The sequence below is a fragment of the Panulirus ornatus genome, chromosome 4 (assembly GCF_036320965.1).
Source record: "Panulirus ornatus isolate Po-2019 chromosome 4, ASM3632096v1, whole genome shotgun sequence".
In the NCBI taxonomy this organism is placed as follows: domain Eukaryota; kingdom Metazoa; phylum Arthropoda; class Malacostraca; order Decapoda; family Palinuridae; genus Panulirus; species Panulirus ornatus.
This window is the reverse complement of record NC_092227.1, coordinates 10,312,108-10,420,304: the sequence shown is the minus strand read 5'-3', so window position 1 is coordinate 10,420,304 and position 108,197 is coordinate 10,312,108. Positions and strand designations below refer to the sequence as shown.

Genomic DNA, 108,197 nt, shown 5'->3' with positions numbered 1-108,197 from the left:
TGAGTATATAAGCATTTACAATAATTGTAAGTCTGAAAATTTCGGTAGAATAAAATGGATGGGAAATGATGACGACGGAAGAGGACGGGGAACCTGTAGATCACGAGATGATTGATAGAAGTGAACAACAGTTGGATAGCCCACAAGAGAACAACAGTTGGATAGCCCACAAGACTGATTTTTTTTCTTTTCGTGAATTCTGCTGGTGTTACATGACACCTTGCATGTGAGCAGCTAGTTAAAGCTGGTGATATAAGAATGCGGTCATCTCGCGGTATGTTGGATAAAGTGAATTTTCTCGTAGATTTTCGAAATTAGAACATTGTATTGGCACGCAAATGTTAGTTTCTAGCTGTTTAGTGTTATTGATACCTTATCTCTTGCTGTCACCTGTGGGATGTATATAACCATGTTTTTTTTTTTTAAGATGTGTTTTTTCTAGTAATCTTTGGGTAATGCGTACTTGTATTTGATGTTTCCGACATCTTTATCTTTTTAAATGAATGTGTCTTGGTCACTCTATGTCAATGTAACTGAAACCAAACTCGTTAAAAATTGAATATAATTGTGATCTGTAATCGTGGCCCAAAAATGATCCCCTATTTTTTACGTGCATTTTATGAAATAACTGCAAAATTTCAAATATGATCAGGATTTTGAAAGTGAATATTCCTTTCAGCCAATTCTATGACAAGTAATTAATATTTTCATGTTTGAGACTGATTTACCATTAACAAGTTTCTAACCCCTTCTCGAACGCCATGGATGTAAACACTTCATGATTGGATTGAGACCTTGGAAAGTAACGGAACTGCTTTGTTTGTGAAAGGTACATTTTATGTATTTGTGCAAGTTGTCAGTGGTTTTATCGTAGGCGGGAACACCCTTTTTCACCGGTAATGCCAGTGTCATTTAGAGAATACAGTAACAATCGCTGATCATGGCTTTGTGCATGATGTTTTGTTGAACGTCATTAACGGAAAATGGACAGTAATAGAATTCATTGGGGAGTGGTAGTATTTATTTTGGGGGAGTAGATTAAAACTGGTGGAGTGTGACCAAGGTCGTTATTTTTTAGTAGATGATAATGGATAATAGGAATGATCGCGATAAGGAAAAATGTTGGGTTTTATACTAGTATAAGTAAAATATAGAAAATTCGACAGTCTCGGAGTACCTCACTTGGCTTCCCCATAATTTGAAATTCATTTTGATTTTCGGTGTTTTACGGTGAAACAGAGAACACATCTTTGATGTTGCGCCAGCTGTCAAGAACTGTAAACATAGTAAATGACATTCCATGTGTTGTTTAGAAGGTCATGGCATTAGTGTAGATATATACAACGATCAGGTGCAAGGGGTAGTTTAGGTGAGGTTTTAGTAGGATCTTTTGATTCTTGTGTTTCTTGTCCTTTAACTCTGGACTTTCCCTGGATTTCATCACCTTCATGGCTACTGTCAGTGATTACTGTAGAATAAATCTTTTAGTTTGTTACTCCTGACAAACACTTCTTTGAACTACTCTTTTTTTTTTTTTTAGCAGTTTTTTTCCTGCTAAAGATATTCACTGCAGCTGTAGTACATACACCTAGGAAATATTTCTGTGTTCACCACATTTGTGGCTTGAATTGCTTACCCCAGCCAGTAAAGCTTGTCGTGACATCCCATGCATTGTTTCAAGATGTTACAGCCTGAACCTTTCCAATCAATAGTTAGTATTATTTGGAGATCTCTAGGAAGCCTGTACAAAATTTGCACCCTGTCATTAAATAGAAATTTGTGAAACTGTGACACTTAAAAAAAAGGTTAGATATGTAGTGAAAAATCTCCTGTAATTATATCTTAATTGCAACAAAAATGCTTCAAAAAACATACTGTACATCTTGCTATGAATGATTGATAGTATGCCACACTACTGATACTGGTCAGTAAAGTGGCATAAGTTAAAGGGCATGTAGCCCACATAAACTGTGTTTCAGCAGGTTGTGTAAATTTTCTTATTTAGAATATTGTTATGTTTAATCATAAGTGTCTGGGGTAAACCATAGAAAGTTTTGTGGGGCTTGGATGTGGCAAGGGAGCTGTGGTTTCAGTGCATTATACATGACAGCTAGAGACTGAGTGTGAACAAATGTGGCATTTGTTTTCTTTTCCTAGCGCTCCCTTGTGCAGGGGGAGGGGGGTGTCATTTCATGTGCGGCGGGGTGGTGACGGGAATGAATAAAGGCAGCAAGTATGAGTTATTTACATGTATATATATGTATACATTGAAATGTATAGGTATGTATATGTGCATGTGTAGACGTGTATGTGGGTGGGTTGGGCCATTCTTTCGTCCGTTTCTTTGCGCTACCTCGCTAACCCGGGAGACAGCAACAAAGTATAATAAAGTAATATTAAGAAACCTGTGGAGATTTTTTTTTTAGAATATTTGAGTAAACTCCTTGCACAGGGAAAGGGTTGTGCCTGTAGGCTACCCAGCTCCACATGAAAGGTAACCCTAAGTAGCTATCCTTTCACAGTTATCCTTATATGCATTTGTCAGCTTTTATCCCCTGCCAACTGCTTGGACCATTCAGGCCTTAGCGGTAAGGGATGGGTAGCATAAGTTTTCTTTTTCCACAGTAGATTGTGAATATCTGAATAATTTTTCGTTTGAGAACTATGAAAAAAAGATTATTAGTATTGATAACTCCTATGAATCTTAAATAGAAGCAAGTATAAGATAATTTTTTTCTGTGCTAGCTCACTTTGCTTCTTTTGCCCATTGTCTCCTTTAATTTTGTAAATATTTAGTTGATTAGTTTGAGTCATAAAGTACTTTAAGAGAACTATACAGAAAAATAATAATAATAATAATTGTAGTCTTTACAGAACAATGGGATTGTTCCAGGAGATCTGTTGTTGTAGCATAAATTTCACCAGTCTAGTTGTAATGTATGAATTACACCTGAAAAAACTTTGCATATCATTAGCATGCCACAAGCTGTTATGATGTAAATGGGCCTCTTTGATTCAACAACTGTTGATAATCCATTGATTTATTTGATAATGTCTAATGATAATAGTTGAGTAGGATGGATGGAGGGGGGTTGAGTAAATGGTTTGTCAAACTTTTCATGGGAAGGTTATCCATCTTAGAATATGATATTTGTTTGTTGACGTATTTACCTTCCATATTGTCCATAATAATGGTTTCAACTCTATAAGATCTCTTTAATATGGCACATTAAGAACATGAACACTTGGTGTTACTCAACTAAAGATGACTCTGTGAGAATCTAATATTCCATCATTCTGAGCTGTTCATTTTCTCTAACTTGACTTCTTGATATTGGCCTCATCTTTGTTCCTCTTTTCTGGACCTTTTGTATTACTTCAGAAGCACATTTCAGTTTTGGCCTTGGTAAGAATATTATATATATATATATATATATATATATATATATTCTTTCTTTCAAACTATTCGCCATTTCCCGCGTTAGCGAGGTAGCGTTAAGAACAGAGAACTGGGCCTTTGAGGGAATATCCTCACCTGGCCCCATTCTCTGTTCCTTCTTTTGGAAAATTACAAAAAATAATGAGAGGGGAGGATTTCCCGCTCCCTCCCCTTTTAGTCGCCTTCTACGACACGCAGGGAATACGTGGGAAGTATTCTTTCTCCCCTATCCCCAGGGATGATATATATATATATATATATATATATATATATATATATATATATATATATATATATATATGGGAATGGCGATGGGAATGAACAAAGGCAGACAGTGTGAATTGTGTGCATGGGTATATATGTATGTGTCTGTGTGTGTATATATATATGTGTACATTGAGATGTATAGGTATGTATATTTGCATGTGTGGACATGTATGTATATACATGTGTATGGGGTGGGTTGGGCCATTTCTTTTGTCTGTTTCCTTGCGCTACCTCGCAAACGTGAGAGACAGCGACAAAGCAAAATAATAATAATAATAATAATAATATATATATACTTGATCGCAGTTTCCCACATTAGCAAGGTGTTGCTTGGAAATAACGAAGACATGTCCACTCACATACACATATATATGTAAGTGTATGTACCTATGTGTATGTGAGTGGGTGGATGGGTCTTCCTTTGTCTGTTTTCAGGCACAACCTTGCTAACACTGTTCCTGGGGATGGGAGAAAGAATACTTCCCACGTGTTCCCTGCATGTCAAGGAAGGTGACAAAAAGGGGCAGGAACAGCGGGGGCTGGAAATCATGTCCTCCTGTTTTTACTTTTCCAAAAGAAGGAACAGAGTAGGGGGCCAAGTGGGGATTTTCCCTCTAAGGCTCATTCCTCTGTTTATGACACTACCTCACTTATATGGGAAATGGTTTGGACATATGGAGAGAATGAGTGAGGAAAGGTTGACAGAGAGTATATGTGTGTCAGAGGTGGAGGGAACAGGGAGAAGTGGGAGACCAAATTGGAGGTGGAAGGATGGAGTGAAAAATATTTAGAGCGATCGGGACCTGAACGTACAGGAGGGTGAGAGGCGTGCAAGGAATAGAGTGAATTGGAATGATGTGATATGCTGTAGTAGACATTCTGTCAATGGACTGAACCAGGGCATGTGAAGTGTCTGGGGTAAACGATGGGAAAGGTCTGTGGGGCCTGGATGTGGATAAGGAGCTGTGGTTTGAGTGGATTACTCGTGACAACTAGAGACTGAGTGTGAACGAATGTGGCTTTTTCTTGTCACTTTTTCTGGTGCTACCTCGCTGAAGTGGGGGGTAGCAATGCTGTTTCCTGTAGGGCAGGGTAACGACAGGAATGGATGAAGGCAAGCATGTATATTTCTGTTCGTGTATGTATATGTATATATATATATGTATGTACATGAGTGGATGGGCCATTCTTCGTCTGTTTCCTGACTGACCCAGGAAACAGCAATCAAGTATAATAAATGAATAAATAAATAGATATATATTTATTTATTGCCATTAATTTATTTTACTTTGTCGCTGTCTCCTGCGTTAGCGAGGTAGCGCAAGGAAACAGATGAAAGAATGGCCCAACCCACCCACACACACGTGTATATACATAAACGCCCACCCACGCACATATACATACCTATACATTTCAGCGTATACATACATGTACATATATACACCTGTACATATTCCTACTTGCTGCCTTCATCCATTCCTGTCGCCACCCCACCACTCATGAAAATGGCACCCTTCCTCCCCCCGTGCGCATGCAAGGTAGCACTAGGAAAAGATAACAAAGGCCACAATCGTTAACACTCGGTTTTTCTCTTTTATGTGTAATGCACCAATATCTCAATGAGGTTATGTATGCTAAGTGGTGCGAGGCTCGGATCGAAAGTAATACAGTAAAATCATGTGTTTATAGAAACATACAATGGATAGAAATGTCCTAATCAAGGTCATCCCATGTGAAAGGAAAAGAAATACTGTAAAAGGAAAAAGAATGAAATGGACTATAACTTATTGTCTTTTAAGAGTGGAAAGGCTGTAGGAAGAGGTCGGGATGTAAGAGTGAAGAGAATTCTACAACTTTGCAGCTGATCTGCACCCAGTGGAGTGGTAGGAGCATACATGTTCAGCTTGTTTTAATCGCAAAATATTACATTTAGAACAGCGAGAGGGCAGCAACACCATGGTGGATAAAAGGGTGATATCTGAAGAGTTGATAAGGTGGAAGAAGAGCCACCCCCTGTAAACATGGAATAGCTCCTCGCAAGAGAAAAAATGATAGAACCTATAGAACACTTGCAGCTTTTGGAAAGCAGGTTTTGTAATTTTCAATAAGTCGGGGTTTATGCTGTTGCAAGTTTGAATCGGTGTATAAGGGTAAGCAGTGGGGAAATGCTGTAGATTTAGGAAGATAATAGTAAAAACTGAGATTTTGCTCGATTGAATTTATCTAGGTTTCTGCTTCTCCATTCAGCAGAGATGTTGGACATGTCTGAATTAATGTTCAAAATGCAATATACATAATTTAATGATTTACAATCGGCTGCAGTATGCATCATATGAGACGATTTCTGTGCCACTGTTTTGCATTGCATCCTTATTGTAAACCCTGACATTACCATGACAAAACAAAGTTAGAAAAAGATTTTTTTTTTCATTTTTTACACTTCATGTAAGTTTTCATTCTTATAAGAATATGTTTTTAAGAGCTTTTTTTCCTCCTCCCACATTGTGTATCTTCCGTAGAATTAAACACTCCACCATGGCCAAACAAAGGTAGATAGATAAAGGATTGATAGTGGAAGTCCGCAACTTACAGAGTAGTTATGCTCCAAGATGATGTTCATGAGTTGAATTGTTTGTAAGCTGGAATATAGAAAGAAATAATAATTTCCATAGAATGAGGGAAAATACTTATTCCTGATTGTAATAATGTTTCATAATTTTTGATGTAAGATTAATAAAACATTGTATTAAGCAAATTTTAATGGAAAATGCACATTTTAAAGTAAGTCTGTGGTTTATAATAGTTGTATTTTGTTAGACTAAGAATTGAATATTACTTTATGGAGATTGTTAAAAAGTACAGGTGTTTGTACCATATATATAAAAGAATGGGCTAGTAGGGAAGGGAAAATGAGTTGAAGTACCCTATGTACAGAGAAATACTGTACTGTACAAGAATTTGCACAACAACAGACCATTTGTTTGTAATGAGGCTGTTGTGGAAATGTACGTTCATGATCAGAAACTATGGTTAAAGAGGTAAGAGTAGAAAGACATACAGATCTTTTAAAGAGGGGAGAAAATAAGCTCAAGAACAACCTGTAAACTTTTCAAGAATTAAAGATTAAATCTAAATCTGTAAGAGTGAATAGTGTTAGAGGGTGAATAAAGAAGATTGTTAATCTTAGTCCCATGATACTGCCTCTGTGTTACGTTACCTTATGCACAAAAATGAAAACTTCTTTACTTGTAGAATGTGTTTTCACTATTATTATTTATTGAAAGGATAAGAAAATATACTTTTCATGTTTATGTATGTTTCTCCTAACCTGTGAAAGAATATGATAATTATGTGTATTTTAGGCATGTTTGCATACACAGTTGATGATTTCTTTTTGAAAGCATAATTTTGCCCTAATATGTATATTTTAACTTTTTTTTTTAAAACCTGTTCATAGGCATTTTACACACAACCTTAATCAAACCTTAATCAAATAAGCTGTCTTTGCACCACAAATTCGGTACAGATGCTCTCTAACTGATGATGGTTTGACTTATGATTTTTCAAATTTATGATATGTTCAACACTTTGTATTAGATGATTTTGTCCAACTGTAGACATATGCAATTGTTGTGAGAACGTTTAAAGTAGGCTGTGCTAAGCCATGATGTTTGGTAGGTTAGATGTACGGTATTAAACGTGCATATTAAATGTATTTTTGACTTGGGATGGGTTTATCGGAACGTAACCTCATCGTAAGTCGAGGAGCGTCTGTACTCATAACCCAGAAATTAGTTTTTATTATGAAACCAACTACAGTAGAGAGTGCTGACATTTGGCCTTTTACCTGAATATTATATGTATGCTATCTTTGATGTCCAAAGATGTTTAATTTTTCCCAGCTATGGCTGTATGCTGGTTGTACAAGAAAACCTTGGCTGGGATTTTGAACAGAGGTGGGAAACTTCATTTCTTCATTTGATGATGGGAACAGTGCTATAAAGTTTGTCATAGAACATAGAGTTAAGAGAGAGTAGGTCATAACCCTGGTAGACACCACTTCTGATTAGATTAAAGGGAAGTATTGCTCCATCAGTGACCATTTCACTGCACTGATTAGAGAGAAAGCTGGCCATTAGAGAACAGAGAGAAATAGAAAAGCCAGAGGAAAGAAGATTAGAAAGCATAGACTTTGCCAAACTCTAAAAGATCAAGGGCTATGACAAAATATTCACTAAAATCCTTGAGAGAGAGGAGGAAGAGATGTGATTCACATTGGAGTGATTACCAGTAGATCTTGCACTACATAAACCATATTCATATGAGAAAGAAGGGAAATGTATTCTTAAAGTTGAAAAGAGGGTTCTAAAAACTTTGGAGATAGCTTTCCCTATACCAATCAACCTTCTTGCAATACATCAAATGCTCTCTCATTTGACTTGCAGAATGATATTGTTTTCTATGGATAGATGCAATGGTACATATTAGTTACTTAAGTTCTGAAATGTTCACAGCCAAGATTTTGTGGGTCAAACTTCAGAAATTACACTGGTTCGAATTCAAACTTTTTGGATCAACCAGGAGCCAGCAAGAAATAGTTTTTATTTACTGTAAAGCTCTTTAGCACTGTTTTGTTTCAAGTCAGGATTAGATAGATACTGATGAATTATATGTTTGTGTTGGAATCTACAGTAACTTAAGAACGATGTTATGCAGTCATATGATATAAGAATTTCTTTTCCAATGCATATTTATATTTCAGGTGAATGAAATCTGATTTTCCAAGATGTCTGGAGATATTGAGAGTCAGGCAACAGTCACCATTCGTCTGATTCGTTCTTTTGAACATCGTAACATAAGAAACTTAGTGCTCCACAATGTAGACTTGGAACAACATGTAAATGACTTCATGGAGTTCATCAGAGAAAAATTAATGTCAGCACCCAGCCTTCCACCACCTTTTCGAAATTTTGCATTTGACACCTTGAAGATTGAAACGCATGCTCATGGCTTCAAAACCAATGATCCTGTAATCAATAGAGAAGATGATGTTAAGTTGATTTTGAAGCATCATCAGCGATTAAAGGACTGTGGAGTTAAGCATGAAACTGAAATTAGTTTTTTCAAAATGGAAGACTACCTGAAGTATAAGGAAAATCCAGTACTTGTATGGTAGTGTTTCTAAATGCTTTGAATAACATGATTGTTTTTAGCTTTTTAGAGAAAGATGATTGACTTCCAGTTTGCAGTGAGAAAGATAATACCGGCACAGTATAACTGTAGGTTATAGTTTTAGCATGTCTTTCACATAGCTTTATATTGTTGAAGGAAATGTTTAGAAAATCTGAGAACCTCCATCACCTTGAAGGAGTTTAACTTTGTGGTTATATGGACTTTTCCCTTCACTTTTGAAATCTTGGTCCAATAAATGAAGTGTATTACTTGTCAGAAAATACACTATTGTAATATTGTACACGCAAAATATTTTGGTGCATGCTTAAAATGCAATGTTGATTATTTTTTGCCATTATGCTTTAAGTTTAGGAAAGTATTGGCCATAGATTTTGATGTACTATAAAAATAGCCATGTTTTAGTACTGTAATCGCTTATGTTCAAGTTCTGCAATACTATGTTGTGTGAAATAACCCCATAAGAGAGATTGATGGATGTTAACAGCTTTTGCTCAGTGTTATGAAAATGTTCTCATTATTTTGTTTTCATGTATTATGATTACTCTCTTTTCTCATAAAGAAATTTGATAAATATGAGATTTTTTTTTCATGCCAGAGATGAATAAGGCTTGTTTGTCTCAGTATGTCTGACTGTGACCATTTACATTTCAATGCCAGAATCTTATTGAGCATGAAAAATAGCTCTCTTGAGGTTTTCAAGGAAATAACCTACAAAAATTACCAAAAATTGCAGGCAATAGTACAAGGTATTTTTTGCTGAAAAACTTTGTTTTAAAATGTAACATAATGAAAGACTTCTGTACTGCTTTCCCAGACCAACAGATACATAGTAAATGCAAAACATAGTAAAGTTATCTTTCAAACATGAAATTATTTAAATGCGTAATTACAGGACTTGCTGGCCCCAAAACATTACAACTCGATTCATCAGTTCTTCAAAATACTCTTTATATCCTCCTTTCACTTTCTCCTATTCATTTGGCAACTCCCCTTCCTTACTTCCCACACTGATATTTCCAATGATTCATCCACCTCTTTCCTTTTAAACCTTCTTTCTGTAAAATTTCTCATTTTCCCTACTTAAATTTTTTACCCTACTTCCTTCCAAAATTTTCATCTACTATTTCTATGCTTTCCTTTATCAGATCCTTAACATTCTGCTTACACATCTTGCATTCTTCCCTTCTTTGCAGAACTTCCACTGGTACATTCCTTTTGAGCAATCTACCTCGTGCATTTTTCTTCTCTTGCAAAGTGTTTCTAATCTCATCCTTCTGCTTGTCAGACATTTGACTTCTCTACACTTTACTATGACTGGTACTTCCGCTAAAGAAACGTAAGACCCCCACACACACACACACACACCTAGTTGCAATCATTTGAATTTTAGAACAGTATTCCATTCCATGTCCACGCTTCACATCATATTTGGTGGAACTATGCTGACACTATATGCGTCTCTACAATCATGGATACATTTTTCCCTTTCAAAATTCAGTTCAAAGACCCAGTCACCTTCCTCGCCAGGCAGCTTATTCTTGAATCCTTTGTTTCAATATGTATGTATGTATGTATGTAATGTACTTAGCATACTACATCTTTTTATTGTACATAGCACTGAAAACTTTGCCACCACTTCAATCGCCTTTTAAAACTGTCAGCATACTAAGTTACTTTTACAAACATTCACCTCTAGCAAACTTGTTTACCATCTGCATTCTCTCGATTTTATACCAGCAGCACTTCACATCATCCACAAATTACCTAGTCACCATTCTTTTATCTTTCTTAACCAACTTAAGCTTTGCTCCCTCATATACTATTCTTGCTTTCATTTCTCACTATATAAATGTATGTAGTGGATGGTATTGCAGTTCAGTCTCTCAAGAAAGAGGGTGACTGTGTTGTTGATTGGTTGTACTTTCAATGTAGGTATGGATCATGGTGAGGTGCCTGAGGATTAGTGGGATGCATGTATAGTGCTATTGTATAACTGCACACATAATGTGGTAGTTTAGGGTATAATAGGTGGGTAAGAGGCATTTAGTGAGGTAAATAGAAATGAACAGCTAATGGAGCTCTCTGCAGGAAAAGGACTGTTGATTGAGAATACATACTAATGTATGTCTAATACATTAGTATATGTGGGTGAGTAGAATAGATGGTAAGAGGGCACTATTGGATTACATACTAATCGATAAGGATGCCAAAGATCAAATCTTAGATGTGAATGTGCTGAGAGGGGTAGCTGATGAGATTTCATATTACCTGGTGGAGGTAAGGATAAAGATTAGTAGAGTTTTTGAAAAAGAGGAAATATGAATTTGAGGAGTGGGTGAAAGTACGAGAACATAGAAAAGATGTGTAAAGAAATACCAGGAGAAAGTGTGTGTCAATGGCAAAAAGTGAGAGTAAACAAAGCTAGAGTGATTGAAGAATGGGAAGTAGTTAGGAGTGCAGTGCTGGTATGTGTGGAAGAAGTGTGTGGAAGGTGGTAGGTGAGAAACAATAGTGATAGGTAGGATGACAAAGTTGCTTGTGAAAAAGTAGACAGATGTATTACTGGTATTTACTGGGAAGGAGTGCGAATATCTGGGGGTTTTGTAAGAGAAAGTGGCAGGAGGTTGAGAAAGGTGCAGGGGCTTATTAAAAAGGCAAATTAGAATTGGGGTATGCAAATATCAGCAAACTTCAGTTTGTGTGAGATGGTGTTTTGGAAGGAGGTTAATAATATGAGGAAACTAGAACAAATGGAAATGCCAGTGAAGGGGCAAGTGTGGAATTGATGACAGGCAGTGAAGAGGATCTGGGGTGAATACTGAGAAGTATTGTAGAATATGTTTGATGATAGGATGGCAGATGTAGGGTGTTTGGGTTGGAAAGATATGGCAAGTGGTTTGGTGAAGAGAGAAAAATTTGAGAGCCTTGCACAAGATCAAATGTGGCGAGGTGGCTAGGGTGTATTGTTTTGTAGTTTAATTTTTAAAGAAAGGGGGTAACTGTGTTGATTGGTTAGTTATGATTTTCACTATGTACGGATCATGAAGTGCCTGAGGATTGGCAGAATGCATGTATAGTGCAATTGTATAAAGACAATAGGGACAAAAGTGTGTGTGGGAATTTCAAGGATGTTAGTTGTGGAATGTGCCTGGTAAGCTGTATGGGAGAGGAGTGATTGAGAGTGGTGTCATGCATGGAGCATCAGACTGGGGTGGAACACTATGTTTTCAGGAATAGTAGAGGATGTGTGAATGCATGATAATTTTTTCAGGGATGGCTGTAAGCTGCTAGAGACATTTATGAGTAATTGGCAGAAGCAAATATCAGCTGGGATTTCAAATGATGCCAGAAGCCATAAAGATGTCATATGATGTGCGGAGCAGTCTGGTACGTAATGCATTTTATGATTGACAGAGTAACAAAATGGTTAATGAGGGCCAGTAACAAAATGGTTAATGAGGGCCACAGCCTTATCTTGCTGCTTGAACACTCCAGCTAAATTCCTGCTTATAAGGTGGCATGTGACGTATGTTTCTGCACCTTTCCTCTTGTAATTTTATAGTCTCCAACTGCAGGAGTTCCTCACCAATCAGGCCCTTGAAATGTAATTTGAGCAACTTTGCTACATTTTGTTCTTCACTTCTTCACAGCCAACATTGTTGGTTAAGTTACAAGCGTTTGACTGCTCAAAACTTAAGAAACCATGCATATACTAAAGACATACCTCATTGCATACTCTGTTCATTGTCGTGGTTTGACATCCATCTGCAATACAACAATGTTAGTCATAGCATTCATGTTTGTCTTCCACCACTTTCTTATTGAAGACTTACCTACCCCATCTGCACTATGAAAGACTTGTTTGAACATCCTCTTCAGATAATATGCCTTAAATATTAGTCATGCTCTAATGCAAGAGAGTCGTGTTTTTAGGGAGGAACTCCTCTCAAACATTTGGATTCATACCGGTTGAGTGTCCAGGATAGTGTGGTCTTCTGTCAAGAATAATTTGCTAAATGTTTATTGGACCAGCAGTACAGTTGAGGTGTGCCGAAACAGCCAGTGAACTACATATGAAAAATATTTTAGGTAACTCAAGTTTTGTTTAGTATACCAAATCAGAAGTGATGCAAACTTTACATGATCTTAGAATTTTCTAAATGAAACACTAGCAGAGAATTTAAGCTTAGAATCTCCCATAGTATTCTCTCCCAGCAGAAATGGCAAGTGATCTTTGACAGCAGTTAACCTTAAAGCATCTTTTCCTTGCTAATGAATGTCCCAGCTCGCATTCTCTTCCAAAATTGTTCTGAGAACATTACACACTTGTTGAGGTATGCAACTTCCTTCCTCAATAACTTTCTTCAGTTATTGAGGGCACCTGATGCTGTTTAACACTGGCATCGTCATGAAACACACATGGTATGCAAACTGTGACACTTTTTTACCCTCTCAAACCACCCCTTGCACAAAATGTTTCCTCCAGATTTGTCTTGGCAAGTTCACTCTCCAAGGTATTATATAACTTAGCCTAATGAATAATCACATTTGTTATAGGCATGTTCCTCTGAGTATGGTTTTCATCTCAGCCATTTAGTTGGTTTTCCATCAGTTTGTCCATTTTCTCAGACACTAACTTTCCACTTGTAATGAAGCAGCAGAGCAAGATCTTGTCTCTCTGCCTAAAAGTTGCCATGGCTATAGTCATAAGTTTCTTATTATCAGACCTTCTTACTCTGTTTTTTTCTTCTAAAGCTATAACCTTTCAACCTGTATTCCCTTGAGTACCCTTGTCATTATTGACATATGCTGAAATACTGTGATGGGTAAAGATGCAGACAAATGGTTACAAGATATAAATAGCAAAGTATTCTGCCTAGACTTAATCATAACATGCAAATTGATGAAAAAATCGTAAAACATTTTGAAATATCCTATCATAGGGAAATATATTTTAGACAGAAATATATACTATTCAAGGCTATAATACCTGTGAGGGGTCGGAACCTACTACGAAAGCCTACCCTAATTATTAAGCATGAGAATTATGAAGTGTTGTCTGTGAGATGAGGAAAATTCTCACTTTTGCTAACAGCCTCTACCCATCATAGGGCAACATTTTAAAGATATCTAGGTTAATCAGCCTTTGGTGGTAATGACACACAGTTTATAAGGATGGTCATAAAGGTCAAAGAAATTCCTTTCAAGAAGATGAGCATCTGCTTTAGAGGCATTCATCTTGACTTTTACGTGGTGCAAAATCATGCCTGAAAACCGTCAGCTACTTAGCTAGTGCATAGTTGATAAAGGAATCCTTTCCCCTTGATGCACAGTGAAAGTGGTTGAACAGTTGGGTGAGTTTAAGCCATCATCTTGTTATGAAAAGTTTTTACTTTTTTCTCAATAGTCACCGAGATAAATAAGCTCTTATAGGAAGATTTCATTACAAGCAAACACACTAATCTATTATTAGCATTTTTATTAGTTATGTCTTTTTCAACCTAGCTCTGCTCCCTCTTATATTATGACTCATGAAAAGTTTATAAAGGATGGAAGGATTTCCAAACCCTATCCCCCACTGTTCATAATTGCCTTTTATTGATAACTTTTACATCCATAAAGTTTTGGTGTACTTGGAAATCTCAGCTGTGTAAAATTGGCAGTACAATAATCTAAAGAAAATCTTTACTCATGGCCTTTCTAATTAATTCATAGACATGAAGTGGGTTTACTTGTTAAATGAAATGGTGTTGCTTTTCCGGTAGTAAACTACCATATGAATTCTGTTGAGCTACAAAAGGTAAATGAAAAAATACCAATGCAATAATTTCTAAATGCTAATGCCATATAAGAAATGCAGAGAAGCAGTAAAAAAGGGGCAAACAAAATTCTGAGATTCAAAAGTAAAGAATTCAGATTTAATTCAGAAACTAATCCTCATCGCAATTCATTGGTATGTTCCCAAATTGAACACTGCAGTCGTTTTTGGTCACCCTACTTGAAAGAAGACATAGTCAGACAGAACTGAGAGAGTACAGCAGTTAGTACTCACGGTGATTCTTGGGCTGAGTAATGAATCCTGTGAAAGTGTTTGATAAATTGAATTTATTTAGCTCTCTTAAGGGAAGGTGAAAAGGCTATTTGAAACTGGCATTCAAAATTATCAAAGGCTTGGAGAATCACGATATAAGAGTCTGCTTAAGGCTAAATTGTCTGATTTCATTAATTGTAATGAGCCCAGACTTGAGTAAACATTTCACTACAAATGAGGCACACTGTTTTTTCTTCAAAAGGATTGTTTGCGTGGAGTGATATACAATTAAAGTAGCTTGAAAGCAGTACTGGTCTTGGAGATACCTTTAATTATAATCAGTGTTTATAGATATCTCTCCTGAAGTCATTGTCGTGCTTTTCTACTCTTACTGCGTCTATGTTTCTGATTTCATCCACTGTTACAAATAGTTTCAAGGGACACTGGACTGTTATTACTTGTTTGGGTATATTCATACAAGGGATTGTATTAGTCAAGGTGATCCACTTTATAAACTGCCCCAGGCTAACTTCCAAACTTGACCCTCTTGCTCTAGACTGCAATGTTGGTTCACTTTCCCTTTTCTGTAGGTGTTACTTTGGTTTTTGCTCTCAAGAGCTTGCTGCTTGTGTGCCCCCACCAATAGCTAGACCATACAATACTCAGCAAGCTGCTGCACCACATAATTATTGCGTGGCCATTTGCAACTCAAGGGTGGACTGTTTTGATACCTGCTTCTTTCCCTATATGTTGAAGCTTAGGAACTCTTTACCTTCTCATGTCTTTCCCAGTAACTATGACCTGGCACGTTTTAAAAATAGAATCTTTTACTTTCTCAAAAATTCATAAATACTTTCCCCTTGTCTCTTCTTTTTTCATTTCATAATTCTCTCTATTTCAATTAAGGCCTGGCCTTGATGTGGACTTTCGTACTTGACTGGTGCCTTCAACAAGAAAAAAGTGGTGGCATGCGCAAAACTTTAATGGGGGTAGAGGGCATGAGGATCAGTTGTATGCACTGAAGAATTTTTGTATGAAATACTTTGATAGGGTTTAGAAAGAGGCCTTGTGGAAGATGTTACGAATATCCTGGGTGAATGGAAAGTTACTTAATGCAGTGACACCATTTTAGCAGGAGATTAAAGCTTGTGAGTGAGTAAGTAGGGATGATGAGTAGTTCCTGATGAAGGTAATTCTGCATCAAGGATGTAATGTTCTGGTGTGTTGGGCAAATCTGATCCCCACACTGGCTGATGATGAAAGCTACATCAGGCAAAATTCTAACCTTTCACCAACAGGTTGCATTATAAAGAATATTTTTTTGTATTTCATGGTTAACAAAGCTTTAGCATTGCTGAAGCTGCTACATATGCAAGGCTAATGAGTAAGCCAAGCAAGCAGGGTCTAACCCATGCTCTATGCATCCCCAGTTTCTGTGTGGGTAGTGTATCCTAGCTTCACGTTGGCATATTTTGCTTTGGGTGTGAGATAAGAAAATATTTTCTTGTTTTCTCTAATGAATAGATAAATTTTCATAAATTACCACAAAATAATTCTACAAAATAGTTGGATACACATACCATAAGAAAGTTTTACGTAGACTTACCTTTAATTTTCTGTTACTGGTAGAGACAATTTCTAATCCCATAAATATTGCATAAAAATAAGGTGTAAACATATCCGGCAATACACTGTACAAGGGATACTGGGTGTATGGGTGAGTTGTCATTTTGAGGTGGTCAGAGAAGTGTGAGGATTATTATGTCAAAACCTGCATTGTTACCCAGTGAAAGGATGGAGTAGTAAGGGAAGCAAGAATCTACTAAGAATGAGTGGGGGGTTGCAGTATGCTGGAGAACACTGGGAGTAAATGCAAACAAAAGTAAGGTAACGAGGTGCAGCAGGGAGATGAAACAGGGTCATTGGTAAGTTTAATCTTGGGATGACATTGAGGAAGTGTGCCTTAAGTACTTATCAGCGGATGGATGGAACCATGGGAGGTGAAGCAAGTCATAAGAGGGAGAAAAAAGGTTAAACTCCTGAATGCATAAAGGAATATGTAGGAGAGGTCTGTGTCTGATAGGGTAAAGATGGGTATATTTGAAGGTACAGTCACCTTTATGTATGGTTGTAAGTGCTTGGCTTTGAGTGCAAAAGAAAGGAAGAAGGAAGACATGTTGGAAATGAAATTTCTGAGAACAGTAAGTGATGTTTGGTTGTCTGATTGTACATGGAATGAAAGTTTGAAAGAGTGGTGTGGTAGTAAAAGCATTCTGATAGAGGGAGCTGATCAGGGTGTGCTGAAATAATTGGACACATGGAGTAAATGTATGGAGAAAGATTGACCATGAGGGTCTATGCATCAGAATTAGAGGGAGGAAAGGTACAGGGGAGACAGAAAATGAGAAGGAAGGGTGGGATGAATAAGGCTTTGAGGTAATGGGGCCTTTAATATTCAGGATGGTGGGAGGCATGCAATGGATAAAATGAATTGAATGTGGTATGTGGGAGCAACGTACTATCATTGGGCTGAACCAGGGCATGAGAAGCTGTCATAGTAGACCATGGAGTCTGCAGGGACTGAATGTGAAGTAAAGGCTTTGGATTTAGTATATTATGTGTGATAACTGACGAGAGTTTGAGTGCAAGTGAGGCCCTTGTTATTGATGCTACCTTTCCAAGGGAGAAGAAGCTACTGGGTATAATAAAACTACAGTATTATAAAAAAAAAATCCAACCCATAGAGGAAAATATCTCCTCAAGCAGCCATCACCCTTGGAGCATATCATAACTCTTAGCAGCTTAGCATTTGAATACACTCCATCCCTCCTAGTACAGGTATGCTCTATACCAACAAAATCATCTTTTTAAGTTTATGGATTATCATGAATCTCTCATCTCCTTCTCACATCACCACTACTTGTTATCACCTCCCCATTTGCGCCCTTCACTGAAGTTCCCATTTGCTCCCTTGTCTTACACACTTTATTTACCTGAATTTTGCTGAATGTGTTTGATGATAGAGTGGCAGATATAGGGTGTTTTGGTCGAGGTGGTGTGCAAAGTGAGAGGGTTAGGGAAAATGATTTGGTAAACAGAGAAGAGGTAGTGAAAGCTTTGCGGAAGATGAAAGCCGGCAAGGCAGCAGGTTTGGATGGTATTGCAGTGGAATTTATTAAAAAAGGGGGTGACTGTATTGTTGACTGTTGGTAAGGTTATTTAATGTATGTATGACTCATGGTGAGGTGCCTGAGGATTGGCGGAATGCGTGCATAGTGCCATTGTACAAAGGCAAAGGGGATAAGAGTGAGTGCTCAAATTACAGAGGTATAAGTTTGTTGAGTATTCCTGGTAAATTATATGGGAGGGTATTGATTGAGAGGGTGAAGGCATGTACAGAGCATCAGATTGGGGAAGAGCAGTGTGGTTTCAGAAGTGGTAGAGGATGTGTGGATCAGGTGTTTGCTTTGAAGAATGTATGTGAGAAATACTTAGAAAAGCAAATGGATTTGTATGTAGCATTTATGGATCTGGAGAAGGCATATGATAGAGTTGATAGAGATGCTCTGTGGAAGGTATTAAGAATATATGGTGTGGGAGGAAAGTTGTTAGAAGCAGTGAAAAGTTTTTATCGAGGATGTAAGGCATGTGTACGTGTAGGAAGAGAGGAAAGTGATTGGTTCTCAGTGAATGTAGGTTTGCGGCAGGGGTGTGTGATGTCTCCATGGTTGTTTAATTTGTTTATGGATGGGGTTGTTAGGGAGGTAAATGCAAGAGTTTTGGAAAGAGGGGCAAGTATGAAGTCTGTTGGGGATGAGAGAGCTTGGGAAGTGAGTCAGTTGTTGTTCGCTGATGATACAGCGCTGGTGGCTGATTCATGTGAGAAACTGCAGAAGCTGGTGACTGAGTTTGGTAAAGTGTGTGGAAGAAGAAAGTTAAGAGTAAATGTGAATAAGAGCAAGGTTATTAGGTACAGTAGGGTTGAGGGTCAAGTCAATTGAATGGAGAAAAACTGGAGGAAGTGAAGTGTTTTAGATATCTGGGAGTGGATCTGGCAGCGGATGGAACCATGGAAGCGGAAGTGGATCATAGGGTGGGGGAGGGGGCGAAAATTCTGGGGGCCTTGAAGAATGTGTGGAAGTCGAGAACATTGTCTCGGAAAGCAAAAATGGGTATGTTTGAAGGAATAGTGGTTCCAACAATGTTGTATGGTTGCGAGGCGTGGGCTATGGATAGAGTTGTGTGCAGGAGGATGGGTGTGCTGGAAATGAGATGTTTGAGGACAATGTGTGGTGTGAGGTGGTTTGATCGAGTGAGTAACGTAAGGGTAAGAGAGATGTGTGGAAATAAAAAGAGCGTGGTTGAGAGAGCAGAAGAGGGTGTTTTGAAGTGGTTTGGGCACATGGAGAGGATGAGTGAGGAAAGATTGACCAAGAGGATATATGTGTCGGAGGTGGAGGGAGCAAGGAGAAGAGGGAGACCAAATTGGAGGTGGAAAGATGGAGTGAAAAAGATTTTGTGTGATCGGGGCCTGAACATGCAGGAGGGTGAGAGGAGGGCAAGGAATAGAGTGAATTGGAGCGATGTGGTATACCGGGGTTGACGTGCTGTCAGTGGATTGAATCAGGGCATGTGAAGCGTCTGGGGTAAACCATGGAAAGCTGTGTAGGTATGTATATTTGCGTGTGTGGACGTATGTATATACATGTGTATGGGGGGGTTGGGCCATTTCTTTCGTCTGTTTCCTTGCGCTACCTTGCAAACGCGGGAGACAGCGACAAGTATAAAAAAAAAAAAAAAATGAATCTTTCACATGTCTAATACATAATGTTTATGCATATATCAAACCTATGATGGTCCGTTACACGTGATTATGGAAGTGTACAGACCGAGTCAACACCATATGCAAGATGAGACATTAAAGTTTGTTTATTATACATTTGTCCAGCAGTGAGGTATAAAAGAAAAATCAATCATATTAAATATTTAATAACATTACAGTACCGGTACTTACATATGAACACTAATTGCACTTCTATAGAATAGAAAACACAAATAGCTCTGGGAATGTCAAAATAAAGAACCCCTTGTAAAAAAAAAAAGAAAAACTGAGAATCAAGAAAGCAAGATAAATATAAACACGAGCACATTCATTGTAAGAAAACAAGAACTCTCTTGTCAAGCTTTTGTAGTACTTTTCCTATGCATATGTATAACTTTGTACAAATTTACCCTTTAGGTAAAATCACATACAAACTAGCCTTACACACCCCATTCAATAAGTGCTTTAGGCTTTCTGTATCAAAAAATGTTTTGTCGATGGACAGTTCTATACAATTTTCTTGTAATATAAGACATTTTTTGTGGTCATACATTCTTTTAACTGCACATGAATTATGCTGCACTTTGTACACATGCCATCTCAACCACTTAATATAAATAGAATACTGTACTTTTCTTAACACTCCTTACATGTGCAAAAACTGAAACATAAATACTAACACTACTTGCGCGTTCCCATGAGAGCTTCATCCATCAACTCGTCATCAATTATGCAAGGGGACGGTTGTGAGGCCACAGAATGTGGAGAGATCATGTTAAGGGGAGATGTCACTGGAGCTGGGGACTTCACAATTTTGATAGATACAGAAGGTGATGGAGGGTAACCCATATTTGGAGTAGGAGGCTTTGGAGGTGGCTGACTCATTGGGAGATTAGTTGCCTGAGGACCTGCCATACCAGAAGCAATACTATCTGACAACTTGGACTTTTCTCCAATATCTAGACCAATGTTGTTCCCATGGTCTTTGTTTTCCATTAATTTTGTCGAAGGTGGAAGCAAAGAAGGCTGACGTAAAGGTGCTACCGTACTGGAATTCACACTGGTAGTTGAAGAAGTGGGTGGTGGTGCAGGAGCAGGATCAGATAACAAGTGGTCCACAGATTGTACATTCGTTCCGCTATTGCTTGAAGTCACAGGAGGTCGAGGAGGAGGAGGTAACGTTACGTCAGATTTTGGTTTCACATCCTCTTTGACTTCTTTGCTAGGTTTGAACTGAGGTTGAAAGGTCTCCTGTGACCTAATCATATCAGATGATGATGACGAGGTAACTGGAACAGTTGCAGATATACTGGATGCAGTTGCTGATAGCTTACTTGTTCCTGTTGGATCATTAACATGGCTACTACTTCCTTTGTCAACAAAATTTTCAGAAATTTTACTTGAGGAAGAGGAATCAGCAACTGAACCAAGTGTGGAATCTGCCTCAGCTTTGGTAGGTCCAGACTTTTCATGTTTATCTACCTTTGAGTCAGAATGAAACACCGATTTGCTTACTTTATCTATACTCTCTGATGATTCCAATTTTCTATGACTTTGACTGATGCTATGATCATCCTTCAACAACTGTTTTGCAAGAGGAGTTTTTGTAGCTGCACTTTCCTTCTTTACTTCAGATGAGCTGGTACTGAATGACTTCGCTGGAGAGCTTTCTTTTGGTTTTATTCGTTCACCTGAACTAGCGCGGTCCTTTTCTTTATCTTTACTTCTTTCCCGCTGATATTGCAAAGGGCTGGAATGAACTCCAGGAAGAGTTGTGCCAAGAGGAGAAACTGCAGTAGCAGTTACATTTGAAACAGAAGACCTTGGTAATTTAGGTATAGGAGGCAGGCTGGATACTGACACCTTCTTGGAGGCTGGGCCACTAGGAACCCCAGGCTTTAATCCAGAGGGAGATTTTGTTAGTGAGGCTTTTGAACTAGGTGATGAACTAGATGAGGAGGAAGAGGACTTTGCTGCACTTCCATCTTTCATTTTGGCTTTGTTGATTGTTAATTTCAAACCACCAGTTGATGGTTTGATTATGAATTCTGTTTTTTTATCTGCTTCTTTCTTATTTTCATTTCCATCTGATTTGGAGGAATCTTTCTGACTTTTGTCACTTTTCTCAATAATTGTAACTGCATCTGAATTACCACCTACACCAGCTCTTAGTTTGTCAACAATATCGGAGAGGCTTGATCCTTTTCTATTTTTTGGAGGAGAGGCTTTCGCTTTATCTACTGGGAAAAGAGGTTTATCTTCAAGAGTTGCAGAAGCTGTGTGAGATTGAGAGTTCGCTAAGAAAGATGTAGCTAAAGATGATGAAGAGGAGGACTCTCCTGTAGACACTTTGGTGATTGTCAAAGCATCACTTATACTATTTTTTAGTTTCTCGCTTACTATTGAACTAGATGATGACACCTTTGGTTTTGACAATGAAGAACTAGATGATGATGATGAGGTGGACGATGATGATGATGTTAAGGACGATGAGGAACTTGAGCTTACAGGGCGAGATGGGCTTGAGCTAGAACTTCTTTCTTTTTCTTTATTCTTATTCAGCTTTGGAGAAAGTGATGGCCTTGAAAAAGTTGGTGATGCAGACTTTAACTGGGTCATACTTGGTTTGCCTAAACTAGTGTGCTTTGGAGACATATTGGGATGCTTTGGACTTCCAGTAGATGGTTTAGGGCTGCTCCTTCCTTTAGGAGAGGAACTCTGACTACTACTTTGAGTTGGGCTGTATATGACCTTGTTAGGCTTGTGTGTAGGGCTAACTGATACTTTACTGGGTATTATAGACTTTGAAATGCTCGGCGATAATGATGGCTTCTTGGAAGGCGACTGGTAAGGTGGAGTGCTAGGTTTCACTGTGATCCCTGACAACCCAGATTTATTACTACTTTCACTTTTAAATTTATCCAAAGATGAGATGGATGAATGTTTAATGGTGCTACTTATGATCTGTACTTTGGAGGGTTTACTGCTGTTATTACTGCTGCTACTTGAACTAGTGCTACTTGGTGAATCATCACGTTTTCTTTTCTTGTCTTTTCTATCCAAGTCTTTCTTGTCCCGTCGTTCTTTCTTGTCTCTGTTTTTATCATCAGACTTTACAACAGGTGTTACAGTAATTGATGAGGGTATAGAAATAGGGGTGTTGCTACCTGGGATGGGAATTATTTCTATACCTGGTCTCTTTAACAAGGCAGCACTAAGAGAGGCTGAAGAACTGTGGCTGCTACTGCTGCTGCTTGATTTTTTGGTCGATCCTTCAGCCTCCGTAAGGTCGAGCACAATAGGGGACTTACGAGAGTCATGACCATCTGTTCTTGGCTTCTTCACCTTCTTGATATCTTTGCTTTCTTTATGAGCATAAGAGTTAATTTTTGCATAATTGGCAGCATTGGCAGCACCATATACCTGTTCCCTGAGAGCTGCTAAATCACTGGTACCTATATCCGTAGCATTATTATCACTAGATGACCGTCTTTTGTTTAAAATATTAGGAACTTTTTCAACTTTCACATCTCTCCTTTTCATATCCATTAGACTTGAGATACTGTTTCCCAGATAATCTGAGCTCCGGTCATCAAGATCAATCACATCTTCTACATATTTTGGACTTTTCCTGTCTATGTCTATACCAGTTTTTTTCTTACGTACTTTTGCTGATTTGGCCTCACCTAAAAAAGGCTGGTTGAGGCCTGGTTTGTGACCTACTGCTCCTAACAAAGCTCCATATCCAAGAGGAGTTCCAGCTTCCTGCACAGCATTCCCTAGGGCAGCTAAGGGATTGGTGCTCACGTCACCTCCTGTGTGGTGATTAGCTGGATATGGACCATTATAATACCCATGACCAGGACCTGTGTTGGCCACAACATTATTGAGATTGGTCATATGTGGAGCCATTAACTGGTCTCGACGCACACCCAACTTATCATATTCGTTGAGCAGAAACTTTGTGTTTTGGTTGAGGTCTGAGTTCAGCTTGCCACCACCCATCATGACTGCACTATCACCACTCATCACTGGATCTTTACGGTCTTCCTTTGCAACTTTTCTCATAACAGCACGCATGGTAACTGGGATCGACATACATCTGAAAAAGATGGGATTACATATGTTAATATTTAGCAACTTTAAGGCCACATGTTTTCAGCTTCTACCAAAACCCAAAAGAAGAATTATACTTTACACCTAAAGTAATCATACAACTGAAGAAACTGATAACTATATTACCTACATTTGCCCATATTTCCTTCTCTAACACATACTGAACACACTGTAATCTCTAATTTCTCCCTACAAATTGGTTACTTTTTTAAGCTGAATTTCTTCATACAAACAACAGCCTTTAAGTTTCCCTCTAATACTTCAAGAACCCATCACTTCCATATGGACATCTCAAAAATATCTCTTATTTCTTAGTTATGTTAATCTACTTTTCCTTAATTCCTCTTTTTCACATTCAACAACTATGATCTCACATATGACCATGTATTTCAATGTAAGTTTTGAAAACTTTTCAATATTGAGCTCTGCAAGACTGAAAGCCTCTCCTGGCAAAACTTTACTGGATGGCAGATAATAATTTCTCAAAATCTTTACCGAAGTAACTATAAACATCCCCTGGGTCATAGGGGCTGATACACTATCACCATTAAACCATGTCTTGAAACATGGTAATATCAGAATTGAAGAAATCAGGTATCAAATATTATTCTTTCAAACATGTTCATCACTTCCTGAGACAGCAAGGTAGCACCACAGACATAAAATAATCTCATTCAATCTTATCTACCTTTTATCTGTCATGTATAATACATGAAAACTTGAGCTCCAAATCCACAACCAGGCTTTTTTGTGATTTTCCCCTTACTGTTTCATATGCCTAGTCCAGTCAGCTGACATCATGTCACATCCCTTCAATTTTCTCTTTCCTTGCACACATCACACCTTCCTGCATGTTCAGGACATGAACACTCAAAGCTTCTTTCATTCCATCCTTCCACCTTCCCTTTGGTTTCCCCTTTTTCCCATTTCTTCCACTATCGACATATATACGCTCTTAGTCATCCACTACTCTCTCAGCCTCTCTATACATCCAAACCCTTTCAGCAAACCCTCTTCTGTTGATAAATATTCTTCTTGCTGCTGCTGCCACCCCTCTCTCTTATCCTATCATTTCTTATTCAATCAACCACCCTCAATCCATATACTGTACTCGGACATTAAATTTCCAACCTTCCTCCGTACTTTGCTATCAAAGGGCCACACTATATATCCATGCAATACCATCAGGACTATTATTTGAAATAATTTTTTTCCTTGCAGACAGCAACCACTCTTTCCTCATAATTCACAATGAACCAAAGACATTTGCACCCTCATCCACCCTATGGCTCACTTAGCTCCCATCGTTGCATTTCTTGCCATGCCCACTCTCTGGTATCTAAAACAATGTACTTTCTCCTAGTTTTCTCCATTCAAACTCATACTCCATTTAACCTGTCTCGCAGTGGCTAAACCTTTTAACCTAGCTTTTATGCACATTTGCTCTCTGCTTTCTCCTTTCATACAGTTTCCCAAATTCAGAAACCAGCTTCTGCAGTTTCTCGCTTGAATCTATCACCAGCACCATGTCGTCAGTAAACAGTAGCTGACTTGCCTTTCATGCTTCCCCATCCCTGACAGACTGCAAACCTGCCCCTCTCTCCAAATCTTTTACTATCACTTTCCTCAACACTACATCCATAAGCAGATTAAACAGTGACATCATACACCTTTAAAAGCATCCCTAAACAGTCACTTACCTTTGTAAAACTTTGGTAACATATTCTTCTGAGCAAAAGCCAGGATCTGGAGTAAGCGTGTGTAAACGGCAGCGAGCATTACACAAGTCAGTCAAGTCAATCTCAGCTGTGGCTGTGCTCTCTTCCTGTGGATGCTCGAAGGTTACGGAGATGTATTCATGACTAGCTGCTGTCACTTCAAACATATATGCTGAATCTAAATCTGAAAAAGAAACATATAATCACTTGATCCCATATCAAAGGACATAACTGGTAAACTTGGCACACTCTCCCTACTTGTGTAGGAAGTATGTACAGCCTACATAGTTGCCTATGCCTGAATCTGCATCATTAAATCAGTCATTAATATGTCCTTATATTTACCTGACAATCTGTGATTACTAACCCTGAATGGACAAAGTTAGTAACTGTTCCACTTTTCATAGGAAAGGTGAATAAAAGTTAGTTTAAAAATCATGCAAGAATGTCTCCTTAGCTGGCAAGGTGTCTATTAGGACAATGATTAACCATGTTGAAAGGATTAGTGAATCCTTTATTGGTGAGGAACAAGGGTGCGTAGATTAAATTTTTTGCACTTCAAAAATAGAGGAAAACTTTGGGATTTTGAAAAAGGCAAACAATAAAGTGAACAGGAGGGACTTTCAGAAGTTCTGATTCTATACAGAGTACAATGAAGTTTTTTAGGTCTGTTAAAGGTTTTTATAATGGAAAGAGTGTATATGTGAGAGTAAGTGGTGGGATGAGTGGTTTGAAATTAATAGATATATTAAGGTAATGAGATGTTACTGAGGTTATCTAATAAATTTATAGAAGTGGCACCACATCTGGTGAAAGCAAGAAGTGATGACTATAGTGTAATAATTCATTCACTGTGGTAAGAGTGTATATGTACCTACACTAATAGCACTCTTGCTTGCACCTTGGAACTCTAGAAAAAATGAAAATCCAAAAAAGAAGTCAAAAGTAACAGGTCCAAACACTCACAATACATCAAAAGCACCTCTCTTTGTCTATACTCTTTTGGCTAATCAGAGAGCTTTATGCATTTACATTCACATTCAATCAGTGTTGAGCACTCTCCTCAGTCAGTACAGTAAAATTTTGCTGTACATACAATGAGCAGTCTTGCTGACTCATCGATTTTTTGATATCATTGTGACTATATCTTACACATCATATCTGGAAGATGGTGTGCAAGTTCTAGTGTTACTATTACATATGAAATGCTTAAGAAAAGCATCTATCCTGATATTTACTGAGGTGGTTGGAAGCTGGTGTGCATAAAGTGAATGTTGGCAGTGCTTTCAAATTGGCTATATCAACATTTAGAACCATTACTAAGAAAGTAGACAGGATGAAATATTCTGCAATGGCGAATATTAAGTTTACAGTAGTGAAGATGATTAATTTAGGGAGTGGTTTGTTAGTAAAAATGGAAAGTAGACTAATTAAAGATGGGCTAAGTGAGGAGCACATGGCAACACACCTGATGCATGTTACCACACCATTCCACCTCTCTAATCAACCCCATCTTTCTGCTTTTTCTCCATATTTTAAAATGTTATGTAATGTATTGTTGGAGGGTTACATTATTGCTTATCTATACTTACATTGACTATTGTGGGTAGACATTCACTGTTCAATGGTGTCTGGCAGTGCTACATCCAGTATCACCTGGGAAACCCAAGGATACACCACCTTTTCACCACTCACCACAATCTTCCTCACCACCACCAACAACTCATTGCCACCCCAGTCACCATCACTACCTCTATTATCACCACCTGAATCATAATTTCAGTGATGGACAGATGGATTACCTTCAGCCAGAGCAGAGCCATGCAATATCAAATGCCTCCTGCCCATCCACGGCATCTAACTGACACAGTCTCTCACATTCATTCTACCATAATCAAACTATTCTTCAAATGATTGTCATTAATGGTATAATATTGTACACTTTATTTGTTATCCATTGATTAGTAAAGACATGTTACTATAATAATCACTACCTGTTGCCCTCATATATACATGCATCTCATAGGTAAAAAAAATAACATCATCAGGAACACAGCTCCATATATGCAATGGTATAATGACCCCATAGTGAGCCATTTCGCTTATTGCTGCATTCTCCAGGAACATATCCTGAGTGCTAATTGGAGTTTTATTGTAATTCTTGAATCAGCTGCTACTGTGCTGAGGTGAAACATACAGCTATTAATGCTTGTAGTGGCATCCCAGGCACTGTTACATGACAGCCTACATATTTTCCATACAACGGTCGGTATGCAATATGTGCAAATGTCGAAGAGGCCTGTACAAGATCTGAGCCCTCACATTATATAATGATTTGTGAGGCTCTGACACTCTTACTCAATAGCAGATATAAGTGATGAAAGCCTTTAGTAATAACACGTTTGAGACAAAAACAATTCCATAACTACCATACAATTCAAAACATATGTCTGAAAGTATTCTTGAGGTACCTCATACACCTGGTAGCAAAGCAGTATTAGCTCATACGTAGCTAACACCTTGTGGATACCTCATGGAGTCTTTGGGGTCTTCACCACCACAGCCCAAGCTGCTGGATTGGGTCGGTGGTCCATCAAGCTGTTGGAAACCATAGCCCCCACAGCCTGGCTGGTCTGGTAAACTTTATAGGTACTTATACAGTGCACTCTTGAGCTTCTCTACTGTGCATCCCATGCTGTCTCCAATGGTAGATGGCAAGGTGTTGGAGAGTCTCGGGCACAGGATGTTCAAGGTGCTCTCGTGTTTTGTGCACTTAATACCTTTGGATTTCAAAGGTTGCATTTTACAAAGTCTTCCATGCATGACATGCCAGTAGGATGTTATTTCCAAATGTAGGTTGGGAACCATACCTTCTAGGAGTTTCTAGGTAAAGATGATGATATACCTCTCCCATCTGTGCTCCAGGGAGTACAGCTATAGTGTTTTCAGTAGTTCCCAGTAATTCAGTTCCTTTATTGCATTAATATGGGCTGTGAATGATCTTTGAACACGATAAATCTGCAATTTAGTCCATCTTATTGCCTTGTAAGGTGATATTAGAATGTACCAATACACAATTCATGAAAAAAATGATTTTTCTTCCCTTGTCTTGATGGTCCCCAGGACCCATCCAGCCATTTAGCTGCATAAAACAACAGTTGTTGTGTTCACTAAAGGTTAGGCCATTAAATATTACTGCACAAAGGTCTTTCACATTATTCATATGGTTTATGATAGTGTCTGTGTGTGTCCGGTATTGTTTTTTTTTTCATTCATTTTTCCCATACCAGAGGGGTTGTAATTTATCTCCACTGAAAAGCATGTTGTTCTCGGTTGCCCAACTGAAGACTTCGTTTATGCCTCTTTTTAGCCTTTTGGCATCTTCTGTTACAGTAATCTTCATACTTATTTTTTATCTGCATAGGATGATATGGAACTGTGGCTAGTGTTTGCTTCAATGTCAGATATAAGAAAGAGGAACAGGAGGGGTGCAGGTACAGTTCTTTGGGAGACTAAGCATTTTACTATGGAGGCACTGGATACGGCATGGCTTACAACTGTGTTGTACTCTATCGTTAAGAAGTTGTATATCCATCTCCCAATTTTATAGTTAGTCCAATCTTTCACATTTTATGTGCTACGACACCATCACATATGTCAAATGCTTTTCCAAATTCTGTGTAAATCACACCAGCATTTTCTTTGCTTTCCAGAGCTTGAACAATCCTATCATTCTGGTTGAGCTACTCTGACAGGAAAGATCTCTCTGCCCTAAATCCATTTTGTCCTGGGTTATGAAGCTTGTTTACTTCCATAAATTCAGGCAGCTTGCCTCCTACGACTTTCAAGGATTTTAATGACCTGTGATATTAATGCAATCAATCGACAGTTTTTTGGATTGCTTTGCTTCCACCTTTTTGGAGTGGATTGATATGGATCAGATTCAAGCTTCCAAGAATGAAGCCAGAAGCTGGACTTTTTCTTCAGAGGATACTTAATGCACATGTTATTGGTGACTTGCATTTCTTTATGAAGACTAAGTTCCATGAGTCTAGGCTTAGGGTTGAGAGAAGGGCATGCTTTCAACGGCCCTCTCAAAATCTTACATCAAGAAGGCGATATCTGGTATGTGTACACCTGGGGGATTACTGTTTAATGTTTTAGATATTTTTTTTTTTTGCATACTATTTGCCATTTCCCGCATTAACGAGGTAGCGTTAAGAACAGAGAACTGGGCCTTTGAGGGAATATCCTCACCTGGCCCCCTTCTCTGTTCCCTCTTTTGGAAAATTAGAAAAAAAAAAAAATGAGAGGGGAGGATTTCCAGCCCCTGCTCCCTTCCCTTTTAGTCGCCTTCTACGACACGCAGGGAATACGTGGGAAGTACTCTTTCTCCCCTATCCCCAATAGATATACAGGTACTAATTCATATCACTATTTTTTAAAACCGTGCTCATTTCTTGACAGTTGTCTTGAAAGATACCTTCTGTTTTGAGAGGGTCATCTCTTGACAGTTGTCTTTAAAGATACATTCTTCCATTTTGAGTGGGCCAATAGAGTTTGCAGTTCTGGATTTGTATTTTGCATTTGAGTAATAGTATTTAGGGTAATTTGAAATTTCATTTAGGGCTTTCCCTTCTTCTACTTGTTTCATATGGCATTTTTAATTTATAGTTTATGTCCCATAATTCACTTGATAGGTTTCCTTTCTTTACTGGGCGAGTTGTAGCTTCTTTAGAAGATCTGCAAATCTTTTTTGCTCCTGTAAAGTGCTTGTCTTACTCATTCTAGCCTTGACCATTTGTACTTTCTCCTCACTTGTATTTTTCTGTTGCATGTTTGGAGTACCAAAGCGACATATTTTTTTTTTAAGTTGGAGGCCTTCATAAAAATATAGAGAGGTTAATGAAAGGAAAAAAGAAGACATGGGGAAGTAATTTATGAATTTTGGAGGAAAGGTAAAACCTGTCTTTTAAACTGTGCTGCATCATAATAGTTGGGAAAGACGTGAAAAGGTAGAAAAATCCAAAGTTTTGAGTTGTTGGGAAACAAACAGTCATCAAAACAGCCCACCCTCAAGTTACCAATGGCCACACAGTAATCATGTTATACAGCAGCTTTCTGAGTATTATGTGGTCTAGCTAGTGGTGGAGGCCCACAAACACCCTCCCACAAACACCCTATTCTTGGGAGCAAAACCCAAAATATTACCTATAGAATTGGGAGAGTTAACCAACATTATGGCATAGGGGCAAGTAGGTTATGTTTTGAAGTTGGCTTGGGAGAGTTTATAAGTTGAACTGCTTCCAACTTAATTCTGTCAAGTATGGATGCAGAGCTAGAACCACCCCAAATGAGAAAGCAGTGCTCCAGACATGGGTAGATCAGTCCTTTATACAAATGGAGCAATAGTTCCCAAGTAAAGAAATTTTGACATCTTAATAGGACTCCCACTTTCTTAGACACAGACTTAGCTATTTCTATAATGTGGGGTTTCCAAGAGAGAGTGGATGTTACAGTAATATCGAGTATATTTATTTACTCAAGAGGTGGAATTACAGAACCATCAAATGAAAGATGAAAGTTGTAAGTTGTGAGGAATTTACACATTCTTCTTCTGTGTTGGTGTGCAGAAGGGTTTCCCATTGTGTTACAATCATTTCATTGATCATATCCTCCCAATTTATCTGTTTACTATTAAAACTAAAGTTACTGAAACTAACTCCACCGTTTTTTATGTTCTGACTGGATGGTTCAGCTCTCAAGCTTGTTTTAACTTCAATCAAAGGTGGAATTACAGAACCATCAAATGAAAGATAAAAGTTGTAAGTTGAGGAATTTACACATTCTTCCTCTGTGTTGGTTTGCAGAAGGGTTTTCCATTGTGTTACAATCATTTCATTGATCATATCCTCCCAATTTATCTGTTTACTATTAAAACTAAAGTTACTGAAACTAACTCCACCGTTTTTTATGTTCTGACTGGATGGTTCAGTTCTCAAGCTTGTTTTAACTTCAATCAAAGTATAGGTTGTTTGAGATAATAGTATCATATGTTAGATCCACAATATTTGTGAAGGTTAAGTCCGGAGTGTTATTTCCTCTGGTTGGTTGTTATTTGCTGGCTTAGGAAGAACTTTTCACATCGTCTGAATAACTCTTTCATGCAGCTGTTCATCTGAGCTGCTCCCAGAATTGGCATTTTCCACTATGATGTTATTTCCTTCACGTCTCCATTTAATGTAGGGTAGGTGGAAGTCTCCTGAGACAATCATATTTGGGAAAGGGTCAAGACATGATTCTATGCTTCTCATTTGTTCTGTAAATTCATGAGGCTCTGCATCAGGTGCTCTATAGACCACTGCAATGAACATGTTTGGGTTTTCATTCTTAGTAACGAGTGTTTCAACTACATCATTTGAGGAGCTCAGGAATTCAATTGTTATAAGCATTTGTACGATATATAGTGCAACTCCTCAACATGATCTAGTCCTGTTCAGTCTGTTCTGGCTGTAATTTGGGATCCACATCTCACCGTTCATGTGATCTTTTGTGTGTGTTTCATGAAAGTAGCAAATACTGCACTTGAATCATTTAGCAAACAAATAGGATTTTAATTGTTCTACAATGTTTTATGTGGATGAGTTGTCTGTCATTTCATTTACAAAATATGTCATAGCTAATCATCATATGTTTTGGATATATTTTAAAAAGAATGAGAGGTCAAGAATCCAGACTGAGGAAATGAGCTATATGAGAAGAGCATATGATACAAAATGAAATGAAGAGAGAAATGAGTTTTTTTTGAGAGATATAGTAAGGCAGGGCATGCAAATGGAATGAATTGTGAAGTGGTATGGTTGATGAAACGTCGTAAGTACTCTGAGGCAGTTTGGGCATGTGGAAAGAATGCAAAATGGGGAGTTTACAAGGGGAGCGTATGATAGTACAATCAAAGGGGTTTGTGGGAGAGGATGACCACCTGTGACTTGGGAAAACAGACTGCTAGATCACTGAAGGGAGATAAATGCAGGAAAGAATGTGTGGAATGCATGCATGGGAGGCATGTATGGACAGGGATAAGTGGAGACTTTTTGCCAAAGCCACACCCCTAGTGGGAGTTCCCAAGGGGGACTGGCATCAGAGATATAGTTATTCACTGCATTTGTTGATGTATTATGTATGATGTTTAGTGTTTATTAAAGCAGTCTTGGAACAGTTTATGAATATCTTATGATCTCCTGAACCTAACTAATTACTTTTATTTCAATTAATAAATTAGAATTTGCAATTTGATAATTGGTGGAGCCTTTTGGTACCTAACCAGTGAATTACGGCAACTCCTCTGTGAGTTGAATCGTACATATCACATGCAATTTTTCTAACTCTGATTATAGTATTTAGTCCTTTATTCATAACTGCCCCAGGATCCAATAAGAAAAACATTCCTACCCAATTACCTTAATGAAATTCTATGCCTCAAAGATTTTAAAAGTTATGCAATACACAGGATGCATGGTGTGGCATATGGAAGTATAATATCAGCTAAGCATGAGATACTGTATTTTGAAATAAGAATGAAACAAAAGTATAAATCAATTTTCAGATATTTACATGGCACATACATACATCATGCTGTTATGCTAAAACCAAAACACCAGTAAACAGAAAAAATAGCTATTGTATCCCAACACAATCAAACTATGACACTTACCCTGTTTACTAGCTGGCCTGACACATGATGCAATGAGTGCATTGAAGGCAGCTTGAGCTCTCAAGCACATGAGAATGCTGGTGATATTCGTTGGGTGTGTAAATGGGACTGAATTGACCATAACACCACGCAACTCCCCTGCACTTGTCATGAAGTAACAGTGTTGCTGATCTGGCAGTGTCTATTATAGACGAGAAAAAGAATAAAGTTCTTCAAAACAAATGTCTGTATGAAAGGCAACTGAAACATAATTTTGAGAAAGGCATCAAAATCAACACCATGAATTGATCTCTGAGGAATGAACAAAGTTTCAACATAAAGGATGCATAACTTCAAGTGAAATATGTTCCAAGTCTGACCCACTGCTTGAAGTTATTAACTCAAAATAACCTGATGTTCAGATTTATGAACTAGGTTACAGTGGCTAATCAATCTAAAACTGGAATGATATCTATAGGAGAGGAGAAAAAGAACAAACAGTATGGTGAGTGGATTAAGTTTAGAAATCAGAATAAGAGAGTTGAAAAAAATTGGCTGTTTTAGACTCATTCTGGTTATTGTAATGGGAATTGTAACTGAGGGGTCTAAAATATGATTAGACTATGGTCAAAGAGATAAGACCCCGAGGTAAGGATTAGAAATATATTTCATGATGCATTTCATTTTTCCTGCCTTGGTGAGGCAGCATCAGGAACAAACAACTGAGCATCAAAAAAATCACCTTAGGTCCTTCTTATGTATATGTGTGTATAATATTTTTTTCTTCTAATATGACCTCTTTCTCTGAAGAAGCTCCTACAGTTTTGAGGCTATGCCATCCTAAGCACTAAGGAAACAATGGAAACTTTTGGAGTGAAAAGTTCCTTGAGACTGTACTACATCAACATACAAAAGTACAACCTTGCCAGTGGTGAGTTTTGACTTGCAGCCTAACCACAAGCAAGTGGAGTCTGGTAATGCCTCTGCTACTGAGTGTAAGTCAGCCTTAGACCTGGGGATAGGGGAGAAAGAATACGTCCCACGTATTCCCTGTGTGTCCTAAAAGGCAACTAAAAGGGGAGGGAGTGGGGTGCTGGAAATTCTCCCCCACACCATTTTTTTATTTTCCAAAAAAAGGAACAAAGAAGGGGGTCAAGTGAGGAAAGGGGTATGGGAAAGGGGAAAGATTTCAAAGCTGCAAAGGATAGGCTAACCCTGTTGGTGAGCAGTAATGCATTTAGTGATTTTAAGATTATGCCACTAATTGTGTACAATTATGAATACCCTGAGCTCATAAAGGCATTATTACGGTATCAGACTACCTGTCATCTGGAATTCTGATCCCAAGGCATAGGCGACTCCAGCTCTGTTTGAAGACAGGTTTTGCCAGCATTTTGTACTGTGCAGTTAATATACTGCCTTTTCCTGTACTGCTTGTTTTAGATAATGCATTCCTGGATGATTTTCACCCCAAAATCATTAACGTTGTATTCTTGCCTCCCAAAACAACTTCCTTGCCACAACCCATGAATAAGGGAGTCATTGCATCCTTCAAGCCCTATTAGCCTCGTAGGACCTTCACATAAGCAATAAAGGCAACAGAAAGTGAGAATGATAAAACATTTAAGGAATTTTAGAAGGGTTGCAGTATATAATAGGCCATTAGGAACACTGCTAAGTCTTGGAATGAAGTGAAGCAGATCACCAAGAATGAGATGTGCAAGATTACCCTTAGTTTGTCGGTTTGAGGACACTGCTGAGAATATGATTGACAAGGTGGTGACAATGGGAAAGTATTACCCTGGTAATTAGTGCTTAATTATCATTCTTAAGAGCTCTCCAGTAATAACTTGACTGAAGTGAAGACTGAAAAGGCTGCAGAGGAAGATACTGCTGAGGACGTCACTGTATCTCCATCACTCAAGAGATTAACAAGTTAGGTTTGGCAGAAGTCCTAAATTTTGTAGAGGCTGCCATGTCTTTTTTTTTTTTGACGAGCAGGCCCCTAACACCTCTAGATTTACAAAGGTCTCTAGAGAAATCAGTAATTGTCTAGTTTGTTACATCTGTTACAAAGAAATCTGTTGTAGGAAGAGAACTATTGCCCAGTTTACACTAGAAAGGTACTTCATGAAGATTGAAAAAGAGCTAGCTAGAGTCAATGCCATTAAATTCTTCAGCAAGGGAGCCACAGCCTACCCAGTCAACTTCTTCAGCAAGGGAACCAAAGCCAATTCCATCAACCTCCAGAGCAACAGAACCATTACCAACTCCATCAACCTCTTTACCAAGGGAGACAGCCAACCCCAACAACCTTTTCAAGGAAGTCAAACCCATCCTCATCGGCTTCTGATAGGGTAGACAGAGATAGAGATGCTCTGTGGATGGTGCTATGAATATGCAGTGTGGTAGGAAAACTATTAGAAGCTGTGAGGAATTTTCATCAAGAGACTAAAGTGTGTGTGCAAGCAGGTAGACATCCACTTCTAGCAAAGAAAGGTCAAAACAATACTTAAGATAATTAAATGTGCATTTTTTCTAAAGTTGCTTAATTCAATATTTAATCAACTACATTTATTTCAGAACAAAATATTAACTGCATTATTACAGGTAGGTTTAGGAATATGCTCTGATTTTCTTCAAATTTTCAATATATTATTTCTTTATACTTTCCAACACATACATGATCTATGAACAGAACCCATTTGTAAGTTGAGGATGCCCAATATTACCTAAGTCTCTTTGTACTTTCTTCTTCTTTACCCAGAGAGAGAGAGAGAGAGAGAGAGAGAATCTAAATTCATCGCTCATATAAAGGCTTCTAATTTAAGAACTAATCAATTAAGACAAGTGTGAGCAATCTATCAAATAAAAGAGTTTGATGAATTCATATCACATTAACTCACAATTCAATCCAACCAGCCTTAAAAATGCTCTGCTGTTATACAACAAAAATAACATATGCATAAAATTACCACAAAAAGGCCACGGTTGCTACTGCATTCTGACTGCCCTTCAGTGGCCTGCTGTATGATGAGTGAGATGAGAGACTGCTGATTGGAGGGGTCTGCACAATCAAGGCCAGTGACTTTGTTGATGCTTTGTATCAAAGCAAGGGAAACTGGCATAGGGCGATGTAATTTGAGGGAAAAGCATGCTGGCAAGGTCATGCTATTGTCATTTGTGAGTCCTGAGAATGATGGTAACCTGGGGAAAAAATCTAACATTAGTACTTCAAGTAACCATCTTAAAGGGGTAACAATTTATGGTATTCAAAGTATCAACATACTTAACATACAAACAAATATATAAGAAATTAGGTAGCTCATTACACGCATGTCCCTGTGTACTGGAGTAGTGATTTACAGATAACTTAATCCAATCTGTAACACATCTTCATCACTTACTATATCTGGAAATATTGATGGACTGATAAAACACTTGTATAATGAAGCTATGTTATTAGAGACATTGTCTAAAACTCTCCAAGCTCCAAAACTCTCCAAGCTTCACTCGGTGTCATGATAATGTTTTGGGTACATAATTTATTTGCACTGAATATGTCATACTACTAGGAATTGGATAGATGCTTGAAAAAGAAAGGTAAAATTTTCTGTTATTCTGGGGGCCCTCAGATCAAATCACATTTCCCCACACCACCAGATCATTATTTCTAATCTGGCAGTTTGTATCTACTTGAAATATTAAAAAGGACCTTAATTACTCCAGCACATAACCTCATTATAGAACACTTCATCTTCTATTACCTCTATGCTCTATATATCTGTATTTGCTGGCAATACAGTGATCTACGACAAATCATACTGAAAGTGTTGAGATGTGCATATTCTTTGAATACACATCTAACACATTTTAAGTACTTTTCATATAGAGGAAATATACTGTGCATCTTGAGAAATAAAACCCTGCATTCTGTATCACTTGGGAAATTGAGATTTATTCACTGTTCTGACATCCATGCTCAGTCTGATGATAACCTATGCACTAAGAGTATCTATCTATCTCTTCATCCAATATGCTATGTCCCTTTGCTGAGCAAGGTGGTTTAGAAAGACTTTTCTCCATATATCACTATACTTGTACACCACAGGTTGAGAGAGAAGAAAGACATAACAGATCTAACAGGATGAAGACTCAACAGGTAACAGGATTGACAAAATGAATACCAGACTTTTTTTTAGCAGTAGTGCTTTTAGAAATATTGAGTAAATTAACAAAAAAAGAGAGCACAGCAATACAGACTAAACAACAAAATAATTACAGATCAAACAGAAAGAATCACAAAAATGCCAGGAAGAAAAAATCCATAGAAAATCCTTGATAAGAACATACATAACTGAGAATTCTGGAGGAAGAACTATCTTCATGAATATAAGATGACAGTAAGCTACTTATCAACCAAACAGGCACATGGTTGAATGAGACTCGAGTGCAAAGCAGTTCTAGAAGAATATGAAACTTTCAGGGCAGACAGAAAGACAAACTAAACAGGAAGCGTAGCAGTTTATCTAAGCAGCAATCTTAAGGGAAAGCAGCTACTTAAATTGTATCATAAAATATGCAAATCTTAAACAGTAAGAATACCCGTGCCATATCATTAACATAGTAAAATACAGGCTGCACAGAACCATTATGGAAGAATTTCATGTAAAAAAAAACAAACAATTGAGAAATTTAAGCAAACCTGAACCAACAATATGATCAGGTGACTTCAGTTCTGATTCTGTGGAATGGGAAAGGAGTGGTATAAAGTATGGACTATAGGTGCAACTTTGAAATCAAAACTACAAGGAATGAAAAAGGCAGAAAACTGAGAACAGTTATGGAACGTGATGAAAATGTATGAAACCTTCACTCTAATACAAGTTATCAACAACCTATAAAGGAAGTCAAACACCAATGACCTGCTTTTTACAAAATGACTTGACACTCATCACAAGACACTGAGGTCAACAAGATTAGCATCTCTGATTACATCTTAAATATGGCTAACATTTACAGAAGCTAAAATTTCTACCCTTTTTTTTTCAGCTGAGGAAGCACAGGCAGTTGAGGCCGTAATCAAGGCCATCCTATTAATACTTTATATATATATATATAACGCGGGAAATGGCGAATAGTTTGAAAGAAAAAGAAAAGATATATATATATATATATATATATATATATATATATATATATATATATATATATATATATATATATATATATATTTTTTTTTTTGCCGCTGTCTCCCGCGTTTGCGAGGTAGCGCAAGGAAACAGGCGAAAGAAATGGCCCAACCCACCCCCATACACATGTATATACATACGTCCACACACGCAAATATACATACCTACACAGCTTTCCATGGTTTACCCCAGACGCTTCACATGCCTTGATTCAATCCACTGACAGCACGTCAACCCCGGTATACCACATCGCTCCAATTCACTCTATTCCTTGCCCTCCTTTCACCCTCCTGCATGTTCAGGCCCCGATCACACAAAATCTTTTTCACTCCACCTTTCCACCTCCAATTTGGTCTCTCTCTTCTCCTCGTTCCCTCCACCTCCGACACATATATCCTCTTGGTCAATCTTTCCTCACTCATTCTCTCCATGTGACCAAACCATTTCAAAACACCCTCTTCTGCTCTCTCAACCACGCTCTTTTTATTTCCACACATCTCTCTTACCCTTACGTTACTTACTCGATCAAACCACCTCACACCACATATTGTCCTCAAACATCTCATTTCCAGCACATCCATCCTCCTGCGCACAACTCTATCCATAGTCCACGCCTCGCAACCATACAACATTGTTGGAACCACTATTCCTTCAAACATACCCATTTTTGCTTTCCGAGATAATGTTCTCGACTTCCACACATTCTTCAAGGCTCCCAGAATTTTCGCCCCCTCCCCCACCCTATGATCCACTTCCGCTTCCATGTTTCCATCTGCTGCCAGATCCACTCCCAGATATCTAAAACACTTCACTTCCTCCAGTTTTTCTCCATTCAAACTCACCTCCCAAATATATATATGTATATGTATGGACCATTCTTTGTCCGTTTCCTGGTGCTACCTTGATGACATGGGAAACAGCAATTATAATAATAAAATAATATATATACCATAGCCTGAGCCAGGTACCCATATGATTGACCAACCCCTAGGGGTGGATGAATGGCTGGGCTGACTGTGGACTGACTGCTGCAACCAGGATTTGAACCTAAGTGCATGACCATGAGTGTCCCATGAATGTGTTACAGTATAAAACTAACCATTACACCATGGGAATCCATGACAACAAATACAAAGTTGAGCAAAGTTGTAACTCATTATGATGTAAAACTATACAAATATTATCTACCAAATCATAGGATATTTGCAAAACTCATACCATTTATGAAATACAACAAAAACAAAAAAATACCATAAGAAAGGAAGCAAAGTATGAAGAGAATGGAAGAAACATGGAGATATGTAACAGGCAAAGGTAAAATAAAGATACAGGAGGGGTAAGATAACAAAAGCCATGAGATAATTACAAGAACTGCCCAGAAAAGAAAATTAAATGAGAGGAAAGTAACTCAAAACATGGAACACAATCCAACCTTTCTATTTGCACAAGTGAACATCACATACAAAAAAAAGTCAGAGATTGGATCATTCAAGGTAGGAGATTATTATGAAAATTACTCCGAAAGAACATGCTTAATGCTAGTCAATGAATGAGGACTATGAAGAAATTAACCACCAGAAAGTGTGCCAAATTCTAGCTAACCAATGTATGTCAGTTTTCAACACAGAAAAGAGATAAGAAATAGATAAGGAAATATTAAATCACTTGGCCAAGCATGCCTTTACTGATATAAACACAACAGAAAGGGACATAATTGCAGTAATTTATCTTCTTGAAGGGAACTCAGCACTGGAACCAGATAAAATCCCAGCCATATTCTTCAGAAAAAAAATACAATAGCAAAGCCCCTCAAAATGTTACCCAGGCATAGCACAAACCATACACAAGATGGCATACAAATGCCGATTTACAAGGGCAGATCCAAACTGATGTGAAAACATTACACATAATTACATCATTAAAAAGAGTAGTAAAGAAATATATCATCAGTGGTGACCTCAAGGAGAACAAACCTTACAGTCTTTATGTTTTCTCGATTTCTATCATTTATATTATTGATACTGTATTAACATACACTTCTTGCAATTTCACAGATAGGGCAAAGTGAAACTGAAATAAAAAATGTCTTCTTTGCTTACAGATTATTAAAATTAAGCCCCTATGTAGCCCTAACCGACTCTTTTGCCCAGGTTGGTAATAATCTCCTATATAAAGGCCAACATGACTATATATGTACCAGGAAAAAGCATGCTCACAAAGCAACTAGCAAACCATAATGGGACATTTGAACTCTGTCTATCTTTCTATCTATATCTCTAATGACTGTTCCCCCCGGGAACTCCCATCAGGGGGGTTGCCATGGAAATAGAGCCCCCACTTATACCTGTCTTTAAATGCCTCACTAGTATACACCATTCCACATATTTTTCCAACATTTCTATCCCTCCAGCACTCTTCCACTCTGTTTCCCCAAGTCACAGGTGGTCTTCCTCTCACACCAACCCCTTTAATCATACTATCATATATTCTTTTGTAAACTTCCCGTCCTGCACAATCTTTAATCCAATGCTACAGAGTCAATCAAACCCTTTTCTTCTTCTCTTTCATCATTTCTCATCCTTGTATATCTGTGGATCATTTTGTCCTAAAAAAAAGGTGTTTGTAAGGAATACACCCCTCTCAGCAAAGACATACACAAGATAACTTCCATTCATACTCACTTCAGGCACTCCCCATTAATTTACAATCTTGCCCATTTCATAATATGCCACCTTTGCATTCAGATCACCAATTACAACCATCTTTCTCTCCTTCTCAAAACCATTTATGCAGTCATTCAAATTTCTCCACAAATGATTAATTTCACTCTTACCTCACACAATCTTCATATTTACAGGTTCATATACACATACCCATCCATACTTCACAATTATAATCTTTCCTTTCAACCATACCATTCTTGATCCATTCCATTCATGCTTTGTAACACCCTTCCATACTCTTGGTGATAGCATAATTGCACATCCTTCTTGTCTTTTTCCCTGAAAATTTTCATTCATTCCCATCCATACCATTCCTCCTTCCATGCCCTCCTATAACTTGCATTCATCTTTACCATTTTACACTATACACCCTGTCCAAGGGTATGGGTTTCCCCAATCCTCAACATATCCAAATTATAACTTTTAAAATTTTCCAAAAGCTCCCTTCTTTTAAGCCATAAATCTTTAACGCAAGGGAAAAAAATAAACACCTTCTATGAGGACTCAGTAAAAATATTTGACTGAGTCAATTTTGGTGTTACTAGAGGTGGCATGACAAAACACTACAGGAAAACTATGAGACTGGATTTGAGAATTCCTGACAAGCAGAAAAGTCAGAGCAGCAGCAACTGGAACCATATCCGAAGATGTTCTTTCAGGTGTACTGCAGGAAAAACCTTTATAATCATGATTTTGAACAATAACAAAAGATGTTAGGGAAAGTATCATCCGGTGCTTTTCAGATGACATGAGAATCAGTAAGATAGTGTGCACTGAAGAAGACCACAAGAACCTACAAGGATAAGTACTTTGATACTGTCTAAAGATGAGTGGAAAAGAACCTTATGGAATTTAATAAGGAGAAATGAAGTAAATGGAACAAATAACAATACATTAGAGCATTCCTACAAAGGCCCAATAGGAAGAGGGATAGGAATCAGATAAAACATCAGAGATCTGGTAGTCATAATGAATAGAAAGCTTGAATTCAAGGAACACGATGATGAGAGTGTATCTCTTAAACCAAGTAATGAGTGACATGATACTGAGAACGTTCAAAGCAAAAGACAAAAGAGTAATTCTGAAAATATTCATTGAGTGCATAAGAAGCAAAATAGAATATTGCTGTGTTGTAAGGTTACCACATATTAAGATGGGAATAAACAGGCTGGAAAGATTACAGAAGTACTTTACAAGCAAAGTTGAAAATATGGAGCATATGAATTACCATGAGAGACTGAAGGAGCTGGAACTCTGTAGCCTAAAAAGAAGGGAGAGATATATGATAATTTACTCATGGTAACAAATAAAAGACAAAGAACAATGTCTATAAGCACACCATCAAGAGAGATACAGAATTATCTAGTCTGGAACTGTATCTGGAAACATACCTAAACAGTATCAAATGAATATTTACCATCATCCCACAAAGAAACTTGAGTATCTATTTAATGCTATATCAAGTGAAGTTCGAAACATGCATGGCATGACCACAGAAACATTCAAAAGAAACCAGGATTCATGATAGAAGGCAATCTCCAATGAGTATTGAACAAATAATCATTAGAGAGGCATTATGGTAGAGAGAAATAATGTAATTCAACAAGCAAGATATGCAATAAATTCTACACACTATCCCTGCCATTCATGCAAAATCCTGTAGTAAGTACTCATGATTAGGTAGGTGCATGTTTACACCAAACTTAACCACATATCTTCCACTTCTTCCCTTCATCTCATCCTTGATCTCTGATAATTCCTCCTTTTCATCTTAGTCAAATACACCTTCAGAATTTTTTTTTAGAATATATCCTTAGAATATATACTTAGAAAAGCAAATGGATTTGTATGTAGCATTTATGGATCTGGAGAAGGCATATGATAGAGTTGATAGAGATGCTCTGTGGAAGGTATTAAGAATATATGGTGTGGGAGGCAAGTTGTTAGAAGCAGTGAAAAGTTTTTATCGAGGATGTAAGGCATGTGTACGTGTAGGAAGAGAGGAAAGTGATTGGTTCTCAGTGAATGTAGGTTTGCGGCAGGGGTGTGTGATGTCTCCATGGTTGTTTAATTTGTTTATGGATGGGGTTGTAAAGGAGGTAAATGCAAGAGTCCTGGAAAGAGGGGCAAGTATGAAGTCTGTTGGGGATGAGAGAGCTTGGGAAGTGAGTCAATTGTTGTTCGCTGATGATACAGCGCTGGTGGCTGATTCATGTGAGAAACTGCAGAAGCTGGTGACTGAGTTTGGTAAAGTGTGTGGAAGAAGAAAGTTGAGAGTAAATGTGAATAAGAGCAAGGTTATTAGGTACAGTAGGGGTGAGGGTCAAGTCAATTGGGAGGTGAGTTTGAATGGAGAAAAACTGGAGGAAGTGAAGTGTTTTAGATATCTGGGAGTGGATCTGTCAGCGGATGGAACCATGGAAGCGGAAGTGGATCATAGGGTGGGGGAGGGGGCGAAAATTTTGGGAGCCTTGAAAAATGTGTGGAAGTCGAGAACATTATCTCGGAAATCAAAAATGGGTATGTTTGAGGGAATAGTGGTTCCAACAATGCTGTATGGTTGCGAGGCGTGGGCTATGGATAGAGATGTGCGCAGGAGGATGGATGTGCTGGAAATGAGATGTTTGAGGACAATGTGTGGTGTGAGGTGGTTTGATCGAGTAAGTAACGTAAGGGTAAGAGAGATGTGTGGAAATAAAAAGAGCGTGGTCGAGAGAGCAGAAGAGGGTGTTTTGAAATGGTTTGGGCACATGGAGAGAATGAGTGAGGAGAGATTGACCAAGAGGATATATGTGTCGGAGGTGGAGGGAACGAGGAGAAGAGGGAGACCAAATTGGAGGTGGAAAGATGGAGTGAAAAAGATTTTGTGTGATCGGGGCCTGAACATGCAGGAGGGTGAAAGGAGGGCAAGAAATAGAGTGAATTGGAGTCATGTGGTATACAGGGGTTGACGTGCTGTCAGTGGATTGAAGCAAGGCATGTGAAGCGTCTGGGGTAAACCATGGAAAGCTGTGTAGGTATGTATATTTGCGTGTCTGGACGTGTGTATGTACATGTGTATGGGGGGGGGGGGGTTGGGCCATTTCTTTCGTCTGTTTCCTTGCGCTACCTCGCAAACGCGGGAGACAGCGACAAAGTATAAAAAAAAAAAAAAAAAAAAAAATCCTTACCATATGCCTGAACCATCTCCAGACTCCACCCTTAATATTTCACCTATTCCATACCTCTCTAATGTCATTCCTCATTCTTTTCTCTGTTTTCCTGCAAATCCAAACCCTTGATCTCTATCTCTATGTGATACCCATGTTTCACTTTCATAAATCAGGGTAGGCTAAACTAATGAACATGTTCCACTGCACTTGCAAACTTGTTTCCTATATTTTTCCACAGGCCTGCAGTCAATAAGGCAAGGGCTGAAATGGGGGACAAATGAAAGTTGGGCTAAAAAAGAATGATCAAACTTCAGGGAGAATAAGAAAATATTTTGGAAGAAGGCTGATAAAATGAGAACAAGAGAACAAATAGGAGCATCAGTAATGGCAGCAGTTGGGCAAATGGTAACAGTATTCTGAAGGACACTACTTTGGCTGATTCAAGTGGGAAACTGCATAAGGAATTTTCTGAGTCTGGAAGAGTGTGTCAAAGCAAAAAGTTGAGAAATAATATTTATAAAAGCAAGGTTACTAAGTTTAGCAGTGCAGAAAGACAGACTGGTTGGAGTGTGAGTTTGAGTTGGGGAGAACCAGGGGGTGAGGAAAATGTTTGAGAAAACTGGGAGTGGATATGGCAGTGGATGGAACCATGGCAGCTGAAATGAATCATAGGGTAAGTGAAGGGGTAGTCTAAGGTCCTGGGTGGATTGAGGAGTGTATGGATTGGTGTGTTTCATGGTACAGTAGTCCCAACAATGTTTTATGGATGCAAGGCATGGGCCCCAGATAAAAAGTATGGAAGAGGGTAGATGTGTTGGAAATTAAATGCTCAGACTATAAGTGGTGTGAGGAGAACTGACTAAATAAGAAATGATAAGGTAAGATGGCAGTTTTAGTAGTTAGAAAAATATTCAGGAGAGTGTGCTGAAATTGTTTGGACAGCTGGAAAGGATGAATAAGAGGGCATATATGTTGGAAGTGGAAGAAACAAAGGTGGGGAAACTGGTGAGCTGAAAGAATCAAGTCAAAGATGTTGTGAGTGCTTGGGACCTGAACATGCAAGGGGGTGTGGGGTGTGTTTGAGACAGAGTGAATTGGAACCATGTGGTATGTGTGTGTGTGTGTGTGTGTGTGTGTGTGTGTGTGTGTGTGTGTGTGTGTGTGTGTGTGTGGGGGGGGGGGGGGGGGGGGGCATCAAGCTGTCAATACACTACACTGGGGAATATAAAGTGGTGAGGAGAAATCATAGAAAGATCAGTGGGGCTTGGCTGTGGATATGGGGTTTAAGTTTTGGTGTATTATACATGACAGCTAAAAAATAAATGTGAACAACTGTGGCCTTGCTTCATCTGTTTCTGGTGCTACCTCACTACATGGGAAAAATGTAAAAAAAGAAAAAAGAAAAAATGTGTAACATTTCCTTCAACAGTTATTAAACATTTATTTAGTCTTTCCACCCATTCATAGAATGCAGTCCCAAGTCAATAGCATCAATAAGTCCACAGCCTTCTGATGCCTGTTAGACACTTTTTTTTTATGCTTATCTCTGATCTATTACCATTAGAATTACTTTTATGACTATGTCAATGAGAATTATATACTTACTATAACTTTCACTTGTTTCCTTGGCATTACTGCTACATACTGTTTCTTATCAACAGTTTATCAATACTAATAAATTTTCATTATTCCATAATACTTTTCTGAGAAAGGGGCATCTGTGAGCACAAGTTGTTGAAGTGAGGTAAAGATAAAATTCTTATTTCTACTTGTACTCTGAGGGTGTTTAATTTGCACTGTGTTGAGTTGACATTTGTGGTGAGGAGAATCAACACCAATGAAGTGTCATATGTGATGCCCAGTGTGGTTGGAGTTTTCTTGAGTGGACATGGCTGATCATTTTGGGCAACAACAGAGCGCAGTTTAGATTCACATCTGTAGACTTCCGAGATAATGCAGACATTCTGTTCAAGAAAAGCTAGTGTTTAAATGGAAGATATTCGACCTATTTCCAGCACCTTAAAATTTTCTTCTGGACACTGGCCCTATACCAGAAGCCTTTGAGTTACAAAAGTCTGACATACAAACAGTCATACTTACAAACAAGTTAAAAAATATAATTCACAGTTTCTCCATCCAAGAACAATCATGGAACTACTTTGTTCAGCAGCAAATCTCTGCCAGACACTCCAAGTCCCAGCCAACCAAAACAAACACTCCACTGTTCATTTCTATTTTGTGCAGTCTGCTCCCTTACGAACTAGCTTTTCTTCTTAATTTTCCCCCTCTAATAACCCTCATTATGTCTGAGAAGAGCAAAAGAGATGCAAATGATGCTCATGTATGAAGGGAGCTTTCAAACTTCAGCTTGAGGTGAAATTAGAGACAATAAAGTAGTCTGGGAAGGATGAAACTCCATGGTAGATTGGGCATTCATTATGCCTTAACTGTTCTATGATCAGGATGATCCTTAAGGATAAGGTACAAATCCTTGTGCAAATCCTTGCTAGGATGGAGAAACTCTGTATGATTTGAGAATCAGCACTAGTATTACATCCTTCTTAGACTTATGCTGGTTCAACAAAAGGCTAAGAGTCTGTACAGAGTCTTGAAGGATAAGCCTGTTTACAGCACTAGTGATAGTGATGAGTTCATTTATTACAGGCAGGGACAGGAATATATTCTATTATCTGGAAATTTTCAACAGTGTCTCTTTATATTTTCTGAATTATGAAAATTTCAACTTACAAACAGGGTCCAGCATAGGAATTTATTCATAAGGTGGAGACTCCCTGTACTGGGGCCCTACAAGAAAAGCCATAATGCTCTGTGGCCATGTCTTAACATGCTCTACTGCACTCACAAAGTAGTCCTGGTCCACTGGAAGCAGAATTTTTTGCAGTAAGACTTTGACCATACTCCAAGAGGGTCAGATCAAAGGCCAGGCCATCATACCTACTGAGTGAACAAGAAAAGGGGACTTCAACACCACGATGTCCCTCTGAATAGCACAGCAACAGTTGCTTCTGTATAAAAAATCTGTTTGGGACAATTATCCACAACTTACAAAATTGGCTGTATGAGCTCTGCTGAACAAACATAATGATATAATCCATAAAATCCATCAAATCTTAACACAAGGACAATACAAGCTACAGTACTTACACTGCAAAATGCTTGAGTTTTGTTTGCTGAAATGTAAAACAAACATGTTCGGAGGACCAATCAACCCAAAATAAACGTAAACTTCTGATTTGAAAAGATCTGAGATTTTCAAAATTCTAAAGTCAACTGTTTTCTGTAATAAATAATTTCATCTAAGTAACTTAGCCAGACACATTCTTCTTTTGAATCTCCTATAATCAGAGAACCTTTAAAATAAACTATCATTACTGCTGAGAAAGGTAAAACACAATATCAGGTATGGATCAGTATCTTGCATTTCTTACAGTTTTGTGAGTTGGTCCTAAAGCCTCCTCTGACGTACGACCTACTCAAATACATAATTCATCTATTATCTGTTTCCCAAGCATAAACATATGATTGTCTGGATATAGAATATAACACCACTTGCACAGTTCAACTTTGAACCTAGCCATGTCTCTTGCATAAGCACTGCATTTATCACTGTCTATGGCAAATCATATATTTCAAGCATTTTTCTTCACAACTGTCTTTCATAGGTTTATGATTAATTCATACACAGAAAATGAATTACATGAAGTATAATAATAAAAAAAATAACAAAAATATGGGCAGTACAGCAATGTAGAGTTTAGAATGTTTCCATTTAAGGGAAGGAAGTGCAGAGTGGTTGTTTCACAGTTCAAAATATACATCTTAACTGGTGAATGATATGGTAAGCAGTATTCTTTATATATTTTTATATATATATTTCTCTTTAGTTGGTTCATGACTAATTTATGCACTACAAATAAGTTACATATTACGAAAAACAACAGAAATATAGGTTGTTTAGTAAAAATGTTTGCAATTCAAACAGGTGAGTGTGAGTCTTGCCTTATGCATAGACTAATCATTATCTACATATTTTGAAAGACTATATAACAAAACCATACCTAGCCTATCCCTGAATCCTAGAGAAATATGGTTATCACAAATAGGCAGAGCCCTGTCAATCATTATCTGTATGTGTTCTATATCATTTTTATTACTTGAATAATGTTTTGAGTGTTATTTGGTAAAAGACTTCCATTATTTACATGCTGTTTTACGTTCTTCTTCTTCTTCCCCCCCCCCCCCTCTCTCTCTCTCTCCCCCTCCCATAGTCCCTAACCACTTATTTACACAGAAATGAATGGTAGGACACAGCACCATTTGAAACCCCAAAAACTTTTTTGGTACCTTTTTTCATGCTGTCATGACCTTATTATACCTCTGTAATTTATGTATTATGTTCTCCTTGCCTTTATATATGGGTACTATACTGGCACTGTACCTAGGCTACACAAAACATTAAGAGCCTAACCAACTGGTTAACAATGTGGTCACCCCTTTCTTGAAAAACTCGACTGCAATCCCATCCACTCCTGCTTTGTTACAATACATCTCATTCAAGGCTTTCCCTACCTTCTCTCTTTTCACCATACCATTCACAGGTTCTGCATACCACCTCTTCCCAAACAAAACCATTATCATCTAAAACATTCAGCAGGCCTTCAAAATTCTCACTCTACCTGTTCTTTGTCTATTACCAGTTACCCATCTGGCCCTTCATTACTCCTGTTTGTTCCCTTGCTCTCTTTACACTATTAACATCCTTCCATAATATTTACTGCTCTCTCTAAAGATCATCATTACATTCTCACAGGCCCTCTTGCCCTACTCTTGCATCTTTCATTTGATCGGCCACTTTCTCTTGTAGTCCTCCTAAAATCTGCATTCCTTCCATGTAGATACTGTCCATACATTTCTCTTTAGTCTGTCACTTGCAATTTAACCTCCTCATCCTCCACACACTACTTTCTCTTATATATCAACATCCTACTTTCCACATGCCTTAAACTTCTCTCACACTTGGTAACATAAATACAAAACTAAATACTAAAACAAAACTGTATTAAATACGGGTTATAATATGGAAAAATGATATAATGGACCTTACAAGAGCTTGAATAAGCCCTTAACTTACTTTTTGCATTAGCCTGTTTTGTAATTATCATTAGTGTGGTGGTTTGCAGTTTGTGTGAATTAGAGCATCAACATTAACAGTGACGTAGTGAGAGAGCTCACGGGAGGCAGGTGTGTCTGCAGTCAAAGTAACTGAGCGACCAGCTGCAACATCCAAGAGCTCATATGGCGACACAAAGTACACCAATCGCATAGCATGACCTGGAAAAACATTTACCAACTTAATTAACCTGACGTATAAAAATCTGTTAAATAGGAACAGATTATTCCCTCTAGCCCTCATCAGCTGGATTAATTTGGGGTATAAAAAAAACTTTTAGCCCATTTCTGGCTATAAAACAATGCAAACCAGTACTAACAAATCATCTTTCAACCAATAAAGCCTACTATTAAATGCTACAAAAATTACCCCTAAAAAATTCACAGGCAATCATACTTTGAATGGACTAAGAGATCAACTGCTTTCCTATAGAAATGCTAAATATTATCAGCATGAATACATACATATATGTTAATAAAGTAGCATAACATAAAGTGTGTGAAAGAAGAAAGTAAGAGTAAATGTGAATAAGAGCAAGGTTATTAGGTACAGTAGGGTTGAGGGTCAAGTCAATTGGGAGGTAAGTTTGAATGGAGAAAAACTGGAGGAAGTAAAGTGTTTTAGATATCTGGGAGTGGATCTGGCAGCGGATGGAACCATGGAAGCGGAAGTAAATGATAGGGCGGGGGAGGGGGAGAAAAAAATCCTGGGAGCCTTGAAGAATGTGTGGAAGTCGAGAACATTATCTCGGAAAGCAAAAATGGGTATGTTTGAAGGATAGTGGTTCCAACAATGCTGTATGGTTGCGAGGCGTGGGCTATGGATAGAGATGTGCGCAGGAGGATGGATGTGCTGGAAATGAGATGTTTGAGGACAATGTGTGGTGTGAGGTGGTTTGATCGAGTAAGTAACGTAAGGGTAAGAGAGAGTGTGTGAAATAAAAAGAGCGTGGTCGAGAGAGCAGAAGAGGGTGTTTTGAAATGGTTTGGGCACATGGAGAGAATGAGTGAGGAGAGATTGACCAAGAGGATATATGTGTCGGAGGTGGAGGGAACGAGGAGAAGAGGGAGACCAAATTGGAGGTGGAAAGATGGAGTGAAAAAGATTTTGTGTGATCGGGGCCTGAACATGCAGGAGGGTGAAAGGAGGGCAAGAAATAGAGTGAATTGGAGTCATGTGGTATACAGGGGTTGACGTGCTGTCAGTGGATTGAAGCAAGGCATGTGAAGCGTCTGGGGTAAACCATGGAAAGCTGTGTAGGTATGTATATTTGCGTGTCTGGACGTGTGTATGTACATGTGTATGGGGGGGGGGGGTTGGGCCATTTCTTTCGTCTGTTTCCTTGCGCTACCTCGCAAACGCGGGAGACAGCGACAAAGTATAAAAAAAAAAAAAAAAAAAAAATCCTTACCATATGCCTGAACCATCTCCAGACTCCACCCTTAATATTTCACCTATTCCATACCTCTCTAATGTCATTCCTCATTCTTTTCTCTGTTTTCCTGCAAATCCAAACCCTTGATCTCTATCTCTATGTGATACCCATGTTTCACTTTCATAAATCAGGGTAGGCTAAACTAATGAACATGTTCCACTGCACTTGCAAACTTGTTTCCTATATTTTTCCACAGGCCTGCAGTCAATAAGGCAAGGGCTGAAATGGGGGACAAATGAAAGTTGGGCTAAAAAAGAATGATCAAACTTCAGGGAGAATAAGAAAATATTTTGGAAGAAGGCTGATAAAATGAGAACAAGAGAACAAATAGGAGCATCAGTAATGGCAGCAGTTGGGCAAATGGTAACAGTATTCTGAAGGACACTACTTTGGCTGATTCAAGTGGGAAACTGCATAAGGAATTTTCTGAGTCTGGAAGAGTGTGTCAAAGCAAAAAGTTGAGAAATAATATTTATAAAAGCAAGGTTACTAAGTTTAGCAGTGCAGAAAGACAGACTGGTTGGAGTGTGAGTTTGAGTTGGGGAGAACCAGGGGGTGAGGAAAATGTTTGAGAAAACTGGGAGTGGATATGGCAGTGGATGGAACCATGGCAGCTGAAATGAATCATAGGGTAAGTGAAGGGGTAGTCTAAGGTCCTGGGTGGATTGAGGAGTGTATGGATTGGTGTGTTTCATGGTACAGTAGTCCCAACAATGTTTTATGGATGCAAGGCATGGGCCCCAGATAAAAAGTATGGAAGAGGGTAGATGTGTTGGAAATTAAATGCTCAGACTATAAGTGGTGTGAGGAGAACTGACTAAATAAGAAATGATAAGGTAAGATGGCAGTTTTAGTAGTTAGAAAAATATTCAGGAGAGTGTGCTGAAATTGTTTGGACAGCTGGAAAGGATGAATAAGAGGGCATATATGTTGGAAGTGGAAGAAACAAAGGTGGGGAAACTGGTGAGCTGAAAGAATCAAGTCAAAGATGTTGTGAGTGCTTGGGACCTGAACATGCAAGGGGGTGTGGGGTGTGTTTGAGACAGAGTGAATTTGAACCATGTGGTATGTGGGGGGGGGGGGGGGGGGGGGGGCATCAAGCTGTCAATACACTACACTGGGGAATATAAAGTGGTGAGGAGAAATCATAGAAAGATCAGTGGGGCTTGGCTGTGGATATGGGGTTTAAGTTTTGGTGTATTATACATGACAGCTAAAAAATAAATGTGAACAACTGTGGCCTTGCTTCATCTGTTTCTGGTGCTACCTCACTACATGGGAAAAATGTAAAAAAAGAAAAAATGTGTAACATTTCCTTCAACAGTTATTAAACATTTATTTAGTCTTTCCACCCATTCATAGAAAGCAGTCCCAAGTCAATAGCATCAATAAGTCCACAGCCTTCTGATGCCTGTTAGACACTTTTTTTTATGCTTATCTCTGATCTATTACCATTAGAATTACTTTTATGACTATGTCAATGAGAATTATATACTTACTATAACTTTCACTTGTTTCCTTGGCATTACTGCTACATACTGTTTCTTATCAACAGTTTATCAATACTAATAAATTTTCATTATTCCATAATACTTTTCTGAGAAGGGGCATCTGTGAGCACAAGTTGTTGAAGTGAGGTAAAGATAAAATTCTTATTTCTACTTGTACTCTGAGGGTGTTTAATTTGCACTGTGTTGAGTTGACATTTGTGGTGAGGAGAATCAACACCAATGAAGTGTCATATGTGATGCCCAGTGTGGTTGGAGTTTTCTTGAGTGGACATGGCTGATCATTTTGGGCAACAACAGAGCGCAGTTTAGATTCACATCTGTAGACTTCCGAGATAATGCAGACATTCTGTTCAAGAAAAGCTAGTGTTTAAATGGAAGATATTCGACCTATTTCCAGCACCTTAAAATTTTCTTCTGGACACTGGGCCTATACCAGAAGCCTTTGAGTTATAAAAGTCTGACATACAAACAGTCATACTTACAAACAAGTTAAAAAATATAATTCACAGTTTCTCCATCCAAGAACAATCATGGAACTACTTTGTTCAGCAGCAAATCTCTGCCAGACACTCCAAGTCCCAGCCAACCAAAACAAACACTCCACTGTTCATTTCTATTTTGTGCAGTCTGCTCCCTTACGAACTAGCTTTTCTTCTTAATTTTCCCCCTCTAATAACCCTCATTATGTCTGAGAAGAGCAAAAGAGATGCAAATGATGCTCATGTATGAAGGGAGCTTTCAAACTTCAGCTTGAGGTGAAATTAGAGACAATAAAGTAGTCTGGGAAGGATGAAACTCCATGGTAGATTGGGCATTCATTATGCCTTAACTGTTCTATGATCAGGATGATCCTTAAGGATAAGGTACAAATCCTTGTGCAAATCCTTGCTAGGATGGAGAAACTCTGTATGATTTGAGAATCAGCACTAGTATTACATCCTTCTTAGACTTATGCTGGTTCAACAAAAGGCTAAGAGTCTGTACAGAGTCTTGAAGGATAAGCCTGTTTACAGCACTAGTGATAGTGATGAGTTCATTTATTACAGGCAGGGACAGGAATATATTCTATTATCTGGAAATTTTCAACAGTGTCTCTTTATATTTTCTGAATTATGAAAATTTCAACTTACAAACAGGGTCCAGCATAGGAATTTATTCATAAGGTGGAGACTCCCTGTACTGGGGCCCTACAAGAAAAGCCATAATGCTCTGTGGCCATGTCTTAACATGCTCTACTGCACTCACAAAGTAGTCCTGGTCCACTGGAAGCAGAATTTTTTGCAGTAAGACTTTGACCATACTCCAAGAGGGTCAGATCAAAGGCCAGGCCACCATACCTACTGAGTGAACAAGAAAAGGGGACTTCAACACCATGATGTCCCTCTGAATAGCACAGCAACAGTTGCTTCTGTATAAAAAATCTGTTTGGGACAATTATCCACAACTTACAAAATTGGCTGTATGAGCTCTGCTGAACAAACATAATGATATAATCCATAAAATCCATCAAATCTTAACACAAGGACAATACAAGCTACAGCACTTACACTGCAAAATGCTTGAGTTTTGTTTGCTGAAATGTAAAACAAACATGTTCGGAGGACCAATCAACCCAAAATAAACGTAAACTTCTGATTTGAAAAGATCTGAGATTTTCAAAATTCTAAAGTCAACTGTTTTCTGTAATAAATAATTATCATCTAAGTAACTTAGCCAGACACATTCTTCTTTTGAATCTCCTATAATCAGAGAACCTTTAAAATAAACTATCATTACTGCTGAGAAAGGTAAAACACAATATCAGGTATGGATCAGTATCTTGCATTTCTTACAGTTTTGTGAGTTGGTCCTAAAGCCTCCTCTGACGTACGACCTACTCAAATACATAATTCATCTATTATCTGTTTCCCAAGCATAAACATATGATTGTCTGGATATAGACATATAACACCACTTGCACAGTTCAACTTTGAACCTAGCCATGTCTCTTGCATAAGCACTGCATTTATCACTGTCTATGGCAAATCATATATTTCAAGCATTTTTCTTCACAACTGTCTTTCATAGGTTTATGATTAATTCATACACAGAAAATGAATTACATGAAGTATAATAATAAAAAAAATAACAAAAATATGGGCAGTACAGCAATGTAGAGTTTAGAATGTTTCCATTTAAGGGAAGGAAGTGCAGAGTGGTTGTTTCACAGTTCAAAATATACATCTTAACTGGTGAATGATATGGTAAGCAGTATTCTTTATATATTTTTATATATATATTTCTCTTTAGTTGGTTAATGACTAATTTATGCACTACAAATAAGTTACATATTACAAAAAACAACAGAAATATAGGTTGTTTAGTAAAATGTTTGCAATTCAAACAGGTGAGGTGAGTCTTGCCTTATGCATAGACTAATCATTATCTACATATTTTGAAAGACTATATAACAAAACCATACCTAGCCTATCCCTGAATCCTAGAGAAATATGGTTATCACAAATAGGCACGAGCCCTGTCAATCATTATCTGTATGTGTTCTATATCATTTTTATTACTTGAATAATGTTTTGAGTGTTATTTGGTAAAAGACTTCCATTATTTACATGCTGTTTTACGTTTCTTCTTCTTCCCCCCCCCCTCTCTCTCTCTCCCCCCTCCCATAGTCCCTAACCACTTATTTACACAGAAATGAATGGTAGGACACAGCACCATTTGAAACCCCAAAAACTTTTTTGGTATCTTTTTTCATGCTGTCATGACCTTATTATACCTCTGTAATTTATGTATTATGTTCTCCTTGCCTTTATATATGGGTACTATACTGGCACTGTACCTAGGCTACACAAACATTAAGAGCCTAACCAACTGGTTAACAATGTGGTCACCCCTTTCTTGAAAAACTCGACTGCAATCCCATCCACTCCTGCTTTGCTACAATACATCTCATTCAAGGCTTTCCCTACCTTCTCTCTTTTCACCATACCATTCACAGGTTCTGCATACCACCTCTTCCCAAACAAACCATATCATCTAAAACATTCAGCAGGCCTTCAAAATTCTCACTCTACCTGTTCTTTGTCTATTACCAGTTACCCATCTGGCCCCTTCATTACTCCTGTTTGTTCCCTTGCTCTCTTTACACTATTAACATCCTTCCATAATATTTACTGCTCTCTCTAAAGATCATCATTACATTCTCACAGGCCCTCTTGCCCTACTCTTGCATCTTTCATTTGATCGGCCACTTTCTCTTGTAGTCCTCCTAAAATCTGCATTCCTTCCCTGTAGATACTGTCCATACATTTCTCTTTAGTCTGTCACTTGCAATTTAACCTCCTCATCCCTCCACACACTACTTTCTCTTATATATCAACATCCTACTTTCCACATGCCTTAAACTTCTCTCACACTTGGTAACATAAATACAAAACTAAATACTAAAACAAAACTGTATTAAATACGGGTTATAATATGGAAAAATGATATAATGGACCTTACAAGAGCTTGAATAAGCCCTTAACTTACTTTTTGCCATTAGCCTGTTTTGTAATTATCATTAGTGTGGTGGTTTGCAGTTTGTGTGAATTAGAAGCATCAACATTAACAGTGACGTAGTGAGAGAGCTCACGGGAGGCAGGTGTGTCTGCAGTCAAAGTAACTGAGCGACCAGCTGCAACATCCAAGAGCTCATATGGCGACACAAAGTACACCAATCGCATAGCATGACCTGGAAAAACATTTACCAACTTAATTAACCTGACGTATAAAAATCTGTTAAATAGGAACAGATTATTCCCTCTAGCCCTCATCAGCTGGATTAATTTGGGGTAAAAAAAACTTTTAGCCCATTTCTGGCTATAAAACAATGCAAACCAGTACTAACAAATCATCTTTCAACCAATAAAGCCTACTATTAAATGCTACAAAATTACCCCTAAAAATTCACAGGCAATCATACTTTGAATGGACTAAGAGATCAACTGCTTTCCTATAGAAATGCTAAATATTATCAGCATGAATACATACATATATGTTAATAAAGTAGCATAACATAAAGTGTGTGAAAGAAGAAAGTTAAGAGTAAATGTGAATAAGAGCAAGGTTATTAGGTACAGTAGGGTTGAGGGTCAAGTCAATTGGGAGGTAAGTTTGAATGGAGAAAAACTGGAGGAAGTGAAGTGTTTTAGATATCTGGGAGTGGATCTGGCAGCGGATGGAACCATGGAAGCGGAAGTAAATGATAGGGTGGGGGAGGGGGAGAAAATTCCTGGGAGCCTTGAAGAATGTGTGGAAGTCGAGAACATTATCTCGGAAAGCAAAAATGGGTATGTTTGAAGGAATAGTGGTTCCAACAATGTTGTATGGTTGCAAGGTGTGGGCTATGGATAGAGTTGTGCGCAGGAGGATGGATGTGCTGGAAATGAGATGTTTGAGGACAATATGTGGTGTGAGGTGGTTTGATCGAGTAAGTAATGTAAGGGTAAGAGAGATGTGTGGAAATAAAAAGAGCGTGGTTGAGAGAGCAGAAGAGGGTGTTTTGAAATGGTTTGGGCACATGGAGAGAATGAGTGAGGAAAGATTGACCAAGAGGATATATGTGTGGGAGGTGGAGGGAACGAGAAGTGGGAGACCAAATTGGAGGTGGAAAGATGGAGTGAAAAAGATTTTGAGTGATCGGGGCCTGAACATGCAGGAGGGTGAAAGGCGGGCAAGGAATAGAGGGAATTGGATCGATGTGGTATACCGGGGTTGACGTGCTATCAATGGATTAAATCAGGGCATGTGAAGCGTCTGGGGTAAACCATGGAAAGTTCTGTGGGGCCTGGATGTGGAAAGGGAGCTGTGGTTTCGGGCATTATTGCATGACAGCTGCAGACTGAGTGTGAGCGAATGGGGCCTTTGTTGTCTTTTCCTGGCGCTGCCTCGCGTACATGAGGGGGGAGGGGGATGTTATTCCGTGTGTGGCGGGGTGGCGATGGGGGTGAGTAGGGGCAGACAGTGTGAATTGTGTATATGTGTGTGTCTGTGTGTGTATATATGTGTGTACGCTGGGATGTGTGGGTGTGTATGTTTGTGTGTGTGGACGTGTGTGTGTGTGCATGTGTGTGGGGGTGGGTTGGGCCATTTCTTTCGTCTGTTTCCTTGCGCTACCTCGCAGGCGCGGGAGACAGCGACAAAGCAAAATAAATAATAAATAAATGTTAATATATGTAAACACACAGTTTCAAAACAGGACAATTTACAGAACTGATTGATTCAAAGTTCATTTCATTTGAGATCACATGCCTTCTAGATGAATGTCATCTTATCTACATCCAATAATAACATTTCAAACTCAGTTCATGAGTTACTTTTGGTCATTACTAAAAAGAAGTTTCCAATTATAACCTTAATTTTACCAAGTAATACTCAAACTTCTTCAGTTTGGTTCAGGTTAAAATAAAACTGTGTATATCTGGCTACCAATTTGTGATTATTTATTTGTACACTACAAAAAGGGAGTATTACACCTACTGAGCTCCATTTTTTAATCTATCTGAACTATTATACATCTGTAAGTGCTTTAAGACAATGTTTACCATTCACTGTTTTTCACTGAGTCCATTTCTCATCTTCAAATTATCTGATCAGTTTTTGTTATGCCCTTTAGTGCTTCAATTTGAAATTTCTTCACAGCTCTTCAAGCTCTCTCATCCATTTTTGTTTGCCCTTTAGTGGTTCATTTTTCATTCCTTTGCATCTCTTCAAAATTTTTTATTAATTATCTAATGCCCTTTGGAGCTTCAATTTATATCACTTTACAAGGAGATCAGTTTCAGCATTATCATATCAATTCCAGCATCTTTAGTTATGGAGAAACTGTTGCTGTGGCCACCCCTCCGAAGGAGTTCCAATTGGAATAGACATCAGATATGTATATATTTTATTTATCTATTTATTATACTTTGTCGCTGTCTCCCACGTTAGCAAGGTAGCACAAGGAAACAGACAAAAGAATGGCCCAACCCACCCACATACACATGTACATACATACATGCCCACACACACACACATGTACATACCTATACATTTCAACATATACATTCATATACATATATACACATGTACATATTCATACTTGCTGCCTTCATCCATTCCCGTCGCCACCCCGCCACACATGAAAAAAAGCACACACACACCCATGCGTGCGCGCACACAAGGTAGAGCTAGGAAAAGACAACAAAGGCCACATTCGTTCGCATTAAGTCTCTAGCTGTCATGTGTAAAGCACTGAAACCACAGCTCCTTTTCCACATCCAGGCCCCACTAAACTTTACATGGTTTACTCCAGATGCTTCACATGCCCTGGTTCAATCCACGGACAGCATGTCGACCCTGGTATACCACATCGTTCCAATTCATTCCTTGCATGCCTTTCGCCTTCCTGTATGTTCAGGCCCTGATCACTCAAAATCTTTTTCACTCCATCCTTCCACCTCCAATTTGGTCTCCCACTTCTTGTTCCCTCCACCTCTGACAAATATATCCTCTTTGTCAATCTTTCCTCACTCATTCTCTCCATGTGACCAAACCATTTCAATACACCCTCTTCTGCTCTCTCAAACACACTCCTTTTATTACCACACATCTCTCTTACCCTTTCATTACTTACTCAATCAAACCACCTCACACCACATATCGCTCTCAAACCTTTCATTTCCAACACATTCACCCTCTTCAGCACAACCCTATCTATAGCCCATGCCTCGCAACCATATAACATTGTTTATTCCTTCAAACTTACCCATTTCTGTTCTCCGAGATAACGTTCTTGCCTTCCACACATTCTTCAATGCTCCCAGAACCTTTGCCCCCTCACCCACCATGTGACTCACTTCCACTTCCTTGGTTCCATCCACTGCTAAATCCACTCCCAGTGTATTACTGATAACCTACTAGTGCTTAGTTAAGACACTGCAGATTGTGTTCTTGCTAGCTGACTAGTTTAAAGCAAATGCATCTGGTTTATGATTCATCATATAACTGTTTTGTATGGAAGTTTTAAGATTTTTTCCTCTATTTTTGAAACTTTGTCTGCTCTGGCTTGTGAATATCTCTAACTTTTTATTGCTTTTGAATGTAGCTTAAAAAATTAATGTTAAGAGCTCATGATGTAATGAAAGGTGAAAGTTATGAATTAAGCTGTTGTCAATGCTAGTGAACAATCAACGTTCTACCTGGAGCAGGCTCCTTGTGTCCTCATTACATGTTTTCTATTTTATGGCATAATAAATCAACTAAAATTACTAATCATTGTCCAATGAATTTCCATTTCAGTGTTTTGGTGAAACCATGGAAAGTAGCTCCCTGGACCTACTAAGGTCCCTTAAACTAAAGATGATTCTATTAATGTGGGATAGATTTTGAATCACACATTTCAACTTGACTACCGTACAAGAAAAGAAATACATGGTAAAGCTTTTCATATAATGCCTTATGATATAAAATATGGAAAGCATAAAGGTAAAAAAACGAAAACAAATTACCATATACTAATTTGATACTTCACATAATTTTCTATCAATTAAAAATAATGTCAAAGTATTCACCTCCACGTCGCCGTTGTAAAAGACCAACTGGTGATTTGAGAACTAGTTTGTACGGGTCAGTGATGGTCTCTTGGGCTAGCTCAAACAGCTTGGTGAGATCAGTTTCTAAGGCCTGAAAGACAAATATCACAGGTATTAACTACATGTGGCTATGTAATTCAAAGCACTTTACATAGCATAGCTCTTGTAACTTAGTATAACAGCCTTGTTTATATGATGACATGAACACAGTAAACTCTTTTGCTTGATAAGTTAACGTGCAGACGTGTGTGGGGGAAGAATCAAGCAGGCTTTACAACCATTACAGGCAAAACGCCATCAACCTACAGGTTGTTTGTACACTGTGACCTCGCAAAGAATATATCTGTTTGGTGACTAAGTGATAAGGAGGAACACTAACTACCTCGCTGTTTTCTGAAACCTCCTCACTACTACAGCTCACTGGTGATGGGGCTGTGAAATACTCCTGAACTTGCTATTCACTTCTTCACATATCCTTAAATCATCCTGTACAATTCTTTCTTCTGAATGCCTTAGCCTAATTAGCTGCTCTTTTAACGATAATTCATTTCTGATACATCTATGAAAAAGTCTTGGATTTTTGCCTGCCTTGTCTACAATATTACTTTCTAAATTTCTTTGTTCTCCCTTTCTTATCCTGCTATACTTGTGTCCATGATTTCCCATCCTTACCAAACACTGGCTGTATGGAGTGTTGCCTATATCTTTGCTACTGCACACTTTGAAGCTCCACCTACTGATCTAGGTTACCAAAGAAACTGTTCATGTTTATGTAGTTTCTATAATCATATCTCCTCTTTAGGTCTTGTTTCATCTTTACTCTTTTAACTGCCTCATTTACCACGGTCAATCTTTAACAATACATGATAAATTTTTCCAAGTAATTCTCTTTTTCTTACACTTGATCACTGTTTCCCACATGAATGTTAATGTGAGAAGTAAGGAAGAGGAGTTGCTGAATCAAAAGGAAGAAGTGAAAGGAAGATGGAAAGAGTATTTTGAAGAAATGATGAATGTGGGAAAAGAGGAGGCAGCATTTGTTACATGCATGGATATGGAGTATGGAAGGAAGATAATGCAAACTGAAGGGCCAATAGTAAAAAGGAAGAAGGGCAATAATGAGGCTGAAGGTAGGTAAGGCATGGATGATGGAAGGAAGAGGATACAAGTGCAAGGGCCTATAGCAAAAAGGGAGGTAAAAAGGGCAATAATGAGGCTGAAGGTAGGCACCTGGAGTGGATGGGATTCCAGTTGAAACAATGAAGTATGGAGAAGAAAGTGTGATAGAGCAGATGCATCTGATATGTAACTTAGCATGGAAACAGGAGGTTGTGCTTCAGGATTGGGTGAAAGCTATTATTGTTCCTTTATTCAAAGGAAAAGGTGCTAAGGATGTATGTAGCAATTACAAGGGAATAAGTCTGTTAAGTATACCAGGAAAAGTGTATGCAGGAAAGTGACTGAATGCAGAATAAGTGAAGAGCAAGAGGGTTTTAGGAAAGGTTAGGGAAGAGTGGATTAGGCTTTTGTGGTAAAGATGACCGTGGAAAAGTATTTAGCGAAAGAATGAAGTTGTACACAGCTTTTATGGATCTGGGGAGAGTGTGTGACAGAGATGAGTGGAATGCTTTATGGGATGTATTAAGGATATATAGGGTTGGGGGACAAAAGCTGGTTGGTGTGAAAGCCTTCTATATGGGAGCAAATGTATTAGTGACAGTGGGTGGAGATGTGCAAAAGTTTCGGTAAATATGAGGATGTGAGGCAGGGCTGTGTTATGTCACTGTGGCTTTTTAATATACGGATGAATGGAGGAATAAGACAGATGAAAGCAAAACTAGGGAAAAGGGATGCAGAGATGGTGTGGCAGTGAGATATGGTGGCTAGTGGCAAGCCTGTTTGTGGATGATACTGTGCTGTTTAAGAGTGAAGAGGGGTTGCAGAAGGTTGTAAGTGTGTTTTATTAGGTAAGTAATCATTGGCAATTGAAGGTAAATTTAAGTAAAGCAAAGTGATGGAGTTTGAAATGAAACAGAGCTAAAGTATAGATTGTGTAAAACCATATAGAATGTAAGAAGAAAGTGTACTACACTGTGCTTTGGATATAGGGGAGAAAGACTGGAAAAGGTGAGAGAATTTAAGTATTTAGGAGCTGTCTTGGGTAAATTTGGTGATATGGAAGGAGAGAGAAGGGAGAAAGTCAATGGGTCCATTGGTAGAATAATGAAAGGTAGAGGTGTAAGAATGGAAGTGAAAAGAGGATTAAGAGATGGCATTGTCCTTCCAACCCTGAGCTATGAAGCCAAAATATACACAAGAAACGTGTCACAGAGGCTATGAAAATGACTATTTGAGAGGAGCATGTGGTATGACAAGATGGAATGCAGAAAGAAATGAAGGGATGTATGAGAGATGTGGTATGGCAGGAAATGCAAAGGGAATGAATTGTGGAATTCCCATACTGCAGACCCTATAGTAGTTGGTAGGCAGCCAACAACCATAGAGGTATATTGTCAGTACTACCCATCTAGGTACAGGGAGGGTTAGTGATGGCTGCGAAGAAAGCCAGCACCTCAGTGGTTGTCAAGTTGCCCTCCTCTGACCCAGGTAGCAGTCTTTTCTTTCAGCCTCACCCACATGTGGATTAATGGCATTCTGTCCACAAACATACAATCTCTACTAGTCATACATAACACTTGACAAAGCTTAACTCACACAGTTCATTCTACCAAACTCAAGATTTTCCTGCAGTGAGCGCTATGCACTACCCCTGCCTTTTGGCATAATTGTAGGAGTAGTAGCTAGAAGTAAAAGGTAGAAATATTTAGGCAGGAGCATTAGGTAGAAACACTAAGGAGAAGTAGTTGGTAGGAGTATTAGGTAAAAGTAGTCACTATGAACATTAGGGAGGAGCCTCTGCAAACACTGTGCTAGAAGTGCCCTCCACCAGTGAGGCACTAAAAGTTAAGAAGCAGCTCTGGAGCTTACAGATTATGGAGACTCTATTGCCATGACCACCTCCTTGAGGGAGTTCCACTTGGAACAGGTATCAGAGATACAGATAGACAGACAGAGTGTGTGAAACATAATTCTTTGAGGTAGTTTGGACATGTGGAAAGAATGCATGACTGGTTGTTTACAAGGAAAGTGTATGATAGTACATTTAAAGGAGTTGGTGTGAGAGGAGGACCACCTTGGGACATGGGCAAATAGAGTGGAAGAATACAGGAGAGAGGGAAACAATGGAAGAAAGCATGGAATGGTGTATGTGAGGGAGGCAGGCAAGGACAGGGAAAAATGGAGGCACTTTTGCCTTTTGAAGGGAGTTACTGGGAGGAATGGGCATAAGAGATATATAGATAGATTGACCAGCTTCACTGTGAAATATCAGCTGACTCATGCCATTTTAGTCTGCTTATACAGAGCTAGAAAGCCTTCTGTTGTTTCTGCTGATATACAGGCTCACTTGATAAGCATAATTACTCAGATTTAAGCACTCTCTTTATCTCAGAACCAACAGATGTATTAACATCTAAAGGCACACACTTTCAACAGAATCAGCAGTACAAAAGACTAGATGATTGTCATAAACTAGTGTGAATATTCTATCATCTCTGATTTCTGTTGGTCTATTTCTAAAAAGCTTTCCTTCTTTAATTCATTATACTGCATTACTAATTAAAGCAAAGTTGTTCATTTGCTATGTCTACAACCATCAAAAGCATTCATCATCTATCAAAAGCACTCATCAGCTCATTCATCAGCTAAGTCCACAAATATCATAATTCTCATTTGCTAAGTTCACAATCACTGAAACATAGTTTAAATCAAAAGCATGTGCATTTTTTATTCTAAAAACATTAGGTTTCCAGGACAGCACAGGACTAGTAAACTATGAAAATAGTCTGTCATTCAGTCACCATACTATCATGTTAGGTTGTTGGTTCCTGGCTCAGTTAATGAACTCCTCATTGCAGGAATTATAAATAATACAGGATATCAATCACATACATATACTTACCTCTGTTCTTTTTTGTTACAAATAACTGTTGTAGCAGAAAACCCTTAAATTACAAATGAATTTGTATTTCTAAACAATGACTTCATGATATAAATTCTCCCAGTGACATACCTGTAATGCTTGAAATGCTTTGCTTTTAATTTTCTTGTCAGCATTTAACTGATATATAGATGAAAATCCCTCCAGATGAGCTGTAAAGTCTACAAAATCCCCACGGCTAAGACAGTCCATAAGCTCTGGTGACGACTGTAAGAAAAAATTCATGTTAGCCTTTGTGTCTTGGCAAAAAATCATGTAACATATAAATTTCCATGAATCATCTTACATATTCATCTACATTCAATTAGCTCTAAATCTGAAGCAGAGGTGCTTTCTTAATAATACTAGGTAACAAGGTTTTCTCACAGAGCAGTGACAAAGCAACACCTAAAACTTTTAAAAAAAAAATTACTTAAGCTAAGAAAACTATTGCCTATATGAAGCCACTGCCTTGTTTGAGAACACAAAACACAATTTTTCTTCTGTGTTCAGTCCTACAAACATATTTTCTCTAAGAATATAATGGTCACGACCTTCCAAGCTTCACAATTTGTAGTGAGGAAGCATTAGCCCTCACTCACCCTTTGCTAGCCAATTAATCAAGATCATAGCAGCAAGCTCATTTCAAGCTCACCTGTAGTTAACTGATGACCACTACCAGGCTGATGTCACTGACTAACTTCCAGCCTATTACTCATACTTGTCTTGTAAGTAAACTCCTCTTTCTAACACTGATTGGGTAATGATACTGTAATCTGTTAGAAGCTATCTATTACATCCCCAAATTTTCCACCAAGGGCACAAACTAGCATGTGAACTGTAAACTTACTTGGTCCAATGATGATACTATGGTCTGGCAGTCAACCCCATTAGGCTGAAAGTGTTCAGAGAGCAGCAAGTAGTACTCTGAATCAGAGGTAAATAGCTCCGGTATTACCTTGACTCATGTGAGTCACCCCTTTGTTAGAACTAGGGTGTGCAAAAGGTGTTTGAATACTTTGACCTTAGTATTGATTTCAACAACTGCAATATTTTTTTTCTCAATCTAATAATCATGTTTAATGCAGAATTGTTGAATCCAGTTTCATTGGTTCTGTGCATAATTTTCATGTACCTGAGAGCCATTTCTTATTCAACAAAATCATATGCAATACACATAAGAAATAGCTAATAGCTCTCTTAGAGCCGCACCTGGATTATCGCTTGATTTTATAAAGCCCACTAGCCGAGTAACTCCAAGTGATTTGCAGCTTTAAGCCCTAGCTCCGTTAATTGGGTATCCAGCATCCCAAACAACAGCTGAGAGTCGGAAGTGATCCAGCTAGCTTACTGGTATAGTAGGATCACTACTAAAGGGCAATCCCAGGACTGAAGCGCAGCGGCAGTGTCCATCTACTGACTGCAGTCCTCTACTTCCTTCGGGCAGTAGTACTGTGCGACCTGAGTCGGAGCGTCCACCCTTGTCACGGGTTTTCGCTTCGTGGTACCCGTCACGCATAACCCATTCCTCAGAGAATAGCGTGCCAGCCACTGCTGGTATGTCGGGTACCAACTCCAGCCACGTGGGAACGGACGACGACCGTTCACCCACTTGCCCACATTGTGGGAGGACCTTTGCCAGCTTTCGGGGCCGTAGGGTCCACGAGAGGCAGGCACATGCAAGCTCCTTCCATCAGGAGCTAGCGACCAGGCACGTCATATCGAAGGCTCGATGGTCCGACGAGGAGGTGGAGCTCCTCGCTAGGGCTGAGGCTGAGATGGCAGCTGGTCCCTCATTAGTTGCCGGACAGGGCTTGAACCAGCGGTTGCGGGAAATTGTTCCATCTAGGTCCGTTGACTCGATTAAAGGTCTCCGACGCAAGGCGTCATATAAGACCAGGGTTCAGGAACTGATCTTGAATCTCAATCCGGTACACGAGGACGACGAAGGTGAGGTGACGGATGGGGAGCCAACTATGAGGCGTGTCCCAGCCGCAAGGGTAAGCACACCGCGGGGCAACACATCGGAAGATGCCCCGCGGACAGGGATGTCCGTGGGAGCGGATTCCAGTGGTGAGACGTACATCCCTCCCACGGTTTTAACTGTCCCTGATGTCCCGCGGGTACCCCAACAACCCCAAACAATTGCTTCCTTTGTGGCGGAGACTGTCACATATCTTGACTCTTTAGGCCCTGGCCCCACAACAATATCGTGGGGTGAGGACATCCTAAATGAAGCCATCGACCATTTGCGTCGTGGTGACAGCCTTGCCGCTATCAGGGGAGCCGCAGAGCATGCCACTCATGTGGTAAACTCCTGCCGCTCACCCGATGACCGTCCAAATCGTGGAGGAGGAAATTCAAGACAGCGAGCGAACTCTGGCCGTGCACGCCAAGCGGAGGAGGTTCCTTTACGAGGAAATAAGCTTAGACGTGAACAATACCGGAGAGTACAGAGGCTCTATCATGATAATAGGTCTCTGGCCGCTGGACAGGTCTTGAAGGGTGACTGGGAGGTACCGCCAACTTCGGTTGGGCCGGATCGCCTTATTCCCTTTTGGGGGGCCCTCTTCTCCCGGCCGTCTGAGCCCGATACGCGTGCCATAACCGACTATGACCCAGAGAGTGGACAACTAGCAGAGGTTGTCACCGTAGGCGAGGTAGCACACCACCTCAAAGCCACCCGAACATCTGCCCCTGGACCTGACGGGATGTCGACCAGGTTACTGAAGTCCATCCCCCCAAGGATACTCGCTCAGACATTCAACCTGTGGATGGCTACGTCTACCCTACCAGAGCCACTCAAAGCCAATCGCACAGTGCTAATACCTAAAGTCCCCAATCCCACTGAACCAAAGGACTATAGACCGATTACCATCTCATGTGTCATAGTCCGACTGCTACACAAGATCCTTAGCAGCCGCATTACGCGCCTCATCAAGATCGATGATGCTCAAAAGGCATTCGTCCCTATAGACGGATGTCTTGAGAACCTCACGATCTTAGATGCGATCGCCGGTCGTGCGCGGGCACACGCCCACGGTGTGCACCTGGCATTCCTCGACATGGCAAAAGCATTCGAGTGTTTATCACAACACTATCGAGCGGGCCATGTCGCGGAAAGGCATTCCTGCCGCTGTCAGGGCATATATTATGTCGTCGTACGACCGGGCCTTCACCCACATTGAAGGAAGCGACGATAATGCGAACAAGGTGAATATGACTCGTGGGGTCAAACAAGGTGATCCCTTATCGCCTATCCTTTTTAACCTTGTGATTGACGAGGGAATCACAAGAGTAAAAGAGACAGGCGTGGGAGTGAAATTGGGTGACCAACGGGTATCAGCACTTGCATTTGCTGATGATCTGGTTCTGGTAGCACAGACGCCCACTGGCCTCCAGAAGGCAATTGATGTTATGGCTGAGACCCTTGCGGGGGGTGGACTTCAAGTCAACCCGGGAAAGTGCCGTACCCTCAGCATGGAAGTCGACGGCAAACGCAAGACTTGGTATGTCAATCAACAGAGGACATTCCAAGTCTTGGGCAGCGCTGTCGGTTCCATGAATGCTGAGGACGAGTATAAGTACCTCGGCATCTTGGTCGGATCTAAGGGGCGGCGAAAGTCCTACGGCGCCCTGCTAGAAGAGGGGCTCCTAAACATCACCAGAGCCCCTCTAAAACCTCAGCAAAGAGTTGCGTTGCTTGTGGGACACTTGGTGCCCAAGCTCAATCATCGACTGGTGCTAGGTGAAGTTTATAAGACGCAGTTAGCACGTATGGACAGGCAGGTGCGAGTGGCAGTACGCCGCTGGCTCCGCCTAGCCCATGACGTGCCCTGCGCATACTTTCACTCGGCTACAGGAGATGGGGGCTTGGGTATACCGGACTTTGTCTCAACCGTCCGTCTGAATAAACAGGCGCGGTTCGAAAAGTTGCTCACCTCGACCGACCCGGTGATTCATGCGGCAGTTCGGGAGCCTGCAGTCATGAGCAAACTGCAGCGCTGGGCCGGACCCGCACGCATTGCTGGTCGGCAGGCGGGTAACAAGTTCGAACGCCTGAACGCATGGAGGTCCAACTTAGTCAGTACTGTTGACGGAGCGGCTCTCGCTCCATCTGCTGCCGTGCCTCAGGTCAGTAGATGGGTCACCAGCGGGAACCGTTTCATGTCCGGTTCTGACTATGTGAAGGCCGTCCAAGTCAGGATAGGCGCGCTGCCGACCCCAGCCAGGGCGTCCAGAGGCCGGCCCGAGATCAACGGTCTCTGTGACACCTGTCACAAACCTGGGACACTGGGGCACATCGCTCAGATGTGCCCTCGTACCCATGGGGGTCGTGTCAGACGGCACGACAACATCTGTGCCTATTTGGCCGGACGTTTGAGACAGAGGGGGTACCAAGTGGTCTGTGAGCCTCGCATCCCTATTGCGGGGTCCTTTAGGAAGCCGGACATCGTGGCTTCCAAAGGTACAGAGGCCTGGATAATAGATGCCCAGGTCTCTGGTGTCCACCTCGCACTCTCAACTGCACACAGGCACAAGTGCAGTTATTACGGCACCCCGGAAGTCCTACAGGGCGTACGGGATCTAACCGGCAAAGACACCGTGCACCTAACATCAGCCACTGTCAACTGGCGAGGTGCATGGTGTCAAGAGAGTGCGAGTGCTCTCATTGGGCTAGGGCTGACACACCGGGACCTAGAGGTGTGCAGTGTCAAAGCCCTAACCTGGACGCATTCCCTCTACCGAATGTGGTCCAAGAGCACAGGGTAACATAGTCGGGCCTGCCTCGAACATCTGGTGTCGGCCGTCGAGCAGGTCGAAGGTCATCTCCCCTTTGTTGGCATAGGGTGTGCGGGATTAGCCTGTTCTCCCGTGGCTCCCGGGCAGGTACCAGTTCCTGAGGGCGGGTTGTCGGGCGGGCGGTGGACGCCTTGGCAGGGTTGCCCATTGCTCCCGACCGACAGGCCGTTCTGGAAGGTTGAGCGGTGCTGGGAGGTTTCTGTGCTTCAGGTTCGGTAAGGCTATATCGAACCATCGTCTTTCTGCCACCTCTTAACTTACTTCCGCCTGTGCTATCAGCAGTCTGATCTTAATCTTCCTCTTCTTCTGTCCATACGATCTTACTTCAATTAAACACTTCCTTCACTATCTACATGTAGTTTTGGTCGCTTACCGACATCCACCCCTTTTGTGTAGTTTAATTAACTCTCAAAAGAGAAGCACAGTTTATTAGAAATGTAGTTAGACCTTCCTGCACGTCCCAATCAACTAATTGGGAATCTATGAAGATAATACAGACTTAGGAAGAGTAGATGGGGTCACTTAATCACTATTCTGACACTAAGGTGTCAGAATAGGTCGAGGAACAGGTGAAGTATTATCAGGGAAGATCTCAGATGTATTTACATATAATTAAGTTCTCTCTGTTTTGAATGTCTTTCCTATTTTTTCTTTACATTGGAGTTTCCAGTCACAAACAAAAGTCAGCATCAAGGCAAGGCCTTAACTGAAATACAGAGAGTTTAATGAAAGGGAAAAAGAAGAAACAAGGGAAAGTCTGCTCATCCACATTACCTTCATTCCCCATGAATTTTAACAGCTTAGACAGAGTGGAAAATGTTTCTACAACAGAAGAGTAACATGTTCCCACCATTCTTAATGGCGCATAGGTTATCAAAAAAAAGAAAAAAATGATCTTCCATATAGCAAGTATCTGGAACAAGCTGCCAAGCTTAAATGACTTAGTATTCATGTGACCGGCCCACTTAATTTCTAAATCATCCATGATTAACACTTCAGTCCAAGGACAATGACCAATCCACCGTTCAAGGTGATATATTACTGAATCAGTACCTGCCCTGTCCAAGTGATTTGTTTGTTCTGACATTCATCCCTAGATGGGGAACGCCATAAGACCAAGATGTGTATTGCAACAAATGTGGCATCTGTTGTGGATGATGCCATCAGTTAAGAATGTTATTATCAGGTGTTGGGAAGTTTAGACCTTGTGTTCCATATTGCTGTTCCTGTATGTCCTTGTTGCCAATTTCATTAAAATACCCAGAGAACACTAACCTAGCATTTAAGTCCCTGATTCTTAGGTAATGTAAGATTTTGATAAGATGATTCAGTATACATCTCTGTAAAGGGAGCAAGATGGATGATACAGTTATACCATCCTCTTAAAGAATGATGTGACATTCAGTAGGTGCATTGTTATTAGTCCAAACTGCAGTCAGGGGACCTCAAAGTGTTAATGAGCCTTGATAGCTGTAAGTCTGTGCAGTCTATGAATAGGAAGGATGACTTTTAAAAACTTCTGAAAATGGGAACCTTGCCTACGGTTATGGGCATGGAAAAGATTTTAATATTTCAGTGTCAAAATAACAACAGTACTGGATAACCACTGTTATGGCTTAGGCTGTACAAGGATCAGTAAGAGTAAGTCACCAGTAATAATGGTGGCCTTTGGTCATATACACTAACTGTAAGTCTTTGGAGATATCTGTTGGTAGCTCCAAATCAAGGAAGAGGAATAGTTTCAGAAAGGGTAACTTATATGTTTTTCATACTTGTTCAATGTTTCTTGCAACAGCAAACTAGTACCAGGAACAGATAAAAACAGCCTCATTTGATCACATCCTTTTTCTAGGTATCAGGTGTAATGCATCAAATCCATATCCCACCATCCACACAGACTACTTCCTGGTTGCTCCAGCCTACTTCATCCCAATACAGCAACAGCAAACTAGTACCAGGAACAGATAAAAACAGCCTCATTTGATCACATCCTTTTTCTAGGTATCAGGTGTAATGCATCAAATCCATATCCCACCATCCACACAGACTACTTCCTGGTTGCTCCAGCCTACTTCATCCCAATACAGCAAGTTATCCACCAATATGCCACACCAATCTCATCTAATCTATCCCAAGCATGCCTTGCACCATCCTGAATGTTCAGACTACAATACCTCCCATATAAACTTTGTACTTCAGCTAATTACTTCGATCTTTTTTTACATGGTACTAGAAAGTCTACCACTTCATTCTCCCTCTTTTTATAAACTCATCATCTGATTCTTACCAACATTTTCCAAGTAAATCTCATTCACCACCTTTCATGATTTCTTCTCACTTTTCCCAAGCATATGAACAAGTCATCAAAGACCAAGTCCTACCATCCACCTAAAGCTTTGCTTACTCTATTCATATTCTTGTTCTCTCTCAATTGAAATATACAGTAAAATGCCAAGGCAACACCAAACGGTCCTGTCTCATTCCCACAACTATTCAAAACTTTCACTTAAGCTACCCACCACTTTGGTAATTGCTATACTATCATAGTAAAATGATTTTGTTGTATTTGGCAACATTCCTCTGATACCTGAAAATGTTTATGCTCATCTTCATTACCCTTTCCTTTGTACAAAGGCACTATCAATGCTCCAGGCCAGTCATCTTGCAACTTCCTATTTTCCCACAATCAGACACATATGACTCCATTTTTCCATGACACTACCTCCACTCTTCAACATTTCTATTGTTATCCCTTTTACTTCAGGGTCTTTTCCCACTGTTCATCTGCTTGAAACTGCAGTTATCTCACCTAAGGATATTGTTTCTTCTACAGTACAGGAATTTTCTCATCCAATCTCCATGCCTGATATCACTACCTCACTTCCATCTTCTGATGCCATCAGCTGTTTGAAGTACCATACTCCATTTATGGTGAAAATCTCATCTGGTTTCTTTTTTTCAGCACTTACTTCCAAATTATTTTCTTTTAACAGCACTTCCACTCCAGCAGCCTCTTCTAAGCACAAATACTGGCACCTCACTTAGCTGACTGGAATAACTTATACGACTTCTTTTCTGACTTTCCTTAAATAAATTGCTGTGTCTTAGGTGGTTTTGCTTCCATCTCTGCCAAACGTATAGCAGAAGTCATTCTTACAGGAATGGAAGCATTTATATCCTCTTCCTCTAAGGTGACCTCTTCTTCCAAGCCATGGTTCCAATGTTCCTGTTCTGAGGCCATTCTGGCTAGGAATCAGGCATATTGGTCTTGGGAAAATTCTTCCTTGGACTCCCAATCAGCTTTTATCATGCCTATAATCAATCCAAGTAAGCTATCCATCAGGCAAAGCATTCCTTTATTCAAAGGACATGTGATAACCTCTCCTCGTCATCTACTGATAGGTCTCTCTGGTCTTTAGCTAAATGCATCTCTAGCAACTTCTGTCGCTCTACCTCTGCTTCACTTTTCTGTTCTGAAAGTATTATAGTTGTCTCTCCCACACATAAAGCAACTATGTTCCTGTTTCTCTTCTAACTCCACCTTGGATGACTCTAATATTCCTACAACCCCTCATGCTCCTCTTACTAATCCTATGCCCTTCCCTGTAATCTCTTTTTGGACTGTCCAAAAAGCACTTCTCTCTTTGGATACAAGCAAGGCTTATGGTCCTGATGGCATCCATCCCTGTGTACTAAAAGAATGTGCTTGTTCATCCGTTATGTTTCTGTTTAAAAACCAAAACTCACAGAGCTCTCTTCAGAGGTGAAAAAGTTGCCTTGAGCATACAAAACTACAATCTATTTGTTCACTTTATCTAACCTATTATCATCATGAGTCCACTGCCCTGTTTGTGGCCTGTAGATGAGCGCATGCCTCGGTAATAGAAGTGCAAGCTGATCACTGTACTGATCACTGCTTAAAATATATCCTATAATCTACAAAATTGTGAGTCCAAGAGTATATACAAACTGATGAATAATTACCAATCCTTCATGTGCATTTTGGTCACCAGCAAGTTCCACCTTGACATCTCGTACTCGACCATCAGGGTCAAGAAGCACTTCCACATAAAACATATCACAGGATACAAATACTTCTGAGCCTGTTGTTCCAGCTGTGAACTTCAACCTGAAAGAAAATGCAGGTACTATTTATAATCTATGTGTTCAGAGAAGGGGTAAGATTTAAAGTTTCTTGAGTTTGTAATTACTGTTTTTTTGTTCAATTTACAAAGGTGAAATTTGATTCAGCAATGAGAACATTAGCCGCAAAAATGCTAATGAAAAAATCTCTGTCTGCATCAATTATACCACTGGCTACATATAAGCAGAATTATTCATGCTAAATTCAATTCAACTGATCATCTTAACCACTTCATATGCTGAAAATCCATCAAAAAGATTTAGTAAACTCTGTAGGTTGCCTTGGCTAAAATGTTACCAATTTCTCCATTACAAGGAATAGGACAGTATGCACAGCCAAAAACCAGAAAGCTTTAGCAAGTGCATATAATGGAGTAAATGGAAGAAGAGGGGGAAAAAGACCAAGAAAACTAACAGTATGGAAAAACAAGAATTAAACTTCCTCCTTAGCAAGAGAGGCCTTCAAAGTAAATTAATACAATGTTTTAAAATATGTAAAGGATTCAACAATGTCAACATTGGAAATTTATTCACAGTAGCACCAGCATTACAGAAGAAAAGAAATGGATTAATACTTAAGAGGTCACTGATTTAATCTGGACTGTACAAAATATTTCTTTACTTAAAGACATTATTGATGTGAGGAATAAGCTCTCAGAAAATGTTGTTCACAATAACACCCTTAATGTCTTCAAAATAAGGCTTGATCATCACTTGTCACTCTATAGTATTAAATAATGTATTCAATCAGCCATTATGACAGTGATATGCTACCTTCTCAACCTGATCTCTCCCTGGCCATGCTGCGGTAACAAACCAACATTGATCAACCCATGTCATCTGTTTTGAAAGAATAAGAAAGACTTATTGTATCATTCTTCAATATCAAGAATAATATAAGCATGGTAAGTTGAAAGACTGGAGCTCTAGTTTATCCATACTATTGCCTTTATAACAAAATGTCATTGGTGATGGGATGTATGACATAATCATATTCATCATACCTTATGATTTTCCTATAAAAATTTCCTTTAGGCATATTAATCCTAAAAGGTTTTTTCCTACCTGTTTTCCTTCAAGCGTGCTGCTCGAGGGAGCAGAGGGTAGGGGGAGAGCCTTTTCTTCGCTATCCTTTTTTTCTACAGATAATTTTGAATACTTGTATCATATCACTTCTTAAGCTTCTCTCTTCTAAGCTAAACAAACTGAGTCATTTAGTTGGCTACATTCTCACCAGCCTCTATTTTTTTTTTTTTTTTTTTTGGCAGAGACCAAAACTGACCACAATTTTCAAGATGGGACAAACCAATGAATTGTAAATACTAAGGATGACTTCCCTAGATATAAATTTGAAGGCCCTACTTATGAATACATGAACCTTGTTTGCTCTTTCCACTGCTGTTCACTGCTTCCTTAGCTTTAGGCCACTAGAAATTATTATGCCCAAGCCATTTTTTTCGGTTACCTTTTACATTTCAATGGAATTCTATGACTGATATACAAAATTTTACATTTATCAATATTAAAATCATTTTGCCACCTATGAGCCCATACCATCAGTTTGCCTATGTCAGTCTGGAGTTGCAGATGTTCAAGTTCATTTGTAGATTTACTTCCTGGATTAGCATCATCTGCAAATTTTCATATCATACAATGCAGCCCATTATGAATATCATTAATATATATAAGAAAGAAAACCAGTCTCAAGATTGATCCTTGTGGCATACCACTTAGTTGCACCTAACCATTCTGAGGTTTGACCATTAATCACAACTCTTTGTTTACAGCCAGTTGATGAATTTCCCATCTACTGAAGTAGAACCACATCAATGCCATGTGACTTAATCTTTGCTTGTAACCCTTCAAGTGGAACTTATCAAATTCATTTTAAAAATCTACACAGCTGATATCAACTGCTTTACTTTTATCATATGTGCTCATTATATGATGAAATATATCGAGCAGATTTGTCAAACATAAGTGGTTTGTCGAAAACCATAGGTTTGAATAACCTATTAAGATTTAGTCCTGTAAATGGCTTGTAATTCTGTCTCATATGATGATTTCCATACATTTTCCAGCTACAGACACTAAGCTAACTGGATAATAACTTCTAGGCAGTGACTTGTTACCCTTTTTGAATATTGGTGTTACAGTGTCAAACTAACATTAATCTGGAACTTATCCCTTACCAAGTGACGCATTGAAAAGGGCAGTCAAGGGCTTAACTATTGTGTTTTTTATCTCTTTCACTATTCTTGGATAAAAATTATCAAAGCCTGCAATTTAATTAATTTTCATTGTTTACTGCTAACAGTATGTCTTCAACTTGTTGCAAAATGTTCATGTTTTCCTTTCAAGAAAATGAAACTGTGAAAAAATCTTACATAAGTTCCATTTTCCATAATTGTTGGACCAGTTGACTGTGTCAAGACTCTTGCTTTTAATATAGCTATACAACTGGGTTTCTCTTGCTATTTCTGACAATTTACACTTCATACTGATGTTTACTTTCTTGTATATGTCCCTTAGTCTCTTACTCTATGATGATGGTAATTGGTCACTTTGAGTTTCTAATGAGCTTCTTTCTTAGACATATGGCACTTCTTTATTTTACCATTCCACCTCCTTGGCTTCACTTTAGAGATAGGTCATCTACTACGCACTGGCACAAATGTTTCCTTTACTCCTTTAAAGATTTTACTACAGCTTTCCCAAGCTATGCTCAAGTCATTTTCAATGACCATGTCATCCCAGGTTTGCCTGTTAAGAGTAATGGGAAGATCATTAAAATCTGCAAATAAATCTGGTACAGGGACCTCTCAATTTACATAAGTTGCGTTCTTGAAAACAGTCATGTAAATTGAATAACGTAAGTAAAGGAAATTAAGGGGTTTTGTTATTAATCATACCAGTAGAAAAACTGTAGTATCCACATACCAGGAAAAATAAAATATTATAACATACTCACTATACAATGAATTCTATTCTTGATAAAAAATGACAAAACTATGAATCCTGGGGCAGTCTTCTCTTCATGGGAAATGTAAGTTCTCAAAGGCATTCGATTCCAGAATAATCTAGTCATGTAAACATTAAAAATCTGCATACGAGAGTAACTGCCTCCTCTGACAATGGTCTTGAGGGTTCCTGGGAATTTTTCAGGAGTAACAACATCAGCAGAAGCAGCCTCACCAATCATCTTGATATTGTGGTAACTGTAGCATTTACTGAAATTTGCAAATCAACCAGGATTTGCTTAAAATGTCTAAATTGCTCTTTCTTCAGCTGCCAAGTCATCATTTATATACTTCAGGCCTTTGTCTATATCACAAGCATGCTGATGGGAACATTCTTATGAACTTAGTGTTCAGTCCATGTGCTCAACATTCTTTCCAATCACTGCATAACTGAACTTCGAGAATACAAAGTCTCAGGTGCAGTGATTAGTGTTCCATTCTTGCCACTTTTCTTGATCTTCTCTGTACTATCATGAACACTTTTGTAATGTAGATTCACGAAGTCAAAGATCACACTTAATATCAGCTGGCCGTCCACCTCTCATATTGTTTCAGCACATCCATCTTAATCTCAGTGATGATGGCCTTACACTTTTTAGCACCAAGGGTACCGGGAGAATGTAAGAAAGGGTTTGGGGTATGATACGAGGGGCAAAACTTGTGCAATATACAGTATACTGTAGCACTTTGTGCTTATAGACTGTATCCAAGCCATGTATATGCATGCTTCTCACACAGCACTGTCAATGCCACACCATCACGCTGCTAGCCCAATGACAATCACATTATTCCAAAATTAAGCTTGCATAAATTAAAAAAAAAGGTGTAAATGGACTGTGTGTTATTCTAAAAATGGTGTACATCAAATATCCATAAATCGAGCTGTCACAGTAGTTTTTCATGACTGTCATGTTCGCCAACATCACATGCAGTGTTGAAAGTGATCTCAAAAGTTATTTGTTGGTAATCACTTGTAGCAAACTTTTCTCCGAGTTCAACATTATCAATGAGATCCTCATTGTAGTTATTTGGCATTACCATATCCTCCATGCCATTCTGGAACCTTTACATAATAAACATCACGAAATCTAGTCCTTAAAAGCTATGGGTGCTGTACAGGTATTGTAATTACTTTTCTAGTGAGCAGTGATTTCAGATATAAAGGAGTTTTATCTGCCCTTGCATTGAACACTGCTTAGTCAGCAAAAGAGAAATTAAAAGCTTTCCGTCACATTAATTCTCCAGGTTAATTTTCTAGCCATCACTTCTCTGGAACCATCCCTTTCTTTCTGCTGTAATGTTGCTGCCCTCATCCTGTTCCATAGGTATTATTTTGGTCACTGCTCTCATGAACTGTCTGCATGTACCCCTGGCACCAAGGAATGGAACTGAGACATGTGGCTCGTTGCTGCTTTTTATGGTTTCTGTGTTGATACTAGTCACACATGGACTTACCATTATGATACCACCTTCACTAAATTCCAAGATGGGCTTGACTGCAGGCACATTTTGCCACTGTCACGTCAGTCATTATAAAAAAAGTGAAAAAAGTTACTTACAAAAGGACACTTAGTGCCTGTTTGGAAAAAACATGAAAAGGTAGTGAATTCCATGGCTTAGTGGTTTAAGGGAAGAAAGAAACTACAACGTCCCATCCCTAGTTATGAACAGTGATGCAGTGGTGTGCCTAGTATTACAAGGTTTAGCTAATGGTAGAAGCACTCACGCACTTAGCTCTTGGGAGTAAAAACCAAAGCAAAATATACAGAAGAGGAAAAAAGAACAAAAGTGGGTCAAGTCTTGAGATAAAATTGGTAAAGTTTAGCATGATTTCTATGGATGACTTTATCAAGTAAATACAGTATGTACTGCAAAAAGATAGATGTGTATTGCTTACAAGGATTTATGAATCCTTTGCAGAAGTAAAGTAAATGCTCAGGTTAAAAGAATCTTAAAGAGATTCTGTTTCTCAGAATAATTGTGCTTCATATGGTTTTTGACATAGATTAGATGTTACAATGATAAAAGGTATGTGAATTGTGTTGACATAGAATTACAGTCATTACAAAGAGAAGAGCAAGTTGTGAGTTTTAAAAAGATATACAGGAGGACAATAGGTTTTCAAAGCAGTGAACTCAAATAAAAAAAAAGTCTCTAAATCTTTTATATAGAGGTGGTTGTGATGAGATATAGATTGAACAAGAAAATAAAAGTAAAGATTAAAAAGACATGCAAGCATGCAGTGTTGACTCATCAGCATACTGGTGAACTGGGTTATTTGTTAAAAGAAAATCAAAGATGAAAATTTTGGAGTCGAAATTGAGTCATCAATAAGTATGGAAATACACCAACCACAGAGGAAGCTGGATGTGAGAGAACAATGTGAGGGAGGAAAATCAAAACAAAAAAGCCCTGGGATCAGACTCCGATGCAACACCTTATCAAAAGCTTTTGAAGATACTGAAGGGCTGCAACATAGGACTCCCTAGTCTCCCAGACAGGTTGAATGGACAGTAATAACATACAAAGGATATCACCACTGGATTTTGCCTTGTTGAAAATGTACTAATGAAAGAGACAACAGTGAATTTCAAGATGCTTAAGAAAGTGGGAACATAGGAGAAATCTAAAGGCGTTAAATATGATGGAAGTCATGGCAACAAAAGAATAGCTGGATGGGTTAGAATTAGTCACATTTCTCAGGGACAGGCTGTACTAATATATGTTTCTAAGAACTTAAGCAGAAATTAAACATTCTATACAAATCCCAGTGCTATAAGAAGGGCATAGGCTGAATACAGAAAGGGGGAAGTGGTATAAAAGTATCTCAAAATAATGTACTGTGATGACATCAAGTACAGCAATGGGATTAAAAAGAAATATGTAATTTGTATGATAGTGTTGTTAATTGTAGATGATTTCTCCAAATATCCACATGATTACTATTGCCTGAAGAAACAATTCCAGTATAAAATGCCACTAATACTGACCCAAGATGCCTTGCAATGGCTTCTAATCTCTCCACCATAGCTGATAGAGTGGTGACTTTGATGTTTTTCTGGAGACTGTCGAGACAGGACCCTAGCGCTGCCCGTTCACCAGGATCTAGTAGATGATGTTTGTTCTGAAGTATTGAATATTTTTAGAAGTAATAACTTATTATCAACATCAAGAGAATTACAGAAAATAAAACTGGTTCAGTTATTTTAAAAAATCACATGATATATTCATGAAACCTTACTTCAAGATTAATCTGCAATATGTCAAGCAAAGCTGAAGTATGACAATGATATTTATGTGCCACACCCAGCTTCCTGAAAAAAAGATATATCTTCATTACAAAAGATTTTATACTGTAAACACATTGGAAGAAAAATGTTTTCTCTGTAAATACCAAATCCTTAAACAATATTTCCAAAAAGTAAAATAACATTACCCTCCAAATGAACAGCATGAGAATACTTACTGCAAGTGTAAGTAATAATCCCATGAGTAACAAACATGCCATAGTGCTCCCATGGTAAATGATATGATCATACTACAAAATCATGTCAAGAACAAAGCGAAGCCTGGCAGAGGCCAGTTTATCAAATGCATTAGCAAAATCCCTAACAATTAAGATATAGATGAACAGGACAGAAGACTGCTAAAATGATTGGAAATGTATAGTCTCTGCTCTAGAGGCTTTAAATACTCAAATATAATTCTAAGAACTGCTTGCAATTTTTTTCCACTCAAAGATGTCTTTATTTCATATGTTTTTCTTTTTGCATTCCTCCTGCAGGTCCTTAGGAGGTATGACTATTCTTATCATTATTAACACATACAGAACTATGGAAAAAGTAAGGAGAATTATAAAGGTAATGAGGAAAAAGTACAGCAAGGCCTTGGTAATTCAGCATTTAATAACTTGAATTTCCATTAACTCTGATTAGCCATTAATGGGAACATTTGGTGATGCAATGCAATGCTAAGCTGAAAAGCAGACTCAGAGAGCATGGTGTTACCAGTTACCCACAGCTCTCACCACAGGTGGACATATGATGGTCTACTCTCTCATCATTCTCCACCATCATGAGTTACGTGGTAATACAAGCTTACCACATCTTTCAAGGCTAGCCCCTCATTTCCCTTAAGCTCCTTTAAGCTGTCTGGCAGGAAGGGAACCAAGCTTAAGAGCTTGAGCATCTAAGTTAAAAGTGCTTAACCATGTAGGCGTTGGTGGCTCCAGGTGCATGATGTGTGTAGAGTTCAAGATCAAGTTATCAACCTTCTACAACCTGAAAAAACAAAAGGACAAGCTTCATGCCAGCACCATAGAGCAAAAGGACCTAGGGAAGACAATGCACTGGAAGAAGAGATTTAAAACTGGCAAGGTTATAGGCCTGGAGGAGGCAGTGTTCAAGTGGTACAAGCAAGAGCATGCTACTGGTGTCCCTGGGAGAGAAACAACATATGGCTTGCTTCTGAATGCTTTGCTCAACTCTTGCAGACTGAAGGCTTTTAGGCATGTTCTGGTTGGCTTTCTAAGTTCCAGAATCAGTACTGTTTAGGCAACTGAAAGATTGTAAGTGAAAAACTTGGTGCTGATATGGTCAATGTGGAATTCTTCATGAAGCATCTCATTAATCTCATGATAAAGAGTGGCCTGCTGCTGTTCAAGATGTATAATGGGGATATGACAGGCCTCACTGGAAGTCTGTCTCTGTCACTGCCCAGGTATCAAAGAGTGATGCTCACATCCCGGGCTAGAAGATATCTAAGGAGCGTCTGTCAGCCCTGGTGTACATGAATGCTGATGGGAGTCACCGCTGCAACTTGATGGTTGTAGAAAAGTCAAAGAGCCCATAGAGCATCGAGAATATCATGGGCAAGCTATTTCTGTACAGTATGCAGCAAATAAGAGTGCATGGTTGACAAGGAAAATTCTTGTTGTGGTTCACATGCATTTTCTTCTCGAAGTGAGGAAATTCCAGATCAAACAGCAAAAAATGGATCTGGATAATGTCAAGACTGTGCTACTCCAGCATATCCTTTCAAGATGCAGTTGAACAGTGTGGATGGTTAATTCATAATCATCTCTTTGCCTCCAAACACCACAAAAGTGAGCCAGCCTACAAACGGTGGTGAACTGCACGAGGATTTACAGAAATAAGATGAGAGAGTGTTTGGTTGTGATTGAGGACCATTGTGAAAAGGTTCAAGTCACAAGGAGGACTCATACTCTTGAAAATATGAGAAAATACAATATAAATGCAATTTTTCATTGGACTGAGTCCTGAAAACAGGTGCTTATCACCACCCTGTCCAATGCTAGGCAGAAGTTCCTCCATATCAGTGAGGTACAAATAGACTTTCAGGTCTTTGCCCCACATGATTTCCTGAACATAAAGCATACAGCAAGTAAAACAGAGGCATAACACTGAATCTCAGGAGCCAGACTACTAGCATCAGACCAAGGAAATTGCTGCCAGTGAGTGTGGGCCAAGTCATGAATGCAAGGACAGTGTAGAGTATATGCACTGTGGTCTTAGGTACGGAGTAGGTTGAGAGTGTGGACTCAAGAAAAATACAGAAGCAGTATCCCATTCTCTATGACTAGAGGATTCTTGTCAACAGATAGCACTCCCACTTAAAGCAACTGAAGAGCCATGGGTTACTGAAGTCTACAGTGAAAAGAACCAAACACACCTCCACAAGAGTGACTCATGATGTGGGAAAGGATGAGAGATCTAACTGTTTGGTGTTGCCCTATTATCCTAACTTAGCTAATGTAGGACAGGTATTGAAAAACAGTGCCTTTAATGTTGCTTTCCAATATAATAACGCTGTCAGTGTTTACACAGTCAAATGTAAGACACGTAAAGATGTATACATCAGACAGACTGTTAAAACAGGAACTAAGAGATTCTATTAGCACAAAGCTTAAACAAATCTGCATCAAGTGGATACAAACAGTTAAACAACATCCCTAAGGGCATCTCGTGCAATGTAAATCTGCATCTCAACCTTTGCACCACACAGCAACTATAAAAAATTTTGGTATAAGTGGCCTGCACTGTCTGAACTTGCTGGAACAATGCAGCTCATGGTAACAGAATGCTCAGACTATAATTCCCATGGAGTGCTGTTGTAGAATTTCAAAGTGGGTGTTAATGTTCATATATTTTCTGAGTTATCAATGTTTCAGTTTATTTCATTTCAAGGCTTAGAACTGTAAATGATCTAAACGGTGGCAGTACTTATAAAATATATAACTTATAAAATACATAACATTTGCCTTCTTACCAATACAACATGCTTTATTCCTAATAAGCTACATTTGTCTTCTTACCAAAATGGCTTGCTTTATCCCTTTTGCTGATTCCAAGAGTGAACGAAATCCCCCAGCTTTGCTTCGAAGACGCTCCATGAGTACTTCCATCTGCCATGCTGTGCTAGTTGTTGTTGTGGTGACAGTGGTGGTTGTGAGTGTCGTGGTAGTTGGTGTTGTGTTTCTCCCACCACCTCCATCATCATCTGTAATTATATCAATATTCTTTGGTCAATCAAATACTGGTTCAATATGTTCATTTACTTTACATTGGCATCAAATACTTTGCATGAAAAGCCAATGCATGTATTCATAGCTCAATATCATATACTGGAAAGTAACTACACATCAGACCTACTTGTACTTAATACAACTATCTTCTTGGTGGCCAGTGCATATGACAAATATCATATCTCCAAACTACATTACCTCTACATTTTTTTGTCCTCTCAAAACCCTGGAATTCCAGGATCTCAAATCCAGAACATCTATATAACTTTAATCCTTCTCAAACTCACCTTCTATGCCTACCCAACAGGTGTTCCTCCTCATTCACAACATTACAGAAACATCACTAGAAAAGATGCACAAAAAGAAATGCATGACAATTTTCAGTCCCTTTTCCACCTATTATCAGAGGTTTAACACCTGGCCTTTCTGGTTCTCTTTGGCCATTGCCTGAACCTCATCTAAAAGTTTAGAATTAAGCTATTGTACCATCATCAACTCCTGCTACCTGAGGTCACTTAAAGGGCATTTATTGATCTGGAGAAGGCATATGATAGGGTTGACAGAGCTGCTCTGGGGAAGGTCTTCTGAATATAAGATGTTGGAGGAAAGCTGCTAAAAGCATTGAGAAGTTTTTATCTAAGATGTAAGGCATGTGTTCAAGTAGGAAGAGTGGGGAGTGAATGGTTCCAAGTGAAGAGTGGTCTGTGGCATGGTTGTGTGATGGGCTACCATGCAGTCTGTAAGGGATGAGAGGGCCTGGGAAGTGGGTCAGTTGTTGTTTGCTGATGATACAGCACAGGAGGCAGATTTGAGTAATAAACTGCAGAAGTTGGTGACTGAGTTTGGAAGTGTGTCTGAAAGGAGGAAGCTGAGACTAAATGTGAATAAAAACGAGGTTATTAGGTTCAGCAGGGTGAGAATCTATTGCCATGGCCACCCCCTTGATGGAATTCCAGAAAGAAACAAGTATCAAGAGAGATATAGAAAGACAGATGGCAAGGTTGTAGGACAAGTGAGTTGGGCTGTGAGTTTGAATGGAGAGAATTTGGCAGAAATTAAGTGTTTCAGATACCTGAGAGTGGACACAGCAGCAAGTGGAAGCATTAAAAGGGAAGCGAGTCACAGATTAGGTGAGAGGATGAAGGTTCTGGGAGCACTGAAGAATGCAAGGAAGGAGAGAACGTTACCTTGGAGGGCAAAAATAGGTGTGTTTGAGGTATAGTAGTCCTAACAATATTGTATGGATGCAAAGCATGAGCTATAGAAAAGGTTAAGTGGAGTAGGGTGTATATGATGGAAATGAAATGTTTGAGGACAATATATATGATAAGGTGGTTTGATTGAGCAAGTTATGAAAGGGTAGGAAAGATGTTTGGTATTAAAAAAAAAGTGTGGTTGAGAAAGAAGAGGGTGTGCTGAAATGGTTTGAACACATGGAGAGAATGAGTCAGGAAAGGTTGACAAAGAGGATATATGTGTCAGTGGTGGAGGGAACAACGAGAAGCAGGAGACCAAATTGGAGGTGGAAGGATGGAGCGAAAAAGATTTTGAGTAATGAGAGCCTGATCATGCAGGAGGGTGAGAGGTATGCAAGGGCTAGAGTGAATTGGAAGGATGTGGTATACCAGGGTCGATACACTGTCAATGGACTAAATCAGGGCACACGAAACATCTAGGGTAAACATGGAAAGGGAGCTATGGTTCCAGTGCATTACACATGACAGCTAGAGACTGAGTGTGAATGAATGTTGCCTTTTTTGTCTTTTCCTGGTGCTACCTCACTGACACGGGGTGGTGATACTGTTTCCTGTGGGGACAAGTGGAACCAGGAATGGATGAAGGCAAGCATGTATATATGTATATGTCTATGTGTGGGTGTGAGAAAACACAGGGTAACTGTCAATGGTACATCAACAGAGTGGCAGGGTGTCTCATGTGGAGTTTCATGTGTTTTTTTTTTTTTTTTAATTTAATACCACAGAAATACAGACATTTGATATATTTACATATTTCATCAAGGACAGAAGATAATGTTCATATAAAATACTTATTTCCAATGTGGTCCTTATAATGCAATTAAATTGACTGATAGCACAATGAGTATATAAAATATGAATGTGCTGGATACAAATTAAAATGATCTACAATAAGTGATAATATTAAACCAAATGGGATGATTCATGGTAACTAACAGCTAATATAAAACAGCTGGGCACAGTTACCAACACATACACAAAAGAATGAAAAATCAGTTACAAACACATTAAGATTATTAGCTTGAACCCAAACTGCTTGTCACATATATCAATACAAAATCTGTTAATAATTGTGTGGTGTTTCTCTAGACTGATGATAAAAACATGTTTAAGGATTTATAAAACAAGATAGATTTCACAATAGTTAATATAAGTACAGGTGGACCTTCAAGCTGCTACTTAAGTTTCATCCAGACAACAGTGGTCATAAACATTAAAAGGACCAAACTGCTCAACAAGTCATGCATTAGAATTATATGGTAATAATTAGACTACAACTGGAGTATGAGAAGATATTACTAATATAGAGAATGCACAGTGAACGGCAATGCAAATGACACTAGGCTTTAAAGACAACATACAGTGAAAGACTGCAGTACATAGCTTTACTAAAACACAGATTTTTAAAATTGAGAGGATATATTGAAATGTACTGGATTTTAGAATGACTATATGCTCCAAAAGTATCTGACATAAGTAATATGAATATAAATGACTTAAGAGGACTCCAATATATGATTTATAAGGAATATTCAAAGATAAACATTAGGAAATATTCATTTGTACTAAGATCAGTAAATTACTGAAATAATTCGACAGGGGAGGTCATAAGTGTACCAATTGCAAAAGCCTTCAAAGACGACTGGACAAGGTTTGGGCCTAGGAACACAAAAACTGAATCTGAGTGATACTGGAAAAATACTACTCAAATCAAAAGGCATATGCACATAAAAGAGTGAAAATTCAGGGCCCAAGTATCTTCAACAAATTGTGTCCAATTACCAATTTACCATGGGATGCTCAGTAAAGGATTTCAGGATTTCAAGAAAGACCCTGACAGGTATTCAAAAAAAGCACCAGATCACCTCGGGTACATGGGCCTGCAGGTTGCAGCTTCCAACAGATTGTCTAACGACCTAAACCAGTAGCTTGGGCCCAGCTCAGGGTATAGGGTAAGAACAACACCATATTCAAGAGTAACCCACGGTCACACGAATACGACGGACTGAAGTGATGAAAATCTGCCATCCACCTACTAGATAGGAGAGACGGTAGTGTCTGAGAGCATAACACCATTTCTCCTACGGTCCGACATGTCGGCAAAATAACTTTTGAGAAGGGAGTCCATGAAGTATGGCTCTAATGACATCAATTGGAAATGAATTAAAGACATTCTTTTCATTTAAGCTGACTCCTCGTTCATGTGCATTAGACTGTTTCTATTACATCAAAAAAGACCCAGGAACACACGCAAATACAGCTGAGCATGACAGCACATATGACAGGTCTATACATCATCAACCTAAAACTTCCTTTGGGTCTGTTTTATCATAATTACTCTCGGGTGATGGCAGTCCAGCTATCAGACTTTGTTGATCATAATCCCCTTTGACTGAAATACTGAATAAGACTCACTTACTCTGAACTTTGGTATTGGTCTCGAGCAGTGGCCTTTCTGTGGAAGCCATTTTCATATGTTTACTAAATTTGTTCGGTTCGAAAACAAATGCAGTGAAACATTAAAAACAATTCTCTGGAGTTTCTGCTAAACTTATCTCCTAGAAAAATATTTTACTCTTCTCAAGAAATTAGTTGCTACAACAGAAAGCATTACAGACATAGATTATGAACAATAATTCTTGTGAGTTTTTCTTTGAATTTGATGAGAGAATTAGAACATTTTCCCTGCATAGAGTAAATAAATTCATAAACATTTGTGTATAGAGGGCAGTAGTGATGCAATCGCATTTATTTGTCATTCGTTATGCATAAAAAAATCCTTGACATGGACAGTGCTGAATAATGTGTCCTTTATGATATAATTAGATATATGTTATGTTGATTATATAGTAGTGAGCTTACTCATAATTCATTATGAAGACGAAATTTGTATGTGCTATGTGCGACAGTCAGATGTTTCATAAACGTCTATATGTCTTGTTTATGTTGGGCGAGGATAGTCACAACTCCAGATACCGGGATAATTTTGTGAGCTAGAAACTTCATATTACCGCTTTCTTCGTTAAGAGAAAGGTAGGTTGTATTTGAATGCTATATAGTTCATGTAGACTGTATTTCGCGGTTATACAGGGTTGTATTATTATTTTGGCTAAGTTATCATCCCACTGACAGACGTGTTTCCCATTCCTGTGGCCTGCAGAAGGGGCGTATTCTCTACTGTCTATATGTCAAGCTGTGAGTCAAGTACCAGTTTAGGGGTGCCAATATTTTATCATTGGATGATGAATGATATTCTTCTGCAATGATACTTTAGTGTGTTTAGAGTAAGAGGCATAGCGTGAAGGGATCATATTTATTTATGATGTGATGAATAAGGCAGTAGTTGTGGGGGTTTGGAAAGACAGGGAAAATTGGCGTAAAACTAGGTGGAGCACGTGTATGATTCATCAGATCTAATGTAAATCCTCGGCTGACCTCCACTAGCAGCCAAAATTCACCATTATCTTTAGATATTGACTGCAGGCTGTGAGCCTCTATGGGTAGGTAGGAATGTTTGGTTTATTAGAGATTCCGGTGCAGGTGTTCAAAAAATGTGGTGTATTTGCTCTCTGTTCCACCATTTATCATGATATTTTTGAATAGTTCGGAGATAGGTTCTCAGTCTCTGATTTTGGTAGGCTGTTCCACACTTTCTCTATTCTGATGTTGAAGAAGTCTCCAATGGGAAGCCTATTCCTGAGATAATAACCAAAAAAATATGACCTTGATTTCGCTTTTTATCAGTACAAACTGACTGCACTTTCAACTTTGTAGGAATAAATGTTTCACTTGCATTTGTTAATGTCTTAAAAACTTCGTTTGTTTCCCCCTCTGTATGCTAGCATTTTTAGTTTGCTTCTTAAAATTTTGTGCAAGTGCTCTTCACTGTGATATGACAAAACCCAGAATTATGCCAAAATTAGCCAGAGTGTACCAGAATATCTTAGAGTACATCATCCGAACCAGAATATCTTAGAGTACATCATCCGAACCAGAATATCTTAGAGTACATCATCCGAAGAGTACATCATCTGTATTTGCCTATTTTTTTAGAATGAGTTGGTAGAACAATGTATGATATAAAGAAAGAGAAGATTCATAGCCTGTCAGAGATAAACCAAAGATCTCATTGATTTCTCCACATCAGTCTTCCAAACAACATTATACACATCTTGAATAGCAGGAGTAGAAACTAGAACTATGTTCTCTTACAGATTGAAAGATAACAAAAGAATAACAAAAGAACCAAGAAACAAGTGATATAGGCCTCATCTTAACCATGGTGAAATAAAAAATATGTGGGAGCCTATTGATAAGATAGTGGTAATCATTTTTCACATTAGGATGTGGGAACGTATTGGTATGATAGTGGTAAGATCTCTTCATATTAAGATACAGTCCTTATTCCACATTTCCATTGTTTTTAGAGAGGTATTTATAGTTTCATTATGACATTTGTTGTAATATACATATATTAGTTTATCTTTACTGATCTCATCCCGTCTTTACTATTAATGCATTGTTCATTGAGTGGCGATACAACAATTGTTAATTAGTTTAAGTATTCATCCTGCTTTAGTGGATACTAATCTTCTCCCATCTTTAATAATATTACTGTGTTGATAGTTGAGTGATGATAGTGATTTTTAATTATTTTGATTATTTATCTTACTTCAGTGTATACATAGAAACACCCACACAAAGAATTACAAACAAGGAAGATGATGACAGAAGTCAACCTAGCCTTATTATTGTGTCAGTGAGTTACTACGACACTGTGATTGATAGCTTTGTCAGTGATTTAGTCTTTTCAGTATATATTTTATGGATTACATGATATTCTTTCTCCCCTGTAACTAGGAATAGAAGTAATAATCATATGTATTTTAAATGACTGTAAGATGTATTCAAAATATGTTTTGTATTTTTGTTTGAATAGTGCTCATCAAGTTGAAAAGGTTTAGTTGAATTATAAACGGATAATTCCATTCTCTGTTGACAACTAAGCATCATAGACCATTCCCAGAATTATACCTAGGTTCCGAACGTATTGGTTTATTGTTCTTGAGAAAGTGAGGTTGAGTTTACAAATTAGTATTACAATAACAGTGCCTGTTTATAGTTTTTCTCTTCATAATGATTTTTTTAACCTTTGATGCTATTATACTGCATATATTGAAGAGCTGAATCAGTGCAGTCGGTAGGGCGCCATACGGACGCCTCGACTCCCTTAGTACCATACCGCAACGCAAGACACTGAGCCCAGCCAAATACACCGGTCTATAAACTGTATCCAACTTTTCTCATAGTTATTCAATCTTTACAGAGTTATCCTATGTGTGGTGTGTGTGTGTGTGTGTGTGTGTGTGTGTGTGTAAGGCCTGGGATCAACATCTGGGTTACCTTTGATCCTTTTGATTTTGGGCTTCTTGAATATGAACTTCAAAGCCATTTGGCGTATTTTAAACGGTAACCTCCATTTTTATTTAGAGAAGACCGATGTAGGTTCTCATTATTGATCTCAGCCCATCTATGTCATTACTTTAATCATGATTGAGTGATCCACAGCTTCTTAATCAGCTCCCCATGCAGCACAGTGTCAAATGCTTTTTGGCTGTCCAGATATAGACAGGTCACCCAGCTTTTCTTTTTTGTCCAGGACTAAGCTCACTACCATATACAACACTTAAGAAATCTTTCTTCTATAGAAAGTCATGCTCTTGCTTTATAAAATTCTTTTCCAAAAGCTTACACACCTTACTTGTTAATGAGACCAATCTATAGTTCAGCACCTGTTCCCAGCCTCCCTTCTTATATATAGGTATGATGTTTGCCCTTGCCACTTTGCCTCTCTTCAATGACATCTTGAACAGTGATTCAAGTGTGTGTCCAGCATATCTGCACTCATCTTTTGCACGCATTGTGAAATTTTGTTAAGACCATGAGCCTTGCATGAGTGAAGCCCTTTTAGTATTCTGTTAATATCATTTCTAGATTTCTCAGTGATTTCCAAAACCTTCTCACTATTCCATCTCATTGTTGTTTGAGTGATAGAGTCTTCCACTGTAAAAACACCTTTGAACCTGTTTTTCAGTTTCTCATATCTGTATATCATTCTCCACAATTTTTCCCTCTGTATCTTTTAGCTTGATTAACTGCTTCTTAACTGACACCAGAGTTTTGGTGAATTTATGTAAAAGTTTTGGATTTTTACCTGCCCAGTCCACAATATTCTTTTCAAAGTTTTTATGTTTCTCCTTTCGTATCCTGCTAAAGTTGTACCATGCTTTCTTATGCCTTGCAAATGCTAGCATGCTGAAGTGCTGTCTATCTTTGCCACAGTACATCTTGAAGCTTCTTTGCTTTTTGACATCTTTTATTAAACTATTCTTTCATCTTCCATACTGTTTCCTCAGTATTTAGGGTTTGAGATATCCGTCTCTTCTCCTTAATTGTAAATTTCACTGAACCTTTCTCCATAAAGCCCTGGTTCCTTGCTAATGAACTCTATTATCCAATCTGCATTACCATGGAAATGACTGAGGTTTATGTAGTTTCTGTGATTATATTTCCTTTTTATGTCCTGTTTACTTCTGTTCATTTAATGTGCTTGTTTACCAGAAAGTCAAACTTGAGCATCTAACGATCACTTCTTCCAGCTGGTATATCATATATATTGTTCTCAATATTAATGCTAGTATGTTTTTTTTTTTTTTTTGCTTTGTTGCTGTCTCCCGCGTTTGCGAGGTAGCGCAAGGAAACAGACGAAAGAAATGGCCCAACCCACCCCCATACACATGTATATACATACGTCCACACACGCAAATATACATACCTACGCAGCTTTCCATGGTTTACCCCAGACGCTTCACATGCCTTGATTCAATCCACTGACAGCACGTCAACCCCGGTATACAACATCGCTCCAATTCACTCTATTCCTTGCCCTCCTTTCACCCTCCTGCATGTTCAGGCCCCGATCACACAAAATCTTTTTCACTCCATCTTTCCACCTCCAATTTGGTCTCCCTCTTCTCCTCGTTCCCTCCACCTCCGACACATATATTCTCTTGGTCAATCTTTCCTCACTCATTCTCTCCATGTGCCCGAACCATTTCAAAACACCCTCTTCTGCTCTCTCAACCACGCTCTTTTTATTTCCACACATCTCTCTTACCCTTACATTACTTACTCGATCAAACCACCTCACACCACATATTGTCCTCAAACATCTCATTTCCAGCACATCCATCCTCCTGCGCACAACTCTATCCATAGCCCACGCCTCGCAACCATACAACATTGTTGGAACCACTATTCCTTCAAACATACCCATTTTTGCTTTCCGAGATAATGTTCTCGACTTCCACACATTCTTCAAGGCTCCCAGAATTTTCGCCCCCTCCCCCACCCTATGATCCACTTCCGCTTCCATGGTTCCATCCGCTGCCAGATCCACTCCCAGATATCTAAAACACTTCACTTCCTCCAGTTTTTCTCCATTCAAACTCACCTCCTAATTGACTTGACCCTCAACCCTACTGTACCTAATAACCTTGCTCTTATTCACATTTACTCTTAACTTTCTTCTTTCACACACTTTACCAAACTCAGTCACCAGCTTCTGCAGTTTCTCACATGAATCAGCCACCAGCGCTGTATCATCAGCGAACAACAACCGACTCTCTTCCCAAGCTCTCTCATCCACAACAGACTTCATACTTGCCCCTCTTTCCAAAACTCTTGCATTCACCTCCCTAACAACGCCATCCATAAACAAATTAAACAACCATGGAGACATCACACACCCCTGCCGCAAACCTACATTCACTGAGAACCAATCACTTTCCTCTCTTCCTACACGTACACATGCCTTACATCCTCGATAAAAACTTTTCACTGCTTCTAACAACTTGCCTCCCACACCATATATTCTTAATACCTTCCACAGAGCATCTCTATCAACTCTATCATATGCCTTCTCCAGATCCATTAAATGCTACATACAAATCCATTTGCTTTTCTAAGTATTTCTCACATACATTCTTCAAAGCAAACACCTGATCCACACACCCTCTACCACTTCTGAAACCACACTGCTCTTCCCCAATCTGATGCTCTGTACATGCCTTCACCCTCTCAATCAATATCCTCCCATATAATTTACCAGGAATACTCAAACTTATACCTCTGTAATTTGAGCACTCACTCTTATCCCCTTTGCCTTTGTACAGTGGCACTATGCACGCATTCCGCCAATCCTCAGGCACCTCACCATGAGTCATACATACATTAAATAACCTTACCAACCAGTCAACAATACAGTCACCCCCTTTTTTAATAAATTCCACTGCAATACCATCCAAACCTGCTGCCTTGCCGGCTTTCATCTTCCGCAAAGCTTTTACTACCTCTTCTCTGTTTACCAAATCATTTTCCCTAACCCTCTCACTTTGCACACCACCTCGACCAAAACACCCTATATCTGCCACTCTATCATCAAACACATTCAACAAACCTTCAAAATATGAAGATAAGATCTAGTGATGATGATGTATCAGTCCCTCTCATCCTAGCATGCTCCCTGATATGTTAGTATAAGAAATTTTCCTGTATGCATTCTCAAAACTTATGACAATGTGACTTCTAATCACCATGAGATTTCATATCCCCTGATAGGCCTTTATAATTGAAATCCTCCATTATCAGTACTTTACCATCTCTAAGAGGTGTGTGTTTCATTCCTTCATGCACCATCCTCATTGCCCCTTCAGTGTTATCATTCTGTGTTTGTTCTGGACTACAGCAGTTCTTTGGAGGGTTATGTGATACTAACATCTCTTTGCTCTTCTTCCCTACAGTTACTTGTTCCATCACATATTGTCTAAATAGTCCGTCTTCCACTGTTTCTTGAATCTTAAGACTATGATTAAGGGGTAATCCTCCCCTTCCTTTGCCTTCTTCCATTCTTGCTCTCATTTACCCTTCTGAGCAGAACAGAAGAGAACTTATCTTTTTGGTAAGCTTAGTGTCCACGAATCCATCAATATCAGATGCCCTTTTCTTCACACAGTCCTTGAATTCTAGCTCTGCCACTAAATAGTAATCCATCAACACTTGAAAACATCTTTTTCGTGTGAAACTACTGTCTCCTAACACTCGTGCTTTCTTTGCAGTGCTAGCGGGATTGCTGCATCTTCTTGCCACATGACATCTCGAGTTTTCTGTCTTTTGACTTTACTCTTTTCTTTTCTCCATCCTCTTTTGATATATCACAATTAATGAATATTTCATTGAATTGCACCATGCATATATGTCTCTTAGTTTCTCTGTGTACTTCTTGGCTTGATGACATTGTCAAATGTAACTATAATTGTGCCCCCCTTATGTCTTGGTTATAGCCACCAAGTTTTCTCCTTTATCACAGAAATTTAATTTGACAGTCCCATAGTTTCCAGTAATCTTTTAATAAACATTTTCTCCTATCCCCTTTCTTCCTTATCAGGTGTACGATTTAACAGAGCCAAAAATAATCAGGGATTTACATCTACCAACCATCTGTATAACTAATCTTATAATTTTGCTGTCACCCACCTTTGATGTAGATCAGATCCTTCAGTGCATGTCAACCTCTGTGTTTCTGTAATCTTTATAATGTCTCTTTTTAGCTAGCAAGCACTGGTCCTGTATGCTTTATACTTTTCTAAACCTTTCTTTTACTAGAAAATAAACTTCCTTGATTGCTTCATCTCTTAAGAGTGCAAATTATTCTTTCGACTGTATTGCTTAATTAATTGTGATTGTGTCACCTTGGGTGTATGTTTCTCTCCATCACTTCTCATGCTCTGCATCTGTATGTGTGTGTATGTGTGATTACCTATTTGTAATATATGGAGAGGGAGTTTTATACTTGTGGGGGCCCCTTCTCTTGGAATTCTTGCAACCTTTTTTTTTTTTTTTTTTTTTTTTTTTTTTTTTTTTTTTTTTTACATTGGAGGCTCTGGTCATGGACAAAAGCCCCCATAAAGGCTGGGTCTTCAATGAAATATAGAGACGATTATGAAAGGGATAAAGAAGCAAAGGAAAGTATTTACGAATTTTGAAGGAAGTGAAAGACCTGTCTTTTAAAATGTGCCAGATCATATTTATTGGGGAAGGACATGATGAAGTAGAGAGTTCCAAAGCTTTGAGGTGTGGGGACAGAAACAGTTATAAAACCAGCCCACCCTTGAGTTGCCAATGGCTACACAGTAATTTCATGACTCAGCAGCTCTTAGTATTGCGTGATCTACCTAATGGTGGGGACATAGGAGCAGCCAGCTCTCAAAACACTAATACCTATAGAAGTTAGCCTGGTCATGTTTATAAGTCAGACCGTGTTTGACTCGACTCTGTCAAGTAAGGATAAAGAGCTAGAACCATCGCAGATGTGAGAGCAGTACTCAGTACAAAGATGAATTAGTCCTTTGCATAAACGGAGCAACTGTTCAAAAAAAGAGAAATTTGAATATCAAAACAGGACTCCCAGTTTCTCAGAGGGAGACTTAGCTGGCATTTACAAGATAGAGTAGATGTTTTTGTGATACCAAGTATGTTCATTGGGTCAAGAGGTGGAATTTCAGAACTGTCAAATAAGAGATGAGGTTGTGAGGAGTTTACAATAGACAGGTGGGTAGAAACTGGGTCTTGGAGGCATGAAACATAACTAGATTATGTCCACTCCACTGAGATATCCTGTCCAAGTCTGAGTTTTCTGAGGAAATCAAGTCAAGACAAGATGCAGATTGAATGCGAGGAGCAGAATAGAAGGATGCATATGAATGCAGTGTTGAGTCCTCAACATATGAGTGCACTTGGTTGTTTGTGGAAGAGAGAAAATCGTCAATAAAGAGAAAAAGTGTAGGAGACCGGACAGAACTGTGAGGGATGCTGCTGTTGATGGAAAAGGGGGGAGACTAATCTATCAGTGACAGCCACTTAAATAGTTTATATATGCTGTGTGCATTAATTATCTCCTCGGTTAATCTGTTTTACTCATCCACCACTCTTTTATGTACTATAAAAGTATTTATTTAGATCCTTATTTACAAGTCGCTTACCTAATTGCATGTTATGTCCTCTGGTTACTTTATCCCTACATCTGTCAGAGAACTGTCCACTTTGTTAATCTCTGAAAAACTTTATGGTGTGATCAGGTCACCCATCAGTCTTTCTTGCAAGGTGAATAAGTTTAAAGCCTTGAGACTCTTCCTGTAGTTTAGTTTTTTAAGACTGGTACCAGATTTGTTTCCTTCCTGTGAACCTTCTCTATGAGGTTATTGTGCTTCTTTAGGTGCAGTGACCAAACCTGAGAAGCATATTCTAGCTTTGGCCTGATATAGGATATGAATAGCTTGCTAAGTATTTCCTAACTTATACTCAGGACTGGTCCCTGATGTATGAACATCTAACCTACGAACACCTGTACTTCCAAAAAAACTATATATAATTCATGGTCCAATATACAATCAATTACCTGTACTTACATACTGTGGATCTGCTTGGTGCACATCTTTTTTCCATTGTTTCTTCATATGATGCTCTATTAACTATATATACTATGAAATACAATATTTGATGCATTATTACAGTCAAGTGTAGGTATTTACTCTAATCTTATGCATTTCTTTATATTATCGAACTTACAGACAGTTCATCTTACAGACTGGTTCAGGAACATAACCTGCTTGTAAGTTGGAGACTCCTTGTACTTGAAAGCTATTCTGATATTTGCAGGTAGATAGTTTGTCCTTTAACTGAGGCAACATGTTAGGAACACACAATCCTGAAGTTTATTTCCTTTTTGATTATAATCATATTGAGGCTGTGGGCTCTCTTTCACTTTGTCCCACCTCTCGAGTTGAATTTCTTCCTCAGTACTACATTTCAAACCAACTTTGGAGTGTGTGTGTGTGTGTGTGTGTGTGTGTTGAAATTGAGGAAGTAGATAAGCAAGTTGACAATCACTTTTTCAGCACTGAACTGTGATTTTAGCAATGATAAAGATGTATTGAGATTAGTAATGATAGCTTAACAAAGACATATAATAATATCACAACAAATACTGTTTTGAAACTCCATAAAGATATTCAGCATGTGGTGACATGGAACAAGATTGATTTACATATACAAATTTATGAAACAATAAATGAATGAGGAAGTGACAACGCTGCCAGAGATGACTTTATTCTTTTTCTTCCATCCTTGTTTGTAATTTCCTGTATTTGGCTGCCAGGATAGTGCTAAGAATGGATGGAGAAAAGGCCTTACTTGCTCAGCTACATTCTTTCACTGTCATGTTTACTGCACTAAAAACACAACTTTCTTTTCACAACCAAGCCCAACAGATCTTTCTGTAGTATAACCCAGTCACTTCATATGCCCTAGTCAGTCCATCAACAGGACATTACCCCCTGTTTGCCACATTGCTAAAATTCACTCTATCCCATGCACATCTTTGACCCTCCCACACATTCAGATTCTGAGCATTCAAAGTCTTATTCACTCCATCCCTCCATCTTGTTTTTTCTCCTCTTTATCCTTGTTCCCTCCACTTTAGACAAATATCTCTTTGTCACTGATTCTCTCCATATGTCTGAACCCTATCAGCACACTTTCTTCAGCTCTCTCACCGATACCCTTTCTTATTACCACACCTCTTTCTTATCCTATTATTATATACTTGATCAGTCCTCCTTGTACCACATGTTGTCCTCATACATTAAATTTCCCTTAACATTCACCCTCTTGTGTGCATTCTCATCCATATCCCATTCTTTGCATTCATAAAACATCTATTATTAACCATCCTTTCCTCTTTCTTGCTGTTCTCTCTAAATTTGAGGTTAGAGATACCCATATTCTGTCTTGATTGTAAATTTCACAGAACCTTTCACCACAAAGCCCGGTCCATAGATACTGAACTATTTTTCTCAATCTCCATTATCATAAAAGTTTTTGAAGTTTGTGCAGTTTCCATGATTTTTTCTCCTCTGTTTTCATGTCACCTCTGCTCTTTTAAATTCCTCATTTACCACATTGTCAAACTTGAGCATTACTTGATTGTTCATCTCAGTTTGTGTATCATATATATCAATAATCATGCTAGTATGTTTGAAGCTAAAGCCTAGAAGTGATGATGCATCAGTCCTTCTCACTAGTGTGCTCACTGAAATGTTGATGTAGGAAATAGAATTTTTCCTGTCTGTATGCTAAAAACTTGTCTATCCATGACTTCCTCTCACCATGAGAATGCAGATACTATCTATTATCATTACTGTACCATCTTTGAGAAGTGAGTGTTCATATTTACTATTGTATGTTAGATCTGTGTTGTTGCATTTCTCTGGAGGATTATACAGTTCTAACTCCACATTTTTTTCAGAATTACTCTTCCTTTTATGTATTGTTTGATTGGTTTATCCTCCTCTATTTCATAAAACTTAGGGCTATCTCGTATTAAGAGGGCGAATCCTCCCTTTCCTTTGTTTTCTCTTTCCCCCCTTACTATCATGTACCTTTGGGTAGAACAGATGAGATCTTATCCCTTCAATAATTAAAGCTCTGTTTCCTAGAATAACATCTGTACATTTTCCTTTATATGATCCTTGAATTCCAGCTCTATTGTTACTATTTCCAAATACCTTTGCCATCTCTTCAGTTCTGGCAGTGTTGCTCTGTCGTTTTGCCATGTTTAATGTATTCACTTTTTTTTCTTCTCCCTGCATTCTTTGCTTTTCCTCCTCTCTTCCTTTAATTTATAATGTTTTGATAAATATGCCACAGAATTTCCACCCTGACTTGAAGTTTCTTAGCTTGTCTAAGTACCTCTTAGCTAGATGATTTTGCGTCACTTGCAGCCATAATGGTCACTCCTTACATCTTGATTGTAACCACCAATTCTTCTCCATTCTCCATTGGTTTTTGTAAACTTATGCCCATGCTAGCTTGTTTGTTACATTCCTGTAAAAAAAAATGCTGTTTGGAAGCACGTATTGGTGCAGACTACCCAAAGGAAGTATATAACTTGTTGACGTTGTCCGATGGCTGTTGTCCATCTCAGAGTCTGCATCTCCCCTTAACGTCCATTTACTTAAGCATCCTGAATCTCATTGCCATCTCCTTGATGATACGAGTGATTTACGTAAGGTAAAATTTTATTGGCGAAACTTTTATCTTATGTCGTGCGAGAGATTTTGGGAATGCTGTGTCATACTCGTTGACATATCTTCCAGGCCTTCTCTTTTGGCTTTGCTCTTTTGTTCTCTTATCTAATGTCTGGCCTCCTCTCTGGACGGCTGATCTATGGAGTTGTTGATGGATCAGCCTCTTCCTCTCATTTTCTTTTCCAACGATTTCCTTTGACAAATAACCAAATGCACTCATAGGCTGACTGCTCAGCATTGGCCTACTCCACTTCTTTAAATCTTTTCCATATATTCTTGATCGACGCCTCGCCTCTTCTCAGTACCCTTATAAACAATTGATCCCCCCCCCCCGTTTCTATGTCTAAAACTCCTTACAGCTCTCTCATATCTCTAGGTAATTCCACAACGCCAGCACTCAGCTCAACAGAGAGTTTACTTGCTTAGATGTGCACTTGTTCGTGGATTGTTGATGACGTTCACAGTGTTAGGTATAGGACAGTTCTTACATCTGTCTGCAGGAGATCTGATTCTTGCAAGTCGATTGTGGTGACGAACGGCGGTCCTTAGGGGCGCAACTTTAGGTGGGAAGGTTCTGGCTGTTGTACATACTAATCAGGCAGCGTGAAGTCATAAGGAGTTCGAGTTAACATCTCTCCCAGTCTGACCTCAAGATATGACCCACTTTCCCTACTCCGCATTATTGGTTCCCTTGTCTTCTGTGATTCGTTTTGTTTCTCCTAAGTGACGGCTTATGTATCCCCGCCATTAACTAGATCAATCTTTATGTATCTTATAAGGCTGAGCAGATATCCTTTAAGGAATCTCTCGTGTTAGGGAAAAAGTTAGGAAAGATGGAAATTTATAGATCGATTGGAGACTGGGCAATAATTTTGTTCAGGTGTGAACGATGGCCACTTGGAAACCACGACTTTGTTGTAGAAGGTGCCTGAAACATGCGTGAGCAGATGACTGTGACTTGTGTTTATACAGTTAAGTTGACGATGCTGCACGTGATAAATAATGATTGCATTGTATGTAAAGTTGCTAGATATAAAACTACTTTATTGGAAATCATTTGATGTAGTATAATATATTATTGACTGTGACAAATAGGTGTTAGACTGTATGTTATCTATTTTGGGGCGGGATTTGACTTTGCGTCTTCATGAAAGATATAATGTTATAAAAATATGTATAAGTATTGATATATATTCATTTTTTAACAACGCACGTGAGTAGTACCGTTATATTAGGTTTCCTGTTTACGGGACGTGGGGGGGGGGGGGGGGGGTCGCCTAGGTAATATTGTGCGCTTGCATAGAATAGTGTTAGTAACTTACTGACTGCAGTTATGGAAGGTTTGTAAGTTTTTTTTTCATATATCATCATTCGTTCGGTTATGTATGATGCGTTACTCAGTCGTGGGACACAGTGCAAATTTTACCTGGAATCCATCGGCATATATACATTTCGAAATGTACATGTGATCTCCAGGCGCTGAAAGCTGGATTCCTGTAAGATCATTTGACATTCGTTATGACAATGACCCCATGGACCACAGTTATTAGGAGGGACAGTAAACCTGAAATCGCATTGTTACCATCTAAACCTGAGGTGGCTACTATATCAGCGTTGACCTGCGATTCCCAGAAGAGGCAGTCGATCGTCGACTTGGAATAACTCCCTCACACTTCATCGTGTTGTTGATGGCACGCCTTTGTTTCTCTAGTATTGAATAACTGAAAGTTAAAAATCAGACTTGAATTTGATGTGCGTCTTTAACACAAGGCTAATGTAGGTAGCGGGGAAAAGTAAAGTAGCTAAGGTATCTAACAAGAGTGGAAAAATTGAAATAAAATATTCACAAATGTTGCCGGCGATAGTAGGGTGTTATGGACAAGCATTTAGTTGGTGCTTTATGCATCGTCCCAAGAGAATATGAACTACACTGGAAAAATGAGGTTACGGATGGGCATATCGTGCAGTGTGCAGCCTGGGGCTACACCAGTGAACATGGTGCCATTTGATGAATTACTTTGAGGTGTGAGGAGTTAGATATATGAATTATTAAGGAAGCGTAATAGGAATGAAGCATGTTCATTGACAAAAAGCGCACTGCGTTTAAGACCCGTATACCTTATTCCCAAGCAGACTATACATGTGCGAGTGGATATGATCAAGGATTGCAAACCAGTCCGAGACTGCTACCGTTTACCTAAAGGTAAACAGCAGCAGACCAATGGGTCCTTTTTAGACTGTGAAACGGCAGTAGCAGGGCATATCGAAGGGTGGGGGCCAGTCACCCCCTGAGTTAAACAGTGCGTAATAAACTCACACAATGAAGAAATGATGATTTATGTATGTATTGACCGTTGTATTGGCCTTTTTAGCTTCTGGAAAAAAAAATAGATGTAGGTATTGGTGTCTGTTTCAGTTATTGATATTATTGACCAGTGAAACAATGTCAGTTTCATCACCTTCCCAAAACGTTATGTTTATTGTCATGAAGGTTGTGTGGATAAGCCTGTTCATTGGTTTAATCGAATCAAACTCCCATGATTGTTGCTATCACTTGTTTTATGTTAAATATGTATATATTTTCATGCTGAAATTGTCACTGGTCTCATATTTATTTTTTTTTCTACAACAGCCGTAATCAGTTTTACGAGACGATGAATAATGTGCATGAATTATTTATATTTAATATAACGTTCAAACAACTTATGAAAGTCCCTTGTTCTCAAGGACCGTGTTTTCTTCCATAACACTCTTATTTTCAACTTTTCATTGAATTCACAATTGACCTAATCCTAGATACACACTGGATAGTAGAAAAGATCAGAAATGGTGGGCGTAGTGTGGAGACAGTAGACGTATGGACGTCTTTATACCCCCCGCCTTTTCCCTGAACGGCGAAGATTTGGATTCCCCCCCTCCACCTCCCGTCATTGAAAATCAAGCCTTGTTACAGACACAGTAAAGTGTTCAGATTCATTTATTCTGTAATGTTTTTAAGTCATAATCTTTGTTTCCCATGCCATCCAAGATGGTCACGATTTTGCTTCATGGTACTGCCTGTGCCATATGGGCTGCTGTGTTAGAGAAAAAAGTTTTAGATGACTACCGTGTCAGAGAAAAAATATAGATGACTAGTAAGAGACGCGTCCAACCTTCATCAAATAAATGATAGCATGAAATGTCCGAAACCTTTACAAACAGGTGATTAATAATGGAAATATATAGAGAACAGAGAATTTTTGATTTTTTAATGTACAGGAAAGGTGGAAATATGTAAGTCCAAGACTTCTTGGGATGAAATGATAGCTTAAACGGACACTAGGAGATACTTTTTGTTGACGTAGTAGACATTTGTGTCCAGATTCCGTGTGTAAAAGAAAACGAGGAGGATATGACCTTTGAGGAAGAAAGGTGATATTTAGCGGAAAATGGCTGTGCTTGCTATTTGGTGCATGAACTCGATGGTGTGCGGCGGAAGTGTTAGGATGTTCAGGTTGGAAGCCCTCCCTCTTTTTTTTTCTAATAACCCTGAGTAAAGTTATTAGTTTTATCAATATATAACGATGTTGAAATAATTTAGGTCTCCAGTACAACGTCATCGGTCACTGGCAAAGCGCCATGCCGCCCGCCGGTCGATCGAGCGATCGTGTCGGGGGCAGCCGTCCGATATAATCAATGCTTAGCAAGCAGAACCTTGGCTAAGTTGCCTTGCAAGAGCGTTTATATCGGTTGATAGCGCAGATCGTAGGGCGTAGAGCGTAGTCGTGCTAGTAGTATCAAATAAGATTACCATTGATGTATAAATGATGAGATTGCATAGTGAATTCTGTGGAGTCACGTGAGGTGTGGTTTAGATTTAAGCGCACCATTGGTAAAATTTGACTCTTCGCTCATTGTTTTGCTGAGTGCGGCGTTTTCGTCTTCGCATTATAGACTTGGTGTAAGCTATCTTGTGTTCACCACGACAATGTCACTCGCTAGACGGTTAATATGGGGTAAGGTTGAGTGAGGGAGAAGGTTGTGTTGGTTCATTCCTGCCCGAACAGCAAGAGCCAGATGCTGAACAAAACGACTGGTGTCGCGGTTTTTGTTGGGAAGGCACACACCACGTCTGTATATATGATACTTGACCTTAGGTAAAGGGATAACGAGTTAGCTAAAAATAAAACGATACCAACTTGAAAATACTTTTTGAATGGGACGGGTGTAAAAGCGTCGGTCACACTCATTTAAAGTGTGCCCTGAAGGCTTAGAATGAACATTGCAATTACATATATGTAAGAGCGTAATTATATGGTATATTTTAAGCAGTAGCCACCATGTGGAATGAAATGTGGACATGTCATTACTGGTCCCGTTTTTCTCCCATCATCCGGAGTAAGATTGGTTATCAACATTAATTTTGGTCCATTATTGTGCGTGATTGCATGACAACTTTATTTATTTTTTTTTCTGGTGAAATAAGAAATGTGCCCGCTATGATTTGACGAGACCGTGTTCGCATCTTCGGAGTGCACAGCTGACCGTTGTAAATTCGTGAATTATTCTGGTTGCCTCGCATGAAAAGAATAGAATGTGCAGCTTACACTAATAGTTTTGACTTGCTTATCCCTCACCAAGATATCAGGGGGTTAGAGGCCACTATGACGGGCAGATATTGCCAGAAGACATTTTACAGAGAGAAAAATATGCCCATCCTGCGTCAGATCATCAAGTTTTTTTTTTTTTTCATTTTTACGGGATACGAGGATAACTAAAAGATGTTTACATGGAGGGAGGAACCGGAACTGTTTATAGGGCTCTCCAGTGGTGGTGGTGATGTGTTACAGCTCGTGAGGTCGTGGATGTATTGACACAAGTGTTGCTATTAGTCACCCCCACCTCCCCTCCCACACAGACGTGTTTGTCATCGCAATTTTCTCCTTGATTACATGAACAGACTGCAGCTAAACTTGTTTCACGTATTCTTTTTTTTGCTTGCATATTTGACCTGGCTTGATCTTCATGCTTTTGTAATAACTAGAATGAAATTATTAATATCTCAGTCGTGAGCACAGAGAGAAGGTTGTGACTTGCCTCGCCATGTTATAATAACTGTAAATTTCCCGGGTTGTGTGATGTTATCATGGATGTGGGAGGCAATCGCGTCGGTCACCCCCCCACTTCACCCTACCCTACACCCACTGTCTCACCTCTTGCCTTGTGTCTCCTCCGACTTGTGCTTTCCATCTGCTTCTCATCCAGTTTTTTCATGATTCGTTTACCCCATTCCCCACTTAGACTCCTTGGCATCACTACACATTTCCCTGCTCTTCCCATTACCAAGTGTTTGCTCTCATGAAACCGTAGTTCCTGGTGTCCTACACTTGGTCTTGTGTGACCTCCTTTGTGGACTGAGGCCCCCCCCCAGTCTGTCGTGTGATGCCATTTTGGTCCATTGTCGGGCATCTGAAGCCTCAGATAGTTCCTTCATCCTCGACCAAGACACACTCATGCCCCCGTGACATATATTGGCGTCATCCGCTTCAACAGATGAATGAAAGCATTGTGAGGGGTAACTGAAGGTTCAAAAGCGACGTCCTTGCCTGTGCAGCATGAGTGGTTCTCGATGGTATTTTTTCTCTTTTTTTTTGCCTGCCAGGAAATAGCACCCAGTACATGAGTCACTGGAGGATTCATGCCGTGTTACACAAGTGCCGGCGCGGGTTTGCACGGCCTCTGTTGTGTTCTTCGAGGGGTGAAGAATGATAATATTTGACGCCTAGTTCCGTGAAACCTGCCGCGGATGTTGTCGGATTCAGCCCTGACCTCGTACAGAATTGTTTTGTTGCCGTTCATGACGCAGGGGGGGGGGGGGGGGCCCACTTGACTTTAATAGTGTTGGACACTTGTAATAAAGGGTATGATAACATTCTTGACTGTTTAAATCTTTGTCACGAGGTGCGTGCGTGACTCTCATCCTCAGCCCAAGGTTCTGTACAAAGACCGTTCACTGAGCACGGCAGGGAATCGGTAAAATCACTGCGTAGGAGTTAAGGTGGCATTGAAGTACTCATGCTTGCCGTATGTGGTGATATGGAGCAAATTATCACCTGCTGCACTGGTATTCCGGCCATTTACTACCGCTCTCCCAAGAGCTCAGGATTTTTTTTTTTTTTTTTCGCCGTTAGTTCTCCTCGCTAGTAACACTCAAGTTGCTTTACTTGACCAAACACCAGTAAATATATCTGTCACAGCACCTTCTCCTCAGGGTACGCGCCAGTAGTGCCGATTACACTAACTTTTTAGATTTTTTTTTTCTTCATATATTGCTTGAGAAGATCAGTGACTCGTCAGTGCTGAACGCGCACCGGAGGTTATTGTCTGTCTGGTAAGAGAGGCATGTAATCTCCACTTTCTTTAGGATAATCTCTTCGTCCAGTCCATGGTACAGTCACACGGGGCAAGGGACTTGTGTCAAGGGTGGTGTGTCAGCAGACCTAGGAAGACCAACAGTCCCGGACTCGCATTTTACCATTCGTAATTGTTAGATTTTTTTTCTAGTGAGTTAAGAAGGGGAAAAGAAGTTTTGGAAAGGGAAAGATACTGTCGAGCAATAGAAAACAGTAACCGTGTACAGATGTGTGGTGGTAGGTTTTACTGGTGTGTGAATAATTTGACATGCGTTGTTTTAGTGTCCAATTTATATCCCGCGGCAGATTGTATGTGTGTGTGTGTGTGTGTGTGTGTGTGTGTGTATGTGTATGTGTGTGTGTGTGTGTGATGTGGGTTTAGGAAAGAAATTAGCTAACCTGAGCCTTATTTATTATGTATAATGATGAATGATTGGAACCTTTCTCAAAGCCTTTGAGGCTTAATGGGAACAAAGTATTCAGTATATTTATCCTCTGGGACTCAGACACCCAAGCGTTCGAACTTTTTATTTTTTATGGTTTGTTTCCATTGTCTTTGTTTTCCTTTGTGTGTGTATGTGTGTGTGCCTCCCTTAAGCATGTACTATTTAGTTTTGTTTACAGTCGTTGATGTTGTTGTCCAGTATTTTCATTGTGTAGCCTTTTTATTCGTACACCTTATAGTTTCAGCGTGCAGGATTTGGAGGTGAGGTGTGTAGGTGGATATCGGGTGGTTTACAGCCCCTCGGGTTTACCATCGTATTACCCTTTACGGGCTGCATCGCTCCGTTTTATTCTCCCCCCTGCGCTGCAATTCGTGAATTTTTGTTTTCGTTCCCCACTCCTTTTCGAAGTTGTTGAGTCTGGATGCCTCTGATTGTGCTAAGGGGATGTTTTCGGGGGAGTGTGATGTTGGATACCACTATCAGTGAAGTCTGCGTTGACTCTTGGCATTTCCACCTCTGCTCACCTCTTGTTGATACAGTGCTCATCCTTATCATTCCTTTCCATGCGTTGCTGAAGGTACTTTTCTCTGGACACAAGCAAGGTGTGTGGCCTACAGTGTATGGCATCCCACCATGTGTTTTGAGGGAGTGTAATGACTGACTGTGCCCTCAGAATGCGGGCTCATTTGTGTCAGTACTGTCTAGAAACGAAAACACTTTTTTTTTTTTTTTTTAGGAAACCTCTCTTAAAAAATGGTGACCTTTCTGGCCTTTCCATCTGTTGTTCTGTTCCTTTGACCTTCGCTACCGTGAACGTGCCTTGGTACCTCATCTCCCCCAAGCATCTTCACTTTCACATTCTTTTCAATGGTCATTCCTATGGTCAGTCAGTACGCTGTGAAAGACTAGGTGATTCTATGTATGTCGTCTTTGATATTTCAAAAGCCTTTTTTCCTTGCCTCATCTCCCAAATTCGCCTCCTCTTCTGGCTCTCTTGCCTCAATATGTTCTGTCATATCCAGAATCTTGGTTGGGTCGGTCGGTCGGTCTCTATCCACAATTGTCAACTGATGGATCAGTCTCTCCCTCTTTCCCTATTAGCAGCGATGCCCCTCAGGATTCTTGTCCTCCTTGCAACGCCGTTCCTTCTTTCTATCGAACATTTCCCTCTCCTTCAGGAAGTAATCCGTCTCAATGAGCGCTTGACGACCCAACACTTTTCATTCCTCTTATTTTTTTTTCTTTAAGCATTGTTGGTGGGCTAATGCTCTCTCTCTCTCTCTCTCTCTCTCTCTCTCTCTCTCTCTCTCTCTCTCTCTCTCTCTCTCTCTCTCTCTCTCTCTCTCTCGTCCGTCTTCGTTGTCTGTCTGTCTAAGCTTTTCACTTTCAAATCCCACTAGAAATCAGCTGGTGAACAGAACTGACACTTCTGAAATGTACCAAGAGTCCTCATTTCATTCGGATTCAGCTTCAGAAAGGCCCCCCTTCCCCCTGTACAGGGGCAACCTCTGTGATTGATAGATGATCTACTACAATGTTACTTAGCAGGATTTGCTATCTCAGTGTTACTTAGCAAGATTTGCTGTCACGGTGTTTCGTAGCAGGATTTGCTATTACAATATAACTTCGCAGGATTTGCCCAACGACCCGCGCGTCCGGGTTTCTGTGAAGCCCTTAAGGTATAAACAGAGAGGCATGGGATATTTATTTATGTCTAACAGATAAATACTGCAGGAGTATGAACGCGCACACAAAATAAAGAATGATAGGAAGCTGGACCAGTTACCTCGCTTCTTAGCGTACATGCATGTCCATTAGGTGCATAAAGTCTTACTCTAGGGCAAAAGATATTCTGTCAGCTCCGCTTGGAACAGCTTCCCTACCTCCCCTGGAAACGCGCTTGCGACTCACCATTAGAGAAACATTGGTGTGTCAGGTTTCCTCATTTCGTGCCTATCTGCGAACCACCGTGACTGCCGTGGCCCGTCATTGTGGTGTTGCGTCTGGCTGCATGTTCGAAAATCCATGGTGTCGGAAACAGCCGGGTAGGCTTAAGTTGGTTTTAGTAATGATCTGGTTTTGCGTTTTTCGATCCATCATATGATATGGCCACCGTTGTGCAAGATGGTCTTTTGAGTGACGGAAATTAATGATGGATGGTCCTCACTCAAGTTTCCTCATAAGGGCAACAGCAGCAGTACAAGGTTTTGCGATGCTCCATTGTGATCCCCCTTTTCCATCTGTCCGTCCGGTCACAATTCAGTTTCCGTAGGGTAACTGCAAAACCCAAGGTAGAGGTGCAATTTTTCCTATATATATATATATATATATATATATATATATATATATATATATATATATATATATATATATATTATCCCTGGGGATAGGGGGGAAAGAATACTTCCCACGTATTCCCTGCGTGTCGTAGAAGGCGACTAAAAGGGGAGGGAGCGGGGGGCTGGAAATCCTCCCCTCTCATTATTTTTTTTAATTTTTCCAAAAGAAGGAACAGAGAAGGGGGCCAGGTGAGGATATTCCCTCAAAGGCCCAGTTCTCTGTTCTTAACGCTACCTCGCTGACGCGGGAAATGGCGAATAGTTTGAAAAAAAAAAAAAAAAAAAATATATATATATATATATATATATATATATATATATATATATATATATATATATATATATATATATACACACACACGAATAAAGTGCATAGAAATGCGCACCTTCATAGAACATACAAACCTCCAACAGCCTAGATCGAACCCAGGACCCCTGTGCAAGAGGCAGGACTGCTAACCGCTAGGCTATGGGCCTATGTGTGTGTGTGTGTGTGTGTGTGTGTGTGTGTGTGGTTTAGTTAGAATTTGGAACGAAGTTTAATTTTGGGGGTCAAAAAAAGAGGATGGGTCAGTATTACCGCTACACTTGAGTGAAGGTCATCCACGACTGAATACATTGTGTCGTGTCGAGCTGACAGCCAGCCAGTATGGCCCGGCACGGACCATCATTGGTTGTAATTGTCCGAAAATTCAAATAGATCGTTTTGTTAAAAAAAACAGTTGGGCTGGTAGATTAAAAGTTGATGGGAATGGTTGTTATTATTATTTTTTTTAATCTGATTTGCGTTTCTGTGTTAGGACAGTTCAAGTATTGGCCACCGTAGATCATCATTGGACTTCAATGAAATTTCAGGTAAATCTTCTTGTCTGATGAAACTAGTCGTTGTGTGTCGTGTGTCCATAAACTCTTCCC

General features: G+C 39.1%; 1 protein-coding gene and 1 long non-coding RNA gene across 3 annotated transcripts; one reads left to right on the top strand and one right to left on the bottom strand.

The window, feature by feature from the left end:
- Positions 1 to 761: 761 nt before the first annotated feature.
- On the top strand, positions 762 to 9,470 carry LOC139765758 (uncharacterized). The gene is made up of 2 exons (XR_011716734.1): positions 762 to 829; positions 8,469 to 9,470. It is a non-coding gene; the product is annotated as an uncharacterized lncRNA (long non-coding RNA).
- Positions 9,471 to 19,903: 10,433 nt separating this feature from the next.
- MED1 (Mediator complex subunit 1) lies at positions 19,904 to 86,378 on the bottom strand. Of its 2 annotated transcripts, none has more exons than XM_071693463.1 (11): positions 86,321 to 86,378; positions 82,436 to 82,620; positions 79,092 to 79,225; positions 72,923 to 73,067; positions 64,229 to 64,363; positions 60,076 to 60,187; positions 56,012 to 56,213; positions 36,255 to 36,486; positions 33,301 to 33,481; positions 25,569 to 25,770; positions 19,904 to 23,854 (listed from the first exon to the last, which is right to left on the bottom strand). In XM_071693463.1, exons 1-11 carry the CDS (start codon positions 86,373 to 86,375, stop codon positions 20,434 to 20,436), a joined length of 5,004 nt encoding a protein of 1,667 aa, XP_071549564.1. In that variant the 5' UTR covers positions 86,376 to 86,378; the 3' UTR covers positions 19,904 to 20,433. The 2 variants fall into 2 exon arrangements, with proteins under 2 accessions (XP_071549564.1, XP_071549573.1); XM_071693472.1 differs by having other exon boundaries at positions 20,302 to 23,854; positions 86,317 to 86,367.
- Positions 86,379 to 108,197: the final 21,819 nt, after the last annotated feature.

What these genes read in the sequence shown, in the direction of transcription:
- MED1 (XM_071693463.1), bottom strand. Translation starts at nt 86,375, where the DNA reads ATGAAAATGGCTTCCACAGAAAGGCCACTGCTCGAGACCAATACCAAA. An exon ending in AAAATGCACATGAAGGATTG is followed by an intron (nt 64,364 to 72,922) that starts GTAATTATTCAT and finishes TTTTTCTTACAG; the next exon opens with TCGTCACCAGAGCTTATGGA. An exon ending in CAGGCCAGCTAGTAAACAGG is followed by an intron (nt 25,771 to 33,300) that starts GTAAGTGTCATA and finishes TTTCTTTTTCAG; the next exon opens with ATTTAGATTCAGCATATATG.